Genomic DNA, 138,755 nt, shown 5'->3' on the forward strand with positions numbered 1-138,755 from the left:
GGGATTCTGCTTCAAGTTTCTCAGGGGAGCTGGGGAAATACATCCTGTCCAAGAAAAACGTGACCTGCTACTGCTGCTGGAACATTTTTTATTTCTTTGAAAAATATTAGCTCTCCATACCTTGTCCTGAGCTGTAGCACATACTCAGCTTAACAGGTCTAGGCAAAATAGGCAAGGGGCTGTTGAGGTGGAAAAAGAAACGTTGTTTCTAAAGTGCTGACAAGCATCTTCTTTTTTTCCCCCTGAAGTAAAAATTCAGCAGTAAAAGTCTTGGAAGGAAAATATTTCTTTTTTTTTTTTTTTCTCTTTATGAACCATTTTATTATTTTTCCATGTGTTTCTGATCATCTTAGGGTGATGTGTAGTTTTCTGTAGTAACTCCAGAGAGGAGAAGCTCTTGATGAGGTAGAAATCAGCTTGATCCCAAAGATTTTAGTAACACCAAGGGATGCCTGCAGAGGCCAGTGATGCTCAAGAGCAGACAGTGCTAATGTGTAAGGCCAGGCACAAACAAGTGGCAGAAATGCCATTCACAGGACTGAGCTCTAGGCCATGCCAAAAGGCAAAATCAAAGCAGTGTTTTACTTTGGGCTTGCCCTCCGCCTGGATCAGCCTCACACACGGATTCCTCTTGCCCACGGACAGGGTGCTTTGAGGCAGGATGGACTTAGCTGGGACCCAAGGGTTTGTTCAAAGCCTCTGAGCCTTCTCTGCCTGAGAGCACACACTCTGCCAAGGCCCAAGGCACCAGTTCTTCTCCGCAGCCCTCCCCAGTGGAAGAAAGAGCCACAAAACTCTCGAGGAGAGCATCAGGGCGCAGCTGATCTTGGTGTGACACAGAAACCTGGGATGAAGGCAGGTTACGCTGCAACCCCCCTGCCCTTCCACACTGTCTCAGGCAGCAGAGATCTAAAGTCCTCCTTCCTTGTGTTCCTTTTAGGGAGCAGAGGGATGGTGGAGTTCCACTGTGCCTAATGCCCTCTTTTCCTCCCCACAGGATGGTCCTCACTTCCCTGAGGGACCCACCAGCCCTGCACCCTCAGTTTTGGGTGCTGAGCTCCTGGTGCCAACAACAGAAAAGAGGCATTGAACCACTTGGTTTAGAGAGGCAATCTGGACGCCCCATTGATTTTTTCCAAACATTTCTGTGCCCTATTGGGATGAAACCCATTAACTTCAGTGGGCTTTGGATGATTTCCTACATACACAAAAGTTGAAAAAAATCATGCTTTAAAAGAAATGCTGAAGTTAAATTGGGAAATTTTAATGATTCTCTTTGTATTTTAATTTGGTGGCTGTATGCTGACAATATAATTAGAGAGATGCTATGTTAATAAATGCCAGATGACATTAGTGGGATGGCAAAAGCCTCCAGTTTTGTAAAGAATAGTTCACAGTTGAACTATTCATTTCACCCCACCCCATTTTTAGTAAAGAACTATATTCAAAAAGTCAGAGACAGCTGAATTAAACCAAAAGTCAAACCATTCACAAATACCATGTACCTTAGCATGTTATTTTCAAGCCAAATCTAATGTTATTGCAGAAAAATACATTAGCCGTGTTTCCTTTAATGCTTACATGTTTAAAAAAAGAAGGAAGGTTTGCAGGACTTCGTGCTATTCTTGTGCTTAAAGTGGGTAGTGGCCAACCAAGCTGCAACTGAAGCCAAAGGAGCAGGGCCTAGACTTGTGCTTTACATAGCTGAGGGTTTGAAATGTAATTTTTGGTTTAGTGTTTGTGGATTTCTTGGGGTCCATCAGATAATTTGTAAGAGATTTGCAATGATGGGGCAGTATACATTCACGTTCAGCATGAGCCCATACATGCTAAATTCATGATCTGGGTGAGTTCGGCTTTGTTAGACTTCAATCTGTACATGTAAAATTACTGGAGCCCCCCAGACCACTCCAGAAAATTTGACAGAGCATAAAAGTCACCATCTCCTGAGAACTATAACCTTTATTTTAATATAAACTCACATATTCCAAACTGCACATGTAGAGATATTTATCTATGGATGCAAATATTTATATATTTAAGTTCACTGTACGCTGTTGTATAAATGTCTTGTAGATCCTGTCTTGAGTAGAGTTAGTGAGCTAAAAGTCTTCGGGAATATAATTGTATCCTGCTGTGTCAGCAGATGAAAAATTGCAAGCACATTTGTACTGTTCTAAATAGAACTTAAAATGAAAAATCTTCTGTAGGTGATCTCAACCAGTGAGCAGCAGAAGGAAGTTGGCAGGACTTCCTTAAAAGTCTTAATTTTCCTGGAGGGAGAAAAGGAAAAGGTAAAACCTGAAGGCTGGCTGATCCCAAGTGACCTCTGGCTAAACCCAGGGAAGCATCACTGCGTGGCCAGGACTGAATCCATGCAGGTGCCTGTCTGGCAATGTACGTATCACTACTACTCTTGGCCTATCTAAAAAAAATTCCCTTTACTAATATTCCCAATTCACTGCAGGCAGACCTGAAGTTGCACAAAACTCACTTCTGTTTCTGTGCTACCATTACACTGGCTTTGCATCTGCTTTGCATAGAGTTCAATGCCAGGAAAAGCCACAGGGAAATTAACTCTTGTCCCAGCTTGTCTGATGCTCTCTGTTAACAGGGAGAGCTTACTACTCACCCTCAGGCTGGAGCTGAATTTTACAAGTCCTGCCCCCCCAGCCTGCAACTCCTGACAGGTGAGGAATGTTCCTATATTCTCAAAGCGAAAGTGTCACTGAATTTATTGTATCATGTTTAGGAATGGGCAAATCTGAGTACTGTAAATGTGGGATTATACTCGGCCTAGTACTTGATATCATAAGGGAGGCAACTTGTTGAAGTAAGGAGCTGTGACTCATGTAGCTCCCAATGTTCCATATCCATGGAGGATCCAGAAGAGAAGGACTGGAATATTTTATTGCCTTTGTGAAGAAACCTTTGAATTGAAAATATGCTTTAACTTAAGAGGAGTATTTCGCTGCAGCCCAATGAAGTGTTCTGGGATCTGAGAGTGTGCATCATTTTTGCACATGTTCAGAATTCTCTGTGCAAATTACACCAAAGAAACAATCACTAAAATTAAGATGGTAACTCACAGAAAAAAACTTCCACAGAATCTAAGAGGTTTTCCATCTCTTCTGCTGACTATCATCAGCTTTCATATCAGTGCAGTGAATGGGCTGGCACTTAATGCTCTTGATCAGCTCATTTATTTGATCTTGTTCCCAAACCACGCCACACATGAGCACGAGAAGATATTTCTGAATTAAATGCAAATACAGCAAAAAGCAATTTCATAATAGACATTTATAAACAAAATCTGTGCACAAAAATGCAGCTTTGCATTCTGCTTTTTCCAGAATCCTAACAATTTGTTTTCCCTCCACATGACACACAAAAGGATTTCGCTGAGATCCTGTGGAGATAGGATAGCACAAGCTGTCATCAGGACCTGAAGTTTTCATGGAGAATGTTCTGCCAACAGCAGCTGCTCTCCGGATACTCTTCTGATCCCAGCTGTGACTGTGTGGGTTCAGGGTTTCCCACATCCCAAGCATGTGGTTTTACCACCAGGCTGCTTGTTCTTTGAAAGCAAGTCTGACTTTTGGGTTTTACATCTGCTCATGTGAGGCAGCCTAATTAATAACCCTGATTTGCAAGATGATCTCATGTTACTCTGTCACATGGATTTTTGTAAGAGATTTTTTTTTTTAATTGTGGCTGTTGGGAAAGAACCTAATAACCTTTAACACAAAAATTACTAGGTTACTGATACCTGAATTTGTGGGAGAGGTGAAATGAGGATCATGAAGAGTTTCCTATCCCTGGAAGTGTCCGCAGCCGGGTTGGATGGGGCTTGGAGCACCCTGGGATAGTGCAAGATGTCCCTGCCCACGGCAGCGGGTGGGACTGGATGATCTTTAAGGTCCCTTCCAACTCAGGCCATTCTGTGACTGTATTTCAGTTACAGTGAATGATGGTTTCAGCCTATTAACAAGAAATCATGGTTTACTATGCATCTGTTAACTTGTTTAAAAACCCCAAACACTGTGTTTATTAACTTTCACTCTGAGCTAATAACGAAACCTTGCATTTTATTTTGAAAGCTGACCAACTTTATTTGGTTTATAAGTGTCACAACGGTTCCACAAAGCCTCTGCTGACATTTCCATGATGGACAAAATCGCTCTTTATGTGTAACCAGGCACTGACTGTCTGGGCAGCCCACATGTCCCCTCAGGATAAGCCTGTCCCAAGGCTTACAGGGGCTCTTGTGCCTCTTCCCCTCCAGGGTCCCCATGGGCAGTGAGGGAAGGGGGAAACAGTGAGGAAATGTTGGAATTGTACACATTTCCCTTCACCGCCCTCAAGCGCGCACTTCCCGGATGGACTCTTCCCAAATGTCTACTCCAAGCCTCTCCCCGGTCCCAAACCCGCATCCTCTGGTCCCGTGGAATCTCAGGATGGGTCAGGCTGGACGGCGCCTCAGTGGGGCACCCGGTGCCACCTCCCTGCTCCGGCAGGGCCATCCCAGAGCACAGAGCACAGGACTGTGTCCAGATGGCTCTGGAATATCCTCAGTGAAGGAAATTTCCAGTCTCTCTGGGCACTCTGTGGAAGTCGTTTTCCCTCATGTCCAGCTGGAACCTCCTGGGATCAGTCCCTGCCCGTTCCTCTGGAGCCATTGCTGGGCCCCCCGGAGCAGAGCCCGGGCCCTGCTCGGAGCCCTCCCTGCAGACAGGGACACGCAGGGCAGACGGGGACACCCTCTCGAGCCCGAACAGTCCCATCTCCCTCAGCCTTTCCAGTCCCTAAACCATCTCCGCAGCATCCGCTCCAGGAGCTCCGCGTCTGCCTCATCCTGAGGATCCCAGGACTGGACCCGGGAGTGGCCGCATGCGGTCTCGAACCCGCGGCCCTACACTCGGCAGCGGGAGGGAGGGGCCGGCGCTGCCGCAAGGGGCGCTGGAGCGCCGAGCGCATCGATCGCGGCCGTCCATCCGCGCATCGGTGCTCGGCTCCCTGGGCAGCGCCCGCCCAGCCCTGCCCGTCCCCCGCCATTTCGCACCGGGACGGGAAAGGAAGGGAAGGGACGCGGAGCGGGAAGGAAAAGGAGAGGAAAGGAAGGGACGCGACGCGGGCACGGCGGGTGCCGGGCGCTCCCGCGGCACGGCCAGCCAGGTACCGCCTATCCCCACCCCGGCGAGCCGGGGCGACCCTCTTCCTTCCTTCCTTCCCTTCTTCCCTTCTTCCCTTCTTCCCTTCTTTCCCTTCGAGGTGGGAAGTGCAGCTGGCGCCCCTTTCCTCCCCCGTCGCCGTTCCCCCTCCCGCGCCCCTTTCCCTGTCCTATCCCGCACCCCCGCTGCTCTCGCCGGCATCCCCCGGAGCCGCATTCCCGGTCCTTCCCGGCGGGAGGGGACAGGTGGCCAACGCCCTGCGGGACCCGACGCTCGCCCGAGACATCCCCCGCCCTTCCCTGAACCCTCGTGGATTTATTTTTTCCCCCCCCACCCCTTCTCCCAAGCCCTTAACCCCGGAAAGTTGGGGCCGTGCGGGCGCGGCGCTGGCGGGGGCAGAGGGAGCCGGGGCGGGGCGGGCGATGCCCCGGAGCCGCGGGGGTCCCGCCGGCACGGCTCGCCCGGCAATTAAAAATGAATACAACCCACCCTGGACTGTGTAGGGGAAACCGCCTGGGGAAGCCGTGCTCGCCCTGTCTCCTGTCCGGGCACGGGAGGCGCGTTCCCGGCTGTGAGCTTCATCCCGAGGGGAGCTGGGACGCTCCGGGAAACCCGGGCGGGCACCGGGAGGAAGCAGCCGGCAACTAAATCCCTTCACGGATTAATTCCCTGCACGAAATACTCTTCTGGCCTTTCCCGGAATTCGGTGCCTTTTTAATTTATATAGTGTATTTTTAAATATTTTTTAATTTTTAAATTTTTTTAATTTTTTTTTTTTTTTACTACGCGTTCTTTTAATCTCTGTGTGACCGCTGCCTGTCGGCCGAGTGCCCGCTCTGCATTCCCAGTGTGTGTAACATTTGAGGAGCAGCATTCCCTCATCCCTTTTTGTCTTGTCTTGCAGGGAGGGAGCTGCTTCCCGGTAATAGTAGAGGATCCTGACGCTGAATGAGAAGGCACCGGCAGCATCCTCGTTAGTGGGAGCCCAGCTCTGCTTAATGTTGGTTTCTTTGTCATCAGGTCTGCTAAAAAATGACAGAGTATAAACTTGTGGTGGTTGGAGCTGGTGGTGTAGGCAAGAGCGCCTTGACAATACAGCTAATCCAGAATCACTTTGTGGATGAATATGACCCCACAATAGAGGTAAACACTTTCATCTCACGCTTTTTGTGAGGGGAGATTATCAGTTAATAATGGTGCTTGTTTGCTTTTGGGCACTTGCACAAGGACAGGGCTTTATAGTAAAGAGCTCAGAGATAATGGTCTGCATTGGAGACAGAATGGCTGTGCTCCTTCGTCTTGGCTGTGGAACAACAGCTGCAGTAAAAAATTACCAGTTTTGATCAATTAAAAGCGTGGTGTTAATTGCCGTGTGTCCTTGGTCAGTTTGGATGCGTGTGTTTAGGATCTCTCTAACAAAGTATTTGCAAACGCACTTGAAAACACTTGGTGAAACTCTTCATAGCTTTGTGCAACCTCTTAAATGGGGCATTTTCCCTTTGATAAGGAGGAAAATTAGTGATTGTGAAATGTGTGTGGCAGTCTTTCTCAGCTCCTGTTGCTGGGATCTGTTTCACACAGGGAGAAATGTGTCCTAGAATGTTACAGTGAATTAAGAAAAAATTCGAGCCTGTTTTATTTTTTCTTCATTTAAGCACACCGGTGCATGTTTCCCTATCTAGAGAAAATATTGTAAGATAGCTTCTGGAATGGGTTCTTTGAAATAAATGGCTCAGTACCTCAAAGTTTGAAATTGTGTTCAAGCTTTGAAAGTTGTGCTGGTTTAAAGGTTTGTAGTGAGCAGGCAAGCTCTGGCTTTTAAATACAAAAAAAAAAAAAAAAAAAACCGGTGTTGTCTGAAATGTCCTGTGGGTCGTTGCATTTAACAACCTCCGACTCTATAAAAGGAGAAATGACACCATAACTTGCCCCAGGTTTTTATGTTCCCGGTACTGAAGCTCTGCACCTCATGACTTCATTTTTATGTTTATCCAGCAAGGCACTTCTAGGCTCACGTGAAGGAATCACAAGTGTTTAAATCTGGGCTTAAAATGGAGGCTTGGGAAGTGTGTAGGTAGTGATTTTCAGGGAGAAACAAGCAGAGGAGCCAGTGCCCCGAGGTGGCACAAATTTAGTGAGGGCCTGAGCCCAAAGAGAGATGTGTTGACTTGAGGTTGTTTCATGTGCCTGTGTGTCTTCTTGTCTGTCTCTTGCATGGCCAAGCAGCATCTTGCTTGCAGAAGGTTTTGTGGCTAGACCTGTTCAGAAAACTCTGTTTGATTCATACAGCAGAGTAGCTCTTTCAGTTACTGAGGTATAAAGTCTTAAAACAGCAACCTCAAATACTGTCTAAAATCACACAAAACTTGCTGAGGGGAGCAAGCCAAATGGGATTTTACTTTTTTCCTGCAAAAGGACCTTTGGAGGCCAGTGGTTTTTGATGCCTGTTCATAATTACCTGGGTTTCTCTTAGGTTAGAGGTGTGTTTGAGCACCACAGAAAGTGCTGTGCGGGTTCCGTCTTATAAGTTGTCACTGTGTAAACAATTCAGGAACGCAGAAACTTAAATGCCAGTATTCCTGGAACACCTTGAGGGATTTTGCTATTCAACCAGCTGAGTGATTTGAAGGACATTAAATACATTTTTAATGTAAAATAATAAAATGGAACTACAGTTCTGCGTGGAATGAACCTGAAAATCCCAGAACTGTGTCTTTTATTCATGGAATCATAGACTGGTTTGGGTTGGAGGGGACCTTAAAGATCATCTTGTTCCCATGGGCGGGGGCACCTTCCAGTAGACCAGGGTGCTCCAAGCCCTGTCCAACCTGGCCTTGGCCATTTCCAGGGATGGGGCAGCCACAAATTCAGTGCTGTGGTCCAGAATCCATGTGTTCTTTAAGAATTGACACCAAATTAACTGGTTATTTAGCAACCTAATAGGTTTTGCCAGCATTCACAGCTTGTCACATGCAGCAGCATTCATTTCTGCTCCTTCTACAAGTTCTTGTCTACTAGATCCTGTTCTTATCTTGTAAATTCTGAGACCTCGAGGACGGAAATTGTATCTTCCTCCTCCTGGTAACTGGCCTTGTGTGTGCTCACGTGTGGGTAAGCAGTAATTCAGTGCCAACAAGGGCAAGCTGTGGTTTGGAGTGGCAGACAAAAATAAAAATTGGGTTTGAATGCTCCAGGTGATGCTTTGGCAGAATCCTGCTTGGTTTAGAAAGGTTGGTGATGGTGCTTCCTGTGTAGGTGCAGTTGTGATGCTGATCAAAGAACAAGAGCTGTGGAATGGGTTTTAGGCAGTATGAGTGTTTAAAATTGCCCGGACTGGTAAATAATTAGGATAGTTCAGTCGTGTCACTACTGCTGTTTCTTTCATTGCCATACAGCAGAATAGTCTTTTTCCCCGCAGATAATCAAGCTAAATAATTGGCGTAAGATAGAGAAGATAGTTTAGTGTTTGTTATCCATGTATATTTCATAACTGTGCAGTTACTGAATAATTCTAAATATTTCCTGATTGACAGACTGAAACACCACTCTTCTGAAATTCTCATGTCGCGAAGACATAATATGGTGCAGCAGAGGAAAACACACACTAATTACTTAATCACAGGTGCCTTTACAGTGTTAATTTTGCTGCAGTTTTTTGGCAGAATAAATCTAATGATTCAACAAATAACCTGGTTGGGAAACGTCAAGTTTCAGGGCCTGCTTGAGTGTTTTATTACTTAAATCTGAGCACAGCAGATGGCAGGGCAGGGGGAGGACTGAAAATGAGTGTTTGGGTGGCTGCAGTTGCTCAGATATCGATGCTTTATGTGTGTTTCACAGTCCAGTGCTTTATTTGAAGGAGATGTCCGAGCAAGGATTTATAGCCGAGTAATTTTAAGTGTTTTATTTTAAATTAAATGGGCAGCGACCATTGTAAATCTGGCCTGAGCAGTTGGGGGCAGTGCCCTCTGCTGGCCGAGGTGTAGTAAATCTTACTCGTGCTCCCTTGAATTTCTTTCATTTTTGAGTTTCTTTTACACTTTCAGGACGTTTCAGCTCTAAATACGTGTCGTCTTTTAAACATCCCAGAGAAAGAGCAGCTCTCGTAGCTGCTTGTCAGAGGTTTTGAAATTGGATTAGCCAAATCCCTCGGCTGATTTAGGAATACCGATATTTAAGTCCGTGTTCTTAAATGACCTCTGCCCTCATGAAACAAGCACCAATATTTAGTAATAGCTTAGTCTCAGGAGCTGTGATGTTTTAGCATTAAATCTCTGGTATAATGGAGTTTTGTGCAGTAATAATTACTTGCCTAGATGAGATTTATTAAGTGCTGGGTTGTTTTTTTTTTCCTAGCTAAATTCCATATCTAGTATAAAGCTGAGATTTCATATCGCATTTTCTTATCAGTGCTTGTGAGCAGCTGGAATTATTACTCCTTTAACATAATTCTTGCTGTTTTTTATGGCTTGTGAAAGACCAATAAAAGCAGGTTAAGCAATCAATGGAATTTTTAAAAGTTACATACTGTATACTGGGAAAAAACTGGAATTTCATATTTGATGCTGGGTAGGAATCTGGAATTAATGTTCTAGTTTGCATTATTTCTAGCTTGCATTTTGTTTTTACTTAATAGTGTCAAGTGTGATTTCGGGTTTGATGTTTTGCAAGGGGGAAGGCAAAAAAGGCCCCAAATGAAAATATTTATTATTTTACCTGTCTGGAAATCATGAGCTTCAGTTTTCTCTTACACATCTTCCTTTTCCTTTTCCTTTTGCTTCAAATCCCCTTGCTAGGTAGTTAAAAAAATTTTCTCCCCAGAAGTGGCAAAGCAACTTAGTACCTCAAAATATTAATTTTTGTATCTGTGCTGTGCTTCATGCTGGTGTATCTTTGCTGCTACTGCTAACATGGTAGACAGTTCTTAAAAGTGATTTTCTTTCCTCTTAAAAATTATTTTCTTTGATGAAAATGACTTAAAGCTTTTGTTTAGAGCCCAGTTGAGGGGAATTTCTTTCCCTTTGAAGTCCTCAAGATGGAAAGGAATAGTACAGGCTTTTCAAGAACTGCTTTTCATATTTTTGAACTAGCAGTCAAATTGCAAGAAGAGAAAATGCAAGCTTTGTAAATATGTCTGGTAAAATGATAGAAGTTCTGCCAGTACTGTGATAAAGGTATCCTAGGACTTGGGGGGTCTGCTATTGAATAGAAGTGTTGGAATGAGGATGCATCCTTAGGTTTGGGAGGGGGGTGTAATTTTTTTTCCCTTTAAGCAGCAAGATATAATAATAAACTTTATTTTAAAACACGTTGGAGCTTGTGTGTTTCTCAGCTGTATCAATATTTAAACATGGCTTTTAAATTTCTGAAGTAACTTCCCACTTCTTACCTGAACACTGAATTTGAACTTCTGTGAAATAAGTAGTCCCAAAATCATGTTGGAGACAAACTTTTATCTTTAAGGTGAACAGTAAGTATTGTTTTACCTGATACTGTGAGCCTGGATGACATTTAACAGTAAATGTGCCATTACAGAGTTGGTTTAGTTTAAAATACTGGTTTTTTTACAATTATCTCCTGCTTATTTCTTAGCATGAGCAACAGGAAAGAAGAGTCTTTTGTAAAATTACAAATGGATAGAAAGTGCCTAAGAGTAGGTGTGCTGTGCCCAAAAATGGGTACAAAGGAAGAAAGGTTGTTCTGAATTCGTCTTGCAGCTGGCTAGAATTGCAATTTTAATTCTTTAATTCCCTTCCCAGCAGCTTAGGTTCACTCCTGTGTGGTGTCAGAGCAGCAGCAATGTTGTGTTAATCTCTGACTAAGGAAGCTGAAAGGTGATCAGCAGGAGCTTGTGTTCATACCTTTTATTTGTTCCAAGAGCTGCTTACTGGGAATAATTCATGGTGCTGGTTGATGACACCTTTTCCAAGCTCATTGCCATGGCTTTATTTCAAACACGGAGGCGTTTATAGAAGTTATTGGGCATGTAATGCTCACCTCCTTACTGCTAAAGCTGTGTGCTCACAGAGGCCTGGCACGAAACAGGGATGTAATAAAATCTAGCTGGTGGGACTTTGTACAGATTTTAGCCACTTGAGTCAGTGACCTGAAAGCTTTGATTTGATAGCATTGAGATAATTTGTTCTGACATCTCTGTGAACCAGCCCACCAGGGTTTTAATATGGCTCTGTTAGGCTGTCCTGGCTGAAAAGCATGAATTTCAAATACATCAGCTCAACTTTGATAACTTAATAACAGATACCATAATACACACCTGCTCAGGCGTATAAAACAGATTTCATGTCCCAAATACTGAAGGCTTTTTCTTCTTCCTTTCAAAGATTTTTGGAGTTGTCTTACTTGCGTGTTCTTTCTGGTTTATTATTTTGTGCATTCTTGTAGCTTAGAATGAGGGACAAATTGTAGTTGAAAAAATAAAATTAGTAGATTGAGCAATCTTAAGCACAGTCACTCTTCGGTTACTCTTATTGCTAGTAAATAATTTGATTACCTCCAGATTCACTGATGTTCAAAACCTTACCTGTTTGTGGTTAACCAAGGTGTGTTTTTTTCCCCTAGGATTCCTACAGGAAGCAAGTAGTAATTGATGGAGAAACCTGTCTCTTGGATATTCTTGATACAGCAGGTCAAGAAGAATACAGTGCAATGAGGGACCAATATATGAGAACAGGGGAAGGCTTCCTGTGTGTGTTTGCCATAAACAATACAAAGTCTTTTGAAGATATTCACCATTATAGGTGTGTATATGAAGAGACAATCCACCAGCTCTTGTATTAGGTGGACAGGGGGCTTGTTCTTCTTCTGGATAATACAGTGATCTCTCATGAAATAGGGGAATTTGAAAATTAACAATATTGCATCTTATTTATGCATCTGTTATCTGGAATTTTGGGTAATCTGAAAATCCGCCTGGCTCATTTATGAGGTGTAAATTGTTGTTACTTAGTATTCTGAGTCAAGACTTCCCAAAGCTAAATTCTGTTCATTCCATTGATAAAATTGTTTGCTAAGATGGAAAAACTGAAGCTGTTGTAATTGTACAGTAATGTCAGTTCCTGGTTTTGTCTGGGGTTGGAGTGGGAAATACCTGGGGAATCTTGTGAGAAGAACAACTTGTGTGAGCCCTGATGCCTGAGAAGCACCAGAAAGCACCAGAGCTCCAAAATGATAGTAAAAACCAACCTGTTACTCAGTTCTTCATATTATCTTCTTTTAAATAATTAGTTAAGAATTCCAACTCATGCTTTGTCAACTACACTAATTGAGAAATAGAAGCAGTCTCTGGTGATTAGCATAGCAGATCATTTATGATGATCTTACTGTAAGATACTCGGATACCTTACAGTTACCCTGAATTCTCTCTGGGTATTCTATTAGAAGCCAGTGCAATTTCCACCAAGGATCACTGAGTTCCTCAGAATCAGCCTAAGGTTAGTCCCAAACATGTGTTAATCTATCCACAGTTAGGAAATAACAATAACAGCAGCAACAACAACAATAATATCACAAATGGGTTTCCTGTGGGTTTAGAGGAGGGAGGGAAAAAGGCAAGAAAGATGTTGGTGTAAGGGGAAGAAGGAGCATAGACGTTTTCATGAGGAATTTTTGTTTCTAAAGAGAGTTGCAGAGTTGCATAAGAAGACCTTCACAGTTTATTTCAAAGAGTGTTGGGAGTTGAGTGCTGGAATTTCCTCTGTGCATTGATAGACCTGTGGGTGACCTTCCAAGCTTGAAGCTGAATGATCAGAAAGAGCTGGGAACAGTGTCTATTTTAATTAAAGAACATACTGCTAGATTATTTGGGAAGGCAAAAATAATGAAATAAATGATTTTTCACAAGATTCTTCACAAGTACATCTAACATCTTTCAAGATGCTTTCTAACTAGTGCTTGAAAGAGCTGTTACCAAATTTCTCTCTGTAGAAAGCCAGCCCACAGTGGGCTGCAAGGTTTTAAACCCCTTAAGTGCAGATTTTTTAATGCTGTCTCTAATTAAAGAGCAAAATAAAATCACAACCTCCCCCCAAAACCAAACCAAAATCAAGACAGCAGACCTAGAGCTTTTGGCAGTGTTTTGGCAAATGAATTGAGTATTATGAGTGTTGAATATGCAAGGTAGGTAGTAAGATTAATACCGGAGTTTGTTAAGCTTATTCTGGTATTAGCTGCTGAAAAGTTAAAAAAAACCTTAAAAAACCAAAAATCCAAAAAATCCAGTGTAATGACATTAACATCTATAGTAGTTTGTAAATGTCAGGCCTTTGGTTGGTTGGTTTTTGTTTAGTAAGATGCCAAACTTGGTGGTGACAGGATTGGTCAATTTATTTTTTAGTGGCTTCCAGTAGTGCATGTGCAGTAGATTAACATAAAGAATGATGTTTGCCTCTGTTAATTTAATGTTTTAACTGTTTTAAAATCTACCATATAAACTATTAATACTTGTTAAATGCAATCTTTTCTTTTTCTTTGTTTTTAGGGAACAAATAAAGAGAGTTAAAGACTCAGAAGATGTCCCAATGGTGCTAGTAGGAAACAAATGTGATTTGCCTTCCAGAACAGTAGACACAAAACAAGCTCAGGATTTAGCAAGAAGTTATGGAATTCCTTTCATTGAAACATCAGCAAAGACAAGACAGGTAAAGCTCAAAATCTCCCAGATGCAAAGGCAGAGCTCTCACCTGAATTACCATAATGTTAATTATTCCAGGCATTGACATTTGCTTGGTCATATCAGTGGATGCATTTCTGCAGATTGGAAATCCTTGGGGTGTTTCTTCTTTCTGTCAACTTGCTTATAATTGGTTGTTGTTTATTGATGAGTGATTGATTGGCTTCAAGTGGGCAGACTCAGAGTGAGACCTGGCCTGCTGTTGCTCTCCTCTGTCTGGTGGTTGCAGCATTCTTAGCCTTGTGAGAGGTTTTAATAGAATAAAACCACTTCTGCTGAGAGAGGTGAAATGTTTTTGGTTTTTTTTTTTTTTTTTTCCCCTCAGCAAGAGGATTAAACAGACAAACAGGTAATTAGTTTATTCTGGTTTAAGTGTTTTCATTAATAACAAAGGAATTTTTCCCTGAGGGATTAATTCTCTAATTAGGGGGACATGCTTGATACACCTAAGCAATTGACCGTAAGGCTATTTCTGAAATTCCTGAATTAGTTGTTTATGTAAAATGATACTTTCCCTAAGACTTTAGAGCTCACTGTTGGTTTATTGTAGCTCACTGGTCCTTTCAGTGCCTCTCATGGGCTGTGTGAGGACACAGGTGACAGAGTGGCACATCTGAGCTTTCAGGAGAAGAGAAACTGTGTGGATAGAGGTGGAACTGGTTCAGTACTTCTGGAAGAAAGCAGTCCTGAAAAAAGCTGGTTGGTGGTTTTTCTTTTAAGAGCAAAGATTTTACTGTCAGTACAAACTAGATCAGGCCTGAGTGGCTCCTACTCTGCATAATCAGAAGTGTTTTGTGCAGGTTGTGAATCAGGAATTCAGGAGGTAAATAAGGGCAGAATGTTGCAGTTTGAGTTAACTGCTCAGAATTTTTGTAGAGATCCAACTACATCACTTGGCAGAATTTCCTCATAGCTTGTAAGGCATTTCTGGATCTGAGAAATTAATATTTTATTAGTGCTTGTTTCCTCCACCCACCCACATTTTTGACAAGTTGAAACCTGGGCTAATTAGTCAAACTTCAGAAAGCAATGCTAACTTCTGGCAGCAAAGAAAGTCTGTTAGGTAAGATTAGAAAAAAACAAAGCAGAATTGCCAAATTGGAATGACTGAGAATAAATTGAGCCACACAAGTGTGCTGAAGAAGGGGGCATACAAGTGGATTGAATAATGACAGTGGCTTTGTTTAGAAGGTGCTGTATTAGTGTCTGTCATGGAGATAGGAGGGTGAAAAAATAACTCTGAAATTACATTTAACGTTTGAAACAACACAAATGCTGCACCAGCATCTACGTTTTACTTTGTTCAGTCTGTCTTATACAGCTTCAGGCTTTGTTGGGGAAATACTCCTTTTGCATAGCCACTTCTATTAAAAGGGATATTTTAAAATAAAGATGCCCAGCAGACTGTTTAGAACCTGTTGGGTTCAAAGAGTTGGCACCACTAGGGATGGCTGCTGATTGTTTCCCAGTGCTCTTTAGAGCATGTTGTGCTATGAAATTCCTTCATAGGGTGCTGTGTAAATAAAATATTTTTGAGAAAAACAAAGGACATTGGAGAAAGAACTGGAATTTAGTTACAGCAAGAGGATCTAGATATTAGTGTATGTGATTGTATATACACGCGTGTGTATGTGCATAGAATGATTTTTCAGTCACACTATCATGTACATAAACATACTTGTATACACACACACCCCCCTTCTTCAAAAGTAATTTTAAATTAGCGGAGTCAAACCATTTTGTGAGCTGCATATGGCCCATGGGCTATAGTTATATTCATTCTTTGTCTCAAAGTCAGTATATAAATAAAACTCTGGTCCTCTCTGTCCTCATGGAGAACTTCCAAGTATGAACAGATGCAGCTGGTGGTCTTCTGGAGTCTGTGGAAAGTCTGCCATGAACCTTTTGAAGTAGGAACCTTCTTTTGCATTTCTGTCCTCACCTTCCACCGTGTGGAAACATCATCACTAATGCCCTGCTGGAAGACAACGTTTTTCTGCCTCTGCCCTTTCCTGTGCCCAGTTCTGCTGGAGCTCAGAGGGAATCAGAAATGTTTCTGGGAATCTGGGAAGGTGGACATGGGAGGGAGTTGTCAGAATAGACTTTTTTGATTGCCAAGACACTTTTTAAAAAGGGTGTTATTGCATGCTCGTGCAGGATGATGTCTCAGTGCTAAACTAAGTTTTTAATATTCTCAAAAATTCATGGGCAAGGACAAAAAAAAAAGAAGAATATTGAAATGAAGTACAGAAATAAGTTGTTCTGGAAATTAGGGTGTTTGGATTCTGACTGGGAATAAAGATGCAAACTTCAGCTCACAGCAAGAATATTGTGTTTTAAGCCAAATTCCTCTGTGAATTTTCAGACAAATCATTAAATTCATCAGTGAAACCTTGCCTTAGTGGGCCCTGCAACTTGGGTATAAGGGTACAGTTTCTTAATATTTTCAGTTAGCCCACTAACTGAAATCAATATAATGTAGTTTGTGAAAAATAGTGATAGTCCTGTTTCTGAATGTAAGCAAGTGGCAGTACTGGTGGCTTTGTAAGGCCATGAGCATTCACTCATCCTTTCACAATCCTTATGGAGAAGGGGATGAATAGCTTAGGTTTATTTTGATTGCTGATTTTGCTTTTCTCTGTTTGACGTAAGCTTTATATTCAGGTTCTTCCCTGTCTACATGAGCATGTAGCTCCCAATGCTATCAATAATATCGATGAGAGACAAACTTGATTTATCCCCACCAAAACTGCACCCACCATTCTTCATTGGGCTTCCAGGGCAAAGCTATAAGGCCAAACCACCCCAGTGTGGTTTGACTGTAGGGCTTTGTTTGCCCTGGAACATTTCTGCTTTCCTGCTGGTATTGGATTCACAGGAAAAGCAGATGAATGGGCATTATTGCAGCATAGCAAAGGGTTTCCCAGAGTTTGAGGTCTCGTCATTTGGAATATATGCTTGAACACACTTCTGAAGTGTGTAATGAAGACGTTAACCCAAATCAGGAGAATATTGTTAAAAAAGTATTTGTTATTTCAGCTGTCTAATGTACAGTGGGTAAGGCGCCAGCCTTGTGATCAGACTAAGCTGAGAACCTGTGCCTGGTCTGGTGAAGTACCTGGGGCAGTATTTACAGAACTTCATTCCTACATCTCAGTTAAAATTCTGGCTAACTGATAACTTAGTTTGCTTGAACCATATTTAGGGGTTTGTCATATCTCTTTCATGATGCTGTATCATTCCAAGCGATTTTTAATCCAGTTCTTGTGTACAGGTTTCATCTTAAAGCTTTGTTTTCAATGAGTTTTAACTTGGTCTGACTTTTGACACTGGGGGTTGAGTTTTTTCCTGTCACTTGTCTGTTGTAAGGTAGAACTTTTCTGGAGAAGCATAGTCCTCCCCCAAGGACAAAGGGAAGAAAGTTGTGGTTGCTTTTAGGAGATCAGCTGTGATCAAGTGTTAAAGGATGGGCACAGAACAATTTTTTGAGTTGTCAGGACTAACTTTCATTAGGTTCCTTTAAGTGCTACAGAAGTGGAACTTGTGAGAATTCCTGTTTGGGATACTTTGGTCTGTGTTTGAAACAGCCTTTCTTTGCACATGGTCATATTTTAAATGGAGTGTTTGGCTGTCATTCAGGAAACAAAAGCACCTCAAAAACAGTGCGTCAAGGTCCTGGGCTCTTCAGCCTGTTTAGATTTTGAAGTTTTTAATAACTGCCAAAGGGTGTTCTTGCTTCCAGCTCTGACAGCTGAAAGATCTAGTTAGTCCCATTTTATATATATGGTCATTGCTTATTGAAGGAAATAAACTAGTATTAGAGAGTCTTAAATTGGTATTAAAATTACTTAAATTTGTAGGATTGATATCCGGCTCTTTAAAATGTCACCTTGTGCTAATGATATAAGCAAATATGTATCTGTACAGATTTTTTTTCAGAATAATCTCTTTCAGCAAGGTCCATAAGTCTATTCTTGGTGGTGGCAGTAATAGCAATTTCTTTTCTCACTCTGTGTCTCTCCATCTCTCTGCATTGCTAAAGCAAATTACAGCTCCTCCTGGTGATGGGAAAGTTGGCAATAAATGTTGACTCAACAATTGTTACCTAATTTTTCATGTGAAAACTCCATAATCAAATTACATCTTTCTGCTGCAAAAGAGTAGATTTGCAAAAATACTGATTCTTGTACAGCCTGTGCTTTGGCACATAGCAGCTGATCAATGTTTGCTGTTTCTACTTCAGAAAGAAACTTCCATTCCTTCCAGAAAAACATGGAAGTATGAGCTTTACTTGGATTTTGCCTGTTTTAGTGGCTTTCTTTACATTTTGCAACCTGTCAGACCTGAAATGTAAGACTTGTCCATACTTTACTACATCCTAAGGTGGCACATTATGTATATACAGGGAAATACAATCCAAGAAATAAATCTAATTCATTTAATCTTCAGATTGAAGAGGCTGTAGTTCAGAAGAACCCTCAAATAAGCAGCAGTGTGTTAAAAGTGTTCAATGTGATGACCTGTGGCATAGGTCATGCAAAATGACCCAGTAATTGTGGCAGTAAATGCTGGCTGGCTTTATTCCGTGCATAATACGAAGATGAAATGGAGACAGAATTTATGGAAAATCTGCCAAATAAAAGCCCAGACTGTCTATTGGTAGTAATAAAGCTTTGGGGCTTAAGTGGTTGTGCTGCTTACCATAATCATCAGTGTGTTCTGGTTTTATTTTCAAATGATGAGTTTGTATTAAATTAACAGTGCTGTTGATCTGATTGAGGAGACAAGTACTGAGATTGATAGTGAGGCAGAGGAGGGATTTGCTTTCCCCTTCAAAAGCTGCAGTGAAACACTTTTTATCTTGTTCTAATAAGAACATCCTCACAGATTGATCTAAATCCTTAAATTTATGCACAGGTACACTAATCTTGAAATATTGTAACATAGAGCTGGTGCTGTATCTCTTTATATTGTGTTTGGTTGAAAATGTCTTCAGTCTCCATACATTTATTTTTTTTAATGCTTGTGGTATCATATCCAAGTGGCCTAAATGCTCAGCTGCAGAAAAGTAAGATGTCAGACCAGAGGAGTAAAACATGTAGCTCTGTGTCATCCCTGGAACACAGGGATGAGCATTTCTGCAGCAGATTAAAATCTGAGCAACAGAACTTCACCGATTGCTTGCATTTAGTTGTTGTTATGGGACCCTCATGGTTGCTGAGTTTGGCCCAGAGGAACAGATCAGGTGTGTCTTGTTGATGTAACAAAGCTCTTAATCATGAACATTTGCTGCTGTGGCTCAGATAGCACTTTTCCTAAATTTAATATCACAGCACTTGCTTTGGAAAGTTAGTAGCTTTAAAAACAACACTGCCCCAAATTTAGTATCCTTAGAAAATTTTATTTCTTTATGACCACTTAGGAAGTCACCTGGAGTGACTTTTTAAATACTTCGTTTGCTTGATCCATGGATTTTTGCAAAGTTCCCCTTCTTACCTAAAGAACAGAATATAAAGGAGCTTGCTTTTCTTTGCCCAAACAGGAACATGTTCTCACTTTGGCTCTAAACTGCAAGTGGATGGTTTAACTATGTGTGTTCATAAGTACCCCCTAGTTGACAATCTAATAAGGTTTTGTGCCTCCTGCATACATCCATGCTCACAGAAATGTGAGAATAGATTCAGTAACACAAACAGGATCATTTTCAGCAATGGAAGAAAATAAGTCTTACTCTTTTTTAGGCCCAGTGTTACCATGCACAGAGGAAAAGCAAGGCTTGAAGCATAGATATTCACAATAATTGGTAATCAATAAATGTTGAATTAGGTATTTATCGAGCAGCAAACGAGCAAACCCAGCATTTTAAATACATAAATGAAGCTCCATATATTTTTCTCAAGTAAAGCTCATAATTTCAGTGGTTTTGTTGTGGTTTTTTCCCCTTCCAAGGGTGTCCCAGTTTGTCTCTGTCATTAACAAAGTGATTTTTAAGGAGTTGTGTTTTACAATGCAGAGAGTGGAGGATGCTTTTTATACATTGGTGCGAGAGATCCGACAGTACAGAGTGAAAAAAATCAGCAAAGAAGAAAAGACTCCAGGGTGTGTGAAAATTAAAAAATGCCTTGTAATGTAACAGGGTAAGTTTGTAATATACCAGGAGAAGTGTTGCAAATCACTTGCCAAATAAAACTGATTGAGGGTGTCTCGCCAATCAAGACTTTTTGTGGCTAATCAATGACATAATTTCAGATATAAGACCAATCACATTTCGGTGTCCTGAATATGGATTTGCTTTGTTTTGTGGGGTTTTTGATAAATGGATTAACAAGAAGTCTTTACTGCATATTGAGTTCTCTAGCTGGGAAATGGAGGCAGAGTTCTGAGTGGGAAGAAATTAGGAGGAAGGAGTTTTATTAGGAATACATTGCAGATGTTGTTGAAGTCAATATTGGTTGAAGCTTCAGGCTGATGAACTGAGGGGAGAAGATTAGAACACTTACAAGTGCCCCTCAGATTCTGAAGTAGGAGGTTCCTAATCCAGCAAAACAGTGTTAGATTGATGTACAGGATTTTTTAATTCTCAAGCCCTTCCTTACGCCAAGCTATTTTCCCCTTGTTCTTCCCCAGCTTAAAAAATTTACTCTTATCATTTCCAGGAGATTTTTGTCAACTATAATGCCACGAGTGATCCAGATTTGGACAAAATAAGCTTTCACCTTTTTTTTTGAGAGCCTTTACAAGAGGTGGGGGTTAAGCAACAGCAAAGGAACACTGGAAAGGAGACTAAGCCAAAACCAAGAGGAAAGCACCAAAAAACCCCAATACCCAAATTCTCATGAAATCTTTTTTTTTTTTTTTTTTTTTAAATCTATATATTCCACTGTAGGAAAAAAGAGAGGAGGTGAGGACAGAAGAAACTGGTATGGAAGAAATGCTTGTCTAAATCACTTCCAGTGCTTTTTGAGCAAACCATTGGAGCAGCTCCTTGCAGATTTTCCTGTCACATTAATTCTTTACCTCTTTTTGCACCAGTGCAGAGAGTGAGTTGTTTCTCCTTATATACTTGTCCAAGTGGAGGAGGACGTGGAATTTCCTATAGTGTAAAACAAAAACTGTTCATTATTCAAGGTGTGTGTTTGTACTTCAGAGTGTGTGGCAGAGAAGTAGTAGAATTTGGGTTGTATCCTCCAGAGACAGTCACAGTGTGGGAATATCCGCCTCAGTGAGGGGGTTCTGTTTCTGGGGAAGAAATTTTGGTTCTTATCAGTTTTTACTAGATCTGCTCAGGCTTGTTAGTCTCAGCTTTTAAGTGGTGAATGACTGCTCAGAGGTAATTATTTAGATTCTTTTTTTCTAAAGAAAGTGATGGAGTCCACTTTCCTGGAGACGTTCAGGAAATGACTGGATGTGGCACTTAATGCCATGACGTAGTTGACAAGGTGCTGATCAGTCAGAGGTTGGACTTGATGCTCTTGGAGGTCTTTTCCAACCTTCATTATATGATTCAATCACTTTGTGATACTCTTTTCATCACATATTTCCTTTGCAGGAAACTGGAAGCTTCCGTCACGAAGCTCCCTAATCTTGCATCTAGATATTACTAAAGTTGATGCCATCAAAACACCTTGGTTTATCCTTCCCTTGCTATCAGAAAACAACAAACAGAAGCTGGGCAAGATGACTTTTGATAAGAGCAATAGAAATTAAATTGCTCAAGCCCTGTAGCCTTCTGGAAGCCAACTTGGTCTGTTACTGATGGAACCATACCACAAAGTAGAATTTATTTTTTTTTAATACTGGGACGTGAAAGATCCTGAGTCCTGTCTGCTTTTCCTTCCTGTTGGGAGGATGAGAATAGGATGGTGGGAATTGTGGTTTTCAGTAGAAGCATTTTTGCAGATAGTAAGGTTCCTATTTATGTCTCAGTGAACACATGCTTTCTTTCTACCAGCTTCTTACTTTCTTTCTGGTGATGTCCAAGAGAAGTATTTTTGGTGGGTTTAGCATCTTTTTTTCCCCCCACCCCATGAGGGAAATCTTCTGTCAACAGTGGATATTGTTGAGTTCTGGATGTTTGTTGTTGTGTTTTCTTTTTTCCCTGCACCCTGTTTAGAAAACAGTCTTGGATTTAAGGCTCTAGAACTTCAGGAGTCTGCTTAGGGAAGGAATAATTTGCCTTTATTCCTGAGTGAATTCTACATGGTATTGATGGGCATTTTCAGCAACTTTGTATTTAGTGAGTTAAACTGTAGGAAGCCTATTCCAAAATTATTATGGCATGGCTCTAGTTCAGTAGTGGTTTGAGTGGAATGAGAAGTCTTGATATTTAAACCAGCCTGGCTTGTATTACTTTGCAGTCAGTAAAAAAAAGTATTATTTCAGTCTGATGTGTAGTAGGTGGCCAAGGAGAGCAGCACCTGATGGTGTGAGCCTTACAGCTGGGATTTTAGACTTCTGAAATATTCATTGTAACACAGATTACAATGATAGGATTCTATGAATAATCAAGTTGGATGGTTCTGAGTGTTTTTTTCCCTCTTGGAATATTATTTATCTTCTTGCTGCCTCTGGGTTGCCTTCTTAAGTTATATTAGTCTTCCACAAGGAAACTGAAAACTTAGACTACCCAGACTGCCAGGAACTGCTGATGCTTTCCAAGAGTTTCATTCCTTTGGCTGCTACACAGTAAAGCAGAAAGGACAGAACATCTTTTGCTCATCTAGCAGGGAGAAATCTCTAAAACTCCACGTGAAATCCTCAAAAGAGCTCTTTTTGTGAAAGTGTCAGATTTTTTAAATAAAAAGCACACTACGAGCAGACATCTAGATAATGTAATCTGTGTTGAGCTGGGTTAATAGGAAGCAGTCTGAATTAGAAAAGTTCTAGATTTGAATTTAAAAATGCTTATGTTCTTGATTGAGCTGCAATTTAATGGTTTCCATAGTACTACAGAGATGTACAAATAATTTCTGTTCCTCGTGACTGGTGTGTGTGTATGTATATATGCATTATATATTAAAAAAAAGTAAGAAAGAACTCCTACAATTTAGAACTTGTTTAAGGGTTATTTTTGGTGCCGGGATTTTAAGGAATTCCAAATTCCTTATGCATTGTGTGTTATTGCCAGCCAGGTTCGTTGCCCAGTCTCGTGCATTCTTGTGGTCCTGCAGCCACATCTCTAGATTTCTCTGCAGCCGTGGGATCATATGGGGCTCCAAAAGCTTGTGGCCAGGAGTAGGCTGTTTTGTGGGATCATTTCTGCTGTTTCTGTTCTCTCTGCTCTTTGGAAGAACAAGGGCCAGGAGCAAGGCCTGTCGCTGCACCTTTAGTGAGGCTCTGGGGTTTAGTTCTGAGCCTGTGCAGGGAATTGGGAGTTTCTAATCTGAGCCTGGATTTAAAGCTCTCATTCAGTATATCTTTACTTCCCCAAAGGCTTGCACACAATAAGTGTATTGTCAGAAGGAAGAAGGTCAGCTGCCTGCAGTCCCTTCCTACTGAAAGAGCTGACTGGAAAGGTTGGCAGCCTTTGATCTCACAGCATTGATGCCTTCAGGGACCTTTTGGAGACAGAGTATCCACTACTTACATTTAAAATTTAATGGGCAGGCTGAAAAGTGGAAGACCTCCCTTTACCTTGCATTCTCCACTTGTAACTCACAAAGGGTCTAAGCATAGTTTTGTATGTCATGTTCTATTAATGACCTGAAATGAAGACAAATTGTGGCAGGACCGAACATAATCAATAATTAGTGAGGCTTGGTCTACGAAGGTGTAAATGCAAAGATGAAAGCCAAGTCAGTTCTGTAACCTGGTCTGGTGAAAAGTGTCCCTGCCCACAGCAGGGGCTTGGAATGAGATGATCTTTGAGATCCCTTCCAACCCAAACCATTCTGTGATTTTGTGTTGCAACATGTGCTGTATTTAAACGATTCTCATCTTACTAGGTAGGAAAAAAAAATGAACCTTGATTGGGAAGCCATGTGCTTAAAGGTATTACTTTGTACAAGTTACTTTCTCAGCATTTGTTTAAAACAAGTTTAATGAGGGAAGATTTCTCCTTTGAAGACTTAAACTGCAGTTTTTAGGTGTGTCTCATTTGAAGGGACCAACTGACAGCCAATTCTGAAAGGTGGTTCTGTAGGGCAGTGTGAACAGTTTTGGACAGAGGTTGTTCTTACATGGTTCTTGTGTTTTAAGAATGAAACTGTAGTTTTGTCTGTTGTGATTGATTCTTAATGCTGTCCTCCTTCTTAATAATGAGACCTGCAGTGGAATCGTGAGCTGTTGCTACTTTTATAGCATATTCCTACCTGACCATTGCTAAATAATCTCTTTAAGCATTAATGCTGAAGCTGTAAGCAAAACACACTAGTTCTCTCTAAAGTAATACCAAGTATTTTTAATTTTCCAAAAACTAATGAGTGACGTGACCTTTTGCAGGAATAAGGCTATTCTGCAATTTTATATTGGTCAAAAATGCCTCAAAATGTAGAACAAGTTGTTTGTCTTGTAATATGCAAAAGTGTGCTATTAATATTGGGAGATACACTGTCAAGGACTTTGAACATCAGCTGTGTGTAAATGTTTTATGAACTTGAAGGTTTTAAATAAATTTAGCTTATACTGAGTGCTGCTTTTAAAGTGAAGCTATTTCACACTTCTCTGCTGTTTGGATTTTTAGTCAAGTCCGTCACCAGTTTCATCACCACTTGGAGTTTGGCTGAAACAGTAATGAATTAGGTGGCTTTTGGCTTTTTGTTTTTTTCAGAGCTCAGTCTTAGTTCTTGTAGGCATAGAGGAAGAAATGCAAAGTGTTACTTCTTTTGGCAGCTTGTGGGCAAACTTGTGTGGCTGAATTTCTAGACCCAGATCTATAGTGATGCATTTGGCTGCTGTGATACAGTAACATTTCTCATTTATGGGAAAGATAAAAGGAGTAAGGCAGGGAAGAATCAAGAACATTTGTATCTTAAAGATTTTATAACTGCCTGTATTCAAATTATCAAAAGTAAAGGCAGACTGACAACATGAGTATTTTAGTGGGATTTGAAGGAACACAAGAGCAAGACCATAAAATGTTCCCTGTAACTAAGCTTTAACAAAGTACATTGTACAACATTGTACTTGATAGTGGTCCATGTCAGGCTTTTGGATATGCTGGTCTCTTTAGATCAGAGTTAATTTTGGTCAGCTGTAATAATATCGGAAAATAATGAGAAACTACTCAGTGAGAGCAAACTTTAGCTTTTGTGTCTGTAGCTTAAGTCTTGGAGCCGTGGAGATTTTGAGTGACTATCCAGCTCCAGAGAGAATGTGTTTCACGTGTCCTTAACTTTAGAAGTTGAATAGAATGATTTATCAAATAACTTATCATTGGGACATGGGAATGATTTGACTGATTTGCATGTGTAAAGATTTATAAAACTGTGATGTGATTATGATACCAATGTGCATTAAAAATGATCAGAAAATGTGGATTAACCATAACGGTGTCTTTGGTATTGAATTATTGGTACAAATATTAAAATTCATATTCCAGAGCTGTAAATATGTTATTAAAGCATAAATATAGATAATGCCTCACAACCTCCCTGTGAGGGTGCTGAGGTGCTGGCACAGGTTGCCCAAAGAAGCTGTGGCTGCTCCATCCGTGGAAGTGTTCCAGGCCAGGTTGGAGAGGGCTGGAGCAACCTGGGATAGTGGAAGGTGTTGGTGTTGGAACTGTAAGGCCTTTGATGTCCCTTCCAACCCAGGCTATTCTATGATTGTATGATAATATATACTTACAACCTAATTGTGAGGTGTTATTATATAAATACACATTCTGTATACGATACTTTTCTAGCTTGAGGTGGGGCAAGGTGTGCTCTTGGAGATGGAGACAAGGGCAGCACACATTTCACTACCTTCCTTCCCACATCAACAGTGGAATTTCACCTGTGGGGCGCCTGTGAGTAACCTGCAGGATGCCCTAAACCCAGTTTAGGAGCAGCTGAGGAACAGCGCAGCAGGTGTCAGCTGCTGCTGGCACCAAAGCAGTTCCCTCAGGTGATTATATCAGTGCTGCTCAGAATTCCAGAGAGGAACAGGCTTAGTCCTGCAGCCAGGATTCATTGTTCAAAGGATGGCAGGTAGGGAGCAAAAGGTGCTGATGGAACCCCCCTCATGGGCCAGGGAGGGACACGGGCTCTACCTCAGCAGACCTGTGAGTCTGAACCTGATCCTAATTTGTACCTGTCTGTATCTTTGCAGGGTGTTGATGATGCCTTCTACACATTAGTTCGAGAAATCAGAAAACACAAAGAGAAGATGAGCAAAGATGGTAAAAAGAAGAAAAAGAAGACAAAGACAAAGTGTATAATTATGTAAATACAATTTATCCTTATTCTTAAGAAGTACTGAAGTAATTTTGTACATTACACTAAATTATTAGCATTTGTTTTAGCATTACTTTACTTTCTGCTTCATGATCCTGTTAGCTTTACCTGAATGCTTGTTTTAAATGGCAGTGGAAACTTCATTCTTCTTAAAGTGCCAGTATTCTTTGACTGTTGGTTCTTGAACTAGCAATGCCTGTGAAAAAAAAAGAAACAAAAAAACAAACAAAAAACAACAAAAACCCAAAACAAACAAAAAATACCCACAAAAAGCCTGAGAACTGTCTTAGGACTCTTTGGTGCATGCACAGTTGCTAACTTCCTATTTTTCTTACTGATTGTGAACTTCTGTTCTGTGTGCAAAGCAAACAAATGATGCTCTACACATTTTAACATCCCCTCGAAATTTTTGGGTTTATAAATTTGGTTGGGAAAAAGGACAAGTTAGCAAAAGAAGCTTTCATTTCAGCATTTCCTTTATTTTAGACTGATTGCAATAGAGAGACCAGAAGCCTTTATATAGTCTTCCTGTAGATTTTGCTTCTAGGCATCTAGTCTTGTAGCATTTCAGATCAACTTTAATGAATGTAAAAAGAAAACTTTCAAAAAAAAATTTCACTGCAATTTGTCACAGTCACTCCTTAAATACTCTATTTTTTCTAAAAAAAAAAATCAAAAAAAAAAAAAAGAAAAAATTTTAAGAAGACAACAATGCACACCTGGCAATGGAAAAAGTAAAAGTTCTAATTAGGTTGATTTGCTATTGTTAATGCATTGCTTTAAAAGCTTCACTGACTTTTTGTGTCTGAAGACCAAGGTGAAATCCCTCTGTGTCGAAGCTTTGAGTGGCTTTGTTCAGTAGGGTCAGGATTTCACCCTGAGCGTCCCTAGGAAATACAAGAATGCCTTAACAGAGAAGTTGATTCAAAGTCTTAGGTTAATTCATACATGGACCCAGAATTTACTGTAAGAATTAAATCAGAATCAATCCTAAATTACATAGTGGAGTAAAACCATTTTTCTTTCCCCAAGAGTGGCATTAAATATTTCCAGATGCCCATTTTGTGCAAAATAGGGGAGAAATTCTAAATTCTAACAACATCAGATGAGTGAATGAAAGAGTTGAATTTAGCTGCTTCATGCAAATAATTTGGAAATCCACTATGCCATGGAAATGGTGTGGAATTTGCACAATCTGTCAGCATAGAACATGATTTCCAGAGTCAGTGTTGTTTGTGTGATGTCTGTGAAGTACTGATTCAATGGTTGGTGAGTGGCATTCCAGTGTCTAGACTGTCATGAAGCTACACCAAGAGTTTAATGTTGTCTTTCTCTGTGATTAAGTTCTCTTGTGATTTTTGTTCTTCGCTCCCCCCCCCTTTTTTTTTCTTTTTCTGATTGGAATTAATGCAGGATTTTTGCAGGAGCTTTCACTTTTTGGTACTGCAGTAGCCTAGTTATCCACTGAAGTACGAGCCAGTAGTTCCAGTGTTTCCAGTTCCTAGTGTCTCCCTGTAAATGTGGAGTTGTTTGTTTCAGGAGAGCTTTGGTCCCTGAAGGTGCACTTCTTCACAGGAGCTAACTCAGGCTGCAGAGTGACACTGGAAGGTGTGACTCTGGCGTACTCAAAAAATAAAACACAAGACATTGAAGTAGGATAGTTCAGGACACTGGAAAATTTGGAACAGGGAATAGCAGCATTGCCCTAATCTAAGGTATTCCATGGAAATTTTACGCAGGTGTGTAAAAATTGCACTGTGTAATTTTGACCATTTCTGTGAAAAGTATTATTTTGCTTCTACAAAAAAATATCCCAGGGTGACTATTGTAGGTGGGGACCTGCGAAGCTGGCAGGGAACACGGTGTGTGGATTGCTCCGTGTTCTTTAATTTCATTGTGTCTGGGAGAAAGCAGGCCTTTCCCTGCCTGTGCCCCCTGTTCCCACCCTTCACCAAAATGCAGACCCCTCCACCCCTCTCAGCTTCAATGTGAAATGTAGGTTATGAAATATTCTGAAAAACAGTAACGGGAGAACCTAACTTTATACTTTAAGCAGTAAGAACAGATTCTTAATGTCACAAAATATTTCAGAGCTTCCAAGGTTAAAATGTGTTGGAGACAGTTATTTGCACATTTTATACACTCTTGATAATACATGGAGAATGTAGCAAAAGTGGGCTGTAAGCCTTGAGCAAATGGAAGTAATCTTAAGGTTACTTTAATTTTGGTAACTGAGTCACACTGCATGTCAGATTAGGGCTGGTCTAAAATTCTGATGTTAATTTAACTAAAAGCTGTTAGGGGAATTTGTAGCTGAAATGTCTTATTCATCAAAAGTGGATTTCTGTAGCTCTACTATAAAGCTATGTATGAACCAATGTTGGGGTTTTTCAGCAAAAGTGAGCTGTAGCTGCCAGTCTAATTAAATTAGTACAAAATTCATTTAGATTAGCCCTTATTTACTTGAAAAAAACCCCAACCCCACCCCCACCCTGTCCTTGCCACTGTAGCGCAGTTTTGTCTTCCTGTTTGCTGAGATTTGGTGAAGCACGCTGGATTGCAGTTTGCCCGAGTTGCTCCATCATCACTGCCCTGCCCTATTTGAGATGCTTCCACAGAACATCCCTGGGTGCTGTGTGTCCTGAGAGCAGCTCCTGAGCCAGCCTGGGAGTCACTGCCCATGTCACCACATCAGACTGCCATGTGTCAGAGAGTAACACCTTCTTACAGTAGCTTTATGTAACTGCTAAATACCTGGATCCTTGGTTTGCTCCAAAAGGAATTATTCTGACCAGTTTCAGTGCCCTGAAATTTCTTGCTACGTTTTTTTTTTGCTGTGTGGGCTTTCTAACAGTAACAGGATAATGGGTAAATACTGACACACACAATCTTCTGCTCTTGTCTAGACTATGAAGCAATACAATTATTACCTTCAAAGACCATCAAACTGTAAAACAAATCATTGTGTCTCAAGTTTACATAAAGCTACATAGATGGTAAATCTTTCCTAACATTTCTTTATTCCACTGTCTTGTGTTTTCATGTTGGAAATACTTCTGCTTTTTCCTCTTGAGTGCCAACTTCTTACTAGAATGACTTCTTAATGTAATATGTTTACCTGGAATGTATTTTAACTATTTTTGTATAGTGTAAACTGAAACATGCACATTTTGTACATTGTGCTTTATTTGATGTGGAACATATGCAGTGTGATCCAGTTTTTCCATAATTTGGTTGTGTGACCTAGGAATGTTGGTCATGCCTGACATTAAGTTAAAAAAAAAAGGAAAAAAAAAAGACCACTGTTTGTTTTAAAATTTTTAATGTTTTTAGGAGTATGTGCTGTGAGGTGATCTGGAATTGTCATTTTTTTTGTCAAACTGTACTGCTCCTATTTATTGTAATGTAATAAAAAATAGTTATTGTGAGTGTCTGTCCCAGTTTCCTTTTCCTCTGCAAGAATTTCAGGTAACAGAGAATCCCACGAATTCCATGTGCTTGGCAGTTGTTCTCCATTCTTTCTTGTACTTCTGCTGGTGCTGCCTGTCCCAGAGCTGCTATCCTTGTCCCCCTTGGTGTCCCTGTCTCTGAGAGGGGCAGCTGCTCAGGGCAGGTGGAAGTGCAGAAGAGCTCAGTTGATGTGGAAAGAGTTTTTCACATCAGTGTGGTGGCAGAAACTGGAGCACGTGCCTTTCATCACCAGGTACTGTATTCTGCCATCACTTTTCAGTTCTGTCCTAGAATTCTGTGAGGATGGTGCTGCATCCCCCCCTCCCTTCTCAGGTGAGCTGTAATCTCAAAAATGCTCGTTCAGCACCCAGGCTGAGATCCTCTGGAGCTCTGCAGGAAGAGTTCCCAGGAATTGGTGCTGTCTGAAGAGCTCCTGCTTTGTAACCAACAGCCTTGGAAACTTACTTTGCCTGCCTGAATCACACCCTCAGTGGAACAGCATTTTTGCTTTTGAAATTTCAAATCAAGTTACCGACCTGGAATGTGGTCAGGATGGAAAGTTGCTGTGACAGTACCCACCTCTCTTGTGACCCTATAAAGAGTGGGCCTGAGTGAGGCCCTCAGTGCTCTCCTGGACTGCAGTGGGCAGTGACCACAAGTCTCCCTCTGTATGGCCCCTCAGAGCCAGTGAACTCTCATTTGCTGTATTTGGAGGAGCAGCAGTGACAACAGAGCATGGAATGGTGCCCCCCTTCCTTAAGGCTCAGCCCTTCAGCTACTGACAAGATGCAAAGGTATCCAAGGTACGTGCTTCAGTGAATTCCAGGGGGATTTCATACCTTGTACATACTCCTTCAGGACTGTGAGTGTGGATATGCTATAGAAAATGTACAATGGATACTGCTCTCTGAGATTCTCAGTACTGTAGATTTGCAAGTAACTCAGGCCTATGAGGGCGTTGCTGTTGTGCTTTTAAGAAATTCTGTATGAATCTTTAGTTAAATTGTTTTAAACTATGGAGTAAGTGCTGTTAAGTTTAAATGCTGTTAAAACTTCAGGCATAAACCATAGGTCAGATCTGGGGCTCAGTTTTGCAAGGGGGTCCACTCTGAACTTTGTGATTCAACAGGAGCATCTTCATTATTCCTTTTATCCATACCCTTTTCCATCCTTGCCCTTTTTGTATCCCCAGCATCCTCAGAGATACCTTTTGGTTGATTTTGGTTTTGGATTGATTGTAGATTTTAGTTTGCTTTTTCTCTGTGTGCTTTAACCACCTAGTAAATAGTGGAGTGAACCTTGTTGAATGGACTTTGTGACACTTTCACTTTTATATTACTCCTGGTTTTGCTGATGCCTTTGCTGGCAATTCTCTGAGTGACCTTAAAACACTCTTTAGTGCCAGTGTGAAGACTTGCTACTGCCAACAGCTCTACTGCAGTGATTCCTTGCCTATATTTCAAAGATTATTTCTCTCTCCAGTGTCATTTAGTTGGTGGAAACACCAACCAACTCCACACAGTATCAGCTCTGACACAAGTGTGAGTCGGGCCAAAGCCCATAGAGACAGCCTGCAGCAAACAGCCATGGCCAAACTTCTCTTCCAGGGGCAAAGATCAAGTTTTCTATTCCTGCTGCAGCAGTTACACAACAGCAGAATTCAGCAGTAGCAGGAATTGTCTTCAGGGCCCAAGTGCTTCAAGCACTGTTGTTCAAACACCCCCCTTTCCTGACCCTGCAGTTGTCTCCCTGACACAGCAAGGTGGTGCCTCTGCAAGTTGAGCAGATGAAGTTAAAAAATTGAAGAATTTACTTCCACAGAATCACTGAATAGTCAGGGTTGGAAGGGGCCTCTGGAGACCATTTAGTCCAACCCCCCTGCCCAGGGAGGGTCACCTGGAGCAGGTGACACAGGAACAAGTCCAGGGGGGTTTGAGATGTCTGCAGAGAGGGAGACTCCACACCCTCCCTGGGCAGCTGTTCCAGGGCTCTGCCACCCTCAGTGTACAGAAATTCTTCCTCATGCTGAGGTGGAACTTTTTGCATTATGTTTATGGCCATTGCTCCTTGTCCTGTCGTTGGGCACCACTGGAAAGAGCCTGGCACCGTCCTCTTGGCACCCACCCATGAGATATTTATATGCATTGATGAGATCCCCTCTGTCTTCTCTTTTCTGGACTAGAGGCCCAGCTCCTGCAGTCCCTTCTCATAACAGATGCTCCAGACCCCTCATGTTTATGGCCTCTGCTTGATCCTCTCCAATAGCTCCTTGTCTTTCCTGAACTGTGGAGACCAGAACTGAACACAGCACTCCCTCTCCAGGGCTGGGAACTTCACTTTTGAGAGGGTGCTCATTTCCAGGGGAAACAGATCATTCAGTGTGGAGCATTTTTAAAATCAGGTTCATCTTTCAGGTAACAAGCATAGTACCTTTAACTGACACCCAAACCACACAGCTATGGGGTAAGAATACCTTCTGTTCAACACATACATTGAAGTGAAACAGAACAGGGCTGTGCAACCACTCCTTCCTGCAAAATCGTTTCATACCTGAAGTTTTAGTCTGAGGAGGTCAAAAGCAGCAGAGGAAAACCTATTACCCATAACCTGCACACCCCAAACCCTTCAAGTGACTCCTGGCAGGGAAGCAGCCCCCTGATTTGTGCTCTGGAGGGGTTGGAAAGATTTACATTTCACTTCTTTTGCAGTTAGAGCTCTTTTATTGTTACCTTTCCTGGGTGTGTGTGGTTACAGGCACAGTCAGGGCTTGTCGTCGTCGCTGTAGTAGCGCTGCTTCATGGCTCGGTATTTCCTCAGGAAGTACAAAGCCTCCAGCTCCTTTATAACAAACTCTCCCCGGGCAATCAGTTGCTTAATTTTTTCAGGGTCTGTCTCATCTTTGTTTTTTAGAAAAGCTGCTTTCAAACGGGTTCTGAAGTAGTCTGCTCCTTTGGGATACTCCCTTCCAAGGTACAGCAGCTTGGAAAGAAAAGAATAATGTGTTTTTAATTAACTGAGTGCACAGTGAAAGGGGGTTCGTTTTCTGGTTAAGGAAGGTGCTGGTGGCATTTAAGACACTTACATTTTTGTACAGTTTTATCACTTCACTTCTTAAAGAATTGGCCATTCTCACATTTCAGTGAACTCTGTCCTTGTGTGATTTTTTTGGTTTGTTTGGGTTTTGTTACCTGAAGGATAATCAATTTGAAATTAGCCTTCTCTGTAAGTCAGTAAATCTCGCCTCAGCCATCCTAAAACTTCTGTATCCTGCTGAGCCCAGTTTGCTCTAATTCTGCTTCTTCTCTCTCTCTTCTTTCTTTTTCTTTCTTACTTTTTATTCCATTTAGTTTCTCATTGTCTTCTCCCCTTCCCCGTGAAACAGAAAACAATAAACTTCTAATAACTTCCAACAACTGGGACACTTTGTGCTGTTCAATGGCTGCTTTCTCACACCCTTACAATTCTGTACCTGCTGGCGTGGCTGCTTCTATAGTCTGCTAAAAAACTGTATCTTCATATACGTACAGATAAAGTGGTAAAGATCTATAAATAAAAAGACATATTTATGTATTTTATATATTTATATAGCAATGCTTATAATAGCATATTTTGATGTATTTTTATTTCCATATATATTTATGCATTACATATTCCTATATTGTATAGGTAGATATATCCATTTTATAAATACACACATATATTTTTGTAACTGTCGCACTCATTGCTTTTTAAAGGACCCTTTAAGTGCGTTACAAACGGAGACCAGCGTGCGCCGGCAAAACGTAAGGATAAGTGACAAAGTAACTGATTTGCTTATTTTAAAGACAAAATCACAGAATGGCTTGGGTTGGAAAGGACCTTAAAGATCATCTCCCCCCAGCTCCCTGACACCTTCCACTATCCCAGGTTGCTCCGAGCGCCGTCCAACCCGGCCTCGGACGTTACCAAACCACAGGCGACTGGAATCCAATCCAGCTCCCGCTGCGGGGCCTCCTGGGGCCGCCACCTCCCCCTGGCCCCGCCTGTCCCCCGAGGTCTCCCCAGAGCCATCCCCGGTTCCCGCGGATCCCGGCAAGGCCGGACCGGGACCTCACCCGCTCCCTCCCGGAGCCGCCGCGGCGCCGCTTTACGGCAGCGCCGGGAGCGCGCCCGGCCCGAGCCGCGCCTGCGCCGCCGCCGGGCGGGGCCTGTGCATCCGCGGGATCGCCGGCCTGAGGGAGACGGCCACGGGCAGCGCCACCGCCACCCGCTGGAGCCTGTGGAGATCCGCGGGATCGCCAGCCTGAGGGAGACGGGCACGGCCACGGGCACCGCCACCCGCTGCGGGACATGGTGGGGCGGGGAGGGGGCCTGGGGTACGGGTTACGTGGTGGACAGGGGAAGGATGAGGTGGCGGAGTGTAAAGCGGGTTGGTTCCTTGTTAGCTACCAAAGTCCCTGGAGGTGCAGAAAAGGCTTTAAGGCTAAAAGAAGCGCCTGAAGGACGCGTTATCTCTTGTGTGTAAATCTCCCGGTGTAAGTCCCTGTGCCGTGGTTTGTTGCTGTGGTTGCTCCGTGTGGAAGCAGCCGGCAGGTGGCTCTGACTTCTTGCCAGAATGGCTCTGTGCTAACAAACTTCATTCCAAGAGTCGTGTGTTAGTGGCTGATTTTCTTCAGTATTGAAATTATTGTCGTAGTTTTTCGATAGATTATCACATCCAGTTTTAACAGGATGGAAGTATTTTTTTAATTATTCCTTTCTAGCTGATAACGTTGTTGTCTGATGTTCCCTTTCCTTTTTTCCCCCCTTCTTATCTTTTAGGGTCCAAAACCAAAAAAAAAGGTAGGTAGGCAGAAACACGCTGTAATTCACTGTTGTGTTTATTTTTTTAATTTGATTTTTTGGTTTTTTCCTGAGGCAGCTGGCCAGGGTTCATTGAATCTGAAGGAGGAAGAGGCGTCTCCAGGACACCGAGCTTTTGTGCCTTTTGCAAGGGGGCCAAGTGTTCCTGCAGCGCTGCTGAGAGAGTGTGGCCGGTGCAGCCAGTGCTTGTCTGGCTTGGCAACGGGTGTCCAGGCAGAGAGGCCGTGTCCTGGCTCTGTCCCAGCCATGGTGTGTCAGCAGGACCGGGACAGTGACTGTCCCCTGTGCTGGGGCCACACCTCCAGTCCTGAGTCCAGTTCCCTCTGGCCCCTCACTGCAAGATGGACATTGAGGGGCTGGAGCATGTCCAGGGAAGGGAACAGAGCCGGGAAAGGGGCTGGAGCACCAGGAGCAGCTGGGAGGGCTCAGCCTGGAGAAAAGGAGGCTCAGGAGGGACCTTCTGGCTCTGTACAGCTCCCTGACAGGAGGGGGTGGCCGAGAGGCGTCAGGCGCTGGTCCCAAGGGAACAAGGGACAGGACAAGAGGGAACGGCCTCAAGCTGTGCCACGGGAGGTTCAGGTTGGGCATCAGGAGGAATTTCATCATGAAAGGTTTGTCAAGCATTGGAAGGGGCTGCCCAGAAATCTTTGGAATCCCCATCCCTGGAGGTGTCCAGGGAATGACTGGACGTGACACTCAGTGCTCTGAGCTCGGTGACAAGATGGGGATTGGGCCCAGCTTAGACTTGATGATCTTAGAGCTCTTTTCCAACCTGAATGATTCTGGGATTCTGTTATTTGAGCCATAGGCTAGACACAGAATAAGGGGAGTGAAGGGACAACAGGCAGAAGTCCATGGGAAACTGAGCTGCATAAATTTATCCTTTGGGTTATTCTTAATTCAGTGATAATGAAATTATTTACCCCAGCTGTGCATCTCACTCTTCTCAGTGCTCCATTAAGTCATAGGAATGTAAAAAGTAGTTGCCTAAAATGTGGTTGGAAGTAATTGAAACAGGCAGATTTTCCATTTTCAGTTTACTTATTTTTCAAAGTGAAAATATCAATTTCTTCCCTGAAATCCTAATGGATAGAAGTGTGAGTTTTGCTGACTGTTTTGGCATAATTTTGCAAACTAACACTTTGGTAACAGATGCGATAAGATGCACTCAGATTCCAGTGACACTTTATTGTCACCGTTGTGTTTGTCCCAGCTTCATGGCAATCTCTGTACTAAAAGTTGCATTCATTTATATACACTTATGTCAATATATTTATTGCCATGCCAAGTAGTGTGAAGTGAATAAGTAGTTAGTTATATCTGAATGTGTGATAGTCAGAATCAAAGGGTGAAATGAGAGTATCTGTAACACGCTTGGTGTGTGAAGAAGGACCAGCGGTCAGATAATTTTTGAGAACCTCAGATTTGAAATATAGTTATTCTTAGATTATGCTGGAGGTCAACAGTGAGCTGTCTGGAGTTGTAGTGAGATTTTATAACAGAAAAGAGAACTCTTTTGTATTTTGTGTTGTGAATTAGATGCTTCTAAATGCCAGGCTTGTCCCAAAATTTCCGGTATTTCCTAAAATGTTTGAAGCTGTAACATCTACTTTCTTAGCAGATCTGCCTGTTATTCAATTTCTGCATTAAACCAAAAGATTTTAATACTCTCATGTTGTGGCTGTGTTTGGGAATGTCTAGCATAGAAAAATACTTTGATGGTAAGACCTTAGCATAAAAAAGAGAAGAAAATTGAGTCCAGAATGTGCATTACTGTTCTGGAGGCTTCACTGGCTGTTTAGCGAGTCTAAAATCTTAATTGAGGGATCACATTGGAAGGGCAAAGTTACAGATTTATGGAACTGCCAAATTGTATTAAAATAATACTGACATTTGTTCTGTTCTCCATTATTGCAAACATGAAGTCCGGTGGCAAAGGTGGCAAATCAAAGAAAGAAAGGGAAGCGAAGCTGAGAGGTACTGTGCACTTCCTTCAGAGGGAATAGGATGGACAAATCATTTATTTTAAATGAATGGGCTGAAAGTAACATCATTAACTAGATGTGAATTGCTGTCTGTTTTACAAATACAAATGATTCTTCCCTCTTTTCTGGTGTGGGCCAAATTCCCTGTCCTTGATGCTGCGTCACACTTCCCTATCAGAGCAATACTCTCTTTTCTAGTTGTTCCTGCTGCAGTTAGGAAGTTGGGAAGAAATAATTTACCATTAATCCATCCTGGTGGGGGCTTAAGCATGCAGTGACTACCAGTGACTGCTAATCACTGTAAGATTTTGGGGTGGGAGTGGCAGCTCAGGTGGGCACAGGCAGATTTGGGAACTTGCCTCAGTGCAGCACACACACACTCTTGACATGATTTATTTGGAGGTGATGGCATCAAGTCACTTGAACATCGGGATTGAGGCACAGACTGTGCCATTTTAGACTAAAGGCTTAGAGGTTGAATCAGTTTTCACATCCTCTCTAATTTTCTAGTCCCTATGGCAGCAAAGAGAAGCCAGAACTGTGGAGTAGCAGATCCTGAAGAGGATTTCAATGAACAAACAGCTGTAAAATTAGAATTGTAGGAAACCAGTGGTTGTAGGAAAGAAGAAGAGGAATTTGGGATTAAAGCACTGAGTTTCACTCAGGACTTTGGATTAAGAACCTTTGTCCATTGAAACTGTAGATGGAGTGAGCAGTCCTGCTGCTGTACTTGCTGGTCCTTGTTTCTGCTTTTATCCTCACAGACTGATAGGGGCAGTGCCAGAGAGTGTGTTTTAGTAGCATTCAAATTAATTTGGATCAATCTCCATATGGGAGATTTCTGTGCAGTGAAAGATAAACATTTATGTTGCTCATAATGTTAATTTTACAGTAGTTTTATCATTACAGCTGTAACCAAATCATTTTTTAGAAATGATTTAGGAAAGCACAGTTATGCCCTTGATCTCTTTCCCAATCCTCAGCTGAAGCTCAATTACGAGCTGAACAAGAAGAAGCAGAAAGACTTGAAAGGGAGAGACTGTATCAAGAGCACTTGGCAAAGCTAGAGGCAAAGGTTAGTTTTTACCCAATGAAAAAATTTAATCCTATTTCTAAACTTGAGACAAGGCCTGTAAAACACTAGTCATTTACAGGAATTAATTTCCTTAATTAGCTTCCTAATATAGGAATTTATTTCCTTCCTTTCCTTATGTGTTGGGAACAATATTGAGGAAATTTTCCAATTTTGATAAATTTAAATGCATTATCTTTTATGATATGTGTTTCTTCACTTTGATTAAATGCCTTTTTTTTTTTCAATTTCCACTGTGCTTTCAACTGAATGTATTTTTCATGTTCCCCATGAGGATATTTGGTACAAATTCCTTAATTGGTTCCCTGCTCAGGCAGATACAGTGATTTGTGTTTGTATATATATGTATGTGTATTAGACTACGTATATTTATTTTTCTGAACAGTCTGGCATTCAGAACAAAAACTGATTGGTAATAGATAAATATTTTTGTGTTTAAAAAAGAAAAAAAAATATTTGCAACAAGCTAATTTTTTTTGAAAGAGTCACTCTTGTCTGCTCCTCTTGTACTTCACAGAATATTTTTTTCCCTCCTAGGGAGAAGGTGACCTTAAAATAATAGAAATTTAACGGGAAAAAAATAAAACTGTCTTGCACACTTTTTCCAAATGATGCTTACATTTTTAGCAGCTCCCATTAGAGCTGTCTCTGGGATGGTGTTATGGAGACTGTTCAAGTGAGAGGTTACAATCATATGTCACATTATGTTTATCATATGGCTCAGCAGCTACATATTGCAAACTACTGTAGTCTTCTCAATATGTTTAATACAAAAAGAAAGTTTTCAGTGTTTGGATTTGTTTAAATAATAACACATTCAAATATCCCAAATTTGTTTCTTCTGTGTAAAATAATTGTAAGAAATAAGCCAAATATTTAACTGCTCTGTTTGAGATATATATATATATATATTAACAGTATCAAGTAGAGAGGGAGTCCGAACTAGCAGAACTTCATTCACTGGAACAGAAGTTTCTTTCTGCACAGCAGTGGAAAATGGATTACAGAGAACAAGCCAAGGTAAGCTTTCTTCCCAAAATCTGCCCAGAGGTTTGGCAAGGGAGAGACTTTAGGAGCTTCCAGTTCTTGAATGTAGGTGTGTGCTGTGACAGCATTTTGAATTCTCTCTCAAAGCAGTGACAGGCCATGCTCACTTCTTTACTTTGGAGCACACAGAAAAGAAATGTCAGCAAAGAGGAGCCTGTTTGGTGATCAAAGTATCAATGCCCCATAGCTTACCCCAACAGTCACAAGGAATTGTAATTTGAGATGTTCTGGTATCTTCCTCTTTTATTTCTTTAGTTCATTCTACTTTTAACCATTTCATTAAAAAAAAAAAAAAAAAAAAAAAAAAAAGCAGCTCTGCCAGGGCTTAAAAAGAAATTCTGTAGAACATTTGTTTCAGTTGTTCCTGGATATCAAAAGTCATCATTCAGAGAGACAGGCTTGCAAGATTTTTGAAGGATGTGGCACAAACCCAGATCAGGGCTGGAAATGTATGAAAATGCAGCTAAAAGTTGATGGCTGCAGTTGAGGGTGACACCCATTGGTGGTTGAATCATCAAATCATCACCCAATGGCATTATGTACCTGTCAAGTTCAATTTTAAGTGGTAAGGTGCGGAAATAGAGTAAATTTCACTCTTGTGAGTCTTGCAGACACACCACTCAGTGACAGTCTGATAATGAGATTTGGTCAGGTAAGGAACCAAACGTTTCATATCCCACAGTCTTGTGGACACAAGGATTTTCTCTTTTTCTTGTGTACTGCTTAATCCTTTTAAAGTCTCTGCAGAAGAACTTCACAATCACAGGCTAAATCATGTTAGACAGAACTTCTGAAGTTCCTGCAGCTCAACCTCCTGCACCAAGCAGGGCCAAGTCTTATGTTGAATCAAGCTGCTCAGTTGGGTTTTGAAATATTTGAAAGTTGGAGGTACCACAGCATCTTTGACAGCTTTACCACTCTCACTGTAACAATTTTTCTCTGAATGCAATTGGCATTTCTCTGTTACAGCCTGTGATCATTGCCAGCTGTTGTTTATGGATGTTTTTGACAAACTAGAACTATTGATTTTAAAATAAGTCTGATAAAACACTGGTAGATTATGGGAAATGCCAGAGTTTCTGTTAGTCTGTTGTTAAGATTATTTAGGGCAAAGGAAATAGATAATAGCAGATTCTGACTTTCCACGTCTATTTCTGAACAATTTCAGTTTAGATGAAGACATGCATTTACAACTTACCATGAAATTTATCCTTTTTCTCAAAATAAGTGCTGTTACTTCTAAGTGTGTGACAATAAAAGTGAAGCTCTCTTTTCGGTGCAAAGATGTAAAAAAAAAGAAATCAGATGTCTTACTGCTGAAAATTGATCAGTCTTTTATACAGGAGTTTCCAGTGCACTCAGCACTCCCCTATTGTTGCTTTGTTTGAAGTCAGTAGGAATGCTGATGGGAGTGGTTGGGAATGCAATCCTCTAAGTGCTTTTGCTTTAAAAGATATATTTTCCTTTGTAATGGAGTTTTCAGTAACATGGGGTTAATAATCTTCACAGCAAACAGGAGGGCAATGTTTCATTAATATCCTATTCTATGGATGCAAAAAAATCCATTGTGGGTGATAAATTGTTCCCAGGAGCCAATGTTAGGCTTATGTTTGGCATTAAGTGGGTTTAGTCTGCCACTGACTTTTTTTCTTTCCACCACTTACAGGAATGACCAAGAGTTGATTTGAAAATAAAATTATTTAAAAAACCCACTAATCTAGGATTTCACATTCCTACCAGGGGTTTCTACAACAGGAGAATTAATGCTGGTAAGGGAGAGGAAATCTCCTTCAGGGGCAGAGAAAGGAGAAATAAACATGTTGCAGTAGAGGCTCTTAAATTTATTGCCATTGTAGGAATGTTCAGTTTTCTTGGTGGAATCTGATCTGAGACCTACCTGCCTCTTCCACCTGCACGTTTCTCATTTCTGTTCTCAGTCATTTTATTCTTCCAGCCCCTCCCTTGTGGCAGCTACTGAATTCATTGCTTTTGTGGAGCACCCACTGATAAATAGGTATAAACAGCAAGTGTGAGGTGGGCAGAAGCATCTTAACACATTAATATCAAAGCAAACCATTTTTCCTGGCATAGGAAAAATAAACCAGGTGGTGTTAGAATCCTGTCACTATAATATATTTGTCTTTCAGAATCCTCCTTTTTCTTGCAGTAGCAGTGTGCAGCACACCTGTATCCACTTTTCTCTGAACTCTTCTGTAGTGGGAGCATTACCTCAGCTGTGATGGGACTCCTGACCCCACTGTACCTCAGGAAATCAACACTTTCATGAGCTTGTGGCGTGACGACCACGATGAGGATGTTCAGCTCGTGATGGAGAAGGAGGAAGTGGTCCTAAATGTAAGTGTTAAAATGGTGTGTTTCGGTTGAAGTTTAACATAGCCTTAACAGCTCCCTCTAACTCGGTTTTCCCTTTTTTTCGTGGCCAAATGACTGAAAGATCTTCAACACCTAGAAGTTCTTCAATTTTTCTATTTTTATTTCATTACAGATTTATTGTTAACACGAAGAAGATGTGTATTGACTCTCAATATGCATTTAAGGGATTTATGTGCTGTGTTTCTGTACTGAGGTCTATCATTCCAACACCCATATTCCTTTGCATTTTAAACCAGAGCATACAGGCTCATGTCAGATAGAAATGCTTTGGTGGACAACAGCCTTATTTTGTAACACTTGAGCCACTAAAATGTCATGTAAGAGCAAAAGTTCCCAGAATTGATTTTTACCAACAGAAGTCAGCAGCCACTGATAGCTTGTGAAGCAATTTTAAGCAATCTGTGCCTGCTCTGTAAATTTAGGAGTTTGTTTTATGCTGACTTTATGTTGTTTTTCAGGAAGTTAAATGAGGTCTTCTTGAAACTGGGGCGGGGGGGTGGGGAATTGCATGTGTAATACAGGTTTATTTGGGCTGGTTTGGTTCTGGTAGGTAGATTTCCTATCTGTCTATTAAAAAAAAAAAAAAATGTTATTTTTGTGACCAAAATCTGTTTAGGTACAAAGGAGGTATGTTTGCCCCATTTTTTATGACAGAACAGACAATATGTTAAAGATGGTGTCAAAACAAATACTTTTCCCATGTAAATGTCTTCTAGTTGATTGAGAAGTTTGAGTATCTTCTATTGGAGGCATCACCAGATGAGATCACAGAAAAACAACGAGACCAGTACCTGGAATTTATTTTGCAATTGCAGGATCTGCTTCATCAGAAGTACAATGAGGCTACACAGAACCTGCTCAAAGTGAGTGAGATTTACTGCTTCAAAGTTGTGACAGGTGCACATAAGTGTAACTCCAAGTGTTCTTTAATGATGGGTGGCTTTGTTTGGTCCTGAGATGAGTCTGTGAGTTCCCAAATCATGTTTATAGCACTTGCCAGACTTTGCAATTATTCAAAATTCCTGAAAATCTGAACGTTACAGTGGAAAATCTCATCAATAAGTCAGACAAGAATAAACTACTGGGAAGTTTTGAGAGATTTGGAGATGATGAAGACAAGAGGTGGTGTATGAAATTTGTTGACAGTACCGAAATAATGTAGATGTGAAAAGCAGCTCATAAGGTTGCCTTGTATACATTTTTTTAATACAAGTTCATGTGATTAAAATATTTTTGAAACTTAGCTCTTGGGAAAGGTGAAGAGTATTTAAACAAGAAAATGAAATTGTGCTGGAGAGTCAGTTTTTTGAGCTGCATGTGTAGGTAGTGACCTTGCTCTCTCAAGAATATTAATCAAATATAGACAAGTGTGTTTAGCAATGGAATATTAGTGAAATAGTGAACCAGTTGTACGTGCACAGTCAGACCTCCCTGGAAATTAAGAAATGTTGAATTCTTGTTTGTTGAATTTAGGATTAAGCTCCCAATATAATCATTATTACACAAGTTCAGTGTTGCCTTAATGATAAAATAATCTGTGAAATGACTCTGGAGTAGGAGTCCACTATTGCTCAGGAAATCCTTTTTTTGTCAATTTTTTAATAATTTATTCTGAGAATTAGGGAAATAATGGAAGAATCCGTATTTGGAAGCACTTGACTCACAGAATTTATGAAGTCAGAGGAAAAAAAAGGAACATAGTTCAAATTTTAAGAAACAGATTTGAGTTTATAACTGTTGTTCTTTAGTGCATAAATACAACACAGCTGGGCTTGGTCTGGTGTATTTTCATTCTTATATATATTTTTTATTAATTTATTCAAGTAAATGTAGGTCAATCAAAGTGAAATAAATAACACATGTTTTAATTGGCTTTTTTCTTTGTAGACAGCTAGTATGTATGAAGATTCTGAAACCGGGAATATGCACACAGTCATAAAGAATAAAAATAGTACTTTCTGTATTTGGGTCAATCTGAAGAAGAAAGCAAGGTACAGCACACTGAAATTATTAATTTGAAATGAGGCCTGGCTTTGTTGAGTAAACACCAAGAGTCAATTTCACATCATCTTTTTGTTGTTGTTGTTGAATAGCATCCATTCTGCAGTCTCTCAATGCTGCTGTTGCTAAGGAGTGGTTTAGAGATACATAAATTTCTTTCTTAAAATGCAGCAGCAGAACCCTGTCACTGCCAGAAAAATTTGAAAGAAAAACAATAAAGCTCATGCATAGAATTGAAATTCCTCTGGAAGCAGTGTTTCTTGCTGATGCATTTAATATTTTCTAAGTTGTTCCTGTTGTTTGCAAAGCAGTGAATGATACTTTGTGCTCAGTTAGAGAAAATATTTTAGAGCCTGGGATGCACTATAATTTCTGAATCTTGAGTTTTGTGTTTTTATTGGATTACCATTTAAATAGTACATTCTCAAAATGACATTTTTGAGCAGACTTCTTACTCCCACTCCATAAATATAAGGAATAAGGTTTTAAAAGGACTTTAGCTTGACTAAGGACCTGTTGCTGTGAGTTTTGTTAAGATAAGTAGAAGGGTGGGTGCTAAGCAATATCAGACTGACCTGCAGGAAAAGCCCATATGGGTTAAGTGTTAAAGCCTTTTAGCCAGCAGAGAGATGCACTTTAATTATTCCACCAACAATTAAAAGCTAAGTGTTGCTTTACTAGAAGATTTTTAGAACTTGTGACCAGCTTATCTGACCCAAAATTAAATATTATTTGAATTATTTCAAAAGCTGCTGGGAATGATGTAACAGCTGTGCAGGGATTTTTCCAATAAATGAGTTTCACCAGGAATGTAGTTTCTAGAAGAGCTGCCACCTGATCCTGCCTCATTGTCATCCTGTCACGACTTATTTTTGAAACTCCTGATCCCCTTGCTGCAGTTGTGGCTGTGCTGGAGGGGCTGTGCTGTGGGATGTGTGACATCCCACAGCGTTTCTCAGATGCTGCAACAAATCCCCAAAGAGATTTGACCCTTTGTGAGGAGACACCAAGTGAAGTGCTGCCAACCTCACCAGGGCCTGTTGTTGTTGTTGTCACTGCCCTTCCCAGGTTGAAGAACTTTGTGTTCCAGGGGGCAGGACATGCCTTTGACCTGCCCAAATCTCTGGCTCTGAGCAGCGTGGCCGTCCGTGTGTTGCACACCCGCTACGACCACTTGTCTCCCCTGTGGGTGCAGTGCCAAGGGCTGCCCAGGCAGGAAGCCTCAGACACCAGGGACTTAGCTGAGCATCCAAAAGACTCTGGGAAAGAACGAGGAGAAGACGAGGAGGAGAAAGGTGAGGAAGAACCCAGCGTACCTGCTGCAGAAGAAACGAGTTCTCAGGGGAGAAAGGTAAGTAAAAAAACCTATTCAAAGGATAATCTACACTTGAAGCTCAGTCACAGCGCCCTGTGCAGGACAGCCAAATCCTTAAATGTTTCATAGGAAAAGGCGGCTTGTGTCAACAGTGTCATAGATCTTCTCAAGGGAATGGAAAGTAGAAAAGGAAGTTTGGACAGGGTGTGCAGTTGGCATTTGGTTGGTGGTTTAAGAGAAGGATCAAGCATGAAGTGCCATTGAAAGATATTTCTATAAATATCTGGCACATGTACAGATGAATGGATTCTGCTTCTGCAAAACTGACAGCCCCACAAAATCCCTGCAGGAATCCAATTTTAGGGAAATTTGCAGTGTGCAGAGTAAGATTCAGAGTTCAGCAGGTGTTGGCTGTCCAGATGTCTGGCTGCTCCATGTCTGTGTGCTGACCCTTTGCGCTTTGAAGGCTTTTCAAATACTATTTCTGGCTGCCTGTCCTCTTCCTCAGCTCTCTTCCATGGAATATGTTGGCTTTAGGTGTGATGGAACTTGCTTGGTTTTAAGTTGTCCTTACAGCATTTGGGGTTTTCACTTTGTGTATCACCTGTGACTTTCAGATAAATGCCTGGTGTTCTCTACCTGAAGTTTCTGCAGAAATAACTGAGAAAACATCAAGTTTTAGGCCTACTTACCATGTTTGGAGCAATTTCACAGGATATTCTGAGTGGAAAGGGACCCACAAGTATCCTCTACTCAGCTCTTAATGAACGAATTCTGGGGTCCATGCACAGATCCAATGGGGATCAAACGGGGTTCATGAGCATGGCTTTTCTCCTTTTCAGTCCATAACGCCTTTGTAATGAATCAGTGCTTGTAATCCTGTGTCTCTTGGTTCCTTCTTTTCTTTTTTTGTATGAAAAATCAAATCTTCTGGCACTTTTCACCTACATTTCTCAGACTTTCTTTATGCTCCTTCATTTTATTCCCTCTCTTTTTCTTTCTTACCCATTTTGTGAATTTTCCTCTTCCCTCAGAAGGCTCCACTTCTCTCAGCTTCTGTCCTCTCACCTCCTGTCCTCTTGGAGGAGATGTGTGTTGTTCCCAGGTGCTGGCAGGCACAGCCAGGGCACAGAAGGTGCTGTGCCTCCAGAGGAGTCTGCTGTGGCATGGATGAATCCCTGTCTGGGTTGGACATTTGTCTGGAAATCCAGGGAATTGTTTCTCAGCATCCTCCTGTCTGGCTGTGCCTTGAGCTCCCCCACATTGCTGTGTGTAAATAACAATGAAATACAGTGTGAAAGGGGATAAATATCATGGGCCAGGCACAGGCCAAAGCCACAGGTGAGGCTCTGGCACAGTTTCAGTGTTGGTTTGGATTCAGTCTCAACTTCCGTTTTACTTGGTGCCATTCTGCTGGCTGTAAAATCAGCAAAACCACAACTTTTGAGTGCACTCTGCTGAAAAAGGGTTGGGTGCTAGTGCTTGTTTGGTACTCAGGGAGCTCAAGATGGAATTTGCTGTGGAAATGCAGTAATTACTTTGTCTCTATAAATCCAGTTCCAAATCAGAGAGTACCTTTAATCAAAACACTTTTGCTAGCTAGGTAGAAATTACTTCTCTTACAACCGTGACCCTGTAGCAAGATTGGTACAAATGTTGCTGAATCCCTTCTCCTTAGGCCTCCTTGAGGGAGGGGATACCTTCTTCATTGTGTTTGTCTCTGACTAATGGAATCTTGCTTTTTGTCTAGGAGAGTGCTGCTTCACTGAAAGAAAACAGCAATAACACAGATGATGTAAAAGAGACAGAGGAGAAAACCGAGCAAAATTCAGACACCTTGGATGTTCCATCACAAGGTATTTGGTTAGTTTTTACGTGCAGGACTAAAAAAGTACTTAGGCTAAGTATTTTCTATGTTAAAAATTGTTCACTGTAAGGGTGAAGAACCTGAGCACAGGTTGCCCAGAGAAGCTGTGACTGCTCCATCCCTGGAAATGTCCAAGGCCAGGCTGGATGAGGCTCTGGAGCAGCCTGGGATAGTGGAAGATGTCCTGGAGGCTGGAACTGGACTTGAAGGTCTCATCCAACCCAGGCCATTCCATAATCCATGGAAACACTGCAGTGTCTCCATGTGAATAAAGCAAAGTTTATAAATATAGGGATATTTTGATAACATTTGAGTTTTGCTGACATTTCTATTAATGATTGTTACATGTGGAGAGATAATAGGGCAGATGGGAAAATGGAGTTTGCCCCCACACTTATTTTTATTATTTATGCTTATGTACATGTTGATCATGTTTGTATAGATAGGTGTATTATTATACATATGTTTATGTGTGAGACACACAATCTTTATGAACCTGCCAGGCTCTGGGGAGATTTACTTCCTCAATAAATGATGATTCCAATGCTTATCATGGTAGGCATTGGTGTAGTGTGGGGTGTTACTGAGTATTCCCTAAATGGGTGCTTAAAGTGAGAGGGCCTAATTCTAGGAAATAAAACTGTTTATCTCTCCCATGTAAGTTACAAATTTCTCCAGTGTTGTGGTGTCATCCTTTGGTTTAATTAGAGTGAGTTTTCTTGTGCTACTGACTTAAATAAAACAACTGCAAACAACTATTACCATAATTTAGCTCCACTTTACGGCCTTTTTCTTCTTTCCCACCCCATGACACTTTGGACTGAGCACCATCCAGTGAACCAGTTGTCAGACTAGATCCTACAAGCAAGGTTTTCAAGAGATTATAAAGGACTTGGGCCTCATGTGGAGGAATTTATATTTTATTTCTGTCAGACTTTGAAAAACCCTACCACAGTATTAGGTGAAGTGGATGTGCACAGATACAAATTACACCTGAGTGTTTTCCAGCTTGTTCATCTGTTTTAATAAGGAAAGAAGGAAAAAAACTGTTTTTTTCTGGCATGTTCATGGTTTGCAAACCCTTTCAATCACTTTTGAGAATAGCAGTGAAAGGATGCTCAGTTACCTTAAGTTCAAAACAAGAAGCCAGGTAAATGAGGGTTAAAAACCAGAAGTGCAACAACAGAGTGACAGTTTCTCTGAATTTACCCTTATTGTGCCTCTATTGAGGAGATTAATTACCTTGGGATAATAAATAGTTTCTTTAGAAGATACCTATATATTTTTGTATTATTATTTTAAAAACCAAGTTAAAGTATAAGCTGCCACTGTTGAACGCAGTAAAATGTTTTTTACTTCTGGTAAGTTGGTTGTTCAAAATATCTGCAAAAGGACATTATGGTGGTGTGTGAGACAGTGTAGTCTGCAGAATGTATCTAAATCTGACATAAAATTAACACCATTGTCACTTTTAAATATTTTTTAAAGCTTGAAGACAATTTATAGAGAGAGTTGTCATTTTTTGATATGGTCTTATTCTCTCAGAGCAAATTTCATAACAATTACAGTAGCTGTTTCTACAGTATTGAACACTTTTTTCTTGATTCCTGTCAACATTAACTTCTCCTGTTCCATCCTTTGTGATGTTTTATGTGGGCTGGTTTGGTTTTTTTAAAGAAAATATTTATGGCTATTTTTGTCCACAGTGTTTCTGCCTTTTACTAACATTTTCCAACTAATTAAACACTAAGTTCTTACATTTGTGATATATAAGTAATTATGCACAGAAAAAAAAAAAAGGAATTATCTTTGTTATCTGAAAATTGTGTTTCATGTCAAATCTCTCTTGCTCTTCATAATTACCATGTCTTTCACCTTCAGCTCATGGCCTTTTAGTGCCTTATTTTTATATATCTTTTTATTTGTTTCATTTCTTTTTATATCAATACAATCTTACTAAACCTGTCCAGAATCTGCTGTATTATTGTGCTTGTGAAACGCTTCTGTGGATAATTATGGACGCATTTTGTCAGTAAATCCTTATTCCTATAGAAATCATTTGAAACTGGCCACAAATCCAAAAGCTCGGCCCCAAATCAAGAAGTGCTTTTCCCTGCCCAGCTCTCCGCCTTTCCCCACGTTTCAGAGATTATTGAAGAGCACCGGCAGATGGGGCTGGAACGCTGCAGTGAAGCACTTCCAGCACAGAGTGAATGCCGAGAGGGGTGGGAAAGGTCGGTGAGTTTGGGCACCGGGTCAACTCCTGCTGTCTGCTGGGTTTTTCAGAAGAGGATGCCCTGCTGCAGGAGGAGGCAGGAGGCAGAGGAGAGGCACCACAAGTCGCTGATTTGCAGCAGCTGGTGCCCCTGGGGGGTGTGTACCACATCGCTGCCCTGCAGCTGCCGCCCCAGGTCCAGGACGTCGGGGACTGGAGCATGGTGGAGGTGAGGGAGGAGAGGGATCAGCCCCTGCTGCCCTGGGCCCCCTGAGGAGCTGCTCCTGGGGCTTGTCACCGCCGTCACATGCACTGGACACGACTTCCTGAGCAGCAAACTAACGAGGCAAGGTTTGCAAATCATCAGCTTCTCATATGAGAAAGGTAAAAGCACGGTGCTACCAAAAATCACTGCTGGTGCAGCTCCAGGCTCTTCAGGCTGGTGGAGGACTGTGGTCACTGTGTTCTGGTTTCCTCTAGTGCTGACTTACCCACAAATTGCACTGTGAAGCTGGAAACCTTTAGTAAGCAAAATTCCCAAAGAGCCAAACTCAGAGAGCAGGACTGTGGGCAGGGAAGAGCCTGGATGCTCATCCCCAGCCCCTGTGACCTCCCCTTCCCTCTGACACTGTGGGGACAGGGTGCAGTTACACCTGCTTTTGCCTCCCAGCTGCTCCTGGTTTCTGAGGCTGTGGATCTGCTGGAAATGGCTGTGCCCATGGCCCTGCCTTGGGGCTGCCTTCAGCAGCACAGGAAGGGTTCCAAGGCCTCATGGTAGCAACTCTTCTACTGCCTTCAAAGTTGTAGTTGGAAATGTGCAATATTAGCAAACCAGTTTAAATGGTGCGTTAAAAAACTTTGCAGTGGTTAGATGAACTCAAAGACAAAAACCTGCATTTTCTGATAAATCCCTTATCTGTCCTTTTCCTCTCTTGCTAAAGCTGCTGGATGTTGGATTGGAGGTGTATCCATATTCCCCAGACAAGGCTGAAGATGGCACACAGGCAGCAGTACAGATAACCCTGAGGCTCCCTGATAATGTGATTTATTTTCAAATGCCTGTGGTTGCCCGATGGGATCCTGCAGGTACAAACTTAGGACATAAATTTATTTTAAATTTCAATAGTGGAATTTATACCTGAGATGGACTGTTGTTACAATCCAGCTGTAAAGATAAGGGCCAGGTTGAAGCCCAGAAATAGTTGGGGGACTTCAATGTGAATTGATTGGGGTTTTAAATTTTTTTTATTTTTATTACTTTTTTAGTTTTGTTTTGCTTCAGCATTACTGCCAGAAGCCTTCCATGTACATCATTGTATCTTTCCATCCTCTTTGTCCAGGCCAGCAGTGGAGAACTGATGGCATCAGCAACATAACCTATGAAGCAGAAGAAAAGAGCATCACCTTGGGGATGGGTGCCTTTTATACAGTAGCCCTTCTCCAGGATGCTCACCTGAACCTGCCCTATCAGGCCTGGGAATTGCACCCTGCTGGTGTGGATGAAGGACTCTTCACAGTTACTGCAGTCTTTGCAACCATTCAGATACAGATTAAGGTACTGTCAATAGTTTTTTTTTAATCAAACATTTGTAGTTTAAAACACCCCCATAATTATTACAGTGTCCCTGATTAAGAATGTGGGATGCTTCCACAAGAGCAATTTGAATCTCTCTTCCTTTCCAAGCACTGCACTGGTTATTTAATTTCAATTATTTACTATGAGTCCTGTTCCACCTGTTAGAGACCTGAAAATTACTCCTCTCCCCTCCCAGCTCTACCAAGAGAAATTAAAGCATTTCTAACAGCCTAGTACTAATATTCCTTGTTTCTTCTCAAAGTTCAAGCTACACGTGATTATCCATCTGTTCATTGCTGTACAAATCAGTACACCAGTGTCATTTCTCAATTCCTACACAAAGCTGGCTTTCTTCAGGATCTGTAAATGAAAGGTCACAGCCCAGGGTAGCAGATGATGTGGGTAATACCCAGCATAGCAAAGATATCAGCATTTGAAGCCTAAAGCAGAAAGTAGCTTCCATGACCAGTAAGTTGCTTTCACTGGTTTGTACAACAGGATAATCAGTGTATGTTGGCTTCAGTAGTGGTGGAAAAGGAGGAGGTGCTTTCCCACATCACAGGAAAATGGATGAGTCCTTTTGCCCTCAGAGCAGCTTTGAAAAGAGCTGGAGTGAACATTTTCCCAGCAGAGTACTCTCCCAAGTATGTCCCTGTGCCCAGGAAGGTGAGTGCCAGAGAGTTTCCTGGTGGTTTTTGCCCATTTTTCACTCAGGTCACCCTTTGCTGCACTGGGACCTGCTGTGCTGCCAGCTGAGCCAGGGACTGAGTAAAGCAGGCCCTGACATTGCTGTAACACAGGGAAATAGAGTGAGATCTGTTCTGTCTGTTTGTCCTTGTGCACTGCAGGCTGCCCTGGCAGAAGTGAAGGCCTATGAACAGATGGCTCTGCTTGCACCTGCTTTTGCTTTTGCTCACAGCAAGTGGAATGGAGAAGCAGGGCCAGAGCAAGTTGTGTTCAAGGTTTGTGGAGTCAGACCAGCCCAGCACTGACCCCTGCCCCAGTCAGAAACAATTAACTCACCCATGGTGGCCTCAGCTCAGTGTCTCACACTGCACCTGAGAGACCTCTCAGGGGACACAAGTCCCAGCAGCAAAGACACTTGCTGAGGAAAATGGGACTGAGAAGTCACCAAGGGAGGCTTTAGCCAGAGCTTCATGCTCCTCAGAGGCCCCTTGAAAATCGGGAATCTGCTCTGCCAGCTTTTTAAAGAACAGCTGGGACTTTCTTCCTACCTGTAGGGTCTCCTTTGCTCCCTACTAAAAAGGAGGGAATAAGCAACCTCAGTATTGATTTGTCTCACCTGTGAACTAAAACATGTGGTTAAAACTTCTCCCAGCCAGCCAAACACTCCCACGTGTGGCTGGAGAAAGGTAACAGCCCACACTGCTGAAAGCTGGAGTGGCTTCCTCACTCAAGGGTTAAATGCATGTGACACAAGTATTAGAATTTGTACTCTGACAGTGGCACAGGCTTCACCTCACAGAGCATTCTCTCCTGCCATAGGTAAGTGAACATCTTACAGCAGGTTCTGCCAAAGACAACGACTGGTCTCTTTATATGTTCAGTGGTGAGAAAGTACAAACCCTCAAGCTCACTGAAACCAGTGAAGCTTTTTCAGGAGAGCTGGAAGAAGAGTCTGAATTTCACTCCACACTCTACCATATGCTGAAGGATTCTGCCAGCAGTGAAGCCATGGATAGAGTGGAAAGAGCTGGCTTCCTGTTTATTGATTCTGTGTATCAGCTGCTCCTTGCTACCAGAGTTTTAGCATACTCTTAGATACTACTGCGTGCTTTCCTTTAAAACTTTATTATCAGAAGCTTTCAATATAGTTACATTTCAAGTCTTAAATCCTTTTATATTCAAATCATTGAAACAGGTTCTAAAATTCAAACATTTTCTTTGTTCAAGCAAAATAAATTCTTTGTTCTCTTGTGGCTAGACCACCTAGACATGTTTATTGTTAGCTAACATTCAAAGTCGCTATTCTGTTGTAAACCTCAACAGAACTGAGACCCTTTTAGCTACTTTTAAAGATGACTTTTGTCAGAATGGGAAAAAGGTACCTTTTTTTCATTTAAAGTCATGCTTTAAAGAAAAAAAGTTCATATCTTCCCCAAAAAATACCCACAACCCAACAAAACAGATCCAGACATGTAACCTTAAATAAGTCCCGGGCTCCCCTCCTGTCCCGCAGGGGCTATACCGGGGGAGGGCCGTGGTGTTGCAGTCCTGTGTAGGGCCACAGCAGCTGCTGCACCGACGTCCAGGAGTCCCCCGTGCCCACGGGGGCAGCATCTGCTGGCCTCTGCAGGGACAGCCCCGTCAGGAAGCTCGTGAGAGCAGCCAGCAGCACCAGGATGGACATGGACACCCAGAGGGTTTTGTTGGCGTTGCAGAAGGAAGCCTTCAAGTGGGATGCCCACGCTGACATCAAACCGTACCTGGGCAGGGCAGGAACGAACAGAGCCCTTCAGTGGTTCTTCAAAACGTGCAACTCTTCCCACTCCACCCCAAAAAGCCTTAAGGCAAACTAGATCCCACAAACATCAGAAATGACAGGTGTTACTGTTCTGGGAGCTGGGCAGGGGGACCTTCTGTTCTGAGTTTAAAACACAGCCAAGAAGCAAATTCTGGATAAGCTGACCCAGCTCACCAGTCCACCCATGCTCCCTGTACCTCACACTGGGTTCCCAGAGAGCATTTCCCAGTCGCTGGTCACTGCCCACAATGGTCAGAGGAGAAAAGATCCCAGGGAAGCCACGACATCTCCACTTGCAGCTTTTTCCTATCAAGTACCCTGGAGTGAGTGCAGTGACACCTGAGGATGGAGAGGCAAAGAGACCTGGAGAGCCCATATTTCAGAATGATGCTTGTTTGAAGGTTTGTCCAATATTTGGTGCTTTAGTCCATTTTGTGTGTGCTTTTCATTTTTAATGGATGTTTGAAAATTAAAAGGCATTGTCCTGATTAAAATGAAACTTAAAATTAAATATTATCTTTTTGAAATTAAACATTAAAAGGCATTGTCTAGAGTATGGCATAATTTTTAATGTTTTTTTCATATTTTGTAGAAAAAAATTCATGCTTCATACTTCAGGACACACAGAAGCTCTATTGACCGTCCCACACCAGGCAGTCAAAGTGCACAGTAGTTAATTGGATTAGTGGTTGTGTGAAGAGTAATACTTAAATCTGTGGGTGCTTCTATTGGTACACTTAAAAGTTGGTGTTCCTGTGTATCTGGGACTTTGGCCACACTTGTGGAGATGTAAAATAAGCACTTGGATTGCTCTGGATATGTTATGGGAACTGTGTGTTAGGAGAAGCCCCCTGTGAATAAACTGCTGTGCTGTTGTAGAGATCTGCAGCAGTGCTGGGTTTGGCAGAGTGACAGCAGAGCAGGGAATGGACAAGTGACTCCAGTGACTGAGCCACAGGTTGATGTCTGTCTCCCTATATTTAGAGAACATAATAGACATGTAACCCAGCTGTGAACCCAAAGCCTGTGGCAATAATTAATAGCAATAACTACCTTTTTCTCTCGAGGTCACTAGCAAGCATGGAACAAGAACTGACCCAGAACTTCTTGTTGGTGCCCTGGCAGAGACAAACAGCAAATGGTGTTGGGAGAATTTCTGTGAGTCCCTGTGAGATCATGATCTTCTTAAAAACTTCAATATTAGTCTGAATAGGAAAACATGGGGTTTTTACACATACACCTCACTTGGAAAGTGCTGCAAAGATGATTTGATGAGAGATTTGTTGAAACATAGGCACATGCTGATGTGTTCTCAAATCTTTCTCCTTTCTCCCCTCATGTGGGACAAGGGCAGAGAGAGGGAGCAGCAGAGTGGCCTCGGGCTGGAGAGGGGCTGGAGAGAGGCCCTGTGGGCAAAGGGACCTCCCTGGGGTCACCAGGGCACCTGTGGGGAACAGAATGGACACTTTGGGGGCAAAATGGAGGTAATTTGTGGCAGAGCTGGGGGAAGATCTGAGTTCATCTACAGGGAATAAGTATGGGGATATTTTTGAAGAAAAGCTGAAGTGATGTTTAGGGGAGAGGACTCAATATTTTACAGGAAGGAAAATTTTGGGGTAAAACTTGATGTAATCTGTAGGGAACAGAATGAATATTTTAGGGTAAAAATGAGGTACTCAGAAGTGGACAGGTGGGGAAAATTTTGGAGGCACAACCTGACTAAACCTCTAGAGCAGGGAATGAACATTTTGAGGGAAAAATGAGGTGATGAATAGTGGGCATGTAAGGAAAATTAGGGGGCTAATTCTCAGATAATTTCTAGGGAAGAGCATGAACATAAGTAAGGTAAGGTGAGAGAATCAGTTATGGGCAATTTTGGGGGTAAAAATATTATTAAACAATCTTTAGGGCAGAGAATGAACATTTTTGAGGTAAAAATGAGATCAGTAGTAGGCAGATGGAAAATTTGGGGGGGTAAATCCTGAGAAAAGCTACATGGTAGAAATTCATTATTGAAGTAAAAATGAGGGAATCAGTAGTAGATAGGCAGGGGAATTTTGGGGGCTAAATATGAAATAATCTAAAGGTTGACAATGAATATTTTTAGGTAAAAATGAGGTAAGAAGTTATAGATAGGTAAGGAAAATTTTGGGGGTAAAACTTGAGTAAATCTCTAGTTGGAGAGTGAGTACTGACAAACTGAGGAAGTCACTGGAGGTAGGCAAGGAAATTTTTGGGGATAAAACTTGGGAAAATCTGTAGGGCAGAGAATGAACATACTGAGGTAAAAAGGAGGTGATTTGGAGTGGACATCTAGGGAGAATTTGAGGGACAAACCCTGATGTAATATGTCGGAACAAAAAAATATTTTTGATAAAAACTCTGATGTCATGTGTAGAGAGCAGAATGAATATTCTGGGGATAAGACAGACATCACCTGTGTGGTTTTGGTTTAAAATCTAGTTAGTATATAGGGGACAAAATGGATATTTTGGTCATAAAGTCTGAGTTACTGTGTAGAGGAAAGAATGTATATTTTGAGGTTAAAAGGAGGTAATCAGAATTGGGCAGGTAGGGAAAATGTTGGGGGGAAATGGGAAGTAATGTCCAGAGTAGAGAATGAATACTTGCTTGTAAAAAATGAGAAAAGCAGAAGTGGACAGACAGGGAAAATCTGGAGGGGAAACAGGAAATAATTCCCAGGGAAGAGAATGAAAACTGAGCTAATCACTTGTGGATACATAATGAAAATTATGGGTGTAGAAAGTGAAATTTTCTCCAGGATGGAGAATTAATATTTTGATGTAAACATGAGATAACTAGTAGTGGACAGGTAGGGAAAATCTTGGGGGTAAAGCTTGAAATAATCTGTAAGGCAGAGGATGAATATCTCAAGGGAAAAATGAGATAATCAGCAGTAGACAGAAAAGGGAAATTTGGGAGTAAACCTTTAGGTAATCTCTAGGTGAAAGAAAGAACATTTTGAGGTAAAATGAGTTGATCAGTAGTGGACATCAGGGTGAATTTGGGGGCAAAACCTGAGATAATGTGTAAGGATGAGAAGTATTTTGGAGAAAAAAATCTGACATTGTATATGGGACAGAAAGAGCATTTTGGGGATAAGACAGAACCTGGATTTTTTTTCGTTTAAAAAAATCTATGTAATATGTTGGGGGGAAATGGACATTTTGTTCATAAAATCAGAGTTAATGTGCAGGTGAAAGAATGAATATTTTTGAGGTAAACTGAGGCAATCAGCAGTGCACAGGTAGGGAAGATGTGGGGGTAAAAGCCAAGGTCATCTCAAGATGAAAGAGTGACTGTTTTGAGGTGAACTCAGGACTCACCATGTCCTTCCTTGGCAGCAGCTGGCAGGGAATGGAGAAGAGGCCCCGTGTGGGACAAGGGCAAAGAGAGCAGAGGAACGGCCTCGGGCTGGAGAGCGGCAGGAGAAAGGCCCTGTGGGCAAAGGGACCTCCCTGGAGTCACCAGGGCACCTGTGGGGAACAGAATGGACACTGTGAGGGAAGTGGAGGTGAGGAGTGGACAGTTCAGGGCAAAATCTGAGTTCATCTGCAGGGAAATAAGTAGGGGATATTTTGGAGGGAAGAGCTGAAGTGATGAGTTTACTCAGCTTGGCCCAAGTTGTGTTTGCACAAAGTGGGACCAGAGATGAAGGTCGGTCCAAGGCCAACCCTGCTCAGCTTCTACATCCCACGATAAATTCTACAAGCTGCCCATTGAGGGACTAAAAATACATAAAAATGGAACCAAGAGCACTAAGAAGGTTCCTGGGAATCCCAATACAGTGTTGCCATAGCCTTTTGAACAGATCTTTAAGCTTTTTGAGAACACTGCATTTCTCTGTTGGGATTATTCACTCTGTGGGCTGTGGGGTTTATTTGGATTTGAACCCCCCAGAGTGGCCCTGACACTGCTCAGGAGCTGGGAGGAAAAGCAGAGTCAGAGCTCCTGGCAGGGGCCCGGTGTTTTCCCCCAGAGCAGATCCAGCTGCTGCCCACCAGCCTGGCCAGGAGGGATCTGCTTTGGCTCCTGTCTCCTGCAGGGAAAGAATGTTTTCAGTGGATTCAGATGAGATTCGGGCAGCCGATCCGCTCTCCCGCCCCTCCTGCTCTCAGCTCCTGCCCAGCCGGGGCCGCCTGGGCAGAGGGAATTTGTCCCACCAGCAGCAAGGGAAGGACACGAGCACTCCCACCCTGGGACTTGGATTGTCCCTCTGGGGGGTGCTGGGGGCTGGGATTTAGATCATTCCATACATTTGGCTGCTGAAATTTCCCAGCCCGGGGGCTTTAGCTGACAGGGCAACACAGAGATTGTTCTCTGTGTGGTGCCCAGGTTTGGGGTTCAGTATCAGCTTTGCTAGTTCAGATGAATTATACCCATAGCCCCAGATTCCCTGTTGAATTCCTGCTGGAATAACCTGACAGTGCCTCGTGGAGCATGGCTATTCCCATGCAGAGCTGCCCCTTGAACACCAGTTGTGTCAGGAACCAGCTGAGGTTCCGGGGAAGCTCAGAGGCATCGGGACAAGGACAGGTTTATATTCCATAGAGTTTGCTATTTATACCCCTCATCCCCCAGCCCCACCAATGTCCCTGGGGGACACCTGACAGAGTTCCCTGGAATTCAGCCCATTTCTCCCTCCCTGAGGCCAGGCTCCAGCTGATATTTTAAAGCAGGAGAAGGCGGCGACCGGACGCGCTCCTGGCCCGTGCTGAGGCAGCTGCTGTGCCCAGGGGAGGACATCTCTCCCTGCAGAGGCTGAGTTCATTTCAGAGCCTCAGGAGAGGCCTCTGGAAGTTCTTTTCCCTGAGGAAAGGGATGCACATCCCTGCTTCCAGCACACCTTCAGTGGGACCCACCTGTGAAATTTTTCCATCAGTTCTGTAGCTCCAGCTGGTACCCTGAAAAACTCCAGACTTAATCCAAACAAAACTCACCTGACTCTAACCTTTTATTTTAAGGCATCTCTGAGGGCTATTGCTTGGGGTTTAATTTCTGCGAGAGAGGATTCCCACGACTTCAACACTGCTGATGGATGATGTCCCCAGGCTGGAAGGGAAGGGATTTGGGGTGGCTGGGACATACCTGGGGGTGTGTGGGAGCTCCAGGAGTGGGCACCGGGAATTGCTGTCTGAGCCCCTCCCAAACACACTGTGCTGACATTCCCGGGTAATGCCAGCTGTTCCTTGGGGCAATTTTGGGGTGTGGGTGGGGCCTGTCCAGGCTGAAGCATCTCCCGGGGCCTGTTCAGAGCAGCCCCAGGCTGAGGAGCTGCAGGCAGCCCTTTATCCATGTCCATCCGAGCACTGCCCAGGAATCCCAGTGCCCCTCCCGGGGATGTGTGTCTGGCACGCTGCGAGCCACGGGCAGGACACTGCAGGCACAGCTCCTCCCCTGCAAATACCGAGGAGAAGAGGTGCTGGTTCCCTTCCTGGGGCTCCCGGCCTCCTCCCAGCCCGCATTCCCAGCCAGCTGGGACACACAGGAAACACCAAGGAACATTCCTGGCAGCGAGCAGGAGTCACCCAGGGCTCTGTGCAGCTCTGGGCCAGGAAAGTGGCCCAGCCTCAGCACCTGCCGTGATTTTGGGCTGTGAACACTCACCTGCAGGAAACGCCCCTCTGCAGGCAGGACCAGCTCTGACACTCCCCAGGAGAACTTTGGCCATGGACCAAGTGAACCCTCAGGACTTGTCCTGCTCATTTCTCCCTGGAAAAGGACATGGAATGAGCACCTTTACAGCTGTTGGGTAAATTCTGGAAAGGGCGGGAAACCAGGGTTATTAGAAGGGTTTTGTGCTGTCACGTCAGGTACCAACCAGTTCTGCTCTAGAGCCTTTCTAGGGGCTGGGGTGTAAAGCAGCATTAGCGGGAGAGGAGGAGCTGGATTTGCATAGGAATTCCCTTGCCGGTAGCAGCCATTCCCATCCCAGGCAGGACCTTCCTCAGGGGCCTGAGATTGGCTCAGGTGCTTGGAGCAGGGTGCTCAGAAGGCCAAGGTTCTGAATTCAATCCCCACAGGGGCCAGTCACTTATCACCGTTTGACCTGATGATCCTCATGGCTCTTTCCGACTCAGAACCTCCTGTGCTCTGGAAATAAAGAGCAAACTGTTTACGCTGGCTTTTTAAACCCACTAGTGTTTCCATTGGAGAGCGGGAGCCACAGGGAAAGCGGGGGAGAGGAAGGACAGCATCAAGTCTCTCCCGGCAGGTGTCGGGTGAGGCTGGAGCGGGGCCGAGCCCCGGTCCCGCCCCGGGCGCAGTCGGAGCGGGAGCGGCAGCGCCGGACTCGGCCCCAGCGCCCGCCCCGCTCCAGCCCCGCTCGTTCCGCGGGGGCGCGGCGGGCGGGAGCCCCCGGGGAGCGGCCACGGGGGAGCGGGAGGCGGGCGCTGCCGTGCCCGGGGGCGCCGGGCCGGGGGCGCTCCCATGCCCGGGGCCGCGGGCGGGCCGGGAGCGGAGCGCGCTCCGGGGGCTGCGGGGCCGGCCCTGCCCGGCGGGGGGCGCTGCGCTCGCCGCCGCTCCGCGCCCGCCAGGCGGCGCCCCAGCTGAGGGAGCGGCGGCGTCGGGGGTCCCCGCGCCCCGCCCGCTTCCAGCCGGGATCCAGCGCCTGCTCCGGGGAACCGCCGCCCTCCTCCCGGCACCGGCACGGCCCCGGCTCCCCGCGGCCACGGCGGGACCGTGCCCGGAGCCCCGGCGGGACCCCAGCCCAGCCCCGGCCGAAGCAGGAGCGGCGGCGCCGGGCTCCACCCCAGCGCCCGTCCCGGAGCGGCTCCTCCCGCCCGCGGCCATCCCGGTCCCCATCCCGGTCCCCGCCCAGAAAAAAGCGGCTCCGCGCCCGGGCCCCCCGGCAGGACCCGGCCCCAGATCTCCGGGCTCGGATCCCGGTGCCGGCCCCACCTCAGCGCCTCGGGCTCCGCACAGCGCTCCGAGCGACGGTCCCGCCGCGCCCCGGGATGAGCATCCACCGCGCCGAGCGGAGCGGGCGCGGATCCGCCGGGATTTATGGGCGGGGCGGGGCCGGCACAGGTGTGAAGGGCGGGGTCGGCTCAGGTGCGCGGGGCCCCAGAGCGGCTGCGCGGGGCGGGGCCGAGGGGATTTAAACCCCGGGAATCCCTTTAGGAGCTATTTGCCCGTCGGCGCCCGGGGCGGGTGCCTGCGGCTGGGCCGGGCTGGGCTGGCCTCTATAGCTCGCTCTATTTCTTTTCTTCTGTACTTCTTTTCCTCTACACCGCTCCTTTTTCCCCTTCCTTCCTACCCCTCCCCTCCCTCCCTCCCCCCACCCCGGCCCGCTCCCCCTCTATTTCCCCTCCCTGTGCCCCTATACACTGCATTTTTTTGTTACATTACCAAAATCCCAATAGGGTGGGAAAGGAGGTAAGAAAGCGAATCTTTTATTGCAAAGCCATACCATTACGCAGAACAAATGCTCATCTTGGAACTCTCTTAAAAAAGAGAGGTAATTTTTTGATGAATAAATTTAATCAATAAATCTAAACCCAACAGCCACAAGAACAGGTTACCAGAAGGGGGAATTAGATACGAGGCAGGTAGAAATTAAATCCTAAATACAGCTACTCTGTTGCCTGTATTTAACACAGTATCCCAGTTCAGTAGTTTATCTTCTACTCTAATTTGTTTAGATTTCTAAATCACTACAGCAATTTAATAAGAAAGCAAGTCTGACTACCTGAAACTAAAGGCTAATTTAACCAGACCACTGTACAGACAAAATACAGATGACAGTGTTTAGAAAGCTGGATACCAATGACCACATATAGAAATTAAATTCAAAACTGAGTTTATATCAATTGTTTTTATTAGATACCAGCAGTTTACAAATTTGAATTATGAAAATTACAGAACAGAATTAACTTGAATTCATTCTTGGTTGTAAAGTTTTTTCTTTAAGGTCATAATAATTTTTATGCAGGATGTCATCAGCAATAAATTCTAGACTGTCTAAAACACAGCCCCACTATTTCTTTATTCAATAATTGATAATTTATCAAAAATCTAAGATTGTGCTAAACATTTTAACAAGTATTTAACTAACTACTCTATTAGGCCCTTAGTATATTTCAAGTTTTTATTTTTAATTTTTACACAATACAGAATTTTTAAAAGCACTTAAGGATTCTCTATTGCAAATTTTTTTTGTAACTTTCAAAACTAGGAATAAATAGACTGTTCCCACAACAAGGTGAAATCCACTACTCAGCATTACCACATTTTGACTTCTCCACACTTCACATCTAAGCACAGAACCTTCTAGCTGGAATACTGTTTTAAACCACTAATTCCCCACCATTTTAATGCACATCAATTTATGACTTCAACAGCTTTTACTTCCTGGCAAGCACAGGTTTAATTTAAATGCATATTTTGCTACAGTCTACTAAAACCACCACCTCCTTTCTCCTTCCTGCCTCACAGACAGGGCCAGTAATAAAATAAAGCTCCCAGCTTATCTAACAATAAGGTTGTTAAGAAATAAAGACTGGAAAGGAAGAAAAAAGAAAAAAAATATATGCAATGTAACAAGTTGCTGCAAGATTTCTGCTCTGTTAAGATGAAACAGCACTAAGAAAAGGCTGAGTCAGAAATCTGCACTAAGAAACAGATAAAAACATCATCAGTCTTAAGGCAACCTTCATTTGAATCAGCAGTGATTACTTGTGTGCCTGAAGAGGAATCCTCCTTTAGCTTCACTTAGGAACCATATCGATCCTAGGAAAGTAAAAACAAGTAACAAGCCAGATATTAGTGGATTTTCCAGGGAAATAAATCAGTTTTACTTCCATTTGTGCAATAAACAGCAGCTGAATTCTTCAAGGCTTTCAGAAAATTGACTAGTGCTTCCTAGAATTGGCGTTTAAGGTTGAATTCCAGGACAATCAGCCCGATTTTCAAACACCTGAGAGCTCCCCATGACTTCAAACAGGAATTGCCAAGTGACTGGAGCACAAAACATGCTGGACACTGAGGCCAGGATGGCTTTATTTCATGCAAAAACATGGATGAAAGGTCAATTAAAGAGCCAACACAAGAGTTGATCTGGATGATCACAGCAAATCCCTTCAAACCAAACTATTCCATCCTGAGTTAGGAACTGTGATGAGTTTAAAAACAGAGTGACAACAATTAACTTTCATGATGGCATTTTTTACTGTAATTGTAAGAAAAAAGATATCCTAATGAAGGTGAGCTAGCAGATACGGATTCATTTTTTAAATTACAGGGATTTACCATCTACTTGGAGACATCTACAGGGCTCAAAACCAAATTCATTCTTTTCTCCCTAAAGATAATTCATTGGCAGGATCCATGGTACTAAATCCCTACAGGAAGACTTCAACTGATGGTTAATAGATTGTGACATTTTTATTCACCTGTATAGATGTCATGACTCCATTAGCAAGGACAGAAAGTTTTCCAGCCACGGATTTCACTCCTTGTTTAAACTGAGCTATATCAGGAGCTGAAGGCAAGACATTGGTAATATTGTAGCTTCCTAAAAGGAGAACACACACATGGAGGAAGCAGAGTTTTGTATTAAAATCAACCTTTTTTTTTTTTTTTTTTTTTTTCCCTCTCTCACTGAAGTAGAATGTATGACGAGGAGCACTATACAGAGATCACAATGTCTCAAATGCATCTCTGGATTGTTTTCAAGTTTTCATAATTCCACTCAGGAGTGTCATCCTCTACACTCTGTATTCTCAGCTAAGCAATTCAGGTTTGGATAGTAGATGACTTATTCTATACTTCCAGTCTGTGACAATGTTGGTTTGTATCCTCAACAGCTGTTATCCTATCTATACAGATATTATATACAATATACAATATTATATATAATATCTGTAGTGTATATATATATATATATATATATATATATATATATAAATAAAAATAAAAAATATTATATATACCTCAGACAGCCCCATTTCTAAGCTGCAATTTGGACTTCCTTACAATCTGTTCCACTCATCAAATGCTTCAGGCATTTCTGTTACTAAAATCAGTCATAGAAATAAAATCTGCAGATATAAATAATCTGAGAAGCTCTAACCACTTCTCAGCCACAAGAATTCCCTCATCATTTGCTGGTTAAGTTTGGTTGGTCTAAGGCAGCTCTTGCAAACAAGGCAGGAAAGCAACTCCTTTTCTTGTGGTTTACTTCCAAATCAGCACCTCCAAGTAAGCCACTTGACTTTCATAAGCATCGGCTTTGAAATAATGCAAAAAGGCTTTTTCTTGCAGCTCCCTCTTTGGTTAAAATCCTCCCTACAGCATTCTGTACAAAAGCAAGGAGCCCCACACTGTCCTACCTGGACATCTCATCAGTGCTCACAAAAACAACCTTAGATGCAAAGGATGTTTTATCCTGGCAAGGAGTCCAGAACTACAGCGGTGTTTTTGTTGACAATACGCTGATTGCATTTATTTTATGGAACTAATGATAGTCTGGACATTAATTCCACACCAGACAAATTGTCAGTGAGCAGCACTTCTCCAGGAAGGACCACCCCTCAGTTTTTGGGGTGAGTGGTGTAGCAGAGACATGCAGGAAAGGAAGTTTCTGTACATTTGATATAGTGTGAATTTACGACACCATGTTGCAAATGCTCCCTCAAGTGGCTAAAGCAACTTACTGTGATTTCTGCTTGATATCCTTTTCCCTCCTTAATTTTTTTTTTTCTTCACATTTCAAATTCCTAAATCCCAGTTGTACTCAAGCAACCAGTAACAGGAGTTATTTCTCTGCTAGTCAGTGTATTCAAACTTGCTTTCAGGGGAACAAAACTAAACAGTCAAGTGTTTTCAAGTTTTCCCCTCCTACTTTTCCAAAATAAAATCAGATACTGCACACTCTTTGTTTTTCCAGCCTATCTGAATAATTTCAGAGATTTCAAGTTCTTCAGTAACGTTTTTTTCAATTTCTTCAAAGTTAAGGAATGAAGCTCAACTGATTAAGCCTATAGAAGGTTCCAGTATTTGCCACCTTTTCCATTGCACATTATTGTACAATCCAAGAAGTGTTGGAAAGAAAACATAAGACATTTTCAATACCCTAAGGGGTTTCTTTTCACTCAATCTCATCTTTCTCCCTTTCTGATTTGATGAACTACACTCTCCAGTGTGAGGTGTTCCAACAAATCTTTCAGACAATCCAAGTGAAGACCTTCCTTAATAATTTTGCAAGGCCAGAGGTAGAAGCAAATATCCCACTGAATGGATATGCCATGCAATAGATTACATGGGAACTTCAAGTCCACTAAGATTTTATTAATGATTTTTCCTAGATGCAGTATTATTATGACAGCTAATGAGCTACTTACTTATGGTAACTGATCGAAAAACTACCTTGGAGTCCATTTAGGTGTTACCTCATTGGAAAACATTAGTTTTCCTTTGATAAATGTTATTTACTAAACAGTCTGTTATTTGCAACACAGCCCGCCAGTATAAAATACTGAACTTACAGAATCAAAAATACAGAACTTGAAAATTTAAGGGGTTAATTTTTAAACCATGACTACACCTCCCATGCTTGTTTGAGCTCCTAGCATTTGGCTTGCAGAACACAGTGATGATCGTGATTAGAAGCAGAATCAGGGCCTGCATTCCCCACATGCTCCAGGTTCTCACTCTGTTTGGAGTGTACCTGTTGGTTGTTTTCTCTCGTCTTCAAACAGGTCAGCTGAACTTATGGATGTGCTTCCAGAAAGCCTTTCTAGCCGAGCCCTTGCTTCATACTGGAAAAGCATTGAGAACAAAAAGGATTTATCAGCTTGCTGCCACCTTTTGAGGTCAGATAATCTGAGAGACTACAGACATTTAGAACTGAAGTGGGCCATACTGAAAGTTGTGCCCATTTCAGTTCTCACATCACTTACACTGAGTTTGCCACCATCTCATTTCTGCATTACTCAAAAGTGACATTTATCACTGCAACCCCAAGGGCCTCACCCACTGTTAGTTACCCTAAAATTGCTGAAAAACTATGCAACCATTAAAAGCAACAACTAAAAGAGTGAAATGGAGGGGAAAGCACTGCAGTTAATATCCTGCTGACCTTTCCAATCACATGACACTTTTAAGTCAACTTTTTCCAAGTTCCCTGCAAACAGTAATTATATTTTTAATTAGTATTTACACTGTTAGTTGTTCATTAAAAATCTGTATCCCACCTCAAAAATGCAGCACAATACGGATCTCTTTCTAGGCCGATTCAACTCCACGCAATTCACCAAAAAATCTATTTACTTGGTTAGCTTTACAGCATTAATGATGCTCTCATGTAACAAATAGAGAGCAGGAAGACGTTTCAGCAGCCGTTTGTTGGCATCAGTTTGGGTATTTAGAACAAATGAAGCCTGATTCTATCAAAAATCAGGAGTGCTGAATCATAGTTTACCACTTGTATCAGGAAAGAAGAATGATGGAGGTACAGTCCTATGTGCAACTGCAATTCCTTAAAGCTAAATTCTAAATGATCAGAAACTTGTATATTTCTATCAAACAAATAATCAAGGGGACATAATTCTATAAACGTGCTAATTCTACCAATCTTAACTATTTATTGCCTTTTCTCTTACTCACAAGAACACCATTTTTATAGTCAAAGAATAATTTTAACATTTAAAAAGACTTATCACTGTTTCCTACTTACATCAGCCTGATCTTGCCTTCCAAAGTACATGTCTGATGAAATGGCTTTGACATTGCCAAATTTTTTCTGTGCCTCGTCTGTGTTTGCAGAAGGTTCATACTCAGGCTTACGCCGAGACGCAGGTCTGGAAGGAAAATAAACTGCATCAGGGAGAGAAACCTCACTCACATCGTGGCAGAATGAAAGGAAAAAAAAAACCAAAAACAAGAAGCACTGAAGTGCTCCAACTGTATTGTACAGATAAATGAAAAATATGATTTGAAGTAGAAAGAAGAGAGGCAGAAAACACCAACCAAGCACATAAGGCCCCCCCCCTCTCACATTTTCTAGTTGGTTACAAAGATAAAAATACAGTTTTCATAGAGAAAAAGTATTTTTTATCATCACAATCAGACCTGTTGTTTGTGTCTCCACTACCTTCATCCTCTGAACTGAGCATCCCAAAATTTCATTCATTTGTTAACAAGGCTTCCTTTGATTCATCACACAATAAACAAAGCAGATATGCGCTCAGAACAGGGCAAATATTTGAGTTTCTCCCCACATCTTTTGTCTACTTCCTCTTTTGCCGAAAGTGTTAGGGAATCACTTCCAGTACATGCACTGAACAGCTCTGAGCACAACAGAGAGAGCTTAAAATGTAAGGAAGATATTCAGCTTACAAAAAAAAAATTAGTCAGGAGATCCCTTGACTGCTGATGGAAGTTCTGGCCAAATTCTCCTACAGACTGAAGAAAATCCCACTACTATGACCAGGACTCAAATCAAATTAAAACTTGGGCTTTCTGGACAAAAATCAGCATACCTGTCTGAAAATCCTGTGCTTTTTGAAGTTAACAATATATCAATGTCTTTACTATTATTTTCTTTCTTCCAAAAAGCATCTGAATTGTCATCCCATTTAGAAAAAGTGCTGCTCCTCAAATCTGAAGAGTCATAGTACCTAGAACAAAAGAAAGAGAAACTTATTGAAAAGTCAGAACTTTGTTATTTATTGAAAAGTGGGAACACATTTATTTGTTGTTAGATAATGACTGCTGTAAGTATTCATTAACAAGTATGTTTTCAAATTACAGTTCTCGGTGAGTAATTTGGATTTCACAATACTGCTTTAGAAGCTTTGTACAGTCGAACCAATGGCTCAGAACAGGCAGAAAAGCCTTTATTTCTGGTTCTGTGGGGTTTTTTTTTATCCAAATATTAAGAACTTCTGAGTTCTGCAGCACATTTTATTAAAATTAAATCCTAAAAATGTATTTCTTGAAAGCAAGTCTGAGTTTAATAAGGCAATCTTCTCTTGCACATCAAAACCACAGGGGAAACACAAAATAAAGGAAAAAAAAATGAAGCATGTTTGTCAATTCTGGTACATGATTTGATCTTTTCCCCCTTTGATTACCTACACACATCTCAGCATATGTGGAAAGTATTTGAAAAAAAAAAATACACCACCAAAACCTATTAAATGCCAAAGATTAAGATTTTGTGCTTGAAGAAGTGACCAGGATGGGGAGAAAGATGATCAAAACCACAGGGGGACAGGAGAATGAAACCATTCAGTAGAAGAAGGTAGGATATTAAGGTCTGCACCTGCATTTTGTGAAAAATACTCTTAAAAAAGAAAGTTCTCCATGTTTGCACTATGAATGGTCAGGTCAGGCCACTCATTTCTACAGTTTATGAGAAATGTGACACCTGCAGCAGCAAAGTCTCAGCACCAATCTGGAATGAACTTCTACAAAAAGCAGGAGCCTTTCTCCTGACAGACAAAAAGAAACCACAGCAATCTTCTAAATTCCATAATAACAAACAATCAAGGTGTTTTTATGGATTTGAAGATTTCCAGTCTCACAATGGCCACCAAAACCATAGCACTGGGTAGAGGCTACATGAGCTGATTTGAGTAAAGTGTTTATTTTCTCTAAGCTTCCCTCTCAGATTTTTGTAGCTTTGCAAAATACTTCCTCAGTATTTGGGGTGGGGAAGAGAAAGAAAGACTGCATTTAACAAAAACCAAAATTTTACATTGTGATGTTAATAAAGATTTTATTAATTGTAGCAAAAGCAAAACATCAAAACACAGGATTTTCAGAGGCTTCAATTTTATGCCTAAACCTTGAGACCTTTACCTTGCTTAATTCACTTACCAGCACTCTAATATCCAGGATGATTATTTTGCTTTTGGGCATATACTAAGATGAAGCTAAAGCTACTTTGCCTCTATTTCAAAACACAGCTTGAAATAAAGAATAATAATACCCTTGACAAGTCCAAATCAGACTGCTCTTTCTTTAAAGAGAACGAAGTTGTGTACCAACTCCAATTAGATCCTCCCAGCTCGAACCAGAACAACAAGAGCAGGGAACAGCCGGGTTACAATTTATCCTCTAACCATTGAACCACAACACATTAAAAAGCCTCCTCCATAATTTATCCTTTGCCTGCTGGTAGCTGGTGAATAATTTGAGAGCAGTAACAGTTCTTTTCAGGGAACAAAAAAGGCAAGCACTGAAATGCTACGTTTTATTTTACAAGACTGCTGCCACTTTCCTTGGACCCACGTTTTGTATTTCTGCTGCAGTGATTGCACTACAGAATAGTGACACAAAAGCCTTTGTGCTTTTATTTGCCTGTCTACAAACAATTAGGTACAATTTCTCATGTTGCTGTGGCATGGATCCAATAAAGGCATTTATGAAAGCAACACCTGTTTGTGTCTCTCAGTCCAGAAACAGCTGGTTCACTGCAATTAGTGTCTGTAAGATTCAACTATTTTTCTTCTCCCAAGAGCAATATTTTGTAGTGTGCATTGCAGTCATCCTCTGACAACAAATGTTTCAATTATTTTTCACTTACATTTTATGTTTCACATTTTACATACAAGTCTCTTGAAATTGGACTGCAGACACAACACACCCAGCACAAATACCTCAAAAGATTGAAGTTTTTGCATCTGGCATGCAGAGAATGATTCAACTGTAGTACATCTAATATCAGACTTCAATGTTTGTTTAATTTGAAGACAGTAACACAAGAAAGAAAGAAAAAAAAAAAGAATGAACACAAGTCATTCTGACAAAAAATTCACTTGATATGGAATACAGCAAATAAAAGTTTATATGGCAACTGTCTGTGCAAGCAGAGACTAGACTCTGGACAAGATAAAATCTACAAACACATAGTTCAGACCACTTTCCCAACAAAGCTACCTCCCCTCCTTCACAAATCCATCTGTCACTGAGGGAAAGTCAACTTTTCCACAACTCTTTGGATTCAGATGTCCCCTGAAAACATGCTGGGTGTGTACACAGGTTCAAACTGCCTTCATCTCAGCTTTCAAAAATACTGTGCATATTATTATGGAGCTTGCATATACTTCTGGGCCCATCTAAAATCAAAAGCTTACAGAATACCTTGAGCTAGAAGAGAAGAAAGAGTCTTCCACATCATCCATGTACTTCTTCTTCGGCTTTGCAATTGTAGGTGTTTCCTGCTCTATTGTCTGCATATCTGAGCTGACTGAGTGAGAAATGCCACTGGGGACAGGAAGAAAACAAGCATGTAAAGAGATGACAAAAATCAAAGCCCGAATCTAGTTTCTGAAGCTTGCTGAGAAAGCCCAAGCTATACAAACATCTAAGGAAAGAGGAATTAAAATAAAGGAAAACCTTGAAAAACTGTTGTTCTCTCAAGGTAGGGACAAGACTTCTGAACACAAAGCCTGTTGTGACAGCTGGAAAACAATCTAGGTTGACCTCTGTCTGGCAGGTTAGAACTTAAATCTATCAGAAGCTTCCCCTTGACAAGAAGACTTTTTGCTGCTACTGCTCAAGTTTCCATAACATGCTCTAGTCAATTTCTTAATTTCCTGAGTAGAATGAGGGATAAGTGCATAAAACCACAGAGTATTTCAAACACAGTTTCCAGAACTTCACATACCTCCTGCTGCTGCCCAATCCCATGCCAAGCCTCTCCAGTTCTGTTTTCTTCTTACCAGAGAGGTTTAAGGTTTCTTCTTTTGCTTTAATATCAAGATCTCTGTAGGCCAACCTTAAAGATGATACACTGGAAAAAAACACAAGTTACCAGAGAAATGTCCAATGCTACACTGAGTGATCAGCCCAGGAGTATCAGTAAAACATTAACAATATTTATTGTAGCACTGTATTTTCTAATGTCTTCCCTTAAGGGAAGCATCTGGGCCCAGCTAAGTCTCCATCCCCTACCTCTAAACCATCTTAATATTTCCCAGTCACACCAGTGCACAGTGCACCAGACACTGAGGTTTTTCATCTTGATTACAGAACTGCACAAATACTGCTTAAATTTAATCTCTCAGGTCAAAAGGCATACATCTTTTATTGATTTTAATGAGCAACTCAGCAATATTTTAATTTATAAGTCTCAACCGGCATGAAGTCCAAACGCACTACAGAAGAAAGGCAAGTGAGATTTAGGATGCTGCTGGTAGATGTGCTGCAAAGCAGAAAGAAGTAACTGATAACATCTACCCAGCACTTTAAGCAGTAAGAATAGCAGCCCATCTCAGGAAATCTATTTTATTAACATTAAAATCTTATTTGCTGTTGATTAAAACAAATGGGAATACTGATCAAGTTTTTAGAAGTAATTTCAGCTATCTATTCTTGTCAGTGCACAGCAGAAGGAAATTGTGTACGAATTTAAAATCACATTTAAAGTTTCAAGTCTCAGAACTCTTCCTCCCTCTAAACTACAAAAGAATCACTTCCACTCCTGCCACATAACAAAGTCATATTGAATTAATTTAGTAAAGCTTATTACTCAAGCTTTTAAAATTAAAGCCACCACACAAATTAGTTGGAAGCAAATGCAGTTTTAGCAGAGTTCACCCTTCCTTTCATTTTGGTAACTGCTGCCACCTACAGTTAAAATTCCCAAATGATTATTTCAGGGAAATAAAGTTCTCTTGCCTCCACTGGGACTGGATCCATACACTCAGTGTATGTGCATCCCTTGTGTTTACAAGCATTTTTAGAGGGTTTTGGCTACTGCAGAAAGGTTGCAGAACTTTTAATGAAAGCTGGCTTGGATCTTTAGATTTATACATTTCTGACACAATATTGATAAAGAGTAATAATACATGAACAGTCCTTTTTTGATTATTTAGCTGTTACTTCAGAGTCTCTCCAGTGGTAGTTTTTGGCAATCACCAAGAACCATAAGGCTGTGGTTAACACTTCAAATGATTCCCTTATGACTGACATTTTTAATGCAACCAAAACATTCATTTCTGCAAGGACAACATCAAAGTGAGCAAAAGGAACGAGGAGGAAATTATAGACCAAAGACCTTGGTATCATGAGCAAAAAGTGAGACTGTAATTATGCAATAATTCAGAAAACTTCTTAAAAGGTTATAGGAAAAATTCTCTAGCACCTGACAGGATGTTCAGCTCTTTAACAGTAGAAGTGTGCACTAACCAACTATTTAGTAGTCTGATTTTGATGAGAACTAATGAAATATTAAAAACCAAAAGCCCATAGCAGAGGAATGTGGAAGGAATCAAGAACAGCACCCTCTGAGCTTTAGGGCTGAGTATTTATTAATTAAGGACAACCCGCAGACTCAAGGTCTCAGACAGAATTATTCAAAGGGTTTTGGTGAAAATAGAGGCAGTTCCAGTATAAATCAGCTGAAAACTTCATCAGGCAATTTGAGACATACTTAAACTTCCTCTGCTCTTACCCAGTAAGTACAAATTAAGCTGAATCTCTTAGAAAGACTGTTTTCAATAGTATTGAGTTGACTACACCAAATCAAAATAAACTAGGTAACTAGCATGAGATTAAAAAAATTCAAGAGCCAAGAGTTTTCTTAATACTTAATTTCCTACAGTAACTCATCAATTGTATAAACATATATTTAACAGCCAAAAAAAGGGACTGGGGGAACTACTGCTTGGCTCATCTTAACCATGTCTGTTTGGGCATTTTCTTGAAGAACTGAAGTTTTATTGGCATATGCTAATCTATGGTAGTATTCAAAATGCTGTCAGTGAGCTCATTAAATTAGTCTTCATGGTTTACCATTGTATAATTAATTCATACTTACAGTGGCTCTTCCTTCTCAGTTTTCTTACTACTGTGAAGATCCTCTTGTTCCTTCATTTTATCTACAGCTTGTGCTTGTTTTTCAATCTCACTAAAGCTTTGGCAGCTCACTTTTTGGGCTCCCAAACCACCTTTTTTGGCACCAAGCTGGAATTATTGAAAAACAAAAAACCAAAAGCCCCAATATTATAACTGAGACAACCACCTCAGCTGACTCAACAGCCAGATGTGAAAGCACAGCAAACACTACACCCTGTCCAGGAGCAGTCCTTGCAGACAGCAAGGACAATTTGGAGCAGAGAAAATACTTCTTTCCATATTCTGGACTTCAAAATTCTGCTTCTGCTAATTGTTCAAAATTGTACAAATTTAGTTAGCCTTGCAGTAAAGTCCTATAGAAAACTGGAAATATTCAGGTTCTAATTGTTCAGAGACTGGGAGGCTCAGATAAATATAACACACAGAACAACTTTGGTTTCTTTTGTTGTATAGGAATAATATAATAAATTTTGTCGCAATGGAACTATTATCAGACTTATAAAACACTTAATACTGCAAATATGGATACAATGGTGCTGACTCAGATGGTGGCACAGCCCTCAAACCGCTGCTCTCAAGTCTCCTCTGTGTTTAATTCCTCACCTGCAACACTGCAGCAACAATAAAACTGACAATGCATTTATCTCCACCTCTTACTGCTTTAAAGCCTTCATGTAAAAGCTCCAGGCCATGCACACACAGACCACAAACTGTACCTGCACCTGTCAACCCAGTTCTGTTGCTCTCACTAGAAGGCAACAGATCTGCACAAACCACTTACAATAAAAAATTCCTCTTGGATATTAGGGTCTTCTAGTGGGAGCACAAAATGATAGGATTTAATCTGAATTATCTGCTCCAATAAAATCTTCTGTCCTACAGTGGCCCAGACTTAAAAAGAGTGACTCCCTGTAACAAGCAGTCACTCTAATAGCCCACAATTAGGGTGGCATCAGGGTGACTATTAGGGCTGTTTCTTGAGTTGCAACAGCCACACATTCAAAACGTGAGCTGCTTTCCTCAGTCTTCCTGTGCCTTGAATCATAATTTGGAGACGCTAAACTCTCTTCCTGCCCTTTTACAGAAATCAAATGTTAAGAAAGTGCTCAGACCTCATGTAGAAGCAGGTCTGTAAACTACCTTTAAACTATCTTGAAATAAATGACCTGTAATACAGTTTAAAATACTCCTTGTTTAGATACACTTACCCCCTTCTTAGCTTGATTTGGCTTCTTTTTTATGAAGGTGGTGTTCTCTGCAAGAATTAAATGTACATCAGTTAACATACAATTTTTATTAATTCCAGAACTGTAGAAGAAAATTGTAACATCAACCTCAAAATAGTTTTTGCCATTTATTTTCACGTCTTTCTACACTGAGGGGCTGAGATACTAATCTGAGCTACAGAACAGAACTGTGCATGTCTCCAAGAAAATGTGAGGAGCTACCTTTGATTGGGACGTCTTGAAAATACACAGTAGAATAAAATTACAGCTCAGTTGTCTGCTGCAGATTCCTGCTAGTCAACAGAACAGGAAAGCAGGACTTGCACTTCTGAACCAGACTTGAGGTCCACCTGACCTCATATCACTTCCAAGATAAGTTTCTTCCTGTCTAGAAAGGCATTGGCTGCGGTCAAACCCAGCAGTGACACACACAAAACATACCTGCATCACTAAAACATCACAAGCATTATAAACAGCTCCTACTGGATTCCTGTGCACACAGCAAAACTACTCTGAGCTGAAATTTCCAAAAAAGGGGCATACACAGAACAGAGATTTCTCCCTTAAGACAGAACTTGTGACATCCAAACCAACCAAGTAAAGTGCTTGTTTTAGGAGTGCATGTTAAAGATACAAGTGAGAAAAACAGGAAGTGCATCCAGTGGACTTTTTTGTAGTCCCTAGCTCTAAAATAACCAAACCAAAATAAAAAAAAGCGATGAAGACCATACCTGCCTAAAGTATTGAAACAGGCCCAGAGAGCACTTCTTCACTACCTCTGTGCTGCTGAGAATGAACACTTTGTTCTCAGAATCCTGGTCCTGCAGGACAAGCCTCAAAGTGACAAATCACTGAGGTATTTTACTCTATTTCCATCAACTATTTTTCCTTACTCACAGTATGATAAACTGCTCAGTGTTAAGTGCAAGAGCCTGGTCTTTGAAGGTAATTGCATTATCAACACAGGATTTTTCCAGTCCAAGTTTTTATGTTCAGATTTCTGAAGAGGGAGCAAAATCTATTTCCACAGCTCTTCCCAGGCAGACATTCTCTGTCCAAAGGGATATTTGGGTTCCCTACACTTGCTGCTCTCTTCTGCTGCTTGCACTCATTACCTAATGCAGGCTGTGGGGATGTGCTAAGGCCATCAACACTTGGTCCATGTTCTGCTCCTAAAAGATAAGGAATAACAAGGGTAAGAATATCAGAAGGCTCTTCAGGATGCATGAAGTACCAAAAATCACATCTCACTGTGCTCAGGGTAGTGCCTGGCAGAGACACCATAATGTGCTATTTCCATCACAGCTTTTCCAGTCACTAAAAGAGCAGCAGGCACCCCAACTTCCTGTGTTATTAAGCATGGTTAAGTTATTTAACTATTAAAACAGGGTAAAAAGTGACTAAACTAAGACAGTATCAGAAAAATGCAACTTACTGTTAACAAAGAATCAGTCATACCTTCACAGGATTCTGGAATGTTTTCTGAAGTTTTCTGCTGGAGAGAAACTGGTTCTGGTAACATCCAGTCTGTATCCTTTGCCTTGAAAAAAAACCCCACAAAATCAAAAGTGCACAGAAAATAAAATATAACAAATAAATATGAGCACTTAGCTAAAGACTGCCTAAGCATCACTGGTTTATTATTATTGAATTCTTATGATTACAGCTTTTAGGATTAAAACCTGTACTCAGAAGGGCAGCTATTAAAATTACAAGAAACACCTACCTTTACTAAAAACAAGATGGTTTCAATCCACTCCTGAACACTTCTATTTACCCTTCCAGGAATTTTGTTTACCATATGTTTACCATCAAAAGCAATAATAAGCACTTTAACCGGGCTTTAGATTTATTTATTCTATGCTGGATGATTTACTTACATACAATCACCACAAGCTCTTGCACTTCCCATTTTCTACACATTTCATTTTTGATTGTGAGCAGTCCCCCCAACATTCCTGGTGTGTCCTCCCACTCCCTTCAAACACATCCCCCTACACAGGCAGGTTTGTGACCAGGTGACAACAAAAGTTGTAAGAACTGTTAAACTTTGCTGATAGAAAACCCAAGGTACAACACAGTGCATTTATATCAGAGCACTTCCAAGCAAGAAATTCTGGCTCCAAGTGGAATTGTTATGTCTACAAAAAAAAAAAAAAAAGATTTTAATTCCACATTTAGCAGCTATTTGGGTCATTTAAAATTGTGATCTTAGCAAGTGGTTCACATCCAGGAAGAATTCTGAGACTCAGCGAAGGAAAAGCAGATAAATATTATCTCCCTGACCCACCTTTTCTCTATAAAGTTTTCTTTCAGGGTTTAATCTTCACCATAGATTTCACAGTCAACCAAAGTATTTAGAAAGGAAACAAGAATTAGACAGGTAATTTGTACCTTGGTAGAAACATGGGATGCAAAAAAATCTTCCTCCTCTTTGTTTTGAGTTGATGCTGGTGGCATTCCACACCCATCTGTCCACAGCTGAAATTAAGGGACAGAATTTTCCAGATTAATTGCGTGAATGTATTTTTTTTCCAATGCATTAATCTTAAAACAACTCTGTTTTCAGGTTAAAAATGTATTGATTCTTTATCTTGTCCTTATTTTTTCCTTACAAATTTATCCAATATTCAATAGATGACATCCCTTTTTTTTATTAAATTCATATGTATTTCTTGTGCTCCTGGTGGACCAGCCAAGAGCTTTGTGCAAAGCCAGATCTCAGGGCTGGGTCCCCAGAGTGCCACAGGACTGCAGGACAGGACTCCAACCTGTGACCTGCACTCCAAGGTTACCCACAGGCAAATCTTTTCTCACAGCTCCTCCTATTCCATGCAGGAATAATGACCTCTCTCAGAAAGGATAGTGAAGGTACAACAAGTTCACCTCACCATTCAACAATCAGCTCTATCAGTAAGTCAGAAAAGGAATTTTTTTAACATGTGACAGGGGAGGGGATGGTTGGTACTAAATGCAATTACCTGAATAATTTACTTCAGTAATTTAAGTAGCACATAATCACTTAAGTTTGCAGTGCACAGCTAAAAATATTTACTAAATATGTAGTGAATTTTTAAAATATTTAATATCAAATTGGATGGAATATGTAATGGAAGCAAGAGAATCACCTCAAAGAGTCATTTGAGGAACTTGCCATGAACTTAGACACACACAGTATATTGTACTTACCTGAACACATTTTACATCTTAAGCTGTTTACTAAGTCAAAAGAACTATTCTCTGAACTTAGTGATGTGAATTATATTGTCCATAGCGTGAATAATTAAGAATGATCCATTAAATTTCACGCTGTTTGATGCACAGATAAGAGAAAAAAATCAAGCCTTCTTGCTTTTAATTTCCACTCATCTGATCAACTTTGAATGAACCAGTCCCAAACTTCAACAACCTGAATTAAACAATCAAAATATGTTTTCTATGTATGAAGAAGACAACTGTTGTCCAACTTAACACTTTAGAAATGAATCCTGGATACTTTGTTTAATTCCTGTCAGTAACCTAACAATGTTTTGACAGCTTGTGCGAACTGCCTCAGCATTTCTGAACAGCAGGTTCTACACAGCTTGCTAATTTCCAAAATATTATCTTTGTAGAGAAAAAACCCAAAAAATACCATTATTTACCTGTTCAAAACAAACCCCACTTAAATCACACATAGTCTGTAGTTAATTCCATTACAATTTTTCATGCTCTCCTCCTCTAAATAGTCAATTTCAAATAAGCATGGTTCATGGAGAAATGGTCATATTAACTGAAGACTGACAATCTTTTGTATTACTGATTAGAAATTTAACGAGTCTTTAGTGAGAAAGAAGGTGAAGTTTTTCAGGAATCTCCAGGCCTCAGGGCACACACTACTCACATCAGTCCCATGCTTTCTTGTGGCCTGTGTTGCAAGAGATTTGATCTTCTCCTTGTAGAGCTGAGCAGCACGACTGTTGTACTTGGCATTGGTGTCATTGGTTGTGCACCCATGTTGGTGGAAAAAAGCAGACTGGGAAGCAGAACACAGAAAATGCTGTAAGGAACAGGCTTAAAAGCTAACGACATTTGACACAAAAATATATTTCAATGCAGCAAACTGCTATGTTCCTCTGCCTAAATCTAATATTTCAAATTATGGAGTTCAAGTAATCTGCAAAGTACAAAGGAAACTCCACTCTGGTGACTTCTTTATATATAAATAAACAGAAAAAGCCCCAAAATGTCAGTGTGATGCCTAAAGAGCATATACAAATGCAAGCTTCCATTATATACAAAGAAATCCTTGTTCTGAAATTAAGTGCTTAAGTGGAAGGAAGAGGTAAAATTAACTGCCAGTAGCTGCGCTCCACAGGACAGTCCATGACACTGCTAGTCCCCCTCCAACAATGCAGCGTATCTTATCTTCAGTGCTAACTCAGGTGAAGTCAGATCTTGACTGCAGGGTGACTTTTGGCAGTTCCATGGGTTTTGGCATGGTTTTTTTCATGAGCCATGGAAGGAATGATGGTCACAGGAAGGGGCCATAAGCTTGCTTTACAAGGCATCTTTGAGCAGCTGACCAAATTAGACACATACTGACAAGGAATCTGATTTGGCCTTTTCAGTGATTTTCATCACTGACTTCTAAGGAAAAAACTTTTCAGACTATACCAAAATGGAGAAGCTGCAAGAATGGAGGATGAAATCAGCATCCAGAGGAATTCTTAAAAAATGGGGATGGGGGAGGGCTGTGACAAAGAAAAAGGATTGAAAAAATAAAAAAAAATCCCAGGAAGAGAGGCAGTAAGTACAGACATTTTCCAAGTCAGGAGTACGTACAGCATTTGCATTTCCTCCAACCTGCATGCATCTCAGCTGGAACCAGGACCAATTGGAATCCAGTTCTGTAGACCTAAACAAAAAGGAATGTTTTTAGTGTTACCACCATTTAAAGCCATTTAAAATCACTGTTTCTGGGTTTTTTTCAAGTGTTTCTCTCTCCCCCATTTTCTTTTTTTTGTAATCTGTAGTTATTTATCAGACCCCGAAAGGCCCTGAGGCAGCAGCTGGTACACTCACTTGGAATAGGACAAGCTCAGGATGCAGATTTATTGCACCAGCTGACTGCCTGAGCACTACCCAGGTACCAGAACCACAGAATAGTTTGGCTTGGAAGGGCAGAACTCAGGTGCCACCACAATGAGCTGCTTCAGAAAGCAAAGTTGACAAATTGAACACAACTCCCAAGAAGCTATCAGATACAGCAAAGCCAACAGAAACACTAAGAAGGTCTGAATCAGAAGCTTGAAGAAAGAATGGGTTTTCCTCTCTGAGCAGGGCTGTGAACAAACGAAACTATTGAAAGATGAATTTTACTGTCAAAGCACACCAATACTTACCGAATGAAACTCAAGTGAACGCCAAGGGACCGATGGGACCCTGAGCAATCGATACAGAGAAACACTCCATAGGTGATGCTTGCCCAGCTGGGGTTCTTGGCTCCACAGTCAAAACACACCTTAAAGCAAAAACACATCAGTAACAGGACTTGAGCATAACCAGGCCTTGGAGTGGTATTACAGGTCAATGTAATACCCCTGCACTGATCCAACTTTGTTAACTCATGGTGTTTGTGGACACGACTACTCCGTGTATCCTAATTTTAGACATCTAAAGAGGAGTTACACAATTTGCCCACACAACTACAGCCTCCCCATTTCCAAAAATAACCACCCTACACAGGTTGGGAAACCAGGTCAGAGAACCCACATCAGCCTAGTTCAAACACATGTTTAATACAGTGCTTCTAGAACTGCTGGAACAGGAAAGTGGTTAAGAAATACTTCCCCAAGGGCAGACTCTCCTCATGTTGCACCTGTGAGTCCCCAGAAAGTTATCAGCAGGACTAATGACATCATTATCTACTTTCCTATATTGAAACCTTGACCTTCAGGGCAAGCCATGGCAGTCCAGCTGTGTGAAGAAGGCCTCTGAGCACTGCTTATCCAGGCAGCCTCTGCAGATATTTGCATGATTCATCACACACCAGTTGCCACATCAGCCTTTCCACTGTCTGTGCCACACTGGTTAAAAAGCAACCAGGTCCACAATTACTGCATGGACAAACCTGGGAATTTCCTACCCTTTGCCACCATGCTAGACCTCTAACATCCAGCCAAAACAGCAACAGCTGTGTCTGTGTGTGTCTGATACACTTTGCAGGCCGGTAGACCATGACTCCCAAGACCTTTTGCAGCTATCCTGAGTTTTGTGCTTCTTTGACCAAGGAAAGCAAGAACCAGGAAAATGATCTGATACAAATCAATTATCAAATGCAAGGAACACAACAACTTTAAACAGAAACAGCTATTCTGAGTTACTGCCATGTGTACACATCTATTCCTGTATGACAGGACTTTATCTGATCAATGTTTTTTCAGAGGTATCTCCAAAGGCTGCAGAGAAGTATTTTTACAGTAAAAGCATCCACCCAGTCACACCTAATAAGAAATAACTCCACAGAGAGAGAAGCTTTTACACACAAATTGACAGCATTCCAACTTGCAACTTTATCCTTTAAAATCCTCCTATATTAAGGAGGATGCATGCATCAGATAGGACTGGAAGTTCTAGCTATATGCAGATATAAAAAATAAAGTTTATTCCAAGCCAGGTGGGGACATATGGAACATCAAAAACAGGCCACAGAGCTTCCAGCACCTCCTTGCCAAGCTGAACAACAAAATAAAAATAAAATTAAGAAGACTTCTTGCCAGAAACTCCCTCTGTAAACATGGATAGAGATTTTTGTCTCTATCTTTTTGCACATACACAGTCAAACAAGCCCTGAGTGTGGGCTCAAGTCATGCCACCCATCATCCATCCAAATTAATTTCAAGTATATGCCCAGGAGCAGTTTGAGGCTAAACTCCTCAGTTTAATGTGGGCCTATTTAGCTTGGGCAGTCCAAATTCATCAGGCACAAGCACAGTTCACCAGCAGACCCAGCATGAACTCTTCCGACAACTGAACACGTTAAGGATGAGCTTCAGTTAGGTAATGACAGGTAACACACACACAGAAATCACGGAGATCACAGCTCCTGCGCGTGCAAGTCCTGCCTTTCCCTGCCAACAGGGACTTAATACTTATTGATGTTATTTACATATCCCACTCCAGTATGTGGAAATGGGGCAGTCACTGGCATACAGCAGAAATGAAAGCAACGCAGAACGGGTGACATAGGAGGGGTTACAGGGAGTCCCTGAAACAAGCGCAGGTGGAAGAATGGCCCAGAGGAGCTGAGGGAAAGAGAAGAATGAATAAGACTTCATGTATGCCATATTCTAATAAAACACACAGCTTAAGTAGTAAGAACTTCTTATTTTTTTCCCTAAATTCTTTGAAGCAGCTCCTTAAAAAACATGAGATTCATCTTCATTTTAAATTGACTGTTTTCAAGCTTTTTCTTACAAGGCCAAAGGAGGATGGGGACAACAAAAAAGGAGAAGATTCTGCTTGAAACCAAAGCCAACAGAGCAACCCTAGTCTCACTTCTGATACAGGAGAGCAAAGCTGACTTACAGCTGGAGTCTTGTGGAAATTCCCTGGAGTACAAATGGGAAATGAGAATCTTGAGTGGGTGGTTAAAAAAAATAAAACACCCATTTTTTAAAAGTTCAGTCATAAACATACCTGAAGATTCTCCTCCTTTCCCTTTCCTTTCCTCCAATTACGAGCACTTTGTCATTTCAACATCTTAGTCAATTGCATCACCTTGGAGCTAGCTGCCACAGCTCACTATCTTCACTCACACAGGAGTCCCTACCAGACACCTGTGGAGATTATTCACAGGCATAAAAATGTACCTTTCTGTACCGAAAAAAAGGACTGAGATGCAAGCAGGAACATCCAATTTTCTTCTGAAAGCAAAGAAGGAACTGCTATTTCCATCAATACTATGCAACAGAAACAGATGCATGTTTCATTAACATTTAGACTAATTTTGCTTAGTTTTCTCAATTTTTAAAGTACTTCCCACCACATAAATTTTAAGAAGAATCAGGGGGAAGAAAATAAAATCTATTTCAGAGCCACCCTATGAAACTGTTTCCATTTTAAAAACGGACGAATTATATTTTCTGTGCAGATTTAGGTGCAACTAAAATATCAATTAAAAATAAATTTGAAGGATATGCTTAAATAATCTAGTGCTTTCAAAATACACTTGCATGCTTTTTGTTTATTTTGTGTTGAAACACTTCACAGTGTACATTCAGTAAGAGTCACTTTGGGAAAAACCAATCAAAGACCTAACTGAGATGTTTGTACAAGAGCAAACACAGAGATTTGGGTATAATCCACAGCAAGCAGTCAAGAAATCATAAAATATCCACCTTGCGCAAAACACCTACATTAATCAATAAATAAATTAAATATTGACACTGGCTATGGCGATGCAGTAATAAATAGCTGACAGAAATGCTATTTTTGGCCCAAGCAGAAGAGGTGAGTGGGTTCAGCAAGAGCACTGACCCCTGAGGTCAGGGTTACCCAGAGACTTTCAGCCTCTACATTCTGAACCTTTCCAGGAACAGAATCCACAGGGCAGATCCACACCTTGCCATTCCCAGGCTGTGGATCCAGCTGCTGGAACACTAACCTGGCTGGAACTCAGGAGGCAGTGCCACACTCAGCCAAGGTGATCTAAACCCAAGCAGCTCCTCTTAGTCACCAGCCACTGTCCCCAGATATGCTTTCCTTCTTCTCTTGCATCAGCACCAATAATCCCAGCTGCTGATCCCGCTGGGAAGCGGCTCTGCACAGGCACACGGACTCAGAGCAAAGGTAAGGCCAACTCACAGCACAGGAATGCCAACATAAGGGAAGGAGCTGCAGCGCTGGCCACGGGAAGGCAAGAGGACTGCCTGCTTTGGAAGTGTCATCAGCACAAAATGACTTAAGGGACACGAGATAGTAGAGTCCATGCCGGGGCAAAACCAACACAAACACAAACCACACCCGAACACACACTGTAATAACAAAACTCAACTACTGATAAACCACCAGCACAACATGTACACTGGGAGTCCAAGCAGAGACAGGAGTACCATCATCAACCAGGGAAAAGAACCAGGTGGAAAAGAATGAAAAAACCAACATTGTCAGAGGAACAGGTCAATGACAGAATAAAACAGACTTTCAGCATAGCCTGTGTTTGCAAGTCTTCAAAAGGCTTGAGCTGTAGAGCTCAAACACTCAAGTTAACAATATCAAGTAGCTTAATGACTACGAACATTTTTATGGGTACAAAATACATCCTATTTAATAACAGCAACGTTTGTTAAGTCATCAGGCAGCTGATCACCTGTCTGTCATCAGTCAGCTCTACATTATGTAACATCCAAAGACACCAAGAACTCAAAGTCTCATCATAAGAGGAACTAACATGAAATTACAGACGTTAATTTCAAGACAATTATTCAAACACCACTTCCAACACATTATCACCCACAAATTAAACTGCACGTTTATTTAAATGAGAAGTCTTTTCCTAAGCTCATGTGCACTAAGAACTACTACAGAGCATCCAGAACAGTGTAAATACACATGCCTGCCTAGAGCAGGCAGCTCTTCCCAAACTCTACCCATAAACTGCACAGTTAAAACAAATTACTAGGATTTTAATCCAGAGCCCTTTTCAATATTTGCACTTTTCCATGTCTTTCTCCCCCAGCAAAAAAACTTACAAATAAAAGGGGCAGACAGACTGCTTAAGAAGAACACAACAGCAAGGAAACAAACGGAAACAAACAGGAGAGGAGAAACTGACGGAAGAAACACCTTCAGCAGAACGGTCAGACAGACGGGCATGGGAGAGTTGTGAGATCCAAGCTGCTATTTCCCACTCTCCCTCTCTGCCTTCCTAGGTCAACCAGACCGAGTACCACCACATTGTTATCGAGTTCTCTGTGCCTGAGCCACTTCGTTGCCGCTGGCCCACGGTGAGCGGCAGCACACATTGTGCTAACATTGCTATGTCAACACTGAATTTCCCTGTGCCGTCTGACATGGGGAGACAGATACACCTGAGCAACCACAGGTACCACATCCACCTGATTAAACCTACACAGCAACAAGCAGTCCAGCACAGGGGAACTGCTCGAGGCACTCCATGCTTGCCAGGCAGGGGCAGTACTTTCTAATTCTCCGGTGATCCCAATACAGAAAAAGCATCCCAATAGCCCTAAACTACTCCATTTCCAGGCAGAGTGCCAGTGAGTTTCAGGAGCTTGTAAGAGATCTTCTCTCACCCTCGTCGTTGGGACTAGGATCTTTTCTTGATAAACTTTTTACCCCACTGCAAAGGCAGGTTTTAAGAATACTTTTGTTAGAAACTCAGTGTTCACCTCTGAGCTCTGCTTTGAGAAACCAGACCTGTACAGTCCTAAGGAACTGTGTTCGAAGAGTGGAAGTCAGTTTTGGACCAGAGGCAGACATCCGGATTCCTATTCCCAGAAAACAAACCCAACGTGTTTCTTCCTAACGCTAATCCGAAGTTTCCTGGTGGGTGTATATTTCACGCATGTCCTCGGCGAACATCGCAAAGCCAACACAAACAAGCAGCACGGAGCAGCTGAAGGCACTTGTGCCGCGTCACCTGGCCAGCCACCTTCCGCAGCCCACACCTCCACACGCCATGGACACCACAGAAACACCTTCACGCCACGGGAAAAGCCACCTGAGCACGGCACAAGCCCATCAAGATTAAAAAACAACAAGCTTTTATCACTGCTTAAGTGGCTGTGGCACTTTGTGGGATAACAAAAACAAGAGGGGGGGGGGGGGGGGGAAGGCAAAAGAAACACACACTCAACACTGCAGCTGGTTGGAACTTGTTTTTATGCTCAGCGGAGCTGACCCTCGCAGCCGACCTGAGGCACCTCTCTCCCCAAGGGCTCATCCCTTCGGGATGCGGGACGCCGGCCGGAGGGGCGGGGGGCAGGCAGGGAAGAGCTCCCCCACTCCCGGGACGGTCACCCCGGGGACCCGCCGGTCCTTTCCCTGCTGTCCCGGGCGGGCCGTGCCGGGCTGCGGGCCCCGCGCCTCCCCCGCCCCTCCGGCTGTGCGACGTGTCACCGCGGCGGAGCGCTGCCCGCCGGCCCGGCCCCTTACCTTGTTGGTGGGCACGGAGCGGAGCCGCTTGAAGATGGCGGCGATGTCCTGCTTGCCGGGCTCGCACATGGCGCCGGGAGAGCCGGCGGGGCCGCCGGGAGAGCTGCGAGGGAGAAGGGCCGGAGCTGCCGGGGCTGCCCGCGCCGCCGCTCCCGGGACGCTCCGCCCGCCGCCGCCCGGCCGGCCCCGCGCCCGGCGCCGAGGGGCGGCCCGGCCCCGCCCGGTTGCCGCGGAGACGGGAGCGGAGCGAGGCGGCCGTGGGGGGCGCGGTGCGAGGGGGTGCTGGCGGCGGTGGGAGAGCCGCGCCCGCCGCCTGCGCCCTGCGCGGAGTCACGGCAGCATTCGGCCTGGGCAAGAGCTCGGAGATGAGAGAGCCCAACCTCTGAACGCTCGCCACCGTGTCAGCCGCCCCGTGGCACTGAGCGCCACGTGCATCTTTCCAACAGCTCCAGGGATGGGGACTTCACCGCCTCCCCGGGCAGCCCGTTCCGATACCTAATCAGCCTTTCCATGAAAAAAAACCCACCTTATGTCCAAACCAAACCTCCCCTGGCACTGCTTAAGACTTGTGTTCTCTCGTCCTGTCCCTTGTTCCTTGTGAGCCGAGCCTGACCCCTCCCGGCTGCCCCCTCCTCTCAGGGAGTTGTGCAGAGCCATAAGGTTCCCTGAGCCTCCTTTCCTCCAGGATGAGCCCCCACAGCTCCCTCGGCCGCTCCTCATCAGACTCGTGCCCAGCTTGCCTTGCCCAGCTCTGTTCCCTTCCCTGGACACGCTCCAGCCCCTCAATGTCCATCCTGCAGTGCCAGGCCCAGAACTGGACACAGCACTCGGGGTGAGGCCTCAGCAGTGCCCACGACAGGGGGCCAGTCCCTGCCCTGGTCCTGCTGGCCACTCCCCTGGTGACCCAGGCCAGGAGCCCTTGGCCTTCTTGCCCACCTGGACATGCACTATGGTGGCCAGGCACTATGGACCAGCAGACCCAGGCCCTGTCCTGCTGGGTTCTTCCCAGCCTGGAGCTGCCAGGGGTTGTTGTGACCCAAGGGCAAGAATGAGCCCCGGGTGTTGTTGAGCCTCGTTCCTTTGGTCTCAGCCCACTTACCCAGCCTGTCCAGATCCCACATCACGGAATGTGGGAATGGGAATCAGCTCCTCTCAGACCTCCCAAGAATTTTTTTTGGACTAAACTAGGAGGCCTGACATGAAACCTTTAATATTTTTAGGATGATAAAAAGGCCAGAAACAATAATTTTTTTCTATCTCTTTATACTTCACAAAAGAACAGGCTACAAAGCCAATATCAAGGAAATTATGGTAAAATCAATTGATTTTTCCTCCTTCTCTTTGCAGATCATCACACTGTAAAAATCTGAGGCTGTTCAGTCATGTAGCCTTCCTCTGAGACAGAGTTGTATTCAACTATTAAAAAATATAACATTATTAAAAGTAATATTGGCTTATTTGGTTCTGGCACCTCACTGATCACCTAGTATTTCTAATATTCTAATGTTACCAAATGTCCAGTCTCATGATTTTGCCTGTGTGTTGAGTCTAATTTTGGGCTTTTTGGGGTTTATGTGCTACATTTTTATCTTGAAGAGGGGAGGACAAAGGTAAGTCCAAAAAAAAGAGAGAGTAAGTAGGAAGATCTAGAAAACAGTTGTGCCATAAATGTGCTACCCCACAAAAACTAACACTCATACAAAATACTAATTGTTATTTTTCCTCCAGTCTGACTAACAGAAGACTGGGGGGAACCAACCAACCACCAGAAAAAGTGCTTTACTGAATCTGTTTATTGACTTCTGTGCATATATGTATTATAAAGATGGGGTATATTCCAAACAGCAGCAACAGCTAAAGTACAGGTAAGTTTAGATACAAGAAATATTCTAGAAATATTTGCTATACAGGCTCCTCCTACTCAGGATCTGCAAATCCTCTGCAGCCTGCCACAAAGAAGTTATAATGGATAAGATCCAAAAATAATATAAAACCAGAAAATAATGTCATGATTACAAACATGTGCATTTAAACTTCAGGTGCCTCAGTTCCAGTGGAGGACTCAGTTTTAACTCAAGCTATGGCACGTGGGGGAAATAAAAACCCCAAACAAATACAAAAATCAATTACTGTCCCAAGACAGAAACAGTATATTGTGAGATGCTCTTCTGGACAACTGGAACAGAATAGTTTAAGTCAAGCCAATGAGCAGATGAAACTGAGACTTCTCTACTGACAACATTTCGCTTTTTGAACCTTCAATATCCCTTCCAGACAAATCCAACTAAGGGCTGTCAGAAGAAGAAAAATCAAGTCCAAGCCCAGGCCTTATAAAAAAGCTCAGTGCAACCTTACTCATTCCCTGTTTTGTCTATGAGGTTTTGCACTTGCATATAATGCAAAAGCTTATCTGTATTGAAAATCAATGCAGAATCAAGTCAGATGTGAATTAAAAGTATGTCTCCACCTGGTCATTTTTGTTGTCTAACCAAGGCCCAAATCCAGCTTTTGATGCAGGAGCTTGAGCCCATGTCTTGATACATTCACAGATATAGTTGGATGGTTGCTGATATTACAGGATTTAAAAAATTCCAAATAAAATTAATATATGTCTAGTCCACGTATGGAGAGGTTAGAGGTTTAACAGACATCTGGGATGACATAACTGGAGAGTGATCAGACTTCTTGACATGTCTTCATTTTATCTCTTCAGCCAAAATAATGTAAAATAAAACAAGCACTACATCCCATTTCGTTGAAGCAGAACCTTCCTGTGCTGACTTACCTGGAAACAAAAGAGACAAAAGCTGCTTGAATTAGAGTACCTCACTGAAGCTCAACCTGCTATGAGTGTTATCATGGGTGCCTAAAAATACCAGCCTTTGGTTTGGGAGCTTCCTTGTTTCTCCTGTGCTGAATGCCAAGGTATTGTATGGAAATCCAGCGGGGCTGGGAAGGGCTTACCCCTTGTGGCAGCAGGCTCAGCGGCTGTAACATTTCACCACCAGCAGGATGACCATGAGGAGCAGAACCACTGTGCAGAAGAGCAGAGCGAAGACAACGTAGCACCACGGGGACTTCTCCAAGCAGGTCACTGCCAAAGGGACAAGGGACAGGGGTGTCACCACAGGCAGAAGCAAGACAACTTTTGTTATGAGTTACATAGGAGTATGAAAAATCATTGTGCCTCCTGCTATAGATACAGCACCTGTAGATGTATGGAAGTTTAGATGCATACAAATCAGTGTGTAACTATTAAAATCACACTTTCAGGGTCAGAAGAAACCTTTTCCTGGCCAGTCCTAAATTTTATCATCACAGCATTGAGAAGAAATCAAAAAATACAAACTCTTACCTTTAGTGGCAGAGCACAGCTTTGCCAGCGCTGCTGTGCCAGCGTTTTGCCGTGTGCACACACAGCACTGCCAGTGCTTCCCACTTTGGCATATGCCCTGCCTTTTCCTTGGAAAATGGCTTGCAGTGGTTGTGCTATCCTGTATTAATTGTCTGAGGTTACACAACTGAAGACCCACAAGGAAAGCTTGAAGGTCCAATTCAGGCTTTAAGAAAAGATTTTATAGGTAATTTGAAATTCTAGACACTCTTCCCAAATTACCATGATTTTTAAGTACAACACGGACACACTTATTTAATTGGTCTTTAAATCCCTGCCTCCATCATTTTTTCCTTCAACTTTAATCCTGACTGGGATCACTGTGTTCATTTGATCCCCATTCCTTTTAATTTAAAACTCCATTTAAACTCCGTCCCAGTCTGAACGAGAATCAGAACAGACATGCAGCTTCTGTGGTTTTAAAGAGATTCCAGTTAAGAATGTGAAGGGACAGAGCTCTCCTAGTAGCATTTATCCATATGTAGAGCATTAATGGATTTTGATATTCCTTGAAAAAAATTCTAAAACCTGGACAGTGTAGCCAGAATCGGAGAAAGGAAGGGAGGAATTGACAACTGGGATGTAAAAGGGACCCAAAAAGCAGACAGGTCAATGGCCCTATGTCAAAACTGCATTACTAACAACACTTTCCATGCTGCATTTCTAGCCTGGATTCACTGAGCTGAAATCATTTCAATGAAGCCAGTAAATTAGTTTTGTCTTTGTAACAGAGTCTCCACCTGGCCCACTCCCTTCTCCGCCTGACTGCCACTTTTAGTCAGAAAAATCATCTGAAGCTTTCAGTTTCTTTTTCCTTGTTGGGAGGCCAAACTAAACCCCAGTAGAAATATTTGTTTGCACCAGAGTTTCCAACAGCTAACATTTTTCCCCTGCATATGTTAATTGCTCTTATGCATCACATGAATGTGATGCAATATTCTCTTCTTCATTTTCACCTCATACACAGGAGTCAAAACTCATATCCAGTATATAATTTCACTTTGCAGAACAAAATTTTCTTTCAGGGCTGGTTACATGGTTTGAGACAGTTTAAAGTATCTTGAAATATTAACTTAAGAAAAGACAGACACAATTTTTCTGGAATTGTCAAAGAGCTGTTCAGAATTTTTGCTTTTTGGCTATTACTTTCCAAAAGTAACTCAATTTGGCTTTAAATGCTGTTGTTGGCCTGTTCATTCACCCAAAATTCATTCGGAAGTGAAAGGCAATACATGGAAATTGTTGCTAAATAGAACAGAAGAGTTTTCAAGTGCCTCCACTGCAAAATGAATTTTAAGCATGAGCATCCTTCAGGAGTGGAGAGCAAGAAAAAATGGATTGAAATCACCTGCAGCAAAAAGAGAAAGTGACTTTCTCCCATACTGTGGAAAAATATGATGTTTGGCTGCTGAAATATAACGAGAAAACATGAAGTGTCCTGTCGTGTTGCCGTACCTGAATGTGCAATTTCAGGTGTGCTGTCAGGTCTGTCAGATCTCCCTTTCATATTCACCAGAGCATACGTGATTGGATCACCTGGAGGGACAAAAAGGGCTGAAAGTACTAGAAGAGTTCCTGCAACAATGGTTCTTCAGTGCACTATTCCAAATAAATAAATAAATAAATAAATAAATAAATAAATAAATAAATAAATTTGTTACTTAATAATTTTAGACAATTTTACAGAACCTTCTAGGTGACTCTCAGTTACCATACACTGAACTACTCTATTATTAATTCTGTTTTTTCCTTGTCATTCTATACATTTCTATATATTCTGTCAATCTTTAAGCAGAAGTTAATCACTGGCAACTTTTCTTGGCTAAATTAATTTTTTTTCTGTTTACTTCTTAATAAACCACAAGCAGGGCTGTGATACTCGTGGTCACAACCATCATAAAAAGTACATCAACCTGTGTTACAGGATTTTTGCAACCAACAGAGAGCATAAAAAGTGTTGTCAGGGTGAACTTCCCCAAAGGTGTGGGATGTGTCACTGACCCCAGCAGTTTTTGGTAGGTGTGTCAACAGAAGGAAGGAAGGACCTGTATTTTTATATCAACTGCAACAAACCACAACCTCCAGGGTTGCCTGCTTTGCATGTTTTGCCTCATTCCCCAGGAGCTATTTTCAAAAAATTTGCTCACTGATAGTGTATGAAATAAGATTATTTTTGCCTGAAGAAAAGCAACATCCTAAAGGTGCCAGAGCTGTGGAGATCAATATTAGTGTGGTGGTTTAGAATTTACAAAAAATATAGAATGCAACTCATTTTCAGAACTAAGCATCTTGCACAGGCAACGGCCAAGTGGTCAGAACAATTTAACAGCATCTGGCAGAAGATAAGGGCTCAATTTCCTGCACTTGTGCTCTCAAATATAAAAGTGATGGAACACACAAAGAAATTGAAGATTGTAATCATGTATAGATATGATTTTATATCTATAAGAATATGAAAAAATATTAATTATATAGATAGGTGATTTTTCTCTGCTCTATCTCACCACAAAACACTGGTGCTATTAATAGGTGCCAAATTTAAGATCAATTTAAAGTATTTCTTAGTGCAAGATATTACAATCAGCCTGTGGAAGTCCTTGTTTTAGGATGCCATTTAAGCACTCATTGGGACACCAACCAGGATGCAAGATTCACACAAGTGACAAGGATATAGGTATTGCAATTGAAAATATTTTTTGAAAATATTATGACAGGCTAAACACTATGCTGGCATGCTCTAAAATGGAAGAAAAGAATTTTGCGTGAAATTTGGTTACTTATTAAGCCTCATAATTGGCCATTAGAATTTTTTAGATTCAGAATTTCCAAGCACCTTATATTGGCAAATTTCAGAAGTATGATCTTGGCTTAGGGGGCTCTGAGAATAATGTATACAGCAATTTCTAAGCATGATTCACTGGAGTGAATTAAAAGCTGTGTGAAAGCACTTAAAACTATAACATATAGTTAGAAAATATAAACTAGAAATTTAAGGGACAGGGGAGGAAGAAAATAAAAATAGACGGAACAGAGTTTTACACTCTCCAAGTTTGAGACATTTTCACAATGAGTTGTACAGGGCATGAGGGTGCATCTCCAACAAATCCTTAGGGGACAGTTCTATAAATGGACAGTTCTACCCTAACTCCAGTTCTATACTAGAGTTCCAAGGGTTGTCCTGTCAGTGCAGCTCTTCTGCAGAGAACTGGTCAAGCAATTTAAGGGGCAAAATGAGTTAATAATGAAAGACAAAGATTTCATACCTGTACAGGTGCTGTTTGTACTCTGTTCCAATGAGTGAATATACATATCTAATTTTTAAGAATAAGTATTGCTTTACTGGCATACTCAGGACATATTTTTCTTTCCTATCGGAACCTCTGAATGTTATAATTTAAAATAATTTTTTCATGCTCAATTGTCTTACAACAAGAAAAGATCTATTTTTTGATCAGAATTGAAAAAGTAAAACTTGATACTTTCATTTTAAAACCATGAATTATTTCCTGCCTAGATCCATTAATGGCTATATTTTGGACGTCATTTTAAAAAAAAATTTCTTTTGAAGCAATGCAGTTTTATAGTTGAAGGCATTAGTAGGTTATCCAGAAATTGCAGTACTAACAGTTTTCAAAATTATAGAAAGTTCTGTTAAATCTTGACTTCTATTTTTCTCAACACAGAACTTTTAGAAGAGAAAGAAAAGGACAGAGACAGAGAGAGAAGGAGAGAAAAAAGAAAGAGAAGGAAAAAAGAAAATAGAAACAGACCTCTCACTTTAGAACTTAAAAATATTTCTGGTGTCTAAGAAACTGAGTCAAATTAAAATACAAAATGTAAGTGGACTGAGGAGAGAGAAATATCCATTCAATGAACTTCAACTGTCAATGAGTTTCCCATAATCTGTATAAAGATCTTCGGTGTCTGAACATTAACGTATTTAAGAAAGGTCCTATTTCAGCCATCTTACTGAAAGTCAGAATGGGATTTTAAAGGTCAATCTTCACTTTTGTTATAATTCAGCATTCATTCTATCAATAAACATGAATTTGCCACACCAATAGATACATAAAATAACCAGAGTTGGGTATTAATAGTTATAAAAGGCTTTCCACATGACTTCAGCTGCTGGTGAACAATTTAAGAAAGAATGAAAGCTTTAAGATTGTGTCAATGAGCAAAAGAAAATGAGTAATATTAAGATAAACTTTTTTTTACCTGTATCTGAAGCTTCTGTAATAAAATTCACTCTTTCCTTGGGCGACACCTCGGCATAGAGCACCTCACTTGCCATTTTGAATACTTGCTTTCAGGTCTCACGTCTGCCATCAAAATGGGACTTGCTGAAGAAAACACAGCCCCTATTTCTGACCTCCCCCCATCACACCACATTAGGTCAAAAGGAGTGTTTAGATGTCTGCAAAATGAAAGGAAACCAGAACTTTTTTTTTTTTGTTGTTCAAATGTAAATTCTCACCTTGTAGCTTTTGGTGAATGATTTTTAATTCTTACTCCCTTCTCTTGGTGTATGCTCTATTAAAAACTGAGACTTTGATCAATTTTCTCACAAACTGTGACTTTCAACCCACACATAATTTTCATTTAGAACCTGAGCTGGCAACATGCTGAGTGTGTTCGTATTGTCCTCAAACCAACTGGACATCAAAATGTGTTTTAACTGAAAACTCAGTTCATGAATATTGGATTGATTGCTCATTTTGTGATTATTAGATTGCTTTGGTTTGTGATTATCAGATAACTTCCTCCTAAACTTCCATAGTTCAGGGTTGAAACCAGAAAGCAATGATATGGGGAGGAACAGAAAGAGTACCTGATATTGCTGAAAAACATAATTTAAATATTGTTGAAATAATGTTCTTCTGAATTTTAATTTTTTAAATATTTCATACAGAATAAAATTATTTTTTAAAGTTAGGTTTAAAAATGTTTTTATAAGGCCCACTTTCTTTTCCTTGTTGGATTTTTCTGCCCATAGAAATTCCTAAATTTGGGGGTTTTTTCTAAATTTGTGTCGCTTCTGCTAACTTAGAATGATACCAAAACTTTGAATTCTCAGAGAGGAATTTCTGCTCTTCAACCAGCTCTACACCACATGCTAATCCTCATATCCCTGGGGCACTATTGAGCTCAGAATTAAACCAGGGCTGAGTCTGACCTATGCTTCCTTTGCATGTTGATTTTCAAATTTTCTCAATAAAGGCAGAAAATATGGTTCTTTGGAGTTGTCATGGTGGTTAGTCAAGGAGTGCAATATTTTGCTCTCTTGGGACCAGCCATGGAAGAAAGATGAACACTTTGGCCTTTTCAGCTTGTATCAGTGAGATGTTTTGAGAATGGGCCTTCACAGTCCTGGTAACTAAAAGGTTCTGCATTACTCATGGAATGGTTTGGATTAGAATACACTTTAAAGACTATGTAATTCCAGCCCCTCTGCCATGGGCAGGGACACCTTCCACTATCCCAGATTCTTCAGAACCCCATCTAACCTGGCCTTGGACACTTCCAAGGATGGGGCAGCCACAGCTTCTCTGGGAAACCTGTGCCAGGGCCTCACCACATCACAGTGAACGATTTCTTCCTCATATCCAATCTAAGCCTCCTCTCTGTCAGTGTGAAGCCATTGCCCCTCGTCCTGTCACTCCAGGCCCTTGCCAAGAGTCTCTCTCCATCTCTCCTGTGGGCTCGCTTCAGGCACTGCAAGGCCACAATGAGATCACCCCAAAGCCTTCTCCTCTCCAGGCTGAACAATCCCAATTCCCTCAGCCTTTCCTCCCAGCAGAGCTGCTCCATCCCTCTGATGCCCTTGGTGTCCCTGCTCTGGCCTGGCTCCAGCAGCTCCCTGTCCTTGCTGTGCTGGGTCCAGGGCTGGGTGCAGCCCTGCAGGGGAACCTCACCAGGTGAAGGAGAACCACAATGTCGTCTTCTTTCCTGGAAAGGAGGACAGCAAAGAGAGAAAGCGATACTGTCCCATACTCTGGAAAAATGTGCTCTTTGGCTGCTGAGATATAATGAGAAAATGTGAAGTGTCTCACAGTGTTGCAGTACCTGAATGACCTTTCAGGAGAAAGTGGGAGGACTGTGGAGGTAGCAGCTGGAAAGCAGAAGTTTGTAAACAGATGAGATTTAGGCATCTAGGTGGGTGAGCAGAAGATTATGGGGTTAATGCTTCTCTGTCCAAAGAAACATGGAATCAATCCCAGGATGATTTGAGTTGGAAGAGCCCTTAAAGACCATCTGATTCCAGCCCACTTCCAGTTCCAACATCCTTCCCCTTCTAATTCCAGCATCTTCCCCTTCCCTTCAGCAGGCAGGTGATGGTTAGAAAAAGACATTTTTTGCTTGAGATTGCATCCAATTTGTTCTGAGGAAGATTCTTTAAAAAGTAACATGAGGGAAGGATTTGTGTTAGTACTTAAGTGCTAAACTGTCCTCAGTGTCAGTAATGCAAAGCCAGACTAAGTTTATTTTATATATAAAGATGTACCTATTGTTGGAAGGTTATTCAAGAGTTTGGAAGAAGTTTTTTTTTCCTTCCTACATTTTGCATTTGAATCACACAAAATAGTCACTAGATGTCTCTACTTCACCATAAAACGTATCAGAATTTCTATTCCATTTAAACTGATGGAAATTTGAAGTGCTTATGTAGCCTTTTTTTTCAGAAGTATGAGTTACATAACACTGACCTGTTTGATTCTTTGAGTTCTGCAGATAAACCTGCTCCGTCCCAGCACCTAAAGCTCTGCTATAGCTCCCAGTTAAAGGAAATCCTCTGGTTTAGACTAAAAAACCCAGCATTTTCCCTCCCTGAAATAGATAATTGCAGGTTGTTATTTCTGCACTGGGCAGAATAGGAAGAGGAAAACATTTCTTTACTTCATGGTTTTGAACTCATCACTATGGAGAATAAATTCATATAATTCATATCCAAAACAAGCACATTTATGGATACAAATCTTCATGGACATAGGCCGTTGTTTCATTTTTAGTTTTCAGCTTTTGAGTATAAACTGAGGAGCTGACTAAAGCTGAACAAGCAGAATAAAAGCCACTGAGAATAGTATTAAATTTTTTTCTCCCCCCCCCCCCCCCCCCCCCCCCCCCCTTTTTTAGCAATCTGTATGAGCTGGCAGATGCAAACTTAGGATCCCCGGATAATAAATCCTATATTTTCTTGAGGGTGGAGGCCTTCCCGTCTGATAATTAACCACCTTTTCCCTTATATGATTTCCTAGAAGGGGTATGGAAAAATACTTCAAGAGTGCTGCATGCTGTACCTTCAAGATTTCCTCTGACAACCTTATTTCAAATATTTGAAAATCTTCTTGAGTCTGAGCAGATCAATCTACAACATATATCATGACACTAACAACAAGGATGTGATGCTGGGTTGAAATTACAAATCATCTGCCTACTGCCAGAAAGTAATGGAGTATTTTATGCACAATGTTCAAAAATTCCTTGATCTTTAGGATTTTATGATGGATTTAGATAAACTCTGAATGCTTGTGAAATCCCACTGGAAGCATTGATACTTCAGGCATATTTCCTGTAAAAATGGGTTCATGAAATTTTGGATAGATTACCTGGAAGTTCTAATACTGCAGGAAACATCTTCTTGCAGGAAACACCATAGCAGTTTTTTATTCTTATTGATGCTGTCCTAGTTTTGAATATGGGCTTAAAAAGCTAAACTACTGAATTCTGGTCCATCCCTTGCACAGCTGACCTAAACTGTCATTTACAAGTTTATTTTTGATTGCATAACTGCATTATTTTGAACTAGTATTATTTGCAAATTAAGGAATGAAAAGATATATGAATTGTAATTCTACAGTGAATAAAGTCCCCTAATTTTTCCGGAGTGTTTCTCTTTCTATCAGTTAAAGCCTGCCTGGCTCTGACAGCTCGCAAGAAAGCACTCAGGTAAGGGTGGTGGATGTTCCTTTAGTGACAAGAAACACTGGAGGTGGACCTGCTGAGAAAGCCCTGAAGGTCCCACTGATGCCAGCTTCACACCCAGGAATTTCCACAATCAACTGCCCTAAGGTTATACCTGCTTTACTCTGGTGCAGCTGAAATAAGAGCTCCTGCTCTGCATTTCAAGAGCTGTGCGGGTGGTTTTTGACTTATGTAAATAATTAATTTTGATGCAAACAGAATGCTAAGAGGAATGCAGTGAGTCTCAAACTTACACTGTGGAAAGCTCCCTCCCTGGGTTCCTGGGAAGAGGCTCTTTGATAGAGGAGGAGTTATAAGGCAGTTTGGGGCTTTTAGCTGTTGCACCTTGGATGTTCCCTCTGGGATTCTGAGACAAAAAAGACAGTCAAAAACTGTCTTGAATAAACTGCACTTAAGTACAACTACAGATTTTGGGTTGTGTTTGTCTGGGCCAAACTGAGCTATTTTCTGTTACCAAAGACCTTCCCCATGCTGGCATTTTTCAGAGATCATTTCTATTGTTATAAGAAAGGCTTCACTTAAGCTCAGCAGCTTTCAGGCAGCATAAGAATCTGTTTGGCCACCAGTGATATTTACAAACACTGTCCTTTTGCTTGAAATTGCTGTTCAGGATCAGGTGCTCAGGACACAGAATAGTGCACACAGAAAGCTACAAAGGGAGGGAATTATGCAACAGTGACTGATACAGCAGCAGTGACACATTCACACAAGCCCATGTTAAATATCAAATATTTCAATAACCAATTGAAACGTTTCTAAAGGGAGATGGGAAGGCCTAAATGCCTGGTCTTGCATGATTCCTTGAAGCCCAAGAGAATTGTCATTTTTCTTGTAAGTTGCATAAGAATGTATCAAACAGATCCCTTTCTTCTTGCAAGCATCCCATTTCAGCTTTTTTTCCAGCCATTTTTTTAGGTTAACCTAAAAAATAGAACACACTTCTCAGAGATATCAATCTCAAAGCCTACAGTCATTCCAATGAAGTCTTTAGTTGCCAATTATTTCTATTCAGAGGTTGTTGGACATAATCCTGTTCCTGCTGGCACTAACTGAAAACTCTCTAAAAGCTTGGTTAGAGGGATCTACTGTGTTTTAGAGGTGCAGAAGGTTTTAGGGTGCAGAAACTGCAGTGACTGTAGTGCCCAGCAACGCTGCCCACAACCTCTGAGGTTTTGATGTTCTCAAACCCAAAAGGGTGAACCTCACAGCCCTCCTGACCAGGCAGGTCCCCAGGACTCCCAGCCCCTCTCATTCACAGAGGGGAAAGGGAAGTGGTGAAGGAGAAGCTGTCTCATGGGTATCACCACAGCAGCCAGGCAGCTGGGCTGTCCCATGGCAGAGCACACTGATGGTGGCTGCAGGGGCAGGGCTCTGACAAAAGCAGCAGCAGCAGCTTTTTTTCCCCTGTGTCAGGGCTATTTGCACCCACAGACACCTTCCTTCCTTCCCTTGTTAACCCCAACACCCTTGAAGATTTCGGGAGGATCCCCTGACAATCCTCTGGGGTGGGGGAGTCATGTAACATTTAGTGCAAGAACAAATACATGTGAGAACTGTGCCTGAGGTCTCACATTCCAACTTCCTATCTCATTTGTAAGAATTCCTCCTGCAAAAAAGAGAGCACCAACTGGAAATAAATGGCAGGCTAAAGAACTTGTGGTGACTGACGTGGAAAGTCCTGCAAATGGAAAGTCTGAGCATAGAGAAGAGGTAAAGACTAGAGACACTTTTAGCTCCACTCTCAAGGCTTCACCTCTGACTTTGTACCAATGGATGTGCCGTCCAGCCTTGATACACCTGGAAGGCCATGGATGAGACAGGCAGGGCTCACCTCAGCCGGGCAAGGAGAGAAGAGAAGCTGCCCATGTGTAGAAGTTACCTCCACTTCCTGCAGCAACCATTTTCGTATTACTCAGAGGCTTAAAGGTTGCTGAAACCACAATACCATTTGCTGGTTGCTCAAATCAGGTCATCCAAGTGCTTCCTCACACTCCATTTGCATTCTTTTTTCTTAAAATCATCCACAAATAAGAGGTGGCTGTAGAAAGGGGACCTATTCCCCAGGAGGAAAGCTTTAGAAGGAGGTGGTTAGGAGAGGAGCCTGTGTGCAGCTCTGGGGATCTGCACAGGACAGGGACCTGTTGGGATGGATCTGAGGAGGTCACAGAGATGCTCTGAATACTGGAGCAGCTCTCCTACAAGGACAAGCTGAAACAAATGGGGCTGCTCAGCTGGAGAAGAGAAATTGTGGAGACCTCAGAGCTAGATACCTTCTAGTGTCTGAAGGAGGTCTGTAAGAAAGCTGGAGATGGAAAGTTAGTGACAGGACAAGGGAGAATGGCTTTAAACTGAAAGGAAGTTGATTTAGGTTGGATATCAGGAAGAACTTGTTCCCTGTGAGGGTGGTAAGGCCCTGGCACAGGGTGCCCAGAGAAGCTGTGACTGCCCCATCCCTGACAGTGTCCAAGGCCAGATTAGATAGGGCTCTGAGCAACCAGGGATAGCGGAAGGTGTCCCCGCCCAGGGCAGAGGGGTGGAACAAGATGATCTTGAAGGTCCCTTCCAACACAAACCATTCGATGATTCTACAACGTAACACTTTGCTACAGGCCGCTCTGCAGAAAGTAAAATTAAGATGGAAGTTGCAGAAAAAATCCATAGGTGGAGTAGAGGGTGGAAAAAGAAGGTGCCAGATTTGTGACCACAGTGCTACCAGGTAAGAATGGTTTTGAACTTGTGAACACCCATAGCCTGATAAGAGCTTCCACGGGAACTAGTGAAGTGAAAGGCTGACAAAATTTCATTCCTCTTATTTTTGTTTTGACTGTGCGAGAGTGTCTACATTCTATTAAAGCAACTTTAGTGTCCTTTGATCTGTATCATAAAACCTCTAGGCAGCTTCCTGCTTCTTTAGATGGTGCCAAAGCCACTTACAGGAATTTGGATCTTCATTTACATGAAACATGCTTTGAAGTGGAATTTTGAGAAGTGAAGTTTTATTACATGTTGCACTGTAAGGATGTTAATGAACGTCAACGTTACTACGTGTCACAGTTAACTGGTTGGTTTTCCCAACATATCTGAATGATAATGAACCACTGAGACCTGCAAAAACCATGGTTGCTTTTAGGCATGTAAAGAGATTTCCCAGATATAAAGCCCAGACGCTGCAAAAAGTCTTCACCAGTTGTGTGGCCAGAAACTCTGAGTTCTTGTGGTTCAGGATTTTCTTGGTTCATGATTTTCATAGCATTTTTATATTTTATGGACAACATCACTGGCCTAGCAGAATATTCTAGCATTTAGAAATTGGATGCTTCCTAGCTAGAAGAACAAAATAGGATGTGAAAAGGAACAATGCATTTACACATTGTGCTAACTGTTGTCTATTTAAGATCATCTGCAAACTTACTTAGTAAGTCCTTCCAGTCCTGTGTCCAGGTCATTTACAAAGATTTGGAAGAGAACAGGGCCAAGGATGGAGCCCTGTGGAAGCCCAGTAGTGACAGGTTGCCAGCCTGAAAGAAATTATAGTTCTTTCATTTTGCTTCCTTTCAACACCTACCTTTTTGTAGGCTGGCTTCTTGCTGTTCTTGCCTGGTTGCTTATCTCTGCCATTATTCACTGGATCTATCATCTCAGTAAAAGGAATACGAATATCCTTCTGAAATAAAGGAAGAGTCCCAATGATTTTGCCTTGTATTCACACCACCACCTTGCCAAGAAAAGATTTGCATTTCTCAGAACTGCTCTTTGTTTATTCAGTTAAAGCATGTGCTGGACTTCACAAAAGAAAAGGAAGTGATATAGCATTTTATATATGTGAGTAAATGGCTTTGAAGTTTTCTTTCTGGTGAAATAAAACTCGAAGCGTGAAGTGTGCTTGAGTAACAAGAAGCAGGATGAAAAATGAAGCCAGTTCTTTGAATGTGCAGAACAGGAACAAGCTTTGTGATCTTTAAAAACACTGCACACCATCTGCAGGTACACACATACTCAAAATTCCAGGGGAACATTAGGTTTAAATGTAAACATGCCTATGTTTTCCCGGATTACTCCTCTTTGAGATCTTCATCCTTCTGTTGAGACAGTGCTCTGGATTCTCAAGGCTTGGCACTGTCTCTGACCTTCATCCTTGCAATGTTGGTATCAGTTTCTGCTGTCAACTTGTGAACAGCCTTGAGCTTAACTTGGATGGAGATGAGAGGGGTGTTACTCTTGTCAGACTAAAAGATTGGTTTTTCTTTCCCTGGGTGGGCTTTCTGCTATCTTTATGTGTCATTACATGAAAATATTTTCACTTCTACTCCAGACTTTCAAAAACTAATTTGAAAATGTAAAGAGGATTTAGTGCAAATGAAACAAAGGACTATAATATTTAAACAGCTTATTTGGCAGGTACCTGACTTTTAAAAGTGGTTTGTTTTAAACTGCTCAGGAGGATAATTCACTTAGGAGTCAATTTCCATCAATATTCCATGAGTGGTCTCTTGCTAATATTTTTAAGAGCTTCTTGAGATAACCACAGGATCCAGTACCTTTGTTTTATTAGAACTTTACACAGCTTAGCAAATAGGTATAAGAAAAAAAAGAAAGTTATAAATTAATATAAGCTGGTAAGATGGTTATGATGGATTGACCTTAGATGGCAGCCAGACACCCATCCAACCTCTCTCTCATTCCTACTCTTCAACAGGACAGGGAAGAAAATAAGAGGAAAGGGGTCGTGGGTCATGATAAAAGCAGATAAATCATTTACCAGTTACCATCGTGGAGAAAACAGACTTGACTTTTGCAAATTAAAATAGATTTGGATAGTAACAAACGCAGACAAAAAGATTCAAGCAACACCTTGCTCCTGTTTCTTCTTCCTCAATTCCACTGCTTTATTCCTGGCTTCACTCCCCTCCTCACCTACCATTCCACAGGCACAGGGGGATGGGGCAATGGGGTCAGTCCATAACGGCTCCTCTCTGCTTCTCCTTCACCCCACACTGTTCCCTTTCTCCAGGGCCGATCATCCATGGACTGCACCCCCATGATTTAGCACCACTAGACATTGTCAACACATTAAAGGTGAAGCCAGGATGTAATTCCGATCCCCGAAAAATCCTGGTTGAACCTTGCTGAATCTTACATCTGACAGAAATCATTATAACCATTTCAGAAGGAAAAAAACCCCAAACAAACAAAAAACAAACAAACAAAAAAAAACCCCAAAACTTTCCACCGAACCCTCAATTTCCAGAAAGACATATTCTAGACAAAGCACTTAAAAGATCACCAAGGGCTTGCTAGAATGCCCACTTCACTGTTGTGGAAAAGACCTTGCCTGTGAATTTCAAAGTTAACAAATCTTTGCTGTTACAAAAAGCCCAGGCTTGTCCTTTTGAAGTGCAACTGAAATACCGCAAACTGTAAGGTTTCAACAGAGCTGCTTACCTAATGCCAGGCCTCAACAAGTCTCCATTTAAATAACGGCATTAAGCTGCTCAAATGTACCAACAGCTCCTCAAGTGGTCAGGAACAAAGCAGAACCAGATCAATACATATATTTAAAAATCCTTTCCAGCTATTTAATGAGACATATGGACACCATCTTCTTTTGGTAAAGTAAGATGCAAATTCCAGCATTTAAAAAAAAAAACCCCAGAAGTTAAAACAGCTGATTTTAATGTAAGATGAATGAAATTAAGTCCACCAATGCAGTAAAAGGGGCCTGAGGGGCTCAGATCTGTTCTCCCTGCAGGAAGGAGTGTGTGTGCATTGAAAGAGTGGTTTTGATGACTGTAAGATTGCACAGGAGAAAGTGCAGTGTAAGAATTGCCTGTTAGAAGGCTCTGGAGTTTGTCAGAGAAAGACAGAGGAAGAGAAAAGGGAGAGAAAAAGAGTTGACTTCCCTGTGTAATTTACACTGCACAGTTTATTTCCTAGTCCTGCTGCTGCATGTCTTCAGTTCAAAGCACAATGGCCATCTGCTGCTCCCTTCTTGTTCAGCACACTTTGAATCACACTTGGAACCCTTGGGGTGAAAGGGTCTTTGGAGATCATCTCGGTTTTAGTTTTTAATAGGTTTTGGGGGCTTTTCTCTGTGTGTGTGTGTGTTGTTGTTTGTTTTTTCTTTCTTTTTGTTTGGTTGGTTTGTTTCACTTTGGTTTGTTTGCAGGAACAACACCTAAGGAAAATTTAAGAATAACTGAAATTAACACTTTAAGACAGTAACTTACTAAGCTCTATTCAACAACTTCTGGGGATTTTGTCAAAAGCATCAGGAGCAGCAAGGGACAAAGTACAAAGATCTGTGCTGGAAGGCTTTCAAGCGTCCCAGGGAAGATCCTCTCAGATCATAAAATCCCAGTCCTCAGAGAACTTAGATGTCCAGTTTCCAAACAGTTAATTAGCTTGGATGTTCAGCTCATGAGCAATACTAGCTGGATGTTTATGTAAGAACAGTTTTTAACAGAAGAAAAATCAAGAGCCAGCATCAATTACTCAGCATAGCAGGATAAATTGTGTGCAGTGTTCTTGATGTAAATTGTCCCAGTTTGTCCATTATTACAACTTAACTGAGAGCTCCTGGAGTGGGACCAGTGGAGGCTGTGGAGATGATTTAGGGCCTGGAGCATCTCTGACAGGGAAAGGCTGAGGGAGCTGGGGCTGTCCAGCCTCGAGAGGAGCCCCAGCTGAGAGGGGCCTCAGCCCTGGGTGTCCCTGTGAGCAGGGAGGGCTCCAAGCAGGGCCCAGGCTCTGCTCCGGGGGGGCCAGCAATGGCACCAGAGGAACGGGCAGGGACTGATCCCAGGAAGTTCCACTGACATGAGGCAGAACTTCTGTCCCTGGGCAGTGCCTTAGCCCTGAAACAGAGACCAGAGAGGCTGTGGAGTCTCCCTCACAGGAGATATTCCAGTCTGGACACAATCCTGTGCTCTGGGATGGCCCTGCTTGAGCAGGGAGGTGGGAGCAGCTGACCCACTGTGGTCCCTTTCAGCCTGACCCATCCTGGGATTCTTTACTGAAACCTCTCAGTGGTGATAAAGTAAGGATTGAAAAGGATTTCTTATTCTTCTGTACAGCTCTTCTATGTCCTTGTTTTTCTATATTCAACATCCATACAACACTAGGCACTCCGGTTAACACCCTGCTTCACACTTAGCCCCCTTCTCCAGTTCCACTGCTGCAGTTCACTGATAGCAAATATTACAGGCTGGACTAACTCCAATGTGTTAATTCCATCCAAGCAATAAATGATCTTACTGCTCACTCTGACTCACTCTTTCTTGCTCAAGCTGGATTCTTTTATATCAAACTTCTCTTAACTTTAACTCCCCCTCCCGTGCAAACATCCTAATTTATGGGCTATACCATCTGCATTGTTATACTAATCTATGTACTATAATGCTACTAAATAATGTTATACTAATCTCTATACTAAATCTGTTCTGAGACCAGTGTGATAAGAGTTTTTGAATCTTGAAATTACCAAGAAAAATTCATTCATAGTTGCATTTCTGCCTCCTGGAGAAAATCTAAAGATGTCATATACTTGTAAATAAATAAGACCAGAGAGCACTGGAAGTTCTGGGCAAGGGAATGCTCTTTGTTCTTCATTCCTGCCATTGGGTATTAATTCCAATAACTTCTGGTAGAATTGTAAGCTCTGTGCGCTTACAAGCACCATTTGTCCATTCGATTGACAGAATTTACAGATGGTCCCACTTTTACAACAGCTTTGCTTCCAATTTTACAAGCAGAAAGAGATTTTTTTTACCCCAAATCACTTTGACATAAAATAAATGCATTAATGGCTAAGGGATTTCTAACTCTACATGGGTATGGTATTTCCAGAAAGAGCTCTGGATTACATGGAAAGAAGGGAACTGATGAATCTGGTTTTAGAGGTTTTGAAGCAACAACCCACAAATCCATGAGGTATCAGCAATCAGCCTGGCCTGCTGCCGTGGTTAACTCCATCAGCAACTCAACCCCACAGAGCCACTCGCTCCCTCACACCTGGGGGATGGGGAGGAGAACCACAAGAGTAAAAGCTTGTGGGCTGACATAACACTCTCACAGATAAAGCAAAAGCTGCACACACAAGGAAAGCCAAAAGAAGGGTTTAACTCACGGCTTCCTATCACAAAGGCACTGTGATATCGGGTCCGGTCCGGCCGGGCGGAGCGTGGCAAACAAACGGGACGGGAAGGATGGGGTGCCTGAATGTAGAACTTGAATGGTGATCCGAACACAAACACGGCTTGGAAGGCAGCATCCAAATACCCGGGGGCATGGCTAACTTGACAATATATAAAGTTACCTGGGGGCAGGGGTCCAATCCCAGATGGGGGATAGGGGCTTGAATATATATGTCCAAGGTCTTGATCCCACGGAGAACCAGAGACATGACCTATTTTGGAATGATGCCATTACTATTCTAATTTCCATATCCTGCCTCCCATGGTCTCAGGTTTATGGTTTCTGCATGAACTACCTAGGCTAAGGTTTTCTCCATCTCAGCTAGCTCAGTTGGTGCAGCTTCCCATGAGCAGCAGGCGCTCAGCCATCTCCAGGAGAGCAGGGCTCCACCACACATAGCTGTGACTCGGGAAACACCAGCACCCCAGACATCCCCTCAGTTCCCTCTTGCCCCAGATGTAAATACAGATCATGATGCCATATGGGAAATCCCTCTGGTCAATTGGGATCAGCTGTCCCAGCTGTGTCCCCTCCCTGCTCCTGTGCAGTCTCCTGGCTGCTGGGGTGGGGTGAGAAGCAGAAAAGATGCTGTGTAGACACTGCTCAACAACAGCTAAAATGCCCCTGTGTTACCCACACTGCTTCCAGCACAAATCCATGGTAGCTCCTGTAAATGAAACTGGCTCTGTCCCAGCCCAAACCAGCACACCTTCAGAAAAGGGTGTTGTGCTGAGGAACAGAAGTGCTGAGCAGTGTCCAGCCCCTGCCCCTGCGCCTGCTGATGGGCTCAGTCCTTTTATTTTTGCCTTTCCAAGTGCATCCTGGAATCGATGCTCTTCTTTGCTAAATGCTCTCAGACCCACAGGTTAAAGTGATACCCAAAACCCAGACTTTTTCAGACATGAGGGTAAGAGACAGGAGCTCTACCAGACCTGAAGCAAGAGAGGCTGTATCTGTATGGCAGACTAGAGAACAGCAGCGAAGGACTAACAAATAGATAAATAGATTTTAGTCTGTGAATTTAAAAGTTTAACTGACATCTTTTTTTTCCTGCTGCAGTGTGGGATATCCATGCACGGACATTCATTTATGGCAATAGGTGTGTTTGTTTCAGCCCTAGCTCTGATCATGCCTTCTGGGTGCTGCTTTTGCACCTCATCATACAAACAGGCTCTGCTGTGATGCAGCAGAGGCTTAGAATTGAAACCTAAACTGGACATTTACTTATGGGACTCCCTCAGTTTAGCCTGGACGCCTCTGTGTTGCAGCTCATCCTTTGGGAACTTCATTTTATTGTCAGACCGGCAGTTCAAATTCTTTCAAATGTGTATTATGAGGCAGCTGGAGTCCTGAGCTGAGCTGCCTGTTCTGTGGCAGGAGGGGCTGAATTCTGCTTTGCTGAATTCTGCTTTGCTGAATTCTGCTTTGCTGGATTCTGCTTTGCAGCCCACGTCGCTGTTTTCAGTCTGCATTTGCCTCCACACGCAATGAAGGCGATGCTGTCACACCCACAAGAAGGGGTGGCATCTGCAGTTGTCACATTTGTTCTGTGCATAGCTGGTAACTGTGCTAACACCAGAACATCACTCAGTGACATCAGTCAGGCTTGGCAGTTGGAAGGGGGGAGTCTGTGTGCACCCAGGAGCACGTCAGGATGGGGAATGACACAAGCTCGCATCCCTTTGCTACCCCCACGGTGCCCCTGAAGCTCCAGGCTGTCAAGATCTCCATGATGTGCAGAGAAATCCTACACAACAATCCCACCATCTTTCCTTGCAGGTGCTGCAAGAGAGTCTGGGCCCTCAGATGTACATCTCCATGTTCTGCCAAAAAGTCTGAAAATTCAAGGCTAAAGCAGCACTCCCCCTTCCCCAGACATATGGATGTTTTGATACACAGCCCCTTTAGTATTTTAGGGACCTCATAGGGTTCTGTAAACTCTGCATATTAATCCGGATTCATTTCCTGTGCGGAAAGAAGAGGCTGAGGCAAGGCTCTACCTGGAGAACCCAAAAGACACAAGATGAAGGTGGATCATGCGATAAATTAAACAACCCAGATTACAGCTCGTGAAGAAGAAGCAGCTGAAGGAGCTGGGAGAGCTCAGCCTGGAGAAAATGAGGCTCAGGGTTCTGCACAACTCCCTGACAGAAGGGGGCAGCCAGGGGATGTCAGACTCTGCTCCCAGGGAACAAGGGACAGGATGAGAGGAAACGGCCTCAAGACTGTACATTGTTACCTCTGGATGGTTGTGACTGGTTTAGGAGGCAGTCATGTGAGAAAAGACTGCTGAAGTGGGTGTGCAGTGATGGAAAGAGACCGAGAGTTCAAACAATCTGTTTGGCCTTCTAACACTTCTTTATGGCCCAAAGTTAAAAAAAAAAAAAAAAAAAACAAAAAACAAAACCCCAAATAAGGAAATTTGGTTTGGTTCAGGGTTGGGTTTTGGTTATTTTTTTTCCATTTCAGAGATTAACTATCCTGCTGTAAAGGATGCTGAGAAGTTCAGGGGAAAACTGATTCAGAGAACAAAGTTCTATTTCATGTGAGGCCTGGTGATACGACTGCTATGTAGGTGTCTGTGAAACAAACCTTATCAGGCTCCAGCTCACAGTATCGATTTATCGTTTATTATCAGATAATAACCCCATAATGTTTTAGATACATTGCTTATAAATCATACTCGGGTACGTCTGACTAATCTGTTCCATGACTATCAAAGGTTCTTCTTTCCCCCCGCCCCAAACCTCTTTGTTTCTGCACTTAACACCATTGTCAGCCTTTAACATCATAAGGGAAAAGATCAGTAATATAAGATCACAGCCCCAAAATTTGTTTTTTTTCAGGTGCCTTTGAATGTAGTAAAAACCTACAAACAGCCTGTATAAACATTATTTTCAACATACATTTCAAATGTAGGATTGCAGACGTTTTCTGTGTTGAAGTTGGAGGGAATTTTCTAAGTGGAAATAAGGCACAAAATCAAGATCATAGCACTTAGCAGGAACTGTCATGCACAGGACTCTAAGTGTTGTAAATGTATTTTTAGGTTTTAGAAGATGTTTATGTTTCAATTAAAATCTGTGTGGCTTCCCCCTGACCTGAAATAGAGGATAAAAACACTGTCATCAAAATACCTTGCAGCAAACACGTGGGTAAGGAAAAAGGAGTTTAAGGTAATAAAGGCAACTCAGGTTTTCCATCTGTAGAGTTGTTAGCTCAAGCAGTGAATAGTTCAAGCAATGTAGGAACAGTAGCTCCTTGTAACTACCGTTACAGTAAAGTATGGGAGCATTCTTGTAAAAAGCATTGATCATATTTTTTTTTTAAATTTATTTTGAGTTCATGTTAATGCATCATCAATATCACCTAAATTCAACCACTAAAGTTAAGCCATTAAAGTACTTCGTGGGTGGAGCAGGTTAGTATTTGAGTTACATTTTTGAAGCTGTGTGGTTACAGTTTTGTTAACCCTAAAACACCATATACTGATACATGTTCTTCTTGTTCATCTTTCTTTCAGGTGGATAGGCTGTGTAAGATCATGCACAGGACCACAAAACAACCACTGCACAAATTGTACTCTCCATTCTTGTGAGAAAGAGATGCAAACCTGCAAACCTTTCATACCTGTGTATGTCCATTTTTGGACATTCCTTCGAGAATTCCCACTGTTTGACCAACAAGATTTTTTTCATATATGTTAGTGAAAATTAGGGGGCTTAATCTTCATTTTCTCCTGTATTCTGAAGGGCAAGAAGAGACAGAATGGTGGCTGAAAACGGCTTTGAAGCTGCACTGAAAGAACTTAGTGACTTCCTTTTTGGTGTTTCTCAGCCTTCCTGAGAGCCATAGCACAGTGTGTGAGTGTTTGGAGGCAGGCAGAGTGCGACAGGATGCAAATGACTGTGTTAGAGCTGCTCTTTCCATAGCTCCGAGGGACAGGCTCACGGATGGCAGGGGATGTCACCTACGCGGCCGTGGCCATGCTGCCGAGGGAAAGGCCACATGCTCCTGCAGGGACATCAAACCCAGGTAATACATCTTGGGCACGCACTTTGTGCTCTCCTGTGCTCTCTCTCTCTCTTTATCTCTCACATTTTAAGTTGGGTAAACCTAGAAGAATGCCATAAGATGCTGCATGGGAAGGGCAAGAATTTGGACGAGTGGATGAGATCCTCAGAGTACAAATCAGCCAAGCTGCTCCCAAATCAGAACCTCCAAGGAGCAGCAGCTCAGGTCTGGTGCCAGGCTTTAAGTAACAGAATGAGAAAGAAAAGGTGTCAATTGGTTGAATAATGAGCATAATATTTCTTTTTAAATGAGTAACATGATCAAGACAATGCTCCACTGAATTACTACCTAGACCACAAGTCAGATCAATGTTTTTGTTCATGGAAAAGGAGCAGTAAATTAACCAGTAAATCAAGAAACTAGTAGCAGTCAAAAATACAGTCACTGTCACTGAAGGAAGTACTGAATGTCTCCTAAAAATTTCCTGCTCTTTATTATTTTCCAGTGGTGATTTTCCAGAACCAAATTATCAGTCTGTGATCACTTCATATATTTGTAAAAAGCCTCAAAGGATTAAGCCAATATTCAGGGTAAGGAGATGATTGGAACAAGATTTTCTAAAGAAGTAACATTTCTACTGCTTGGGAAAAAATTGTAATTCATTCATGGAAGCATTTGGACAAAATTCAGAATTACATCTAATATGAATGACAGCTTATAAGGAGCAAACAGGAAATGCTTGTGGCATCAGACTAAGGACATTTTCATGCTTTCATTAGTAATTAATATATTTAATCCCTTAAGGAAACAACATTGTGTCATAGGCATTTTTAGATGCTCTACTTACAATAGACCATCTGGTTGTAAGATGGTGCTCTGAATACATGCACTTAAATGACAGAAAACAATACCTTTTATTTATTTTTACAAGACCGGTATCCAAAAGATAAAAGTGAGTTCACTTTATTATATATATTACATGAAATGCTACCTTAGACTGCGTGTTCATGCACCCATGGATGTTGTTTGCACTGCTGTAACCTGTGCAACACAAAGAGGGTTTGCCTGGAATTTTACCCAGCATCCAAATGGATAGAACTTATTTGTGAAGGGAGAGAGACATAAATCTTGATTAGAAGACATCCAAAACTATTCCTTGATCATGCTGCCTAAAGGAAAAGCTCAATTTTGGACAGGCCAGTTCCAATGAAATTTATCATTAACATGTGGATGGCTCTTAGTAAACTTTTGTTGAACTGATTTTAACTCTTGATATTTTCTCACTTGAAGTTACTGGCCATGGCAATTAAGTGATTTCTCAATGCCCTTTTTCCTTTAAATATTTAACTTCTCAAAAATGCTCATCATTTTTTGGATGTTCTTCTGTTCACACTCCAATGCTTCCATCTCCTTTAAAAAACAGGAACCAGTGATCCACCCAGTATTTCTATAAGTATTGGTTATGCTGTCTCAATTGTAGAGAGACAAAAATCTCTTAACCAATATTTTCTTCCCTGTTTATAGCTCCCAGTCTCACCTTCCCCACTCTTATGTCTGGTTATACTCAAATACATTTTGTTTGATTGGGTTTGGACTTACAGTTGGACTTCAGCTGTCACTCAGGTGCTCTGAATAACAAGGACGAGGGGATTCTTGGATGCTCTGCCAGTGTGGTGAGGAGGATTTAGCAATGGCATTATCTGTGCACAGGCTTTGGTAGGTGCAGGTGCTGTTACTGTGCATGTGCTTCAAAACAGATGTTCAAAAGTAGAAGAGTGTTCCCCAATCCCAGAAAGGATAAATACACCTGGGAATCCATTTTGCAGCGAAAGACTCCGGCAGTTTTTGTGTCCCAATTCCCTCACGGATAATTTGAAAGTTGCCTGATTATGAATCGTGAGTGGCTACACAGAGCTCTCCTTGGGAGAAGAACAAGCCTAGGAGAGTTCAAGTCCATCACCAAACTAACCCACAAGAAGTTGTAGCTCGCTATTGGCTGTGGCCTTAACTTCTTGTTCCCCTCCTTAACCTCCTGGGCTGCTCTGGATGTCGACCAGGTTGACCTGGAGCCTCTCCAGCTTCCCCCAGACCCCTGGATGTGCTGGCCCCCATCTGGACAGAGCATTCCCTAATGGACAACCCCCCAGAAGCACTCTCTGTCACATTCACCAAGCAGAAGCTTCCCATAAACAGAGATGTTTTTCTGCACCTGACAACAGGCACAGGGAAGTGAAATTTCAGTTTTAGTGACTGACTGACGGAGATCTCCACCTTGTTGTTGAATTAGGTGAGGGTGTGGAAGCATCTGGCAGAATTAAGATTGTGTGGTAATTTAAAACCCCCTGCTGACTTCTGAAGACTTCACATTCAAATAATCATGAGCCCATACACACTGCAATAAAAGGAATACCTTTAATTATTCAGCTTGCATGGATATCTTTTTTCTTACAGACTTAGAAATATTCTTGAAAGGAATAAATGTTCATTTGAGAGACAAATTATTTACTAATACTATCAGAATGTCTAAAGTACTTATTTTAGAAGTACCTCCATTTACAGGGCTAGTGCATTTAAAAGTTTAAAAGTCCTTAGTGTCTTTGGAAAATGATTTACATTATAAGAAGAAAAACTTTTAGGGCATTTGATTTGAGAACAATTACATTTAATTTACAATTTTTCTGTAGTTCATTGAACTAATAAATTGAAATAAAGCAAACAACCAAGTGTATTAGGTCAGATTCTCTAAAGCGTAGACTGTCTCCCCATATTAATAACCCTTATTTGCCAATCAGGTTCTCAGTAGTTTTTTCTACTGTAAAACCTCTCTGCACTTCAGCAATTCTCATACGAAATGCTGCCTCATTTTAACCTAATGAGACTCTCTTCTTCTGCCAAGTTTTCCCCTGATTAGTGAAATTTAAAACAACATTCTTTTTAAAAGCCCCAGTGGTCACAAACTAGGGTGGTAGCACAGAAGCTTATTCTTGAAACAGATGGATAAAATCTCCCCATTTATGAATGCAAAAGCAATGTCCCAAAAGTCCAAACTTCTTCCATTACACTAACCAGTAGCTCTGCAAACTACCCAAGTAAATGATATTGAAAACATGTTCAGAAAGAATCTACGTGCCTTTAACCCAACCCGTGAGATTTTAATGCCCTTTTTGGTTTTGTTTTGGCAACATGCTTTTGGAAAAGGATGTCTTCAACCATCAAGTCCATTTCTCTGCTGCTACAGGCACCATCTGAAGTATCCTGGGATAAACACAAGTCAGGAAAGCTCCCAGGAATTACCTTGCTGCAGCAGCATTTCTCTGAGTGCTGGTTTTCCTTTTGGCATCTCTCTGCCCCACAAAGCAGTCATGGGCCTGGTGCCCCTTCAGCCCCCGTGGTACCTTCTGAGATGGCTCAGCAACAGATGGGATGCCTGCCGTGGATAGGATCCAGGTCTTTCCCATCCTTCAGCCTGTTTGTCTGGCTCCTGCTCCAGCCACACAGCTCCCAACAGTTCAAAGCTTACAGAGCTGACAGCAGGAGGAAGTGGTAAATCATCATCTTTCCTGTCGTTGCCTAGGAAAAGGAAAATGCTGAACAAGCAGCCTTGGAAACACACACCCCTTTTCATACAGGCTCAGCCTTTATTGTTCCTCCACTTGGTGACTTGCACAGCCACAAATGTCAGCGTTTGCCCTCTCCTTACAGGAAACATGATCACATACGCTGAGCTGCACGTGAAGCCCCAACCCCAAGGGAACAGCAGAGAAGAGACTTCCGCTCCTGGTACTGTGCAATTTTGTTTGGTTACTAATTATAGATGTAGCTTTTCCTATTACCCAACAGTGAAACCTGTTATCAAGAGCCTTTATGTACACTCTCTCAATGAAGGGCTGATCTATCATTTCATCTGCTGCCTTTTTTCCTTGATTCTCAGATTTTACACTTTCCTTTTAAAAATGGTTTCTACAAATGCCTTTGTGCCCTACATGGAAAATGTAGTAAAGCAAAGTAAAATTCCATGGTTTTTCAGAACCCTTGTGGATGAGGAGTCCCAGGGATAGTTGACAATCACTTGCTCTATGTGACCAAATATTTTGATTTCACTTCCATGTATGCAAAATGGATGCAGATTTTTAATATGTAAAATGCCACTGCATCCTCCTGACAGCAGACTGATTTTAGGCAGATGACTTCTCTGTTGTTTCCCCAATTTTAAGAGTGCCAGGGCCTTAAGCTGCTCTTCCTCGTGCCTCCCTCCAGGCTGCCAGCACAGGTGCTCAGCCTGGTTCTACGTGGCGCTGGTCCTGGCAGTCCTCTTGCTCATCCTACTGGGAGTCGTGGTGTTCCAAGCCAAGCAATGTGAGTAGATCCTACCTCCTCCTTCATCCCTTCATTGCAGGCATGGTTAAACCTCTGAAAGAGCTGAGAGAAAAATTCCCTTACTGTCGCACCAAAAGGCGTCAACTTACACACAAATACAGGAAATGAGAGGCTATTGACAAGGGACTGACAGGACAAGGGGGAATGGTTTCACACTGAGAGAGAGAAGATTTACATTGGATATGAGGAAGAAATCGTTCCCTGTGATGTCGTGGATTTGGAGACAGGCATATGACAGAACACGCCGACATCATGCAACAGCAGCCAATGTTTATTCATGGCTGCCCCTTTTATAGGGAGTTCAAAATTCCTGTGCTTAAACACCTGATTGGTCGAGGTCTCAGCACCACCCAGCTCACTGGCCAATTAGATGTCTGCATCCAGAATTGAATGGGATTGGCTGGGTCCCCTGTTTGAGTTCGAATCCAACCTATCACTGTCATTCCCAGGGACTCATTTACTTCTACTCTTCAACGAGCTAGGCTAGGAGTTGGGGTCTGTTATGGCCAAATTCATCTGTGCAGCTTACAGACCAGCTGTAGCTGTGACACTGTGTGGGTGGGGAGGTCCTGGCACAGGTTGCCCAGAGAAGCTGTGGCTGCCCTGCCCCTGGCAGTGTCCAAGGCCAGGCTGGACGGGGCTCTGAGCAACCTGGGGTAGTGGAAGGTGTCTCTGGCCAGGCAGGGGTTTGTAATGAAATGATCTTTCCAAATCAGGCCATTCCATGAACATCTTCTCAGGAGGGCTTTGCTCACTGAGCTTTACTCACTGAGTTTGCTCATAACTGTTTCTGTACCACGCAATGTACACAGAAATATCCCCACATTCACAGTACAGCTTTGGGTACAAAGCCTGCACTTCCTTATCCTTTTTGTTAACCATGACCTCTCTCTCTCTGTTATTTTTTTGACTTTGGGCTGTTCAAGTTTTGAAGGTCAGAGCAGGAGAATCAAAAAGTTTGCCTCAGTGTGGTCTGAACAACACCAGCAGTAACATTTCTTCAGAGAGGACTGTCTCAGCAGCGCTCCTGAAATGGCTCATGGAGGAGCTGTGTGAAGATGGACAGGGTGAGGCACATTAGTCCTTTCCAGTACAGAGGACATGTGATGTGCACAGTTCTGTTGTCTCTGTTCCCATTTCTCTGACACCCTGCAGTTTATGGGAACTCACTGGTGCTATCCAGGAAGCACGGTGTTCCTGCAGAGCAGTGATAACAAAATCTAAACTAATATTTTAATCATGATAGTCTTGCTCCTCTCTTGGTATAAAGCTTCCAGTATTTTCATTACATTTCTCTCTGCCAGGAGCTGCTGTCAGAAATGCCATATATCCTCCTCTTGTCCTGGAGAACACTTTCCAGACAATGGTTCATAAACGGGGGGAGGAATTCCATCCATTGTAGGAGCTAAAGGTTCCCCCTGTCCACCCACAGGGACAACATGTGAGCTGTGTCCCCCTGGGTGGCAGCTGCACAGGGGCAGATGTTATTTCTTCTCCGAGGAGGCCAAGAGCTGGGAGGACAGCCAGAAAAGTTGCCTGGCCAGGAAATCCCAGCTGCTTGTCATTGAGGATGAAATCGAGATGGTGAGTCTTGCAGCAGCCCTAAAAGCACGTGACAGGCCTCAGCCAAACATTTCTCCAAGAGAAAATGGCCTGGATGTCAAGAGTAAGCTTAGACAAGCAAGAGCCCCATCAGGGAAAGCATCTGACTCTCCCTTGCACAGGAGCTGGGTTTGGGAACGTCAGCAGAGCTGAGCTGAAGAGGAGAAACACAAGATGTGGCAAGTGTGGAAGCCAGAGTAGTTTTGATTGGGAAGAGGAAATGCTAGGGACTTTCCACTCATTTCTACTGCTTGGCACTGGGAAGAGAGGAGGCTGGGCATGTGGATGGGCTGATGTAAGGGGCTGCTCTGTCATGGCTGCATCTCTGGCCTTGCTCTTCAAGAGGAAATAAAAGCTGTGCATGAGGCAGGACAGTGACCTGGGCACAGCAGGAAAGCTCTTCTGTCAGGTAATGTCCTTCTAATCATTCCACAGGAATTTATAGACAGCAAAGACAAAGATACCAAATATATCTGGATTGGCTTGGACACTGAAGACATGGAGAAAACACGGAGTTCAGCGGGAGAGCACAGAGTAAAAGAAAAGAGGTGATGATTTGTGGGGGGAGGATATCTTCGGGAAAAGCGAAGTCTGGTATCCCTGCTTGGAAATACAGCTCTGAATCTGAGCTAATTACCCAAAGCACAAATCTAACCCTGCAGCCTCAGGTACGTATTCAGAGTCTGTTTTATGGCCAGTTCCAGATCAACAGTTTCCTGCTGGGCACTTTTGGAAGCTGATTTCTGCCTCCAGGACCAACCACAGCCACTGCTTATATATTTATTTAATGCAGAGATACTATTACACACTTCTGCTGAAATCCCTACCAACTCTCACTTTACAGACCATGTGCTGCCTGCCTCTGTTGAAGGTGATGCCTGTCACATAGCATTGGCTGGGATGGGTGCAGCTTTCTTCACCATTGTGGCAGCATGGGGAGGATCCTTACCCTTGTAACACTAACAATCCCAAGCATCCATCCCTCAGAAGCCAGCCGTCCCTGCTGGGGGTGCCCAAGCCACCTCTGCACAGCTGCTGTGCTTCAAGGGTGTGGCCGAGTGGGCACCATCCACCCCCTCACTCAGAGCATCACCGGGATTTTGAACTAGTGCTGAGTTTAAAGCTGACAACTGCATTCCTTTTGGTCTCTCAGCAGGACAGCTCCAAAAAGCATCGAGGCTGACAAGAACTGTGCTGTTTACAGAAGGAAAAATGTGATCCAGGCAGATAATTGCCAGACATTAAAGGAGTGGATCTGTAAGAAGAATGCAACTTTGCTGGTGCTCTGAGCCACATTTCCAGACAACAGACAGACCTTCCTGTCAGAACAGCCATTTTACAGACAAACCAACTTGTGATGTAAATAATTTTTATCAGACTTGCAGGGAAATTTGCACTTTGCTGTGCTCCCTAAGAAGTCAGAAGACAGGTCCTGCTACAGGGCTGCAAGCTGCCACATGAGGAGTTTTGGGGTGCTGAGCCTTCACAAAGACAGATTTTGGCAGCAGCTGCCTCAGGAAAGGTCACAGGAGAAGAGATACTCATGAGGAGGAACACTGTGCACGTGAACTCCATCATGTGAAGGAATTATGGTCCCTGTGGGGGATGAAGGGTGTGCTGGGCCCACTGCACTCTCCCCTGCACACAGGCAGCTGCTGAACTGAGGACTTCTTTTCTGTGTTTCAGGATTTTAGTTTTTTTCCGAAGTTTGTGGTTTTGGTTTTTGTGTTTTTTTTTTTTTTTTTTTTTTTTCTTGGGGTCTAATTGTGACTCACAGAAGCCACTTGAGGGCTGGGAAAAAAAAATGCATTTATTGGACAGTGTCTTATGCAAAGCTGCTGCACAGCTACTGGGTATAGACAGCAGACCAGGCACGGAGTGACTTGTAACAATCGTGGTTAATCTGCTGATTGCTCCCAGTTTCTTCTGGTGCTGGGCCTTGGAATCTGAAGGGATTAACTAGGAAAGGGCTTGGACTGTAAGACAACCTTGCAGTGTGAGGAAATAAAGTTGATAACCTTCCTCTCCACCTATATTTAGTCCCTTCACATTGTAAATTCCAACCACAGCTATGGTATGATGAAGTATCAAAGCCAAAGACTGGTGAAATTAATGCCTGGGAGTTCATTCAGTAAATGCATTACTTAGTCATTGAAGTGTCATGAATAAATGTTATTTCTGGGTCTAGAAATACTAAAAGCAGTGTGACCTAGTGACTTTATATTAGATTAACATATTTGACAAAAATGAAGAAATGTCATTAATTGAAGGTGCTGCTCTAACAAAAATGGCACCGACTGGTATTTAAGTACTTATAGCAAAGAGAAACAAGTCTAATATGGCTTTTGAGATGGTGAGCCTTTGCTGTGATGGACACAAATACAGGCAGCTGCAGTTTCACAGAGATGTTTTTTCATACCTGCACATGCCTGGGGAGGGTTAATGTCCAGCACTTAAGGGCTGCAGATTAAAAAGTGAACTGTACCCTCAGGGACTTCCCTTCAAACAACAACAAAAAAATCCCAACAAAGATTTATCCCACAGAATGCAGCATCAGCAGCTCAAGGCACATGAGAAACTGCTATTATGTAAGAGGAAACAACAAAAATCCCCCAAACTCAGCACAGCATGTAGGGGAAGAGGACTGGTTTGTTCATTCTAGACAGAGAAGCAAAGAAAAGGAAGGAATCTGAAGTTAGTAAGAGAATCTCCATATCTCTATAATACATGCTTTATAGAGCGATAATTTCTCGTTGCTGAGAAATTTTCACTTCAGAGTACTCACAGCACACCCTTCTCCATGCAGTGGTTGACAGTTGATCTGTTGATCTTTCTTGATTCATGCTGAATTTAACAGGAAAAACAAATTCCTGCATGCTGGCTTGTCTCAAATTAGTTGTGGTGTTTAGGTTTTAACAATACTCATGAAACATCTACTATTTGGGCCTTCTTGCTATTATTCATGTAATTAAACAAGTTTTTGCAGGGCCTTACTGAAGCTCTAAGCCACAATTTAAGCACTTATTTAAAAAGAATAAAGAAAAAGAAATTACCATTGAAGCACTTCATCAAACTCCACTCTGAGTAAAGCAGGTTGGCAGAGTTTGCAGCTTGACCATTCTTTTCTTAACATCCCCAAAAGATGTTCATTGCATCCCTGAGGAGTCAGATTCCAGAAGAACTTTTACTGTAACTTTTTGTTAAAAAGGCTAACACATTATGAAGTGTTAGAATGGAAAAAAAAACATTCTTTTTTTGGATCAAATGTTCTGTTTCATGTCAATCTTTACATTATGATTTAAGATTTTTTCATGTTCAAAACCTGAATATTTTACTTTGCTTCAGATTTTTTTTTTTTCACCAAAATGGTGCCTAAGACAAAAAATACTTTTGATGTCCCAATGTTTAGATACAAACCACTGTAATCCAGGGGCACTGTAAAGATATTTATTAAGTATCTTTTCAGGACTATTGCACATACCATATCCTTCAGAATCAGGTTAATCTAAAAACATTGCAGAATAACACACTCCACCCAACATATAAATTAACAGATAATTAGGCTTTTCATACTGTAGAGTCCTGTCACTGTACCTATAAAGAATATGAGCAATTAAGAAAAGTGTAAACTAGCAAAATTAGTGATTATAGTTAAATAAACATCTGAAAGTTACAAGTTGCTGGCAGTATCTGTAGCAGCAGCTGTCTTGTTAGGGGATAGAAATGAGCCAAGACACAGACTTCTTGTTTACCAACAAGAAAAGGGTCCTGGTTTATTTCTCTTTTTACAGCTCAGCCATCCTGACTCCAACTGTTCACTGACTCTGGCTGCATCAAGCTCCTCCTGCAGGTTTCCCTTGCAGCCTCTGACTGCTGGTTATCTTCTGCTGAACTATCACTGCAGGTATTAATTTGCAGACTCTGCATGAAGGCTTTTACCCAGCTAGACTGTGACTGCAGGTTCCAACAACAGGCTCTAACTGCAGACCCAGAGCAGTGATTCTTTCCCATCAGAACCCTTCATTATCGTCTCATTCCCTCTTCCTCAAGGTTAGTAGGTTGGTTCCCTCCATCCACCAGCTAACCCCCTCCCTTTTATCACACTTCTCTTTATTGGAATCGGGTAATTAACGCAGCAGTTACTTATCAGGGGCAAGGGCACCTGTATTCCTTTCTCCTACAAGTATCCATGTGTATGGTCCTGCTACAGTCAAGTCCTTCTGTCACAGAAAATAATGAAGGTGAACTTCCCATTCTTCCTTCTCTAGAAACTTAATGGTTATATTCCTTCCAGGAAAACTTTCATTCTCTGGGTCAAATGACACTTTTAATCTTTGGGTAACCTGCTAGATATGAGTGGGACTCAGATAATCAGAGGGATTGTGCCCTAATTCTGTTCAGGCTCCCAGCAATCTAAGAGCACTGGAGGCTGCTGCTGAAAATGTCACCTACACAAGGAAACACTGACTGTCCATCTGGAAATGTCCCCATTCCTCAGAATCCCCACAGGCACAGGGCATGAGGAAAACATAGAGAAACATCCCTTGCTGTTAATTCTTTTATTCCCTTCTCCTGATTTTGTCTCCTTGCATTGAGGATTATTTCTCCATTAATGCCTGCAGTTTCACTACCACTCTTTCAGTTCCAACTCTTCTCCCCTCCCATCAGTGCAAATGCTGAGGTAAATAAATATTCTTATCTATTGTGACCTTTTTTTGGCTAAAGAAAGTGTTGTGAGAATAGCTTCAGGTGCAGTGCAGCTACATAAATTAGCTTGACAGCATCATCACCAGGATTTAACAAGATTAATGTAACATAACATTAACAAAACATGGAATACAATGCAAGGTGCATCCAATCAAACCTGGAGAGAGGAATCTATTGTGATCCTGTCTAAAACAACAGTGTTCACTTCTGCATTACCCTGTATCCACAAGGCACTGGCACTCCTCCAGACAGACCCACTCCACCACCCATCCCTGCAGAGAGCCTGGAGAAAGGAAAAGCAGAACAAAAACCTCCAAAAGGGAAAGAAAGAACTGCTGCTCCTACAAGAGGAGAGTAAATGGAAGAAATACTGATGGCCCAACAGAAAGAAACTACAGCTGGGCGGTAGCTGGAAAAATGGGGCAAAGAAATGACTTAATCAAGATGCTGAAGAGAGTCTTTTAAAGCCTTTATCTTTAAAGCCTTCCTCCATGGATGGAGAATTCTGGCTACCAGAAAAGTCATTCACCTCCAGGCAGAAGCTTGAACACATTCCCAGATCCCAGAGTACAAACATAACCTGTGCAGGCATCATATCAGAGCTCTGAGTGTCAGGGGTAGTGGCTTGGCCCACCTTTATTGTGCTGAGTTGATATTCAAGCTACAGACCCATTTCCTGGTTAAATAACATCCTGAGGCTGAAACCCCTTTGGACTCCAGATAGGCACAGTTTCCAGAGCCTTTTACTTCAAACCTGTCAGGGAGAAGAGAAGACAGGATTACTTGGACACCCACAATCAAACATTGCAATAGAGCAAAGGTAGCTATGGGTACCTCAGGTTCTCTTTGAATAAAGCCTGATTTATCTCAGGCAAGGCACCACAGGAGGATGATGTTTTGTGCCTTGAAGAGAACACCGTGGAGATTGTCTTTTCTTAATGGTATCTTGTGCCCAGAATACAAAATCCAGGACTTGTAACACTCCTGTATCTTGTTTAGTGGTCTCTTCATGTGAAATACACCCTTAGAGCAGAGACTGAAACTCAGGTTTGCCCTTCTCAGGGATGCTGTGCCATCAAGTTGGGCACCACCACCTTGCACTTCCACATCCTCCTATACAGCTAAAAGATTCCAGCAGAAGCTGTGAAGCAAATGTATCTCTCATTTCTCCCTTCTTCAGAACCCAACAGGCACCATGGTTAACGGGGTGGGGGGGAAACAAGAAGCAAACCTCAGTTTCCAGACTGTAGGTGTCCCTACATAAGATGTAAGGGACTCCCTCGACAACTCTGTTTTCAGAGTGCTATCAAGTTCTGTGGACAGGCCAAGCAAACTGGAATGGTCTCTGAAAAAGCCAAGGGACAAATCCCCACCAGTGTAGTAACAGCTGAGCTTAGATATCAAGGTGTTTGCCCTCCCCTTCAGGAGGGGCAGTTTGAGGCAGAAATCTAAGAATGGGAAGAACCTCACTGAAAATGAAAGCACCAGGGGATGTTTGTATTGCATGCAGACAGGGGATAAAAGAGTGGGAAGGACTGATGTTTTCAGTTTGAGGTGCCCACGTGTTTCTCACATCTCACATTAAATGCCTTTGTCAGTTCAAGCCTTTAGGGCTTGGGGATGAAGTGAATATAGTCACACACCACCAGTAATGTCACAGACTTAGAAATATTTACATTTTCCACTTTTTAAGGTAATTTCAGACTTGTGAAATCTCAGTGCTTATGTCTATCGATGGTAATTCTGCCAACTCCTGCCAGCAGCTGCTCCAGGATGAGCTGCAGCAGCCTCTGAGGAGATGAGACAGCTGCCAGGGAGAGGAACAAAGTGTCCCACACCTGGCACTGGTGGCACAGAACACAGGGCCCTGGCCTCAGAGCAGGTCATGCAACATAAATTCACATCTTCCTTTCCCTCCAGCAGCCTCTTTCAGAGGAACATTCTATGAAAATGAAAACATGTCAGCAGTCTCCCAAATCTCTTTGCTATAAACCTCACACAGCTTACATGCAGGTTTGTATTTTTGCAAAATATATTCTATAATGAGGAATTTGTGTTACTGTAATCTTCCCTTCCTCCCCCCATCGATTTGGTGTCTCTTGGTTTAACTTTCTCTAATGTCTGTTACCTGCCTCATGTTGCTTCTCAACTTTACAAATTTATCCCCTAACTTTCACCTGCCAGTTTTAACAACGCCATGTGAAATCTTCATTGTATTCCATACCCTCTCCACTATCATCCCTTCAACATAATAACAGACATTTCCTACACGTCACTATTTCAGTATGATTTTTCTTACTCCCCTACAATCAAATATCACCAGCAAAACCCCTCCACATCAACTTACAGTTCATTGTCCAATGCTTTTCCATTTACCCAAAAGAACTCTTCATTTCTTTTAGAGAGTCCAATCCATGGGTCTTGCTTTGTGATCTTCATAATAAATGTCTGTAGGAATAAACCCACATGAGAAAAGAAGTCCTGCATGCTGACTCCAGCTATCAAAATACAAAGTCTTTGATCCAGGGCAAAAGCAACACAACAATCTAGCCTTTCCTGCAGAAGCAACCTGAATAATTTAACCTAAATTAAAACCTAAATATACAGAGACTGGTGACAGGGATAGGGTTGACTGACCTAGAGAGAGGCTATTCTAAAATATCAAGGTTGGCTATCAGGGTCTGGAATAGATTTAGATGTTGTACATACTCCTAGGCCTTTGTGCAGAGTGGAATCTTTCCTAATATTGCGGTATAATATAGAAAAAAAATGCTCCAAGCTGCATTTTGGGTAACTATCTCCTAACTCCAAAGGTCACAATTAACAACTTTACCAACTTGTATGTCATTAACCTATCTCAGTATGAGAAAACAGTTGTTTAATTAAAGATAAATGAGATGCAACAGTGTTTACCCTGATAGATGACTTCAATATGAGTATTTATAGCTGTGAGCAGCACAAAATGCAATTCAGACAAGCACTCAGACATTTTCTAAAACATCAACTGCCCAAATGTTTCCTGTTTTCAGGGAGAAGAGGCACGAAGTTTTCTGCAGGCTGTTGACTCATTGTGTTCTTACATCAGCTTCCTAACTGTTTGGCTGAGGAGGCTGGAGAAGCAGTTCCCTAGAAGAGAACCGGGGGAGAAACAGGATCCCCCTTTGATTCCTTTACCAGCTCCTGATGATTTTCGATGACCAGGAGGGAAGCGCTGTGGGAAGAGCAGTTGCTCTGGCTGGAGTTCCAGGTGGCTTCACTCTCTGAGAGGTAGTAACACTTCCTCTGGAAGTACAGCCAGCCTGAGGGACACAGGTCCAGGGGAGGGCACAGAGGAAAGTCTTTGGCCGGAGAAGGGTTTACTGGGAAAAGAGAAAAAACCGTTTCTTCCAGCTGGGAAAGGTTTTACTTTCTGACTGCATCATCTAAAATAATCCCAGTCTAGCCACAGCATTGTTACTTCTGCCCAGCTGAAATGATTGTTGTAAACTAATGATATATTCTGGATCCTGCACCCTCCTGCTTCTTGACATATCCTTAAAGGATGGTCAGGGACACGTTGGTAGAAGTAGTGAGAAGGTGATAATAAAGTATCACCCAAGGACTCTTCTACAGCTTAAAAATCCCAACAACTCCAGCTTTTGCACGTGTTGCTTCCTCACAGCTGAATTAATAACTTGGTTTATTACAATGCCATTTTTGAAGGACTGCAGATTGGTAGGACAATCATCCTGTTGTTGTTTTCTTGAACTTGGGTTAAGACCAACAGTGGTAACAAACTTGATAGCAAAAGTACACTAAGACTAAACTAAGCCCTCCCTAACCCCACTGAAGCATGTGGAGTTGTTTCTGCAGCTATGGCCCACAGTCTCAAACAGAAATCATAGATTCACACAGAATCACAGAGTGGTTTGGTTTTAGAGCTACTTCAAAGACCATTTTGTTCCACTCCCTGCCATGGGCAGGGACAGATTCCACCAGACCAGGTTGTTCCAAGCCCCATCCAACCTGGCCTTGGATGGGGCTTGGAGGGACTTCCAGGGATGGGGCAGCCACAGCTTCCCTGGGGCAACCCGTGCCAGGGCCTCACCACCCTCTGAGTGTAGAACCCCAAACTCTGGTAATTTCTATTGCTAATTATATTTTCTATTAGGATTCCTTACTTACCAAACTGAATAGATGAAATCAAAATGACAGCAGCAGTAAGAATTCCAGCAACAGCTCGCCACAGCCAGATGTTTGAGAACAGACCTGAAAAAAAGGTAGCTCTCTGTAGAGAGCAGGCTGGGAGCAGAGACATTTAGCTTATCTTCATAAGCCTGCTCAGCTAACAAGAACACTGAGTTACTGTAAATTTTAGTTACATCATCCAGAACTTAAAGTAATCAAAAGAGAAAGAAACGAGCACGGGAAAAATGACGGTGGACAGTAAGTTTGATACTGACCTGGTGCCAAAACATGGCACGGATAAGTGAAATAAGGAAAACCATCAGTTCTGGAGCCCAAAACTTCTGAGAAATATCCAGTCTTATCCCACAGCCGTAGCTTTTTACTCTCCTTTTGCTCTCCTGTCCCCTCCAGGGCTTTGGAAGCACCCACCGCTGGCCTGTGTCCGGCAGTTCGGGCAGCGGCGGGGACGAGGCGTCCCAAGAGGCTCCAAAGGAGTCTATGATATCTATAGTCCTAGATCCCATAGGGTCCCCTCTCCTGGCAGGAGACCGCGGGGGCGTTTCCAGCCGTGCGGCATTCCCGGCGGCATCCCCGGCTCCCCGTGCCCAGGGACGCGCTCCCGGGGCCGGCACCGCGGCTCGGCCCCGCGCTCCAGAGGGATGTCCCGGTTCCCGCCCGCATCCCCTCGGTGTCCCCCGCCCGTCACCTTTGCTGCCGTGGGCCGAGCCGTGCCCCGCGGAGCCGCCGCTCTCCATGGGCGCGGAGCTCACCGAGCCGCCCGGCCCCGCTGGGGCCGCACCGACCGCCGCCCCCGGCGCCGGCCCCGCGCTGCGCCGTCCCCCCGGGGCATGGCCACGGAGCGTGGGCTCGGTGCCGAGCGGGGCTTCGGGCCGGGAACAGTCACCCCGCAACTTCGGAGAAATAGGAAACAGGGACGCCTTCAAGGAGAAGTCGGCTCCTACGAGAGATCTCGCTGGGATGTTGTGACATCAGCAAATTCCAGGAACCAACACAAAGAGAGAAGGCTCTGGTTTGGTTTGGTTTTGTCTGGTGGGGTTTTTTTTTTTTGTTTGTTTGTTTTGGTTTTTTTCGGATGTTTTGATTTTTGGGGTTTTTTTCAGTTTGGTTTATTTAATTTTTATTTATTTTCTTCTTTTGTATAGAGGAGGAGAGTAAAATCAAGTATTTAAACGTTGATTACTTAAACCTCTTTGGAAAACCTGGCCAGTGATTTACTTTACCTAGAAGAGCATAGAGCCTGATCATGGTGGCTTGCCAGCTGTGGGGATGAAGGTGCAATAGAAATTTCAGCATTCCTTGGAAGACAGAGCCATACAAATCATCCATTTCATCTGGTGGTTTTGCACAATAACTGCTGAATTTAGAAGAGATCTGGGCTGTGTTGTGTGTTCAAACAGCCTGAGGAACACAGCTCTCTCCAAGTCATCATGTGGGCTCTGTGTGAGGCTGGTGAGGAATTCAGCAGTGGTTTATCCAAAATAAGCATCCTTCTCTACTTGGGCAGGAAACTTCCAACAGAAAACCATGGGAATGGGGGGGGGGGGGGTGGGGTGGGGTGGGGTTACACTTTAAGCTTTCACTGCAGTCTTCACTGCAGTCTTCAATTACTTTCACTGTCAAGGATTCTGAGCAGTGGTGAGTTGCTTAAAATCATCTCCAGGTATTTATGTTTACAGCTTATAAAGACTGTAAACTTTATACTTCCATTAGTATAATTTGAATTACAGTTGATTTTAGCCTTTGCCTGCAGCAGGAGTTCATTTAAGCACTGAACTGGGAGAGCTGGACTGTCAAAATTCCTAGGAAGGCACTGGGGAAGAAAAGGAAAGATAAAAGGATGAAGAAGAATCCAAAAGATATGTGTGACAAGGCTTAAGGCATGGTGGCTTCAGAGAGGTTAGGGAACTGAGGATCCCCAGGAGAGAGGAGAGGTGATGGGTCCAGAGGCCACAAGCTGGAGACTTTTTCAGAGGTTTTGCAAGACATGGATCCAGCGGGGCAAGGGATGAGAGTGGGGTGTGGAATTAGGGCAGCAGGGAGGTTCAGTACCTGCTTGATGCAGAGCATGTTTTACCCACAAGGAGACAGTGGGTGTGTGACATTCTAAGAACAGCTTATTTAGCATTTATTCACTCTGAAAGAGTGGCTTGGGCTCCTGCCATTTATTCAGTCCTGCCTGTCATTGAGGTAAAAAATACCACAGTGGCTTTTAACCACAGAGCATTTAGAGGTGAGCGCTCTTTTCATGCTCATCCTTGAGTACAGAAGGTAATTCTGACAGCTGCAGGAGAGTCTTCGGGTTGGCAGCAAACCCCTGAGAAATGCTGTCAACATAGCTGGGAATCATCTGATCCTCCAAAAGTAACTGTTATTAACCCCAGATGCTTGTAACTGAGACAGTCACCTTCACCTTCACTTTCCCTGATCAGTTTGGCTAAGAAGCCTCCAGACAATTCCTGAAATGAAAATTGATAAACAAAATAGGAATTTCTTAAGGCTAAAGGCAGAAATACCCCCCAAACTGATTCACTGGAAAATTACTTTAAAATATCGCCATGATGGAGGGAGAAAAATGCAAACATTTTAAGGAAAAAGCATGGCATTTTACCAAAGGGCTCTCATGGGACTGACTTGAAAAGTCAGAGTTGGATCCTGTGGTGCTGTCTCTTGCCTGCTGCTACCCAGAATAATTTTTGATTACCTTTTATCACTCACTGATCATAGAATCATGGAATGGTTTAGATTGGAACAGACTTTATCTAATTCCAACCCCCTGCCACAGGCAGGGACACCTTCCACTATCCCAGGTTGCTCAGAGCTCCATCCAGCCTGGCCTTGGACACTGCCAGGGATTGGGCAGCCACAGTTTCTCTGGGCAACCTGTGCCAGGGCCTCACCACCCCCTGAGTATGGAACTTTTTCCTAATATCTGCTCTAGATCTTTTCTCTTTTAGTTCAAAACTGTTAATGCTTGTCCTGTCACTGTCTGCTCATGTAAGAAGTCACTCTCCCTCTTTTTTTATAAGTTCCCTTCAGGCACTGCAAGGCCACAATGAGGTCACCCCAAAGCCTTCTCCTCTCCAGGCTGAACAATCCCAATTCCCTCAGCCTTTCCTCCCAGCAGAGCTGCTCCATCCCTCTGATGCCCTTGGTGTCCCTGCTCTGGCCTGGCTCCAGCAGCTCCCTGTCCTTGCTGTGCTGGGCCCAGGGCTGGATGCAGCCCTGCCGGGGGGTCTCAGCAGAGCGGGGCAGAGGGGCAGAATCCCCCCTCCCCTGCTGCCCTGGGGCTCTGGATCCCAGCACACACGGCTGGGCAGGGCCAGCTCTCACCCACAGCACCCCCAAGTCCTTCTGCCAGGGCAGCTCCCTCTGCTCATCCCCACCTGGATTGATCCCAGAGGTTGTCCTGACCCAGGTGCAGCACCAGCACCTGGTTTTGTTAAACCCCATGAGATTCCCATGGGCCACTTCCCAAGGGAGAACAGAATTTCTCTTTTGAGAATATGTGAATCACCACAGAGCAAACATCACACTTAGCACCCTGAAACGTCACTCCCTATTAGAAGCCTTTGCAGCCACAAACCCCAAACGGTTCCAGGGAGTCCAGTGTGTGTGCTAAAAAGGAACCCAATCTGCCAGTGATAGCTGCAAGCTCTGTAACTCTGTCAGTGCTGCCTCCAAGGTGTTTTTTATGTGTCCTGAAGCCTGCTTGCTGTTCTGACAGCAAATCTGCGCTGGCAGTGCATCCTCCCTGAACTGCCCATTTGGCAGTGAGGTCCTTTCCTTGCATTGGTACATTTGTCATTTAGAACCAGATAAAATTTTTTGCATGTGCAATACTGCATGAACTTCTTTTGTGTACAAAAAGGATCACTCATCTCTGAAATGTCTATTCATATGTCTCTGCTTTGTTACTTCTATGCAACAGTTCCTGGGCTTTTTAATGGTTTGGGGTGGTTTCTTCTATGAACCTTGCCTTCATTCACTGTTTTCTCCTACAGTAAAATCAAAATCTCTTGGTTGTGATTTTTGCCAAGATACTCAGAGCATTTTTTCCACCGAGTGTATCCTGAATACCACAGCTGGCTTGAGATACAGTTGAGATACATGTCCATAGAAATAAGACAAGCCCCGAGGATCAGTTCCATGTCACGGTTCTCCTTGATAAAGATCATTAATGGAGCCAGTCCTGTGTCCAGGATGTGCCCCTCTGGGGCTGCTGCTGCCAGCCTGGCCTTTCCCAGGGAGTGTCACCCATTGTCCAGCTGCAGCAAGAATTAAACCAGCCTGGCATTCTCTAAGGTACTGAGCACAGAAGCAGTGAGAGGTCAGGTTGGGATTGCTTTGGGATTGCCTGGCCTTGGCATCAGGATTAGACCCTGACCAAACCAGAGTGAGGAGGAAATGCTTCACCCTTCCCTTGCAGTAGAGATGCCAGAGGTAATCCAAGAATCACTAGCTGTAAAGGGAAAGTTTATTGTAAAACTTAGATCACAAGATCAGAGAACTGTGAACAAGAACGACACAGAGGCAGAGGAAACAAAGCACTTTCAGTCAAACTTCTGCCTTTGGTAGGGATTTCCTTGCAAGCCATAGTTGCTCCTGAGTCCTGAGACTGCCAGTGGCTTTCTGGGTTTGATGGGGTTTATGCAGCTCCACAGTGGCCCCAGGGTGGCTTCCCCTTCCCATCCCCCTGGTGCACAGCTGCTGCCTCTGCTGCCTGCTGAAGGCTCCAGCTGAGGGCCAGTGGTTCTCAGGGAAAGAGGCTTTTCCCTGGGGCTGCCTTCAGGGGAGCCCATTTGATCCAAGGGGGCACATTCCAGCAGCTGGAATAGGAAAATAGAAGGGCAGAAATCTATAACACAATATAGAATGCTCTCCTGCCCTCTCCAGTAAAGTGAGTGCAAGCAAAGAGCCCCTCCAACTCAGATTCCTTCTGGAATAACAGTGCAGATCCTGGGGTCTGACACAGATCATTCTGTTACAGCTCCATGTTCTTACTCTGTTCTTTGGGATTGAAAGTCAGGGAAAGAACTGCAAACACGTTTCAAAGCACCTTGATATGAGCAGTCAGTGAGGAGAACAGCTGATGTGAGGGACATCAAAATGTGCTTTCAAGTCAGAAAGAGACGGTCTTTCTTGTAGGATTCAATTTTCCCATCCAATGGCCACAACATGCTGTGTATAGATTTTTTTTTGATTGAGCAATTTTTTTTCCCAGTGGTAAACCAGGCCATCAGTGTCACTTCCTCAAGGACTTCACAGAGCCTTCTCCATCCTGCAGCTGAAGGAGAGAGCCATAAAAGGCACCAATAAAGGAGGAATGATTTGGCTTGAAAGGAGACAGCAAGAAGGATAATTCTTGGAGTCACACAAGGCCCAGGGTCCCAAGAGCCACTGAAGCACCTGGGCAGAGCTTTGGTGACATTCCCTGTTTCCAGATCATGGCTCTGTTATCCTGGTGTCACCTGTTTCTGCTGTTGGCTTGAACTTTTCTGAGCAGGAAAAGCCCTCAGACATAATTTTTTTCTGTGATCAATCTCCAAGGAAAAGAGGGCAGAGCATGGTGATGCCATTCCCTGCAGGTCACTCATACTTCTCACCAACTCCTTCACAAGTCACTGTGAGTTTCATTGTTCTGTTTTCTGTCCAGCTCAGCTTCTGTCAGGACTCTGTTTTTCAGGCTTTGCTGGTCTCCATCCTGTGCCCTTCCCCAGCAGATCCTAAATCTGACACTCCTTTCCTTCCCCACACAGGACTGTGGCTGATTTTATGCCCAGAGCTGTGCTGCTGTAGGATCCTTTCCCTTGGGCTGATTCCCATTTCCCCCACAGGCTCAGGGATTCTGTGTGCTCTTGGAACAGTCTGGGACAGGGGACAGTTTATCCACACCCACACCTGACTTTGTCCTGGCTGCCGTTCCCTTCCAGATCCCAACCAGAAATCTGTGCTGCCCTTCTCTTGTGGCTGCAGGCAAGCCCAGGCTGTGGCCAGGTGGGAAGGGTCTCCTTGTGCCCAGGCAGGGCTGGGAACGCAGGGTTGTGGATGGATGTGACTTGCAGTCAGGATGTGTTTGGGGTCAGCCCTGTCCCTAAACTGGGACAGTGCCTGTCTGGAAGTGCCACCTCTGGCATAAGACAGTCCCAGACTCCTCCTGTGTGCCAGTGCCAGCTCTTGCAGGGGGGATCCATCCAGGTTCAGACACCATCAGGGGTGGGCTGAGCTCAGCCACGAGTCTGGAGAGAGGCTGCAGGAGTCCCTGGTAGCAGAGATGGGGCAGCTGAAGAGAAATGAGATACATCCCATCCACATTTCCTACAGGAAGCTGGGGTGACATTCCTGCTTGTTTTTAGCTCTCCTTCTGATGCCTTTTTGACATTGTTGCAGCTTTTTCACACATATTATATGTTGTTGAGGATCCAAAACAAGGTGCAGTTGCTACTTCATCATATCCAATGACCATGCAGTCATAGTCACTATAAGGTCTGCTTATATTGAACCTGATGGGGAAAAAAGTCAAATTTGATTACATTCCTGACGTGCAGTGAAAGGCAGAGTGGTGCCTGGCCTGGCTGCTAAGCTGTGTTACTGCCACTAGGACCAGGAACTACCTTGCTGGAATCTCCCTCCCACTCCTCACTTTTGTTCCCCACATCTCCACAAAAGTTTCTGGGCAATGCTTTCCCATCCAGACCTTCTCCTGCCTTGGTCCCCTGCAGCCAATGGTGCTGACATTACCCTCTCGCTTGTCCCTGCCTCCTGTCTACCTCCTTCCCCCAGGAGGAAGGTGGATCCCCCTGCATCCAGTCAGATTCTTCATTCCCCAGCGGAACTACAGCTGTGTCCTCTCTTGCCATCCTGATGGGACAGGCCTGTGTTCCCTGGCACAGAAAGGCTCCCTTTCCTTGGCACAGGCACAGGCATGTGCTGAAGCAGCTGGATCTCAAGGAATCAGGTTCCCCCCAACCACAGGCCCTGATCTCCCTTGTGCTCTCTGCTCTTTGCTCTGGCTTTGGAATTTTCCTGTTCCCAGACACTGCATGGCAGGGACTTGCTGAAATGAGCTCACATGTCTGGGTTATGTTTCATGTTGTTGATCCACTTCCACTCCCGCTCCTTTTGGAAGTATGTGAGGCCAAGTAAGTAGTACTTATATTTTGATTGTGAGAGAAGGTAACTCTGGAAAGGAAGTCAACAATAGGAATACATGAAAATGACATTTTCTTCACCAGAGGCACAGACGGCTCAGTTATAAACAGAGTTCTAAACAGTTCTAAACTGAGACTGCAGTGTGCATGCAGCCACAGCACCTCTGCCCAGAGCTCCAGAGGATGAATTTCTCCATTTTAGAGGCCCCTTATGAATATGTAATAATACACCCGTGGAGCCATTATAGGTATAATTTGTAGTTTAACAGGTGTGACTTGATACCTTGGGACGCTTCTCCCTTCTGATGGGGATGACAAAGCCTCTTCAGGTTTTGCCAAACAGTGGCTCTCACAAAGAAGTGTCTGTTCAACCTCCTTGGCCTGTGTTCTAAACCCCTGTAAAACCCCAGCCAGCTGGGCAGGGAGTTTGCTCCTTCCCATAGGATCAGGCCTTGAAAGCTTCAGGGCACAGAAGCTTCCCAGGGCAGGACTCCAAGCCCCAGGACATCCCTCCCTGTGCGGGGCTTTGCTCCCATTGCCAGGACTGGGGTGTCCATGGCTGGCAGCAGGTCCCAGAGCCCAGGGACATGTTACAGGTGCAGGCACAAGTGTCACTGCTCAGCCCTTGGCCAGGCAGCTCCAGTCCCCTGAGCAGCTGCTCCAGGGAGTTGGATCTCACCAGCTCTTCCTTGCTGTCAATGATCACCAGGTGTGAGCCCATGGCAGCACATTCGTTATGGGAGGCTTCCCAGTCCTTCACTCTTATCTCTGGAGAAAAGAAGTAGCATTTTCTCCCATGTTTTTTCCATAGTGGGGGACAGCCTGCAGAAGGGGAGAAGAGATGTGGAAAATCCATGTTCACACTGACCAAAGGATGCCATGACAAAAGAGATGTCAGAGAGGCAATTCCAGCCACAGAAATCCCTGGATGCTCCTGCTGAGAATTACCACCAGAGCACCAGGGATTCCCCACATGCTCTGGAGCTGATACCAGCCCAGAATCACCAGGCAGGAGCCAGACAGGGAGCAGCACAGCAAACATGATCCAGCCTTTTCCATCTTTGCTCAGGGCATACAGAGAAATGCTCAGGGCACTAAAGCAGCTCTCAGATTCCCAGAGTCTGGTTTGCCTGATGCAGAATTGGGCAGCAGAGGTGCTACTGAAAGCAACAACATTTGTGTGCATTGCCAGGCAGGGCAGCGGGAGGAGAAGAGAGGGGGAGCTGGAAAGGGGGATGGGATTCAGGGAGACAGGGCCTGCAGGTGACACTTCAGTTGGGGATTCAGCAGCTCCTAAAGGGAGGTGTGGAATTACTCTGAGGTCAAAGGCTAGCAATGGAGGGGCCTTGGAAAAGGAGCACAGGCACATTGGCCATCCTGCTCCCTGCAGGGCTGGGGTACCAGAGGGATTGTTCCTCCTGTCCCTTCCCTGCCCAGACTGCTCTGCTCTGGCAGCAGAGAGGCATCAGTTCTTCCCTGTGGAACAGGAATGCAGAGCTGAGCCAGCACTGGTTCCAAAGGAGGTGCAAATGCAAACCCTCCATGGGCTCCAGAGCTCATCCTGGGAGTGTCCCAGGATAAGATTTGTATTCCTGACATGGCAGAGGGGTTGTTTGTTTTCCTTCTGAACAAAATCCTGACAGAGCCCCTTTTCTGTCCCCCTTAACCGTTAATCCAACAGCCTTCTGGCAACTCCTTTTGGAATGACAGAGGATTGCCTACCTAGTGCCTCTTCAGGGATGAGGGACAATGTTGTTGAGCCATTTTGGCTGCCTGCAGTTGGACCATCTGGAAATAAGAACACAATTTCTGCTTGCAAGGAATGACCATTGCATGCACTGTCAGAGCTCAGCTGGACCTCTCTGACCCCGCCTCTGACCCAACACAGAATGCAAACGCTGCCTCTCTTAGCTCATGATTCTATTATAAAAATCATTAAATGGTCAGGGCATATTCCACTGAGTAAAAGGCAACACTTTAGCTCATTTAAACAAGTTATATCTTAATAACAGTGTATTTGGCATAACAAGACCCTATGGAAAATTCATACAAAACTAAAACTTAGAATAAACTCAAAATGCAACAGGTTTGGGGGTTTTTTTGGTGGTTTTTTTTTTTTTTTTTTTGTTTGTTTGTTTGTTTTTGGAGCACAAGTGAAATCTGTGTGCTCTTAAACTTAAAAATTACCTTTATTTAATTTCTCAGGTTTGAGCTAGATTCCAAATTTCTTAGGAGTATTTTTTTCATGTCTGTAGCTGTTCTGAGCCAGTACTGAGCCTCACAAAGGAACTATAACTAAATCCAGTCCTGGATCTAAGTCTAAGGACTCCTCTTTCCATGTTAAAGCTGTATTAAATGCAAATTACACTTCTTTATTTTGTGCTGGTTTATTATTTGTTTTTAATTTGCTCCACCCTTTGCTGTTTGACATTTTATAAATGTCAGGGCACTGTCAGATATCAATCCTGAACTCTTTGCCTTGAAAAGTAGAATGAATTGCATCCCCCAGCCGTATTTTTTAAGTTGCAAGGATCAAAGACTTTGCCATGTCTTCCCTGTGTGCATCTCTGAGCTAGTGGCAAACTCTGGGACTTGAGAGTGAAGGTTCCACAACTTCTTGGTTGTGGAAGCTTCTCAAGCTTTCTCAGCTATCAAAGAATGTAAAGAAACAAGCAAAATCATCTGAAATTTAGAAATGGTTCCTTGAAAACATTTAAAGGAAATACCAAATGGATCTATTAATTCTTTTTCTGATGGAAGTAAGATTTTTTTTCCTACAATATATTATTTGTCTCTTTGTGTAGCTCAAAATAGGTAATGATCTTAAGCAAACTCCTCTAAGATGTGATTCAGTTGCCTCCTTCAAATGAACTTTAATTCATAAGTATTTTAAGATTTTTGGTGTTATGGATATCTTAGTCTCATGATACAACCTCATCACTTTGTGGGATTCTCACAGTTGGCAAAGATGTTACTGGTAGGCATTATCAAATCTTAACTTGTTTCTTCAAAACATTTGTGTAATAAATTCTTTGTCATTTGAATGTTGTCAGTTTTTCATTTGGATTTTGGTTTTTTCATCTGTTGCAATTTTAAACTTTCAAACCACTCGACTCTCTTACAGATTTCCTCTTACAAGCCATGGTTGGCTAAAAACTGCTCTCCTTTGCCTTCAAACCAAACTTCTGTTCCTACTGGCTTTATATATCATGGCCTGGACATCAGTCAGTGGGAGAGAGACACAAATTAATTGCTGTTATGACATGACAACAAAAGAACTTACATATGATTATTAAATATACAGCCAGGATCAGTACAAGGATGATCACCACCAATACAGAAACACGTTTTCTGGAACAACAGCTTTTACCTACAGAGGGACAGAAAAAATAAAGATTAGGGCAACAGCTGGGCAGACGCACTTTTCCCCTGCATTCCAAGGTGCCCTTTTCAGGCTCACACTGGGAATCTGGGGCCTTCCAGATCTGCAGGCTGGAGCCAGGCTGAATGTCCTGGTGCTTCCCCACTAGCTCTGGTCATCTCTGCTCAGGGAACTGAACAGATCCCAACCTGCCATGGGTTTGAGGAGAGGTGAAAAGGAGGAGAGGGCTAGCAATCAATGCCCGCCCTCTGCTTCCTCAGCTCCTTTGTTCACTTTTCACTTTTGCTGGGGCAGGAGCCTGGCCTCGGGGGTGTCTGGGTGTGGTTCATCATATCCTTCTATTCCTTTGCCAGGAAAGCCAACGCGTGTTTAGGGGCACAGGATGCAACACCTCAGCTGCTCCTGCTCTGAGTGTGGAGAGGGGACAATTGTATCCTCCTGTCCCCTCACGGTGTTGTGTCACTGCATGTTTGGGGCATTAGGATCAGCCCCTCTCTCCTTCTTGTTTAAATTCCCATCACTTTATCAGACAGTTAAAACCCACCAGATGATTTGCAGTTTGCTGCAGCATTTGTGTCTTGGAATTTCACTCTCACTTCTGCATAGGTACAACCTGAGCCTGGGAACAAGAACACAGCACAGAGAGAGCTGAGAATCAACTTAAATGAAACAAAAATGACTGAAATTGTGAGAAAGGCTGAACACAGGACAGCAACTGGTTGATGTGACTGTGGTTAACTATGCACAAGCTATATTTTTCTCTATTATAGGCCCTGATCTGTGCTCTGTGGTGACCAGGGACAGGACCCGAGGGAACAGCTGGAGCTGTGTCAGGACAGGGTCAGGTTGGATATCAGGGAAAGGTTCTTCCACCAGAGGGTGGTGGGGCACTGAACAGGCTCCCCAGGGAATGGTCACAGCCCCAAGGCTGCCTGAGCTCAAGCAGCATTTAGACAATGCTCTCAGGAATGCACAGAGTGGGATTGTTGGGGTGTCCTGAGCAGGGCCAGGAGTTGGACTGGATGATCCATGTGGGTCCCTTCCAGCTCAGAATATTCTGATTCCATGTTCCACGATGACATTTTCACTCTTGGAGCACTTGCTATAGGCAGGAACAGATCTGGTTTCTCTTCAAGGGAGACAGTACCAGAGGAGACAGAGGCACACACCCACATTGTCAATCTTGACAAAAGAGGAGGAAAGTGCCAAGGGTGGCCTAAGGTTGTTCATCCAGACAGAAATGGTGAGAATGATTAAAATATCAAAGCCTGAAAACTGCAGATTGTGCTAAATTTGGAGGTGCTTGAGTTCATATCAAAATTAACAAGATAACATGGAGAATAGTCATCTGTCTGTAATAAATACAAACCAGCAGGGAAGAAAACATACAGAGAGGAAAGAAGGTCAGGGGGAGATAAAAAGTGGGTAGAAAGTCAAAAATAGGATGTTGCAATATTATAAATCTCAAAGTCATCATTATATGCAACACTGAGCTCCCTGGGTTTTGTCACTGTACAGAGCTAGGACAGAAGCCAGGGTTTTGAGCTCTTTTCAGAAGATGGAGACAACATCTGGAAAATCTTGTGCATAAATTCAGTGAACACATATAGAAGAGTTTGTAGGGGTTTCCCCAAAAGGCACAAGCAGAGAAAAATAAAAATGTTACTAGAAAGCTATCAAAATTTTGAATAGGAATACATGGGTGAAATGATAAGGAAAATGGAACATGTAATCAAGTGGCATTCATTGTGGTCAGTTGAGCCCTGAATTCATCTGTTGAAAGGGGTGGTAAAACCCCGTTTCCTGGGGTGTAGTAATTCCACTCATCTGATAAGAGATGCAGAGGGTTCACACTTTGTGCAAAAGACAAGCACTGGATGGCAAAAAATAATTTCTGTCAGAGTGAAAGGAGGGTTAGAAAGAAAGGAAGAAAAAAAGAAAATTAAATACAGAGACACAAAGTTTGTTAAATACAGACTATACAAAGTCTGTTAATTTTTAGGATGTACTTTATGCAGATATTGCAAAACCAGTGCAAACATTTATGTAAAAATTTTTAGTGCATTAAAGAAAGATAAATCATAGGTCAGAATTTTGCAAAGTGTTTAATCCTAAATCAGACTATACCTGTCTGTGAAACATTTCACACTTGTGCATTAAACAAGTAGTTTGTACAGCCAGAGCAGGAGGAGAAGCCCCCTGGCAATGCCTGCTGTTCTCAGGGAGCAGGAACAGCTGTGCAGGAGACTGCGGCAAACACCAGGAACAGCAGCCACTCCATCCTGAGCAGTTTGCCGCAGGAATCTCAGTCTGCTGGGGGACAATAGGCCTGGGTCAGGAGTAGTGGATGTTCAGCTCTGGAACGGTCTCCAAAATGGATAAAAACTACTCTAAATATCACACCAGAGATGCTCCCTCACACTTGCACCTCAGCAAGAGAAAAGTAGATCTTATAACAACTTGCCTTTGTAAATATAAACAACCATATCTGGACACTCCACCTGCACATCTTCCCAGCACTGGTCCTCACATTTCCCTTGAGCTCTTTGGGACATTGATGCTTCAAGGAACTCTCTCAACTTATATGAGAGAGACTGGAGAATGCAAAGAAATCTCAGTGCTCAGCACTGGACCTACCTTGGACATCAGGTGCCATCAGGATTCTGGGTCTGGTTGATTCAGGCAAGCTCAAGTCAGCATAAAGGACATTTTCTGCCATTCTTGGTCTTGCTTCTCCTTTTTCCCTCCCTTTGCTGTTCTGGGAGTGGTGCTCTGGGCTGGGTACAACTCAGAGCTCTCTCCTCTTTCTAAACTTCAGGAGGAAGTTCTTGTCTCTTCCGGTCATACATGAACTTTTAATGAGGAGCCTATTTCTTCACCATCTTCTGATGGCACAGGGTTTTATGTCAGTAACATGAAGAAATATAAGTTCATGTCCACTCTGAGGTCACCTGTGTTGGGAAGTGGTTCTAGCATTGGAAGAGTCTCGAGTTCCCAAAGCTTCACACACCCCCACACAAAACACTTTGCCCTGCTGTGTCCTGAGCACTGTGGGCTCTGTGCAGCTCACATTGTCTGCTTCTCTACAAGGGATTTCTGGGGGCAAATGGGGATTCAGGAAGGGAGATTGGTCCAGCCTGTTTTGGGAATCCCAAAAGGTGTTTAATATGCAAAGGCAGCAGCTAGGGCAGTGCAGCCTAAACAAAACAATCCCTTGGCTTTCCAGGTTTGTCATATCCCTCTGGGCAGTTGGGGTCAGCTGTGTCCCCTCTGAACTCCTTGTGCATCCCCAGCCCCCTCAGTGTGGGATGGGATGACAAATAGAGGACTCTTACTCTGTTTAATCTCTGCTCAACAAGAAGGAAACCAACCCTGTGTTCTTAACACTGTTCCCAAAAAAATCCAAAATGTAGCCCATACCAGTTGCTATGACGGAAATTAACTCTATCCCAGCCAAAACCAGCCCAGGGCCCTGGAATTTAAGAAGGTCCTTGAATGGAGGTTCAGAGGATGAGAACAAAGCTGGTGGAAGGGTTGGAAGGAATGTCCTGTGAGGAGCAACTGAGGGTTCCATGGTTTGTCCAGGTTGCAGAAAAGGAGGCTGAGCGGTGACCTCTTTTCTCTCTGGAGTCCCAGCACAGGAAGGACATGGAACTGTTGGAGAGAGTCCAGATGAGGCCAACAAAGTCTTGAGATCTGTCATGAGGAAAGTCTGAGAGAATGAGATTTTTCAGTCTGGAGAAGAGAAGGCTTTGGGGTGACCTCATTGTGGCCTTCCAGTGCCTAAAGGGAGCTACAAGAAGGATAGAGAGAAACTCTTGACAAGAGCCTGAAGTGTCCAACAAGAGAGAATGGCTTCACACTGACAGAGAGTAAGTTTAAATTGGATATTAGGAAGGAATTATTCCCTTTGAGGGTGGAGAGGCCCTGGCACAGATTCCCCAAAGAAGCTGTGGTTGCCCCATCCCTGAAAGTGTCCAAGGTCAGGTTGGATGGGGCTCTGAGCAACCTGGGTAGTGAAAGGTGTCCCTGGCCATTACAGGGAAGGTAGAATGAGATGATCTTAATGTCCCTTCCAACCCAAACCATTCCATGATTCTATGATTACTGTATCCCTGTCTTTACAGAACTATAAGACATTGCTTTTCTGATTTAGAACAAACTATAGGAAAAAGCTGAGTGGTTTTAAATAAAATAAATACTAATTCTGATTGAACCAATTTCTTCCACAGAGAGATAATTTTCTATTATGGAAATATTCTCTCAGGGCCATCAGATCTGGAACACACTCTGCTGTCAGTGGTAATGGCAGAGGCTTCTTCAAAGGGCCAGTGATGTGTTCTGGTATTCTGTGCCTCATGTCCATAATCAGAGGCCCACAGAAGCCAAGCAAACACCAGCTGTGTGAGAGAAAGAAAGGAAATGAAGCAGTGTCTGTGGTATTTGATGACTCAGAAGTTTGTACTGCAGTCAAATGAAGGTTTGCAGTGACCCTCAGACCTGACAGGCAGATGTGCCCAGAAACTGTGTGACAGGCAGCTGAAGTACTGAGGCTTAAACAACAGACCCTGACTGAGGCCTGAACATCAGGCTCTGAGCCAAAGTTGCACCTAGATGAACCTTCAAACCAAATGCCATCTATATATATATATATGTATATATGTATATATGTATATATATATATATATATATATATATATACACATATATATATATATAATGTAACTGCTGTTACATGTGCTTGTTTATTGGCAAAACGTATGTTTACCTTTCCAAATCCAGAAACTGGAAAAGGCCACATCTGGCCTAATTAGGGGGGTACCTAATCAAAGACAACTCCCTTGGTTTGCCCTTGAGCCCTGGCCAGGCTTTGGGAGAAATCCAACAGAGGAATGAAACCAGAAATTAAGTCAGCTTGTTTGTTTAAGAGTTTAAAAGCTGGACTATTACCACAACAAAGTTGGGAACCATTCCACATCTCCACAAAGATGGAATGGGTTGGAAAGAATCTTAAAAATCATCTTGTTCCAAACCCCTGCCATGGGCAGGGACACCTTCCACTATCCCAGGCTGCTCACAGCCCCATCCAGTCTGCCCTTGTATGCTTCCAAGCCTGGGTCAGCCACAGCCTCTTAGGGAAACCCAAAGTATTCTGTGATTTTTCATCTCCAAAAAGTCTTAAGTCTTTTTCCATTTACTTTTTTTTTTTTTCTACTAGGGAATTGCATTACTAATTTGCCAGTTGTAACATGGACTGAGTGTAGGAAACATCCATCAAGTTCAATCAACTTTTTTTGCTTTTTATTACTGGTTTTCTGGAGTGACAAGCACATGATAGCACTGATCCCACAAATTTTGCCATAAAAATAGTGCCCCTCTTTCCTGTGGAATATTGCCTACGCTGATCAGCAGGTTCTGCTGCATCCTGAGGGAGTGCTGACTGTGTGGGCCGGTGCTGTTTGAAGAAGGAAGGTGCAGTACCCCACTGAGTTGGTGATTTGAACTCCATTTGACAAGGATGGTGCAAATACCATGGGAGGGGGAAATTAAAAGGGGGCTCCAGCTCCCCTTGTAAATCATTTTGTGTGATACTGAGATTCTGCATAACTTAATACTGGAGATAACACACAGGGTAGTTTGTATTCTATTTCTGAGCACTTAGCCACACTTTTCAGCATTTAAATGAATACTTATTATTTCTCTGTGGTATTGCGTATTTCCAACAAAACTATGATGGGGAGCAGTAAATATCTTTAGTAAATTAAAGATATTTTAATGTGGGTCCATATGGGTGGGACAATGGCCCTGTAGGTCTGTGTTAATAATGAGATGTCTGTGTTAATAATTTTACTGCAATTTATTAGCACCTAATGAATTTGGCTTCCTAAACTCTAGCTAAGGGCACGGGCAACATCTGACAGCATTTTCCTAACAAATAACCCCTCACACTCCCACTTGACTTCTACTCTTGCCAGCTCTATTTCCATGTTTCCAAGACCAGTCACGTCCACCTTTTGGCCTGTGCAATCCCAAACTCAATGTGGCC

The 138,755-nt window shown here is 42.7% G+C and overlaps 7 protein-coding genes and 1 long non-coding RNA gene across 22 annotated transcripts; 3 read left to right on the forward strand and 5 right to left on the reverse strand.

The window, feature by feature from the left end:
* Positions 1-5,022: 5,022 nt before the first annotated feature.
* Positions 5,023-29,665, forward strand: KRAS (KRAS proto-oncogene, GTPase). Of its 4 annotated transcripts, XM_066183758.1 has the most exons (7): positions 5,023-5,175; positions 6,076-6,093; positions 6,192-6,314; positions 11,751-11,929; positions 13,669-13,828; positions 19,874-19,997; positions 26,113-26,215. In XM_066183758.1, the coding sequence occupies exons 3-6, from the start codon at positions 6,204-6,206 to the stop codon at positions 19,991-19,993; spliced, it is 570 nt and encodes a 189-aa protein (XP_066039855.1). In that variant the 5' UTR covers positions 5,023-5,175; positions 6,076-6,093; positions 6,192-6,203; the 3' UTR covers positions 19,994-19,997; positions 26,113-26,215. The 4 variants fall into 4 exon arrangements, with proteins under 4 accessions (XP_066039855.1, XP_066039856.1, XP_066039854.1 ...); XM_066183759.1 differs by lacking the exon at positions 6,076-6,093; XM_066183757.1 differs by having other exon boundaries at positions 5,024-5,175; positions 6,076-6,314.
* Positions 29,666-32,326: 2,661 nt separating this feature from the next.
* ETFRF1 (electron transfer flavoprotein regulatory factor 1) lies at positions 32,327-33,844 on the reverse strand. Of its 5 annotated transcripts, XM_066183771.1 has the most exons (4): positions 33,782-33,809; positions 33,157-33,230; positions 32,770-32,875; positions 32,328-32,666 (listed from the first exon to the last, which is right to left on the reverse strand). In XM_066183771.1, the coding sequence occupies exons 3-4, from the start codon at positions 32,812-32,814 to the stop codon at positions 32,448-32,450; spliced, it is 264 nt and encodes an 87-aa protein (XP_066039868.1). In that variant the 5' UTR covers positions 32,815-32,875; positions 33,157-33,230; positions 33,782-33,809; the 3' UTR covers positions 32,328-32,447. The 5 variants fall into 5 exon arrangements, with proteins under 5 accessions (XP_066039869.1, XP_066039868.1, XP_066039867.1 ...); XM_066183772.1 differs by lacking the exons at positions 33,157-33,230; positions 33,782-33,809 and adding an exon at positions 33,633-33,710 and having other exon boundaries at positions 32,327-32,666; XM_066183770.1 differs by lacking the exon at positions 33,157-33,230 and having other exon boundaries at positions 33,782-33,844.
* A 64-nt stretch (positions 33,845-33,908) lies between these two features.
* On the forward strand, positions 33,909-53,200 carry LOC136289710 (dynein axonemal intermediate chain 7-like). 6 transcript variants are annotated; one of them, XM_066183762.1, is made up of 16 exons: positions 33,909-34,019; positions 34,488-34,508; positions 36,455-36,506; positions 37,498-37,589; positions 38,526-38,627; positions 40,872-41,009; positions 41,765-41,911; positions 42,936-43,039; positions 44,118-44,400; positions 46,115-46,220; positions 48,518-48,675; positions 49,388-49,532; positions 49,787-50,001; positions 50,521-50,688; positions 50,871-50,984; positions 51,529-53,198. In XM_066183762.1, exons 1-16 carry the CDS (start codon positions 34,017-34,019, stop codon positions 51,802-51,804), a joined length of 2,124 nt encoding a protein of 707 aa, XP_066039859.1. In that variant the 5' UTR covers positions 33,909-34,016; the 3' UTR covers positions 51,805-53,198. The 6 variants fall into 6 exon arrangements, with proteins under 6 accessions (XP_066039859.1, XP_066039860.1, XP_066039858.1 ...); XM_066183763.1 differs by lacking the exons at positions 33,909-34,019; positions 34,488-34,508 and adding an exon at positions 34,773-34,778; XM_066183761.1 differs by lacking the exons at positions 33,909-34,019; positions 34,488-34,508 and having other exon boundaries at positions 34,805-36,506.
* A 4,248-nt stretch (positions 53,201-57,448) lies between these two features.
* Positions 57,449-59,744, reverse strand: LOC136289712 (uncharacterized). The gene is made up of 4 exons (XR_010720848.1): positions 59,429-59,744; positions 58,350-58,621; positions 58,136-58,240; positions 57,449-57,925 (listed from the first exon to the last, which is right to left on the reverse strand). It is a non-coding gene; the product is annotated as an uncharacterized lncRNA (long non-coding RNA).
* A 585-nt stretch (positions 59,745-60,329) lies between these two features.
* On the reverse strand, positions 60,330-83,882 carry ARFGAP3 (ADP ribosylation factor GTPase activating protein 3). The gene is made up of 16 exons (XM_066183774.1): positions 83,722-83,882; positions 77,946-78,064; positions 77,386-77,458; positions 76,445-76,576; positions 74,956-75,042; positions 74,020-74,101; positions 73,677-73,733; positions 72,544-72,590; positions 71,298-71,443; positions 69,144-69,269; positions 68,618-68,740; positions 66,010-66,147; positions 65,205-65,328; positions 64,197-64,287; positions 61,921-62,042; positions 60,330-61,258 (listed from the first exon to the last, which is right to left on the reverse strand). Exons 1-16 carry the CDS (start codon positions 83,788-83,790, stop codon positions 61,241-61,243), a joined length of 1,554 nt encoding a protein of 517 aa, XP_066039871.1. The 5' UTR covers positions 83,791-83,882; the 3' UTR covers positions 60,330-61,240.
* Positions 83,883-107,244: 23,362 nt separating this feature from the next.
* LOC136289714 (killer cell lectin-like receptor subfamily F member 1) lies at positions 107,245-116,331 on the forward strand. 2 transcript variants are annotated; one of them, XM_066183775.1, is made up of 7 exons: positions 107,245-107,326; positions 111,008-111,085; positions 111,563-111,661; positions 112,609-112,749; positions 113,115-113,266; positions 113,720-113,832; positions 114,438-116,331. In XM_066183775.1, exons 1-7 carry the CDS (start codon positions 107,245-107,247, stop codon positions 114,571-114,573), a joined length of 801 nt encoding a protein of 266 aa, XP_066039872.1. In that variant the 3' UTR covers positions 114,574-116,331. The 2 variants fall into 2 exon arrangements, with proteins under 2 accessions (XP_066039872.1, XP_066039873.1); XM_066183776.1 differs by having other exon boundaries at positions 114,441-116,331.
* LOC136289715 (C-type lectin domain family 2 member B-like) lies at positions 109,733-124,257 on the reverse strand. 2 transcript variants are annotated; one of them, XM_066183778.1, is made up of 6 exons: positions 122,865-124,257; positions 122,156-122,239; positions 121,166-121,350; positions 120,339-120,439; positions 118,626-118,745; positions 109,733-111,724 (listed from the first exon to the last, which is right to left on the reverse strand). In XM_066183778.1, exons 1-5 carry the CDS (start codon positions 122,911-122,913, stop codon positions 118,628-118,630), a joined length of 537 nt encoding a protein of 178 aa, XP_066039875.1. In that variant the 5' UTR covers positions 122,914-124,257; the 3' UTR covers positions 109,733-111,724; positions 118,626-118,627. The 2 variants fall into 2 exon arrangements, with proteins under 2 accessions (XP_066039875.1, XP_066039874.1); XM_066183777.1 differs by lacking the exon at positions 109,733-111,724 and having other exon boundaries at positions 118,451-118,745; positions 122,865-124,255.
* A 2,378-nt stretch (positions 124,258-126,635) lies between these two features.
* LOC136289716 (C-type lectin domain family 5 member A-like) lies at positions 126,636-135,459 on the reverse strand. Its single transcript, XM_066183779.1, has 7 exons — positions 135,347-135,459; positions 133,254-133,328; positions 132,611-132,697; positions 131,050-131,115; positions 130,007-130,149; positions 129,249-129,358; positions 126,636-128,679 (listed from the first exon to the last, which is right to left on the reverse strand). Exons 1-7 carry the CDS (start codon positions 135,426-135,428, stop codon positions 128,529-128,531), a joined length of 714 nt encoding a protein of 237 aa, XP_066039876.1. The 5' UTR covers positions 135,429-135,459; the 3' UTR covers positions 126,636-128,528.
* Between the last annotated feature and the right edge of the window lie 3,296 nt (positions 135,460-138,755).

Source organism: Chamaea fasciata, unplaced genomic scaffold (assembly GCF_029207755.1).
Source record: "Chamaea fasciata isolate MVZ Bird 193981 ecotype frontalis unplaced genomic scaffold, bChaFas1.0.hap1 SCAF_5, whole genome shotgun sequence".
Taxonomy (NCBI): Eukaryota; Metazoa; Chordata; class Aves; order Passeriformes; family Sylviidae; genus Chamaea; species Chamaea fasciata.

Excerpts from the sequence above, each read along its gene's own strand:
- KRAS (XM_066183758.1), top strand. The coding sequence starts at position 6,204 with ATGACAGAGTATAAACTTGTGGTGGTTGGAGCTGGTGGTGTAGGCAAG. Across the intron at positions 6,315-11,750 it reads AATATGACCCCACAATAGAG|GATTCCTACAGGAAGCAAGT; the intron begins GTAAACACTTTC and ends TTTTTCCCCTAG. Across the intron at positions 11,930-13,668 it reads GAAGATATTCACCATTATAG|GGAACAAATAAAGAGAGTTA; the intron begins GTGTGTATATGA and ends CTTTGTTTTTAG.
- ETFRF1 (XM_066183772.1), bottom strand. The coding sequence starts at position 32,814 with ATGGCCAATTCTTTAAGAAGTGAAGTGATAAAACTGTACAAAAAT. Across the intron at positions 32,667-32,769 it reads TGATAAAACTGTACAAAAAT|CTGCTGTACCTTGGAAGGGA; the intron begins GTAAGTGTCTTA and ends TTTCTTTCCAAG.
- LOC136289710 (XM_066183761.1), top strand. The coding sequence starts at position 36,386 with ATGGAACTGCCAAATTGTATTAAAATAATACTGACATTTGTTCTGTTC. Across the intron at positions 37,590-38,525 it reads TGGCAAAGCTAGAGGCAAAG|TATCAAGTAGAGAGGGAGTC; the intron begins GTTAGTTTTTAC and ends ATATATTAACAG. Across the intron at positions 41,010-41,764 it reads AGGAGGAAGTGGTCCTAAAT|TTGATTGAGAAGTTTGAGTA; the intron begins GTAAGTGTTAAA and ends AATGTCTTCTAG.
- ARFGAP3 (XM_066183774.1), bottom strand. The coding sequence starts at position 83,790 with ATGTGCGAGCCCGGCAAGCAGGACATCGCCGCCATCTTCAAGCGGCTC. Across the intron at positions 69,270-71,297 it reads ACTGAGAAGGAAGAGCCACT|TGTATCATCTTTAAGGTTGG; the intron begins GTAAGTATGAAT and ends GTTTTTTTCCAG. Across the intron at positions 65,329-66,009 it reads AGCACAGGATTTTCAGACAG|ACCTGCGTCTCGGCGTAAGC; the intron begins GTATGCTGATTT and ends TTTTCCTTCCAG.
- LOC136289714 (XM_066183775.1), top strand. The coding sequence starts at position 107,245 with ATGGCAGGGGATGTCACCTACGCGGCCGTGGCCATGCTGCCGAGGGAA. Across the intron at positions 107,327-111,007 it reads TGCAGGGACATCAAACCCAG|GAAACATGATCACATACGCT; the intron begins GTAATACATCTT and ends CTCTCCTTACAG. Across the intron at positions 113,833-114,437 it reads CACAGAGTAAAAGAAAAGAG|CAGGACAGCTCCAAAAAGCA; the intron begins GTGATGATTTGT and ends TTGGTCTCTCAG.
- LOC136289715 (XM_066183778.1), bottom strand. The coding sequence starts at position 122,913 with ATGGAGAGCGGCGGCTCCGCGGGGCACGGCTCGGCCCACGGCAGCAAA. Across the intron at positions 120,440-121,165 it reads TCGAAAATCATCAGGAGCTG|ACATTTATTATGAAGATCAC; the intron begins GTAAAGGAATCA and ends TTATTCCTACAG. Across the intron at positions 118,746-120,338 it reads AAAGCATTGGACAATGAACT|GTTTGAAGTAAAAGGCTCTG; the intron begins GTAAGTTGATGT and ends TCTCCCTGACAG.
- LOC136289716 (XM_066183779.1), bottom strand. The coding sequence starts at position 135,428 with ATGGCAGAAAATGTCCTTTATGCTGACTTGAGCTTGCCTGAATCAACC. Across the intron at positions 130,150-131,049 it reads CATCCCTGAAGAGGCACTAG|GCTGTCCCCCACTATGGAAA; the intron begins GTAGGCAATCCT and ends CCCCTTCTGCAG. Across the intron at positions 129,359-130,006 it reads TTGACAGCAAGGAAGAGCTG|AGTTACCTTCTCTCACAATC; the intron begins GTGAGATCCAAC and ends CTTCCTTTCCAG.